General features: G+C 50.5%; 9 protein-coding genes across 9 annotated transcripts; 3 read left to right on the top strand and 6 right to left on the bottom strand.

Moving 5' to 3' along the window:
* Positions 1-13,539: 13,539 nt before the first annotated feature.
* Positions 13,540-15,386, top strand: RLN3 (relaxin 3). The gene is made up of 2 exons (XM_054562064.1): positions 13,540-13,807; positions 15,157-15,386. The coding sequence occupies exons 1-2, from the start codon at positions 13,618-13,620 to the stop codon at positions 15,384-15,386; spliced, it is 420 nt and encodes a 139-aa protein (XP_054418039.1). The 5' UTR covers positions 13,540-13,617.
* Positions 15,387-16,179: 793 nt separating this feature from the next.
* IL27RA (interleukin 27 receptor subunit alpha) lies at positions 16,180-30,894 on the top strand. The gene is made up of 14 exons (XM_054562228.1): positions 16,180-16,356; positions 16,791-16,908; positions 19,711-19,868; positions 19,957-20,114; positions 22,156-22,315; positions 22,415-22,488; positions 24,732-24,915; positions 25,013-25,201; positions 27,275-27,376; positions 27,453-27,611; positions 29,225-29,350; positions 29,739-29,832; positions 30,002-30,095; positions 30,219-30,894. Exons 1-14 carry the CDS (start codon positions 16,257-16,259, stop codon positions 30,468-30,470), a joined length of 1,968 nt encoding a protein of 655 aa, XP_054418203.1. The 5' UTR covers positions 16,180-16,256; the 3' UTR covers positions 30,471-30,894.
* A 411-nt stretch (positions 30,895-31,305) lies between these two features.
* On the bottom strand, positions 31,306-40,678 carry PALM3 (paralemmin 3). Its single transcript, XM_054562163.1, has 8 exons — positions 40,548-40,678; positions 38,045-38,093; positions 37,003-37,083; positions 36,303-36,442; positions 36,062-36,146; positions 33,971-34,007; positions 32,377-33,860; positions 31,306-31,867 (listed from the first exon to the last, which is right to left on the bottom strand). Exons 1-8 carry the CDS (start codon positions 40,586-40,588, stop codon positions 31,523-31,525), a joined length of 2,262 nt encoding a protein of 753 aa, XP_054418138.1. The 5' UTR covers positions 40,589-40,678; the 3' UTR covers positions 31,306-31,522.
* Positions 40,679-45,991: 5,313 nt separating this feature from the next.
* MISP3 (MISP family member 3) lies at positions 45,992-48,239 on the top strand. The gene is made up of 3 exons (XM_054562291.1): positions 45,992-47,074; positions 47,568-47,641; positions 47,890-48,239. Exons 1-3 carry the CDS (start codon positions 46,507-46,509, stop codon positions 47,905-47,907), a joined length of 660 nt encoding a protein of 219 aa, XP_054418266.1. The 5' UTR covers positions 45,992-46,506; the 3' UTR covers positions 47,908-48,239.
* A 3,635-nt stretch (positions 48,240-51,874) lies between these two features.
* On the bottom strand, positions 51,875-54,583 carry CUNH19orf67 (chromosome unknown C19orf67 homolog). The gene is made up of 6 exons (XM_054562069.1): positions 54,246-54,583; positions 53,460-53,604; positions 53,236-53,336; positions 52,966-53,151; positions 52,491-52,625; positions 51,875-52,049 (listed from the first exon to the last, which is right to left on the bottom strand). The coding sequence occupies exons 1-6, from the start codon at positions 54,581-54,583 to the stop codon at positions 51,875-51,877; spliced, it is 1,080 nt and encodes a 359-aa protein (XP_054418044.1).
* Positions 54,584-56,027: 1,444 nt separating this feature from the next.
* SAMD1 (sterile alpha motif domain containing 1) lies at positions 56,028-58,864 on the bottom strand. The gene is made up of 5 exons (XM_054562220.1): positions 57,888-58,864; positions 57,184-57,478; positions 56,999-57,095; positions 56,789-56,900; positions 56,028-56,705 (listed from the first exon to the last, which is right to left on the bottom strand). Exons 1-5 carry the CDS (start codon positions 58,836-58,838, stop codon positions 56,547-56,549), a joined length of 1,614 nt encoding a protein of 537 aa, XP_054418195.1. The 5' UTR covers positions 58,839-58,864; the 3' UTR covers positions 56,028-56,546.
* A 1,251-nt stretch (positions 58,865-60,115) lies between these two features.
* Positions 60,116-76,379, bottom strand: PRKACA (protein kinase cAMP-activated catalytic subunit alpha). Its single transcript, XM_054562238.1, has 10 exons — positions 76,119-76,379; positions 68,627-68,688; positions 68,066-68,194; positions 66,239-66,337; positions 65,179-65,261; positions 64,218-64,344; positions 64,028-64,123; positions 63,813-63,935; positions 61,906-62,070; positions 60,116-61,573 (listed from the first exon to the last, which is right to left on the bottom strand). The coding sequence occupies exons 1-10, from the start codon at positions 76,162-76,164 to the stop codon at positions 61,448-61,450; spliced, it is 1,056 nt and encodes a 351-aa protein (XP_054418213.1). The 5' UTR covers positions 76,165-76,379; the 3' UTR covers positions 60,116-61,447.
* Positions 70,888-71,124, bottom strand: SMIM46 (small integral membrane protein 46). Its single transcript, XM_054562240.1, has one exon. The coding sequence runs from the start codon at positions 71,122-71,124 to the stop codon at positions 70,972-70,974; it is 153 nt and encodes a 50-aa protein (XP_054418215.1). The 3' UTR covers positions 70,888-70,971.
* Positions 76,380-79,033: 2,654 nt separating the features above from the next.
* On the bottom strand, positions 79,034-85,441 carry ASF1B (anti-silencing function 1B histone chaperone). The gene is made up of 4 exons (XM_054562025.1): positions 85,333-85,441; positions 80,241-80,356; positions 79,656-79,832; positions 79,034-79,283 (listed from the first exon to the last, which is right to left on the bottom strand). The coding sequence occupies exons 1-4, from the start codon at positions 85,439-85,441 to the stop codon at positions 79,077-79,079; spliced, it is 609 nt and encodes a 202-aa protein (XP_054418000.1). The 3' UTR covers positions 79,034-79,076.
* Positions 85,442-101,973: the final 16,532 nt, after the last annotated feature.

Here is a 101,973-nt window from a genome sequence, read left to right as displayed (position 1 = left end):
TGGTGTCTGTGAGGTCGGGATTGGTTTGCGGCTGTACAACCTGCCTCATGGTTCGACTAAAGCGACGTCAATCTACCCCAATGTTTGCCGCGCTCTCTAACTGGAGGTTGGGCTCAGGAGCAGCACGCAAGGCTAGCTGGGAGCGGTAGTCCCTTCCTGTGTACTATAAACGCCTTACCAAATATTAGGGCGAGAAAGAAAAGGTCTCTTCCTTCAGACTTCTCCCTTCCCCGTGGGCTAGTTCCTGGCCTCCCGCACTAACGTCACGGGAGGAATGCGGTGACGCACCGCTGCTCGTCTGTGATGACTGCGGCGTAAGCTGGCTTGGGGGTTCGATGACGTTAGGGGCGCTCCTCCCCTTTCCCTATTGCCCTAAGAAGATGAGGAGGTAGATGTGGGGAACTGAGATGGGTTCGAGCCCAGGTCCCAACCCTGGCGCGACTCCATGCTCGGCATCTCCACCCAAAACGGGCCCAAGGAGTTGCCATCGCGTCCTCTCCCGCCTCCTATCCCCATCGGACCCGGAAAGGTCACCGCGGCTGGCGCGACTGCGGCTATCTCGGCCCCGCAGGCGGCACCCCTGCCCTGGGAAAGGTCTCTCGCGGGCGGGGGAATTAATTAGCTGCTTCAGTGCGGGCGATAAGCAAAGGTCAGCCCCAACCGGGGCGGGGGGGGGGGGACTCAAGCTGCTTAGCAAGGCTCTGTACCGCGCCCCCCCCCCTTTCTGGTTCTTCGTGCCTCAGTTTCCCCTGGAAACTGAGAAGGGAAGTGAGAAGAGAAGGAAAGAAGAGTGAGCCCATCTTGCGCAACAACTGAACCATCAAGATAAGTGATATTCTAATAAAATATTTTTAAATATCAAAATTAGTGGAAAAAATAAATCCACGAAGAACAAAATACCACAATTTTAAATAAAGACGGCACTAGGATTAGGGTGAGGTGAGTCATGCAAGTGCAGGATCAGTTATCTTTTACTTTTAAAAAATATACATATATTTTTGCTCTGGCTGGTGTGGCTCAGTGGGTTGAATGCTGGCCTGCAAACCGAGGGGTTGCCAGTTCAGTTCCGGTCAGGGCGCTTTCCTGCGTTGCGGGCCGGCTGTCCGGTTCGGGGCATGCTAGAGGCAAGAAATGGATGTCTCTCCCTCTCCCCTTTCCTCTCTCTGAAAATAAATAAAATATTTAAAAATATATTATTTTTGTGATATTATTTGCATTTTGTTTTTGAAACCAATAATTATTTTGATGGCTGAGTTGTTTGACACCCCATTATATTTTGTGCCTTATTCCCCACCAGATACAGGAGGGAGGAAAAAGAAAGTACAGGCTTAGAGCCCGAGTTTCTAATGCCCGTTCTGCTATGTGACAAAAAGTGGTTTCTGTTTCCTAGTTCAGCCAACACTTCCTCCATGCAAAGCATATGCTGTAAAAGTGATGAAAGAAGACAAGTTCTAAGAGTTTGCATTTTAGCGGGGGACACGATTATCAGTGAAATCAATACATAAAATAAGTTTTATAGGGGCTATAGGAGACATCAGAGGGGGTGCAGGAAGAGTAAGAGGATGCTGTAGACCATGTTTCCAGAGGAAGGATTGTGGTAGGCAGTTAGGCCTGAGCACAGCAAGGATGATGGGCCAGGTGCAGAAGGTCGCCAGGTGCCTAGCAAAACAGGTAAAACTGGGAAAACAAGGACCTCCTCTCAGGATAACGTTTCCTCTCTTAGCATATCACTGGTCATGCAGTTTAGACCCTATGACCTTTCATATTGCTGCTCATGCGATTCAGACCCTTCTCTGGCATGTTGCTAGTCATTCAGTTTAAACTCCTAAGAGGAGGAACAAACAAGGGGACCAGAGAATAGCTCTTACCCAGACAATGAAGCTCTGACCTGCATCGAATATATCTAGGCCTCAATTGTGTTTCAGCTCCAGGCCCAGAAAAGCAGCAAAACCAGTCAAGTAACACCATGGTTGACATCAGGACCAGCTGCATTGACTAATGACCCCCCTGCCTTGGTACCAACTAATCCCTAGAGACCACAACCCTGAAAGGACACACATGGAAAGCTAATGCATATTCTATTGTATTCACCTCTGAGACCTCCAGATAAATAAACCCAAGCTGGAGGACACAGTAGTCTCTCGAAGGAGCACCTCCAGCCCGCCTTTCCCTGCCCCCTTTTCCAACCCCCTTCCCCCAGATGTGTTTTCTCTCTCTTTCTCCTCAGTTCCATGGGCCCCCCTTTTGCCTCTCTAACTTGTTCGCTGAGCCCACGCAGTTCAGCTGGCTCACTTCTTCCATGGCTCACTTCTACCTCAGTGACTTTCTAAATAACCTTTTTATTGTATTTGAGTCTGGGCTCTGAATGCTTTTTTTAGCCAGAACTCAAGTACCGATTGCCAGCAACATTCTGGTGCCAGTTTGCCACCAACAGGGTTATGAGAACTGAGCATGAGTCGTGAGAAGCAAGCCACAAAAAACAGGTGGAGGGAACTGCAGAAGCAAAGCCCTGGGGGCAGGAACAAACATCAAACCGGGCAGAGACACAATGAGCAAAGAGGAAAGCAAAGAGGAAGGTGAGGTCAGAGAAGTAAAGTAGCTAGATGAAATCTTCCCAATAAGCCTAAATGGTAGGCTATGCCCCTGACTTGGTGGGTGAGCGGAGGCTCAAAGGGTGAAGTGTCTTCCCCCATAGTCACTCAACTGGAGGCATCAGAGCCCAGACAGCCTGTCTCCTTTTCTGAGACTTTCCAATGAGCTCTGCTGTCCCTCAGTGTGCCCCTCGTCAGGAGAGGAGAAGCAGCAGCAGCAGCCCCATCTGCCTGGAAATGCCAGCTGAGCCTGAGAACTGACAAGTCCCCCCAATAATTAGTGAGCCTTCCAGGCAGCAGGTGCCCGGGATCCATCCCAGTTGGTGAAGCAAGTTGCTCAGCCTCTGCAGCTGCTTTTGTGAGAGGAGTCGCCTCCTAGGGTAAGCCAGGCGAGAGGGGGAACCTAGAAGGGGGAACCTACTTCCACTTCTCACCAGTTTCCCCATCTTCCTGGAGTTTGTGAACCCCAAGAGGGGTACCCCTATGCCTGGAAATCATTGCTGCAGTTATAAATACTCATTATAAGTCTTCATGGCAAGAAAGGCAAAGTGGGGCTAAAAATGTTGTATATTATTTCTATTATTTTCATTTTTTATCCTCACCTGAGGATATGTTTATTGATTTTAGAGAAGGAGTGGGGGGGGGGGCGCGGAGAGAGAGAGAGAGAAACATCAATATGAGAGAAACATCCATCAGTTGCCTCCCACACGCGCCCCGACTGGCCACTGAACCTGCAACCCAGGTATGTGCCCTGACTGAGAATTGAACTCACAACCTTTAGGTGTATGGGATGATGTTCCAACCAACCTAGCCACCCAGCCAGGGCAAAATGTTCTATATTTTTATCTGACAATAGTGGCAGAGGTATACAGATCCGAAAATTTCCCAAGCTTTCCATCCAAGATCTGTGCACTTATGTATGTTAAGCCACAATTGGAAAATTAAAAACATACCTACATTTCTTATACCATTGGAAGCAGCTCTTGACTAACTCCTTCTTGAAAACGTTGGTTATTAAAAGTAAGAAATGAAGCATGGTCATGCCTTCCCAGGAGCAGCTGTGTTTCACAGTCACCAAAAAGCCCAGGAAGAATGCCAGCTAAAGGAAATGTAGACGGAATGCGAGAATTAGAAAAAAATTACCATTTTGCAAAAGTCCATGAAATCATTGACTGAGGCAGTGACCATGCGGGACATTACAAAGCATCAGGTGAGAGAATGATGGGAACGAGACATGCAGAGGGTGCGAGAGGGCTCGCTGGGTGTAGGGGAATGCACTTCGCCATGGAGGCCAGAATGTCACTTGGGCCAGCTTTGATGAAGCTCCGTATTACCGGAGGGCAGCAACTTTCCACCGGTGTGCCACAAGAATTTTTATAACATGCAATACCTGACTATTTAGCCAGGGGCACTGACCTCTTTTCCTTTAGGTTGTCAAATTGAAAAAATGACAATAGCCAACACTCCAGTAGCTGTCCGGTGTGAATGAATCAAAAATTATATCCTTTTTTTTTTTTTGTCAGATCAGCAAAAAATATTTTTTGGGGTGTGCTGCAGAATTTTAGTAATTAGTGTGTGCCATGAGATGACAAATGTTGAAAGTCATTGCAGTAGAGCGATCCAGGGCCTTGCGGGTCTCTTAATGTGATGCAAAAGGAGGTTCACAGCTTTCCCTAGGACACATCTTGCCAAAATGTTAAGCCTGGCCCTGATCAAGTCTCTCAGCATAACATCCAGTTGGTAGGAAATGGAAGGGGTCGAAAAACAAGTTCAGTGACAACATTAGGAAGACACAGACAAATCCAGAGGGTGTGCTCTTCAACAAGTCAGTAAAAAAAAAAAAAAAGAAAAAGAAAAAGGAGTGGGGACTATTTAGCACAGGTGGCTCTGCCGACATTTGGAGCCAAATTGTAGAGGAGGGGTGCCCTGTGCCTTTCACAGTATTGAGCAGCATCCCTAGCCACCATCCTCGAGGTGCCAGTGGCATAACCCCTTGACATGTGGGACAACCAGAGTCATCTCCAGACACAGCCAAATGCCCCTGGACGTATTGCCCTCCAAGAGGATGGTGGAGCAGAGGACAGAAGGGCCCGGGACCCCCCAGCTGCCCACCAGCAGAGACACGCCAACATTCTCTCTTGTTTAACCCCGTTATTGGCGTCCTGTTAAATTGGGAAAACTGTGACTTAGCAGTTCTGTCCCAAGTTTTTATATTCACTGAAAGTTTTACACCAGATAAGAATGTTCATTGAGGTAGGAAATTGGAAGCAATATGCGTCCATCTTTTAGGAGACAAGGAAAAATGAAGTAAGAAGGCTGCATGATACAGAATACCATGCCAACCAACAGTAAAAGCAACAAAGTAGATCTTTAAGAATATAGTGCTGCCCTGACCAGTGTGGCTCAGTTGGTTGGGTGTCGTCCTGCAAAGTGAAAGGTCACTGGTTCAGTTCCTGGTGGGGGCATGTGCCTGGATTGCGTGTTTGTCCCAGTTGGAGGCCTACGAGAGGAAGCCGATGTCTCTCTCACATCGATCTTTCTCTCCCTCTCTTTCTCCCTCCCCTCCCCTGTCTCTAAAAATAAATAAACTCTTTTTTTAATAAAAATTTACTGCTGATGGGGTGAAACCCAGACGCTATAGCATTGCTCCTGATCCAAGTGTCAAGAGCTAGCAGCCTCCACAGCATTTTGATAAAAGGGGGGAAAAAAGACAGAAAATAAAAACTATCGCCTAACGTGCTATTGAGTAAGGACATAAGAATCTGCCTTGGCTGGTGTGGCTCAGTGGATTGAGCGCCGGCCTGCAAAGCAAGGGGTCGCTAGTTCGATTCCCAGTCAAGGCACGTGCCTGGGATGCAGGCCAGGTCCCAGCAGGGGGTGTGCGAGAGGCAACCACACATTGATGCTTCTCTCCCTCTCTTTCTCCCTGCCTTCTCCTCTCTAAAAATAAATAAACAAAATCTTAAAAAAACAAAACAAAACAGACTCTGACAGTGCACTGAACTGTAAGCTGAGGCTGGCAATTCTGATGGCTGGCAATTTGTCATAAAGCCAAACCATTTCTGTTTATTGTACATGAGGTGTAGTGATGATGAGCAGGCTGATTCTTTAAACAAACTTTTCAAACTATATATACAATAAGGTAAAATGGGAAAAAATATATTTTTTATTAAATATTAATATAACTACATTGACACTACCCATGAGTAAAATGTAATGTCAGGTACAGCCGCTCAAACAAGTTTGGGGAAATATCTTGCAAGCAGAGGTCTGATAAGTCAATACAATCTTGGAAACCTATTCCTAAAAGTGCTACATCATGAGGAAAGGAAAGTTAGGAAAGAAGGAATGAACTGGTATTTACAAGTAAAAATGATAAAAAGAGGCAGTCCCCTAAATACTTGGGCTTTTAGAGAAAATGCATGGGACACGTGGACATGTGTCAGTCTAGCCTCCCCCACCTCCACTGTTAAAAGGGGCTGAAGAAAATAAGTTAGTAACTGCTTAGACTCTCAAAAAAAAATGTATCATTGAGCTAAAAGGATACAGATGTTGAGATCTAGTACACAATGCCATTGTGCCAATTGCGGCATACCCATACAAGCATACAAAGTACAGAATTATACATCCTGTTCTTCAAGAATATCTACCATCCTGATGGAGCAGCTCAGTCGGTTGGAGCATTGTCCTGATATACCAAAATTGTGGGTTTGATCCCTAGTCAGGGCATATACAACAATCAACCAGTGAGTCCATGGGTAGGTGGAACAACAGACCTCTCTCTCCCCCACTTCTCTCTCCCATCCTCCTTCCCTCTCTCCCTCCCTCCCTCTCATCAATAAATAAAAAGCATATCTACCTATGCAGAACCACACATCACATGCCTTAGAGATACTGGCAATGCTTCCGTAAGGGCAAGGAATTGGGGATCTGGGATGGAGGGAGTGGGAATGAAACCAGTGAGGGCTTTGCATGGACCAAGAAAGGTGCGATAGAGTATGGGGAGAGGAGAGGCTGAGTGAGACCTGGGTTCATGCCATTTGGGGGGTAGATATCACAGTGCAAAAGGCTGATAGGGTAGCCTCTAGTCCCAGGTGGCTATTTGGGGCGGGGAGAGGAGGGGGTAGGAGGCCTTTTATTTCTTGACTAATTGTTCTGGCTAGAACTGCCAATACTATAATGAATAAAAGTGGTGAGAATGAGCATCCAGGTCTTTTTCCTGATCTTAGGTGAAAAGCTCTAAGTGTTTCACTGTTGAATATGATATTAGCTGTATTTTATCATATATTGCCTTTGTTATGAGGAGGTATGTGCCCCCTCTACCCAGTTTGTTGAGTTTTTATCATGAAAGCATGTTGAAGTTTGTCAAATGCTTTTTTGCATCTATTGAGATGATCATATGATTTTTATCTTTCATTTTTGTTAATGTGATGTATCACATTGATTTGTGGATGTCAAACCACACTTGTATCCCTGGGATAAATCCCACTTGATTATGGTGTATGATCCTTTTAATGTGCTGTGCTGTTCAATTCAGTTTGCTAATATTTTGTTGTGAATTTTTGCATCCATGTTCATCAGGCATATTGTAATTTCTCATTTGGCTATAAAAATGAAAAGTAACTAAAATAACACACAATGAACAATTCAGTCCTTCATTTGCACTGCACACATTTCAAACATTCAACAGCTCCATGTCGTTAGTGGCTACCATATTAGAAGGCACAGAGAACATTCCTATCATCAAAGAGAGCCCTGTCGGCCACAGGCGCTCTAAACCAACACTAGAAAGACATTTCAGAGTGTCAGGGAAATTTGAATATGTGCTTGGTGTAAGATGAGACTAAAGAATGGTTGTATATTTTCTTAGATGTGAAAATAGTTGTATGATTATGTAGGAAAATGTCCTTATTTTCCAGAGATGCATGCTGTAGTCATTAGAGGTGAAACTATGTCAGTAAGATTGAAGTGTGTGATTAAATCCCCTAGCACAAAAGCAGGCATGTATCAAATCCTCACAAATGCTCATAGTCATTAATTGAAAAGTTTGGAGAAATGACAAACTGGGAAAAATATTTACAACTCATTTCATAAACAGATGGTAAAACTCCTTAATATATAAAGAACTCCTACAACTCAAAAAGAAAAAGATCAACAACCCAAAAACATAATGGGCAAGGAAAAACTATAAATAGCTCTTAAACATATGGAAATATACTCTGCCTTGCTTGTGGTGAGGGAAATGCAAATTTCCTCTACTCCGAAATACCTTTTTTCACCTTCATGTTGGCAAAAGTCCAAAGGTTGATATACAGTCTGTTGTTGAGGATGTAGAGAAACAGGACCTTTATCCATTGCTGGAGGGAGTGTGAATTAATCTAACCCCACGGGGAGAAATTTGGCAATATCTGTAAAAATTACAAATGCAAATTGTCTTTGAATCAGAAATCTCACTTTGGGGGATTTATCTACAGACACATTTGCATGTGTGTGAAATGACAATTGTACAAGGTTCTTCATTGCCATGTTAGCCTAAGAACAAATGGATGGAAATATTGGTCTCTGGGAGTGAAATTAACTCTGGGGCATCCGCATAGCAGAACATTATGTAGCTGTAGAAAAATAACAAGGGTGCATAAAGGGAGTTTGGTAAGAGGAGATCACTAGCATTTGTTAAGTAGGAAGAAAAAGACAAGGTACAGAAGAATGTGCAAAACATGCTATCTTGAGTTGAAATTCTGACACATACTAAAACATGGATGAACCATAAAACATCATGCTAAGTGCAAGAAGCTAGCCCTGGCTAGGTAACTCAGCTGGTTAGAGCGTTGTCCCCATACACCAAGGTTGTGGGTTCGATCCCCAGTCCAGGCACACACAAGAATCAACCAATGAATGCATAAATAAGTGGAAAAACAAATTGATGTTTCTCTCTCTTTCTCCCTTCCTCTCTCTCTCTAAAATCAATTTTTAAAAATAATACTTAAAAAAAAGGCTAAACACACAAAGACAAATACTTTTTGATTCTATTTATATGAAGTGCTATGGCAAATCCACAGAGACAAAAAGGAGAATGGTGGTTTCCAGAAGCTGGGAGGAGGGAGGAGTGGGGAGTCAGTGTTTGACGGAGACACGGTTTCGGTTTGCGGAGATGGTCAAGTTCTGGAAATGGACGGTGGGATGGTTGCACCACAGTGTGAATGTGCTACTGCCACTGAGGGGGGCACTTGAAATGGCTAAAAGGGTATATTTTATGTTATGTCTATTTTACCACAACAAAAAAGAATGTTTTAATGCTCCCATGAATGTGAAAGCAGGTGTGGGGGTGGAGGATGAGGACCTGTATTCATATTTGTTTGTAAATATGCACAGACATTCTGGAAAGATACTCAGGAAATCAAGAGCAGTGGGTTATCAGTGGGGGAAAGGAGGGGAACTGAGATGGGAAAGGGATTCGACAGCATAACCATTTTTACACTTTTTGTTTCTTGACACATCTGAGTGTATTAACTATTCAAAAACAAAATTAGTTAAAAAGTTTGGAGAGGGAGGCTTTATTCAAGATTGGTGAGGTTCGGGTGTATTTTTACATGGACCAAAATAACAACGATAATGAAATAATAATGATATGGGTAGCACACAGCATCTCTTAATTCTTTATGGATTAGCTTCCTATGGCTGCTGTAAGAGACTGCCACAAATTGGGTGGCTTGCAGAAGCCGGAATTTATTCTTTCGCTGTCCTGGAGACAAGGAGTCCAAAATCACGATGCCAGCTCCCTTCGAAGGCTCGAGTGGAGCATCCTGCTTTATCTCTTCTAGCTTTTGGCAGCTCCAGGAATGACTTGCCTTTTTGGCTACTTGACTCCAATCTCTGCCTCTGTCTTCGCATAGCCTTCTGTCTGCATCTTCAACACTTGTTACTAGGTTTAGGATCCACCCAGATAATCCAGGACGATCTCATCTCCAAGTCCTTAATTATATCTGCAAAGGCCCTTTGTCCAAATAAGACCATATTCAGAGGTCCTGGATGTTAGGACAGGGCCCTATCCTTCTGCAGGCCACTATTCAACCAGCTGCACTCCTGTGTGCTCTGCAGGGCGCTAAATCTCACCAAAGTCCTCAGCAAATCTCATCAAAGTCCTCAGCACAGCCGCGCAGAGTAGAAAGGCTTATTGTCTCCATCTAGCCCATGAACTCAGAGAAGTGCAGCATCTTGCTCAAGGTCATACAAGAATCAGGATTCAAACCCAGCTGTGTTGGGCTTGAAACTCTGATTCTGTGTGAGGCACAAAAGAGGTTTCTGGTTCTGAGTCAAAGTTGGACAATGAGGCAGCACAGATTCCTGTCACGTCTGCTCTTAGCCAGCCCCTGGGCCAGGCACTGGTGATAAGGGGAAAAGGAAAGAGGGTGTGACCCTGGAGAGTCACTGGGAGAAGAGACCAGGGGGAGAGGGATTACTCATCAGCCCTTTTGAAGCGGTAAAATCAACTATGACTCCTACCTCCGGCAGTGCTGCCCTTGGCCCAAAGCATCCACAGGGGGCAACCAAGGCCAGAAGTTTGTCATGAAGAAAAGGTCAAAGGAAGAAAGTTCAAATCCAGAAGGAACGTGTCAAGTACAAATAACATTTAAGCAGCACTACTGCATACCACAGGCTGTTTTATGAATTTGACATACTCATCGAATCCTCCCTGTTTTACAGTTGAGGAAATCAAGGCACCAAAAAGGTTATGTGAATTGCCCGAAGTCACACAGCAGGAAACAGAGACGGGATTGAAACCCAACTCTGCCCATTAGCAGAGGCCGTATTGTTTTTAAACATTGAAGTGAAATTGATATAACAAAATTAACCATGTTAAAATGAACGTTCAGTGGCAGTATTTCTCAGTGCTGTGCAACCATCACCTCTGTCTAATTCCAAAACATTTTCATGACTCCAAAGAAAAACCCAGTAGCAATTGCTCCCCATTCCTCCCTCCTCCCGAGCTTGTCAGGGTGGCCGAGTGGTCTAAGGCGCCAGACTCAAGCATCTGCTTCCCTCCCTCCTCCCAACCCTTGGCACCACTGGTCTAACTGTCTCTATGGATTTGCCTACCTGGACATTTCATATCCACAGAATCACACAGTATGTGACCTTTTGTGCCTGGCTTCTCTCAGTCAGTATCATGTTTTTGAGGTTCATCCACATTGCAGCATGTATCAGAACTTCGTTCCTTTTTAAGGCCGAGTAACGTCTTCTACTGTATGGATGGAGCACATTTTGTTTATCCATTCATCTGGTGATGGACATTTGGGTTTCTGTTTTTTGACTGTACTGAGTACTGCTGCTCTGAATGTGTGTGTGCAGTAATGCACGTGTAATGTTTACAATGGTTAATATTATTTTATATGAATTTTACCTAAATATTAAAAAAAGAAAGTAATGCCATCAGCTGAGAGGGCCTAGAAGCAATTGCATAACGCCCCACCCCTAGTGGTAATGAACACACCCAGCACTCAGACCTTGGTTTCTCAGTGCCGTTCTCCAGTAAACGGAATCCAGGCTCCTTGGGGAAATGGCCAATTCCAGGACTGGGGTATGGAAAACCCAAGATGAGCCTGGGACATCTTGTGGTGCTAAAAAGTAAGAAAGTGCTAAAAACAAACAAACAAACAAAAATGGAGTCATGTCGAAAGAACAGTGCCTTAAATAAAATGCTTACAGCAGTGGCCAACTGAAAGAGCTCCCAGTGGCCAAAGCTGGAACAATTTGGGCAACAAAATAAATGACAATAGGACTGGATTACAACCCACAAACTAAAACATCTCTGACCAGTGTGGCTCAGTGTGTTGGGCATCCTCCTGCAAACTGAAAGGTCGCTGGTTTGATTCCCAGTCAGGGCACGAGCCTGGGTTGTGGGCCAGGCCCCTGGTTGTTTCTCTCCCATGTGGATGTTTCTCTCCCTCTATCTCCCTCCCTTTCCTTCTCTCTAAAAAATAAATAATAAAATCTTAAAAGAGAAAAACAAAGACTAAAATAACTTCACGAATCCATATGGGTATGAAGAAACGATTGAATAAACAAATCAATGGAGACAGAACAACTCCTCCTTATGTAAGAATTCCAAATAATAAATAATTGTACGTGTAGAAGGAATGAGATAAATGGAAAACTACTAATGAACAAAAATAAACAAATCACAGGAATAATTTCCACACACATGATCCACCAATGAATGTAAAAGCAGTGGGGGAACTTTGATGGGAAATGGGATCTTTGCGGGGCCTCAAAGTACCTCAGCCAAAGTATTTATCCATTTTTTGCATTTTTTATCACAGTTTTAACGTAAGGCCACCAATTCTTCCATACTCCTCCTCCCCCCAGACAATGGAGCTTCATTGCCCTGCCCTGGGGGGAGGCCAAGAGCGTTCTGTTCTGGGACTTGAGCAGTGGTTACAGAAGTGTGTTCTGTTTGTGAAAATTCTTCCAGGTGTCCACTTGTGATCTGTGCAATTTTCTGTATGTGCAACAAAAAGTTCAATTTGTTCAGGTGCAACAAAGAAAAAACAGGAAAGGAAAAGAGACAGACTCAGCTATCTGTTTTAGAGAGGCATGTGTTGGTGTTAAAACTGTAATGAAAAACAAAGAAATGATGAGACCTAATCTGCTTGGCAGTTACCTCCGGGAAAAGCCAGGGATGGTGATCAGAGAGGATATGGGGGAGGGGACGGACATCTGTGTTGCTGGCACCGTCCCGTTTCCTGATCAGAGTGATGATGACACAGGTGTTCAGTTTTTAATGATTATTTAAATTGCACGTGTAAGGCGATTTCAGTGGTATCCTGGAGCCAGCTGCACTGACTTGTGAGGATGGATTTCAACTCTCCAGGAATTTGGGGACATCACAGTGACATCACATTGGTAGCTTGAAATTAGCTGGAAACGGACAACTGCTACAAATCAGTTGGGTTTGTTTGTTGTTGTTTTTTTTCTAGAGAGCCCATTTTTAAACATTTCCCAGGACATCACAGCTCCTCTAAGTATATGGTACTCATTAAGCATTTTTAATTGTGAAAAAAATACATGCAACATAAATTTCACCATCTTAACTACTTTCATGTGTTCGGTTTGGCGGCAGTAAGTCCGTTCACACTGTTGTGCGGCCACCCCCACCATCCATCTCCAGAACTCTTTTCATCTTGCAAAACTGAAACTCTGTATGTGTATGTGTGTGTATATATATTTTTTAATCCTTAAAGTTTGCCCTCGGAGAGCATGAATTCTAGAGTCAGATAGCTTTCCACCGCCCCCCCCCATATACCAGCTGACCTTGGGCACCTTCTGTCCCCACTCAGTTTCCTCATCCGCACTGTGGGTATCATCTGAGCCCTGATCTCATAGCCTAGTGGCTCTCTAAAGTGTTTCCTGGACCAGCAGCATTAGCGTGGCCTGGAAAGTTTTCTCAGATGCTCTGCAGGTGGACCTAGCCATTTGGGTTTTATCAAGCCCTCCAGAAGGTCCTGGGGCTTGCTCAGATTTGAGAACCGTTATCCTGATGGTCAGGAGAATTAAATAGATCACACAAATATAAAATGTTTAGAGCAGTGCTTGGTTCCAAGCCCACGCTGTGTAAGGGCTCGTTATTGTTGTTGTTGCTGTTGTAGAGGAGGCCCCGACCCCTGCGGTGGGGAGGGTCTGGCTGCTCCTTCTCTCTTGGCCTTGTGGGGGGTCTAGGTTCCTCGTCTCTGCTGAATCGAGGCCTTCTTGCATCTCTCTGTTGAAGATGACAGTGAGCCAAACCATGTCACCCCATCCCTGGTGAAAGGTTATCTCTTAGTCCAGGGAGACAGGAAAGGTCAGGGTTGTCCAGGGGCACGCGCGCCTCCCCTCTGCTGGAGGAGATAAAGGAGGTCACTTGGTTCCTACACAGCAGGCAGGGGGAGCCTGGGTGTATAAATGGGGGACCAGGAAGCAGCAGAGGCACTGACCGCTGGAAAACTTCCTCGCTGTGCCCACCCTCGCGTCCCAGGCGTCCCTGTCCAGCATGGCTAAGCACCCAGTGCTGCTGCTGCTGGCCGTGTGGGTGCTGGCCGGGCGGCTGTGGCTGGAAGCTGAGGCGCGGGGAGCACCCTATGGTGTGAAGCTTTGCGGCCGGGAATTCATCCGGGCAGTCATCTACACCTGCGGAAGCTCCCGGTGGAGGCGGTCGCTCATCCTGGCCCGTGAAGCAACGGGTGAGGCTGAGGGTCGTAGCGGAGGGGAGGAAGGGGGAACATGGGACATGGGATGGGCCCAAGTAGACAGAGACAAAGATGAGACCAGGGGCCGGGGAGGTAAGCCCCTGCCCACGACTTGAGGCTGAGGAGGCCTGCCCATTCCCGAAGCTGAGCCAGTTGGCTGGGCTGCAAAGCTGGGACGGGGGCTGCAAGCCACCTCCACTGGCTGAACGTCAAAGGACAGAGTGCTATTCCTGGGGCCCATCCTATGTGCCCAGCTCCACACTGAGCAAGGCTGCTGCTTGCGGGACTCCAGGAGGACACTGCTCAGAGGCTGACACTGAAGTGCTCCTCCCCACCCCTAGGCAAAGGTGGTGTAGGGGTAGGTTGTGTCCAAAGCCAGATGTTGCCACCTATTGGGTGACCCTCCCACCAAGTGCTTCTCCTCTCTGACCCTCTTTGTCTGCAAATGGAAAGCAGAGTCCTGGCATCTCACAAGTTTGTTCCATGGCAAAACTGAATCAGAAACAGATAAGAACACAGTCCAAGGAAGGCAGGAGGTTCAGTTTGGGCTCAAGAGCGGGGCATGGAGTCTAAATTCTGAAAGGGCAGGGGTCTGGCAGAAAAATAGATGTTGGTGATGATGATGATGATAATGGTATGAATGTGAACCTAGACAACATGCTGCCTGGATTCAAATAGCAGCTCTACAATTCAGTAGCTGTGTGTTTTCGGAGAGTTACTCTACCAAATTGGGCCTCAGTGTGAGTCTCTGGAAAATGAGGTCATAATAACAGCACCCACCTCATGGGTCTGTCATTAAGAGGAATAATGGCATTTACTCATGAAAACCCTTAAAACAGTGGCACACAGTTAGTGCTCGATAAATGCTCAATGCCATTTTGAGTATATATCATGTGCCAGACACAGTCCTAAGTTCTTGTTTTGTTTTTTTTTAAATGAGTATTAATTAACTTATCTACTCTCTATGAAACCCTAGAAGGTAGGAGCTATTATTTTCCTCATTTTGCAGACAAGGAAACTGAGACTCAGAGAAGTAAATTCACTTGCTCAGGATTATATTAGGCTGGATCGGTGCTTAATCAGTCTGGATCCCAGACGTATGGCCTTAACCATCAGGTCCTCAATAAATAAAGAGTAAGGGAAAAGAAATAACAGGGAAGTCAAGCTCAGTGAAGTTGAATGTTCTAGCCCTCGAAGCTGGAAGCTAGGCCTGAGTGGAATCAAAACCTTGAACCATACAACTGTGCCACAAGAACAGAAAAGTAGCTGGACCAACCAGGAGCCCTGACTTTGGGTGTGACATAAACTGAGCCCCAAGCATTAACCCCTTTCATCTTCTGCAGGCGATGCCTTCCCAGACGCAGAACCTGATGCAGACACCGGGCTGGATGAGGCAGTGGCCTCCCGCGAGTGGCTGGCCCTGGCCAAGGCCCCAGAGACCTTCTATGGGAGCCGACCCAGCTGGCAGGGGACCCCAGGGGCTCTGCGGCACAGCCGAGATGTCCTCGCTGGGCTCCCCAGCAACTGCTGCAAGTGGGGTTGCAGCAAGAGTGAAATCAGCAGGCTCTGCTAGACCTGCAGGCTGGGCAGCCTGGGTTACCAGGGGGCATGCTGAGTACCTGTCTCTGGCCCCTCACACATTCATTCATCAGCAAATCATCGAGGTCAGGCTCTATGGACTCCAACACAATCCCCCCAAATAACCCAGATCTTCGACCAGCCAATCCTGACCCTGAGAACGCTGTAGTCCTACTTGACCAAATGGTCGCTGCAGATCCTGACCCCTGACCTCTCCCCAGCTCACAGCATGCCTTTGTCAGAACTATATGGTCCAACGGTGCCCCTACTCTACCCAAACTGGCCACGCTGAAGAAGCCACTGCCGAAACTGTTCCTGCCCAAACTGTGGCCACTGTCCCCTGGCCATGCCAAGTGATGCCCTTGCCCCAGCCCAGCCTTTGTCCACTCCCTTCCCCCTGATTTCCAGCCCCTCTCCCTCCACCCCGACCTGCTGGCGGTCTAAGGCTGTGGACCCCAGGGTTGGTGTTGAGACCCCTGAGTCCCCTTCACATCCTGGGGTGAGAGGCTGGGTAGGGAGACCGGTCAGAAAGAAGCTTCTCCGACCTCAGTAATAAAAGTTCTGAAGGATTCCGCAGCGTGTGCGTGTGTTGTTAGGGGCGTTCCGTTTCAGGGGCGCTAGGCCGAGCCGTCCGCCGCCTCCCCCAGAAGCCCCAGGCCGGCCCCCTACTCCCCCTCCCCCGGGGACTTTCCGTCGCGAGGAAGGGGCGGACCCGAGCGCAAGGTGCGGAGGCGGCTGGGAGGGGTGGCTCGGCTTCCCGTTGCCGCTGGGTCGCTTGATCCGGAGAGCGCGACGCGCGGCGCGTCCGCCAGGGCCCAGCAGGGCCGGGCCGGACTCGGGGGGCCTGGGGGGCGCTGGGGAGGCCATGAGGGGGGCCCCGGCCGCCCCCTGCCGGCTGCTGCCAAGGCAGAAGCTGGCGCTGCTGCCTCTGCTGTTGCTGCTGTTCCACAGGACGAGTCCCCAGGGTGAGTTCTGGGGCGAGCTCGTGTCAGGCGCTCTGCCGCGCGCTCTCCCTTAAAGCGCAAATCCTCCAGGGCGAGCCCCAAGTTCGCGGAATGAATGACAGAGGTCCGGACGCCGCTCAGCTCCTCCTTGGGCAGGGACGGGGCGGAGAAAAAGAGTGGGAATGGGAGGCAGGGGATGGAAGCCAGAGCCCCGGGGTGGGGGTGGGGTGGGGGCGCTTGGGGTGTAACAGGATGTGGCTGGCTGAGGGAGGGGAGGAGTTATGCACCGGGCCTGGGTAGAGGTTCCCAGCGCCCCCTTCTTCCTGCTCATTTCTGTGAGGGACCCCCATCACTCCCCAACGATTTTCAGTAGCTGTGGGAATTCAGGTCCTAGGCTGTGCAGGCGGCTGGGGGAATTGATTCCCTTTCCTGGGACCCTCCCGCCTCCCTTCTAGGCAGCCCCAGGCCCCTGCGGTGCTATGGTGTCCGACCCTTGGGCGACCTGAACTGCTCGTGGGAGCCTCTTGGGGACCTCGGAGCTCCGTCCATGCTGCACCTCCAGAGTCAGAAGTAGTGAGTACAATGGGGCGGCCTGAGGAAACCGAGACTTTGGCAGGGCGACTGCTCGAGCCCCCAGCTTGTTAAGTTTTGAGGACCCAGGAGGCCCCCCCCAGCCCTCCCCAACTCTCAAGCCTGTCAGTAGTTCCAGGTTCCCTCATGTCCTTCCCGCACAACCCTGGACCAGTCATTTTCCCTCTCTGAGACCCCTTTACTCCTCTATCAAATGGCAGTAATAAACGAAACCTGCCTCCCGGGGTTGGTTCTGAGGATCCAACGAGTGTGGCACTTAGCAAAGAGAAAAATGTCTTTATTGCTGTGTGGCCTCAGGCAAGTAGCTTAACCTCTCTGGGGACGCAACAGCGAGAGAGACAAACGGGAGCCTGGTCCTCCTGGGGCCCACAGTCCCAGGGGCACCTGCCAGTCCTTCATGATGAATCACATCTGGAGACTCAAAATCATTTCAGATTTGGAAGGGTCCAAGGGGCACTGAAAGGTAGGAACCGAAGTTGGGGGCTGGCTTTTTTTTTTTAACAGTGTAAAATATACATATAAAATTTACCATTTTTTTCTCAATCACTTTTAAGTGTATACGTCAGTGGCATTAAGTGCATTCACATTGTAGTGCAGCCGTCACCATCATCCACCTCCGAAAGGGGGGCCTAGTTTTAGTTGGTAGAGGGTGGGGGAGTCAGAGAAGGATTTTTCCTTTCTTTCTTAATGAGGTGAAGTTCACATAACATAAAATTCACCATGTTAAAGTGAACCGTTCTGTGGCTTTAGTGCGTTCACCATGTGGTGCAACCACCATTTCTACCTAATGCCAAAACATGTCCATCACCTGAAAGAAGTCCCGTCCCCGTGAGCACTCACTCCCCACTCCCCCTCCTCCAGCCCCCAGCAGCCACCAGGGTGCTTTCTGTCTCTGTGGATTTACCTGCTCTAGACATTTCATCTCAGTGGGATCACACACAATGTGGTTTTTGTGTCTGGCTTCTTTCTCTGAGCATAATGTTTACAAGGTTCACCCACGCTGTAGCAACGTCAGAGCTCCCTTCCTCTTTATGGCTGAGTAATATTCCGTTGTATGGGTGGACCTCGTTTTGTTCATCCATCCCTCAGTTGATGGACATTTGGGTTGTGTCCACCTTTTTGGTGATTGTGATTTTAGTGCTACTATGAACATGCATATACAAGTTGTTGAGTCTCTGTTTTAAAATTCTCTTGGGTATGTGCCTAGGAGTGGAATTGCTAGGTCATGGGGCAAATCTGTGTTTAACTTTTTAAACAACTGCCAAACTTTTCCACAGCAGTTGCAACCTTTTACGTTCCCACCAGCAGTATAGGAGGGCTCCTCTTTCTCCCCATCTTCACCCGCACATGTTTCTGTTGTTGTTTTCATGAAGGACTTGTTTTGAGCCTTGGAAATTCAATCCTTGGGAACTTCTTCAGCTCCTCTCTCTCTCACCCACATCCAACCCATCAGCAAGCCTCGCCGGCCCCACCTCAAGTGTAATCCAGAATCTGGCATTTCCCGCTTCCTCAGCACCTACCCTGGTCCCTCTCCTTTCACTGCTGGCCTGGACGTTGCGGTCACCTCCTCCCTGGGCTCTGGCTTCTCCCTCAACCTCACAGGCGGCCGCAGCATCCGGAGGGCACCTGGGAACATCTGAGCCAGGGCATGTAGCTTCTCTGCTGCTCACAGCCTTTGGGGGCTCCTGTCTCACTCCGGGGAAAAGCCAGCCCTGCCTGTGGTCGCCCAGTAGCTGCACAATCTGCTTGTCACCTCCCTGCCCTCACTTCTTTCCACTTCTACTCACTCGCTCCACTCCACTCCAGCCACATGGGCTTCCTCCTTGCTCTTTAAAAAAAAAAAATGCTTTTATTATTATTTTTTTAAATCTTCACCCAAGGATATTTTTATTGATTTTTTTCAGAGAGAGAGAGAGAAACATCAATTGTTTGCCTCCCATATGCACCCCAACAGGGAATCAAACCCACTACCCAGGTACATGCCCTGCCCTGGAATCGAACCCTCAACCTTTTGGTGTATGGGATGATGCTCCAACTAACTGAGCCACCGGGCCAGGGCTCCTTCTTGCTCTTCCTCAAACACACCAGGCAGTTGACCCCAGGGTCTTCACACTGGCTGTACTCCCTTCCTAAAATGTTCTGCATGACCCTACCCTCACGTCCTTCAGGCCTTTATTCAGATGCCTTCTCATCTGAGAGATCTTTCCTGACTACCCCCCTAAAAGAGCTCTGTCACTCCTCGCCCCGTCATCACACGGCATCCTCTTCACCCTGCCTGATTGTTCTTTCTATCACCTACACCACCAGCAGTTACACACTGATGCCTCTCCCCTGCCTCCCCCACTGGACGAGCAGCTGCAGAGAGCGGGTCCTTGCCTCCTTTGGTTACAGTCCTGTTTCAGTTTCTACAACAGTGCCTGGCACAATATGTATTTGTTGACTGAATAGCTGCATAGACATAAATGTGCATATATATAGTAGGTACTCAATAAACACAATAACCAATGTTCACATAACATGTGTTGTGCACTCAATGGTGCTTTAAATGCATCCCCTTGATTATCATATTGGTTCCCCTCCTCTATGCAACCCTGTCAGCAGTACTTTTATTGCCCTCTTTGGAGATAAGGAAACTGAGGCACACAGAAGTTAAGTTGCTTGCTCGAGGTCACAAGCCTCTAAAACAGAAGAGCTGGGATTTGAACCCGGGCAGAGAGGTTGTTACTGTGGCTTGGGCCCAGCCCTGTGTACGCCTCCCCTCAATTCTCGCATCTCTCCTCACAGTCTTTCCAACAGAACCTGGACTGTGGCAGTGCCCGCTGGACAGAGCTGGGTGACCATCCCACGGGAACAGTTCACGACATCTGATGAACTCCTTGTCTGGGGGGCCAAGGCGGGCCGGCCTCTGTGGCCCCCAGTCTTCGTGAACCTGGAGACCCGAAGTAACAGGCAGAAGGGGGGGATGCTACCTGGGGGGCGTGGGTGGTGCTGGAGGCCCTGACTCAATGTACCCTGGCCTCCCCTCCTCAGTGAAGCCGGAAGTCCCCCAGCTGCACCCTGATGTGGACTTTTCAGAAGATAACCCCCTGGAGGCCACTGTCCAATGGTCCCCACCTGCGTGGCCAGCGCATAAGGTCCTGGTCTGCCAGTTTCACTACCGAAGATGCGAGCAGATGGCCTGGACTCTGGTGAGTATCCAGGGGGCTTCCCCCCACCCTGTTCAGGCATCATTCCCCAGGTAAGAGGGCAAGCCCAGAGTGGATTTCCTATCTGCCCTTGGAGTCTGTCTGCATGCACACAAAAGAACTGAACATGTATATTCTTCAACTGCAGAATTACCCCCTTGCCCTGGTTGGTGTGGCCCAGTTGGTAGGAGCATCATCCTCTAAATCGAAGGGTGGCGGGTTTGAGCCCCGGTCAGGGCACATGCCTAGGCTGCAGGTTTGGTCCCCAGTTGAGGCAACCAATTGATATTTCTTTTACATCGATATTTCTGTCTCTCCATCTGTCTCTCTCTCTGACATTAATACATATATATTAAAAAAATTTTTAAGTAAAAAATTACCCCCTCCACACACAAAATCTATAAATGTCACGCAGTCCCAATCCAAATTCCACTTGGATTATTATTATTATTTTTTTTTTTTAGAGAATAAAGTTTTTGTTCACTCTCCAAGAAAGGAGAAGGGCATGGTGTAGAGAGATGCACCAGCATTGAGGGTTGGGGGCTTTGAGCTCTTACTGGATTATAATTGGATTAAAAAAGGGGGTTGTTGCTGTTGTGTGGTCCCCGGGCGGCTGGGGCGTTGTAACACGAGGCTGGAGTTTGTTCTGGTGTTATCATCCGCCTGTGGCTGTAGGGAGTGGTTAGTTCTGTTATTGCTTCCAGTAATTTCCATTCCTTGGGACGAGCTCAGATGAGCAAAATGGCAGTCATGTTTTAACAAGGTCATAAGCCTGCTAGGCAAATGGTGCCACAGCAGCAAATGAAGCTAGCTTTGCCCTTTCATTCCCTCTTCTGGTTTTAAAATGGATTTATTCTTAATAAGCTGGCCTGGTTTTGGTCTTGCGCAGGAGGGGTGATGGTCTCTTCCGTAACAACCTCAGATGGGCCAGGGCCGGAGAGCTGCCCCAGCCTGTGGGTCCCGGTGCAGGGCACTAAGGGCAGGAGGGTGGGGCTGGACAGCCCGAAAGCCAGGAGCTGTGGCTGGAGGCCATTTTCCACTTGGAAGTTCTGAGAAACAGTAAACTTTTTGTAACAGTTTTGTGAACGAATAAAGGTACTCAAATAGCTTATGTTAACCTTAAAATAAGAATAACAGCACAGAGCATCATTTTACAGATGAGGGACCCTGCTGCTCCTCGTTCTCATTAAATGCTCAAAAAGAATAAAAGCAGCTGACATTTCTGAGACCTGCTGAGCATCAGGTCCCAGGCTAAGCAATCAGCGGGGGTTCTCTTGATAAATCCCCCAACCTCCCTGTATAACAGATGCTTTGAAGATCTCTATTTTATAGTTGGGGAAGCCGAACCTCAAAGAAGTTAAATAACTTTCCCAAGCTCACACGTAAGAAGGTGGAAGGCAACCCCAGGGCAGTGGAGCCCCAGAAGGAGATGCGGGGACCTGCCAGGCAATAAAAGAGGATACCCCAGAAGCTGCATATGTCATTCCAATTCATATGTCAGTGGTCAGAACTTAGTCACATGGTCTCACCTCCCTGTAAAGGAGGCTGGGACATGTAGTCTTTATTCTTCATAGCCACGCTCCCAACTGATACTCACAGGTCCTATTTCCAAAAGAAGAAGGGGAGAATGAATATTGCAAACAACCAACTATCTCAGCCACAGCTTCTGATGTGGAACACCATAACACTGAGCGGAGCTGTCATTGCAATTGTTCACACAATTCAGAGCAATGCTGAGGTGCAGGCTTTGGAATCTGACCGCCTTGGTATAAATTTCAGTTTCAGCACTCACCAGTTCTGTGACCTTGGACCAGTCACTTCCTCTCTCTGGACCTTAGTTTTCCTAACCTGTACAATGGTGATAATAATATAACTTACCGCCTACTGCCATACCTGGCACATGGGGCCTGATTTTTAAAACAGAAAGGCCAATGTTTTGGGAACCGTCTCAGTCCCAGGCAGAGCAGGACAGTGGGCTACCCTGATGACATACAGGACCGAACACTGTCAACTCGGCTCTCGGCTCTGTCCTGTCGCCCCCTAGCTGGAACCAGAACTGCAGTCCATACCCCTGAGCCCTGTTGAGATCCAGGACCTGGAGCTAGCCACCGGCTACGAGGTGTCTGGACGCTGCCGCATGGAGAAAGAGGAGGATCTATGGGGCGAGTGGAGCCCCCCGCTGCCCTTCCAGACGCTGCCCTCCGGTAAGGACCTCCTGGCTTACCCCTATCCCTTCGTCCCCTCCCCTGGAAGCCTGTCTAGTCATGCCCCTTTCATTTGTGCCCCTTCTGCATCTTTGTCAGCTCCAAAAGATATGTGGATATCGGGGAACCTCTGTGGGACACAAGGTGGACAGGAATCCCTGCTTCTGTGGAAGGTGAGCTGTGGGGATCAGTTATGTTTCTCTGCCGCCTGTCAGGAAACCCATAATACTGATGACGTCAAGAAGACAGAAGTTACTGTACTGCACTCTTGAGGTTGCTTCAGGGCCTAAAGGAGGGGAATGCTCAGTGCGGTCCCCGCCCAGGGCTGGGCCCAGATCCTGCCTCCACCGTCGGAGAGCTCTGACCTGAGACAGGAAGATGGGTGCATGTGCTCTAGACAGGGGGCAGCAAGTACAAAGGTCCGGAAGCAAGACTGGGCTTAGTTCCACGAAATGCAGCACAGTGTGCTAAGGGCTCAGGTGCTCATATCGAAAGGGCATTGTGAGATGACAGGCAAGGGTACCACAGTCCTTGCTGAGCCAAATCTGTTGAGTACCTACTATGTTCCAGGCATTGCTAGGCCCTGGCCCGCAATAAATATAGCAAAGAACAGAACAAAACGGCCCATATCTTCCTTTTTTTTTTCTTTTAAGATTTTTATTTATTTCTTTTTAGAGTGAGGGGAAGGGAAGGAGAAAGAGAGGGAGAGAAACATCAATTGGTTGCCTCTTGCACACACCCAACCGGGAACCTGGCCTGCCACCCAGGCCTGTGCCCTGACCAGGAACCCCACTGGTGACCGTTCAGTTCGCAGGCCGGCACTCAGCCCACTGAGCCACACCGGCCAGGGTGGGCCCGTATCTTCCTGAGCCGTGCAATTGAATATCATTAATTCTAAGCCTTACATACCACTTCCAGAGCTCTTACTATGTGCCAGGCTTTCACCTGCGCACTTACTTATATTAACTAACTTCATAGGCGAGAAAAATGAGATACAAGAGAGATCGCCCTAAACCACACAACTAGTGACAGAGCTGAGACCGCTGGCTTTCAAACAGAAGTTCACAGCCTCAGTGTCTCTGTTGCATAACATGTACTTCCTAATGCCCCTTTACTATGCTGAAATAAAATACCTAGATACTATAACCAGGTCTACATATATTTTTAAAATATATATGGTAGTACAGTGTTCTAAGTGTAACGGTCAGTAGAAGATAAGGTTCTGTTGTAATGGCAAAAAATTTAGCCCACCAGGAGGACATAAAGAGTACTGATAGTAAGAGTACTATTAAGTATAAACTTAATAACATGACTTTAAAATACATAAAGCAAAACTTAACTACCGGAGAAATGTATGAATTCACAGACTTTGTGGGAGATTTTAACACACATACCACTCTCAGTAATTTCATAATAGATGGAAAATAAGTGAAGAACTAGAGTATATGGACATGCGATTAACAACCTAATGGACTCATGTAAAAAATTCAGAATGTGTTCTTTCCAAATACAAACAGGACATTTCCCAAAATCAACCGCATGTCATGCCCTAAGCCAATTTCCAGGGAGGTGATACAAGGCACAGTTCAAAATCCTCTGATCAAAACACAGATTGTGCTGGGAGTAGATAATAAAAACTGCCTAGCAAATCCCCGTACGTTCTGAATATTTAAAAATTCAGTGACTGTTAAAACCAGACCCTCCCCAAAAAAGATTTGGTTTGGTTTTCGGAACAATTACTAGAAAGCTTTTTTTATCTACAAAAGCTTCCAGTGGGGATGACATTCAGCAGCCACAACGATCATGGACAGATTTCTGCCTCTAGGACAGTGACACACCTGACTCTTGCCCATCACATACCAGTCATGGAGGCAAACACAAATTCCCACAGGTTTCCCCAGACACCCCTGCAGGGCCCCATCCTCTTTACTATATAGACCCCTCCTCTGTGCAGCAGTGGGAATTCTGAAGTCCTTCAGAGCACACAGGACACAGACTAGGGTGAGGTTAGTGAGGCGGGGTCATGCGTGTGCAGGGTCAGATCCTGTCTTTACTTCAAATCTTGATATTTTGTTTGTTACAGGGTTTTGGTTTTTTTTTTTTTTTTTTTTTTTTTTTGCATCAACTTGGATTGATTAAAATATTATTTACCTTAATTACCACATTTTTGGTATCCTCCTCCTTAAATTTTGCACCCGAGGTGGGTGCCTCACTCACCTCACCCTAGGCCTGGCCCTGGAACTGTGTTCTAATCCCAGCTCTGCCACTGAGCTCCTCTGAGACCCTGTTTCCTCATCTGGGAAGTGGAGCCCACAAAAATATTTCACTGATTGGCTTGTCAGGCGACCTCACTGAGACACATAGTAGGTGTCTGATAAATGGGAGACATTAACCACTTCTTTCCTTTATCCCTCAGGCCCCAGGGCACTGTGTGCAGGCGAGCTATAGAGTCTGGTTCCAGGTTAAAGGTCAGGAACTGATCCCCCTGGAGACTCCCTGCTGTAGCTCCTCCATCCCAACCCAGGCGGAGTGGGTTGCGGTGTCTGCCGTCAATGCCACGGGCTGGGAGCCTTTCACCAACCTCTCTTTGGTCTGCTTGGGTAAGAGGCTGTGCACTTCCTCCACCCAGTGCCCTGGAAGTGCTCAGGAGCGGGCCTCCTGAATGCACAGCTGAGAATTCTCCTTCCTCCTCTCCAGATTCAGGCTCTGCCCCCCGTGACGTGGTAGTCAGTAGCATTGCTGGGAGCACAGAGCTGCTGGTGACTTGGCAACAGGGATCCAGGGAGCCGCAGGAACATGTGGTGGACTGGGCTCGAGACGGGGAGCCCTTGGAGAACCTCACCTGGGTCCGGCTTCCCCCTGGGAACCTCAGTGCTGTGTTGCCAGGTGAGGCCCTGGTGCACCTGGGCTCCCATACCAGCTGTTGGAGAGCAAGCTAATAGGTGCGGTATGCAGGAAAGAGTGTTATGCTTAAAAGTATCATTAATTCATTGACCACCCATTGTGTGCCAGGCTCTGTTCTAGACACTGGTACCCAGTGATGTGTCTTGGCACTTATGCAGCAAATCATTCGAACTTACTTATAAAGTAGGTTTCTGCTATTGTCATGTTTGATTTACAGATGATGAGAAAGGCCCAAGGAGGTTAAACAACTTGCCTGAGGGCTCACAGCAAGTAGGTGGTAGAACCAGAATTAATTAATTGATTGATTAATTAATTAAAAATGTTTATTTGTTGATTTGAGAGAGAGGAAAGGTGGGAAGAGAGAGAAACATCAATTTGTTGTTTCACTTATTTTACTATGAGCCCTGACCAGGAATTGAACCCGCAACCTTGGCCTATCAGGACGATGCTCTAACCAACCAAGCCCCCCAGCCAGGGCTGGAACTAGGATTTAGATGACAGAGTCTCCTAAACCAAACCCTGGTTCCTCTCTGACCCTTCAGAGAGGGCCAGGCTCCTAAAACCAAACCCTGGGCCATCATTCCACCCTCCCTCTCAGCAACCTCTCCACCCTCATGAGACAACATTCTTGTGGGGCAGGCAGCCAATGAAACAAAAACAAGTACCTATCGTGTAATTGGGGCAAAATAAGTCAGTGTAAGGGAAGGGAGGGATAGTCACTATTTTAGAAAGGAAAGTTAGGAAAGGCCTCTCTGGGAAAGTGGCATTTGAGGTAACGCCTAAGGGAGGTGAAAAGGGGAGCAGGAGGGAATAGACAGTGCAAAGGCCCTGAGGCAGGAATGTATCTGATGTGTTAGAGTCAGTAAGGAGACTAGTATGACAGGACTGGATGAGCTGGGGAGAGAAGGGGAGGAGGTGAGGGCAGGGAGGTAATGAGACAGAGTGTGCAGGGCCTCCTGGGCCACAGGGAGGACTTGGCCTTTTTTTGTCTGAGCAAGGTGGGAGCCGCAGGGGATTTTGAACAGAGGAGGGAGGTGGCCTGACTCGGGTGCTCACAGGCGCCGTCTGGCTGCTGTAATGGAAAGAACAGACTGTGTTGCGGGGAGGGGGTGGAAGCTGAGAGAAGGAACTGTACTTGTCCGGGAGGAGACAATGAGGGATGGACCAGGTGGGACTCTGGAGGGGAAAGAAGCAGGCAGGTTCTGGTTGGGGAGTCTTGGAACCCGTCTGATAAGTTTGCATCTGAGAGGCTTATCCAAGTAGAGTTGTCCCAGAGACTCAAATGTCTGGTCTTGGGCCCAACAATGAGTTCCAGGCTGGGGCTCGTTTGACACTGAGGAATCCTTCCTTGAGGCTGAGAACTTGGGAGAGCATGAGGAGCCGTTGAGTGAGACATATAGGAAGAAGTCCGGAGGCCCATAGTGTATATGGACAAAAAAAGAGGAGCCTCAAATCTGGAAAATTCCCAGTTGGGGAAGACCATGCAGCAGCAGTAGTTTTGAGGAGGGAGTTCAGGAACCTCACTTTACAGTGATGGGTGGTATCAAGGCCGGCACCCTAGCTTCGTCCTTGGCCATCTCCCAGCCTCCAGCATTTTCTGGCCCGAGGTCTGTTTCCGGTCTCTGAAGCATTTTGCCTGCCTGGGCAGAAGGCTGGAAGTGCAGGGAGTTAGGCCGCTTCAGGTGCAGCCCTGACCAATAACAAGTAAGAGTTGATGTATAGATATCCTCGCTCCCTCCTGGAACCCAATGGGTCTCAGGCGCGTGCTCTCTGCTGCCTCCCAGAGGTCAGCAGCGGAAGTGAACCTCTGTTGCCCACATTGGGAATTTCTCCAAAGCACCGTTTACTGGCCGCTTTTCTTTCCGGCTTTCGCTTCCTCGCTAGCCCTCGGGGTGTTTTCTGGGGTTACTTCCCGGATAAATGACTTATACCCAGATCTCGATCTCAGCATGTCCTTCCGGAAACCCAAATGAAGGCTCCTTTTACGTAGGAAATGAGTGGGGGAGGAGAAGCCACCTCGAGCTGGTCTTTCTTCCTACCCCCACCCCACCCCAGGGAATTTCGAAGGAGGGGTTCCCTACAGAATCACAGTGACAGCGGTCTCTCCTGAAGGCTTGTACCCTGCTCCCTCGGTCTGGAGTTTCAGAGAGGAACTAGGTAAGCTAGGGATGGGGCTGGAAGGTGGAGGGTCCTGGAACCCGGGCAGACCTTGACCCACTGGCTTTCTCTGCAGCACCTTTAGTGGGCCCAGTGCTTTGGCGACTCCAGGATGCGCCCCCAGGGACTCCCACCATAGCGTGGGGAGAGGTCCCAAGGCACCAACTTCGGGGGCATCTCACCCACTACACGTTGTGTGCACAGAGTGGGACCAGGCCTTCTGTCTGCATGAATGGTGAGCTTTTCTGCCTCCGTCCCCTGCTCCGAGCCCCCACAAGACCCACCTATCAGTCTTCCTCACCCCTTTTCCTCAGATGGGCCCATTTGGTTCCCTCTCAGCCCCTAGGAGAATGCATGATGTCATCGGTTCCCTAGTGGACAATAACCCTGGTGGCTGTCAATGTAATGGACTGTCATTTGCCCATTAAAAATGAAGACTCTAATCTATATTGATTGACATTGAAAGATGCCTGTCATATTTCATTAAGTGAAAAAGATAAAAGGATTCAAAACTATGTGGGATTGTTCCACTTTTTGTAGAGTAAACCCAGCATTGAGCAAAGCAGAGGCAGAAAGAAATTTCTGTCAATGCCAACAGGATTGTAGGATTACGTATTTTCTTTCTTTTTCATACCTTTGAGTATAGGCTAAACTTTTACTTTGGGCACAAATTCCTTTTTAAACAATATCTTATTACCCTTTTTTTTCTAATTACAAAAATTGTCTGTGCTTGTCACAAAAGCTGGCACACCTCATTGAGAGTATCAGCATTTTCACCATTTCACTGCTACAGACAACAGAGCTCCCAGGCTTTTCTATGTGTATATTGGTTTTTGAAGATTGCAAGCACATACAAAAGTTGGGAGAATATAACAAATCCTCCTGTGCCCACCATCCAGCTCTAGCAGTTACCTACATTTTGCCAATCTTGTTTCACTTTACCCCCCACCCCCACTTTTGTTCCTAGGGTCTTTGGTGTCATTTCATCCCTAAATATTTCGGTACTTCACATTTGTTTCTAATTGATAAAGCCTACTTTTTAATATAATTACTTTGCCATGTTGTATCTTGCAAATATAGGTAATAGATCATTAGGTTAAAAGTTATATCTATCATTATTATTATTATTATTATTATTATTATTATTATTATTAAAGAGGACCATGTTATAGGCTATAGTTTGGCCCATGAATCTATGACTGTGATGTTTTGCAACTTTCTTTTTTCACTTGATGACTCAGCTTGGACATCCTTCTTGGGCAATATTTCTTGATCCCTGTTCATGTCTCCTATAATCCTATAATAAAGGAAAAAGTCACTTCCTCTTGGCTTAAAAACAAAAAAGAGCAATTCATAAAAACGTAAGCAAAAATAGCTCGGGAACATCCAAATGTCTACCCAGGGTCCAAGGAGTCTCCCTCCACTGGGTTCTGTGCAGGTGAGGGATATGGTACTCATTTATTCTTACCTGTTAAATCTGTATCATTTTTTAGTGCTTTCTATGTGCCAGGCTGATCCAGGTCCTGGGAATATGGCCTCTTGGGGCTTACTTTCTCATGGGGGACATTCAGGCATTAACAAAGTAAATAGCACCTAAGCAATGTGTCAGATGGTGATCAGTGCTGGGTAGAGAATAAAGCAGGAAAGATGGGTTGTAAAGAAGGTGCAATTTTATATGTGATAGGGCAAGGGAAGGCCTCCCTAAGGAGGCAACATTTGTGCAAAGACTTGAAGGACAGAGCCATGTGGATATCTGGGGGAGAGTGTTGCAGACAGAGAGAAAGCATGTGCAAAGGCCCTGAGGTAGGGCTTGACCACCTGCCTAACCTTTCTGGGTTTGTCCTTCAGTGAGTGGCAGCACCCAGAAAATCACCCTTCCCAACCTTCCCTGGGGTCCCTGTGAGCTGTGGATGACGGCATCCACCATTGCAGGACAGGGCCCACCTGGTCCCAGCCTCCGGCTTCATCTACCAGGTAGGGACTGGGGTGGAACGGCCATGGTAGAGGGCCTGCTTTGTTTTTCAGAGGACATGGCATTATTCGCTGGGCTTCAGTGATTGAGCAACCTTTTGACTTAGGGGGTGGTTATTTATGATGCATTTGGATTCTGCTAAATACTGCTGTAGGTTATCAGGCAATGTGTATCTCTGACCACTTCACCCACCTCTGACCTTGACCTTTCACTGATTACTGCTGTTCACAAGCCCCACCCCCACTCCAAGATTTTGCCCACCTGTAGCCCCTACCTATTTTCATAAGCCCTGCCCATTTCTCCCTCACCCAAGCCCAGGATATCAATGAGCCTTACCTGACCCCTCCCCCACTCCAGGTATCTAACTGTTCTTTTGCTCCTCACCCCCAGATAACACCCTAAAGTTGAAAATTCTGCCCGTTGTCCTCCTCCTGTGGGGCTTGTTCCTGACATGCTGTGGCATAAGCCTGGCTACCTCTGGAAGGTGAGGCTGTCAGACAAATGGGCCTCTGCACAGTGGGAAAGGCAGCGGGGCGATAGAGCTTCTGGGGTGAGGGGACACCCAGGGCTTTGTGACACGCCTGGACCCTGCAATCTAGATGTGAGTATCTAGCCACTTGGATTCTCCTCCCTGACTCTTACCTGCCTTCCAGGTGCCTCCATCTGCAGCACAAGGTACTGCCCTCTTGGGTCTGGGAGAATGTCCCCGATCCTGCCAACAGCAATTCCAGCCAGCCCCATGTAGAGGTGAGCAAAAACACTGGCTTTTTGGGAACCCCAGGGAGGTTGGGGGATGCTGAGATGGGGGTGGGATGGGTAGGGGCATTGAGAGAGAATGGGGGCCATAATCTCAGCCATCTCTCTTCCCAGGAGGTACCCCAGGCCCAGCCCCCCATGGACTCGCCCATCTTGGAGGTGGAGGAGATGGAGCCACTGCCAGTTATAGAGTACCCCCAGGCCTCCGCCCGCCTTGATTCTGGATATGAGAAACACTTTCTACCTACGCCCGAGGAGCTGGGCCTTTTGCGCCCCCTGCCCCCAGGCCCCAGGTTGTTGCTTGAACCAGGCCAGGAGAGGGGTCCTCATTTGACAGCTGAAGACACTGAGGCTTCGAGAGACTGAGCCTCTTGCCTGAGGATACCCAAGCAGGAAGAGCAGAGATTGAAGGGCACCTACAGAAGTGGGCCTGGCCCTATAGGGAATGTCTGGATGGATGAAGGAACAAAGGAACATATATGAAATTGAGTGGCAGCCACTTCCCCAAACCTGTCCTGCTGCTGTAACAGAACTGTAGCTGGGTGCACTCCCAGCCTCCCTTGAAGCTAGGTGGGTCCATGCATGTAGTTCTCACCAATGGAATGTGAGCAGAAGTGACTTGTGCCGAAGGTGGGCCTGGCCGGGGCTCCTCCATATTCTCTTCCCTTTCCCATGAGCTGGAAGAACATCCACATGGCATGATTTAGCTTTAGCCAGACCCAGGGGGAGAGTGGGGGCAAGAAATGGAGAGGAATCTGAGTCCCTGAGTGACTGCATGGATCGGAACCACCCAGAGAAATAAATGTGTTTGTTTTTTTTTAAGATTGATTTATTATTTTTTGAGAGGGGAAGGGAAAGAGAGAGGGAGAGAAATAGCAATGTGTGGTTGCCTCTTGTGCACCCCCTACTGGGGACCTGGCCTGCAACCCAGGCATATGCCCTGACTGGAAATTGAACCAACGACCCTTTGGCTCACAGGCTGGCACTCCATCCACTGAGCCACACCAGCCAGGGCTAAATTTGTGTTTTTATAGTTACTGTAGCTTGAGATCTTTTGTTACAGCAGCTGCACTTACACATTCACTGACTCATAACCTTTTGAATCTAGCCAAGTAAAGCCCTCGATTTCCCACCGAGAGATGGTAATGTGGTTCCGTGCCAAAAATACACATTTAAGCTGTCTCAATGCTTTAACGTTTTATTTTCAAGTATAAAGGCTTAGTTGGAGAAGGGGGCCAGGGTCACAGGCAGTGGGCAGCAGGTCTGGAAGCCCAGGTGGAGGTGGATATGTGGGCCAGCCGGCTCCCAGATGCCACGGCCAGTCTCATTTGCCCTGTCTGAGTCTGGGACCCTCTGCTGGATGCCAAGAGGCCGAGGTAGCTGTGAGAGGAATGAGGCGTGGGGTGGAGGGCACAGGCTCACATCACCGCACAACACTGGCACGTCTTTTGCTTAGGGCCACTTGCCTCTTCACCCTCAGGAGGAGCAGATGGCTCAGGCTGCTGAGCAGGTGCATAGGTGGGCACGGGGCGGGCACTGGGGTTGGCCCTGGGCTCCTCCACTGGAAGCAGTGGCTGGCACTCGGTGGGCTGCTCAGGAGCGGGGGTCTCTGCTAAGAGGGGGGTGGCATCTCCCGAGGTGTCCCGGCCCTCAGCAGGAGTTTGGGGCTTCACTGCTTCCTTCTCCAGGGAGTCCTTCTGCTCCTGGGGCTGCCGTGGTCCGTCCTCCTCTGACCTTAGCTCTTCCTTGGCCCCCAGGGGCTGCTGTGGTCCTTCCTCCTCCGCCTTTTGCTCTTCCTTGGCCCCCGGGGGCTGCTGTGGTCCTTCCTCCTCCGCCTTTTGCTCTTCCTTGGCCCCCGGGGGCTGCTGTGGTCCTTCCTCCTCCGCCTTTTGCTCTTCCTTGGCCCCCGGGGGCTGCTGTGGTCCTTCCTCCTCCGCCTTTTGCTCTTCCTTGGCCCCCGGGGGCTGCTGTGGTCCTTCCTCCTCCGCCTTTTGCTCTTCCTTGGCCCCCGGGGGCTGCTGTGGTCCTTCCTCCTCCGCCTTTTGCTCTTCCTTGGCCCCGGGGGCTGCTGTGGTCCTTCCTCCTCCGCCTTTTGCTCTTCCTTGGCCCCCGGGGGCTGCTGTGGTCCTTCCTCCTCCGCCTTTTGCTCTTCCTTGGCCCCCGGGGGCTGCTGTGGTCCTTCCTCCTCCGCCTTTTGCTCTTCCTTGGCCCCCGGGGGCTGCTGTGGTCCTTCCTCCTCTGACCTTAGCTCTTCCTTGGGCCCTAGGGGAGCCCCTCCCTCACTCACCTCCTCTGCCTGACCTTCTTTTCCTCTTCCTGACTGTCTCTGCTCTTCTAGACTCACATCTTCCTTGACCTCTTGGGTCTTCTCTGCCTCCAATGGCGCCACACCTCCTGTTCTCTCTGCCTTCTGTGATTCCTCATCTTTTTTCTCCACAATCAATGGCTCCTTGTCTCCTGTTCTCTCTACTGTTAGTGATTCCTCACCCTGCTTTCTCTCTGTCGTCAGTGGTTCTTCAATCACCTCTGGCTTTTTTTCATCTCCTTTCTTCTCTACAACCAACGGTTCCTCAACTGTCTTCTCTGTGCCGAGCTCTTCCTCACCTCTTTCCTTCTCTGTGCTCAGGGGTCCTTCAACTGCCTTGCTTTCTCCTCCCACTGGTTCCTCAACCTCTTTCTCGGCCTCCAGCTTTTGCTCACCTCCCCTCTGCTCCACGCCCAATGGCTCCTCGCCTCTTTCCCTCTCTGCTCTGAAAGGTCCCTCAGTTTCCTTGCTTTCTGCTGACAGTGGTTCCTCTCTGCCTTCCTTCTCTGTCTCCCCCTTTCCCTCACCAGCTCTCCTCTCTGGTTTCAAGGGCTCCTCCATTCCTTTCCTCTCCACCACCAGTGACATCTCCGCTCCCCCCTGCTCTGCGCCTACCTTCTCCTCACTGCCTTCCTCCCCTACGCCCACAGGTTCCTCCGCCTGTCTCCTCTCCGCTTCCCAGGTTTCCTCCCCTCTCCCACTCTCCACCCCCAGAGGACTCTCGTCTCCTCCCTCCCTCCCCAGCGCCTTTGGCCCTTCCAACCCCTCCACCTGCAGTTCCTCCCATTCCTCGCTGAGGGTCACTCTCTCCACCCAAATGAAGGATCCCTCCTCTCCTCCCGAGCCCCCCTGCCTGAAGCCATCAGGGCTGCCCCTGGGTGCCTCTTCCCCTTCTCCAGAAGCTGTTCCCTCTAGTCTCTCCTGGAGCCTCAGTGAGCTGGTCTGCACAGTCTGTGGGCCCCTGCCTGTCTCCCCTGCAGCCTCTGAGTCACTGCCCTCTGTGCCTCCCACCCCTTCCCAGACCACCTCCACAACACCCCTGTCCTCCTTCACCCAGGACGGGAGCTCTGGGTGGTTGGCTTCCAGCCTGTCCCCAATGGCTTCCAGCACCATCTCCTCCACCTTAGCCTCCAGCTCTGGGCCCGTGGCTTCCCTGGCACAGTCCTCTGTGGCCCTCAGCCCCTCCCACACCACGTTTACCACGCCTCCTCCTTTGGCCTCACCCACCCCTCCTTCCAACGCTGTCACCCCCTCACTCTGCTCCTGCTCCGGAGTGGGGCTGGGGCTGGGGCACGGGCCATTGGCTTCTGAGGAGGCTCCTGCTGCCCCAGGGACCCGCCTCGAGGCTGGCAGAATCCCAACAACCTCATCTCTGGGCTCGGACAGGTACTCCAGGGACGTGCCCACTGGTCCGGGTGGCAGGGAGGCTCTCTTGTTCAGATCAGTCTGGCCTGGGGAAGTCAGGGGAGAATAGGGGGTGGGGCACGACAGGTGAGGTTGAGACCACCCAGATTCAGGCCCCTCCTCTTGGGACCCCTATACCTAGAGGCCCAACACTCACCTGCCTCCTCAGTGGGCTGGGAGAGTGGACGGTGACCCTGCAGGAATGGCAGAGACAAAGTCAGGCCAGCCCGTGTCTTTACTTCCAGTCCCTGCACGCCAGCACCCCTCCCCCTGCTCAAACACCCTCAATGGCTCCCGATTACCTTCAGGACCACACCCTCTACTGCACCTCAGCCTTCCTCACCCAACTCACTGCCTTCTGCTCCAGTGCCTCGCACACAGTTGCGTCGTGCAGCTAATATCCTGTACTGGAGACGCACTGTATCGCCAGCTACTGAGGTTGCCAAGGGACACTTAAGCCTTTTTGCTATTAGAACACACATTCCAAACAAACTTGGAGGGCAGAATACTGTACTGGGAGACGGGAGAGCTGGGTCCTTCCCCATTCTGCCCCGCACTTGCTGTGTAACTTTGGGAGAGGCACTGTCCTCTCTGGGCCCCTGTTTTCCTGCCTGTACAATGAGGCGCTTGAGCCAGAGGTGATGGCACGTTGATGACCTGTCCTCTGGCTTCCAAGGCACTTGAGGGGGGTGGGTCGTCATCTTCCAGGGGCTTTGGCTGCTGATGGGGTTTGACCCCAGGGCTGGTAATGTATCTCCAGCTGCCCACAGGGCCCCAGCCCAGCATGTCTGGCCCTTCAATGGTGCGGTCCAGAGCAGTCTGGCTTGCCAGTGATGTCACTGCTGGGAGGCGGTGACTTCAGGTTGGCGGGGGGACATAATTCCAATGGGGTCATAAATATAAACAAATAAGTAAAAAATTAAATAGATGTATGTCAGGAAGTGAGAAGGACTATGGCAGAAAAAAAAAGCAGGATGAGGGGTTGCAGGGCCCCTGAGAGGTGATGGGGTGCCTCCTTCAGATATATGATACAGGAGGGCCTCTGGGAGGAGGTGACATTGAACAGAGACCTAAAGAAGAAGAGGAGCCAGCCTTGAGTCAAGAAGTAGGGAAGGGTATTCCAGGCAGAGGGACAGCAAACACAAAGACCCTGAGGCTGCAATAAGCGAGACGAGTTCAAGGAACAGAAAGGGGGGTCAGTGCGGCTGGAGCGGAGTGAAGAAGGCAGCGAGAGGAAGATGGGCTCAGGGAGGGGAGCGGGGACAGCCCGGGCCGAGCTCCATGGATTTCCTCACAGTTCTCTCCTCCTAACCGCCCCTTCCTGGCGCCCATGCCCTTGCAGAGGCTGTCCTCTGCCTGAGGTTCCTCTTCCCCTTGTGCCTCGCTCGGACCCAGGTTCAGCAGGGATGTTGCTGCCTCCGGGGAGCCTTCCCTGAATCTTCAACCTCCCTAAGGTGCTTCCTCTGAGCTTCCCCATGCCCAGGGCTCCCCGCCTCACAGACGCTTTGCACCCCAGCTCATCTGGACTGTGAGCTACCTTGGGCCAAGAAGCACACCTTGTGCATTTCTGGAAAGGAGCTTCCGGCTTATAAAAAAAAACCCAACAAGTGCTTCCCATGCCAATGAACAGGTCTCTGCTCTGTCCTGTGACAGGTACCTGGGAGCTAAGAGAAGTATCAAGGAAAGGTGGGGACTGTGGAAAACCCACAGCTCACTGTCTAGGCACAAATGTGGCTGGATTTTTGGATGCCAGGGACAATCTGGACAGTCAGATTTTACTGTAAAGTATCCTACTTTTCAAAATCCTGTGTGCGGATTCTATCTTAATAAAGTCATTACCAAACTGAAAACAAAAATCCCCAAACCTGTATAGATGCTTCAGATCCCAAGGCCATCTAATGGTGATCTGTTTCTACATTTAAGGCCGAATTCCATCAGCACTGTCCCACATTTTCTGCCCTCCTTCCTCATTGGTACCACACTAGCAACTATGTATCAAAACATTCCATGATGCCAGTTCCTGCTGCTACGCTGTGCCTTGTGGGCCCTCCCTCACACCTCTTCCAGGTATGTGCTGGTATTTTCTTTTCAGAGACAGGGAAACTGACAGTTGGGTAAGAAAAGAGGCTTGCCCAAGACCACAGAGCAAAGAACTAGCAGAAGACGAAGCATCTAAACTGTGCTTGTAGAGAGGTTCTGCTTGGCGCCCTGTGGCTACACTGATCCCCAGCCCTTTGCTCCTCCTCACCTGTCTGCGCCAGGTGGGCCTGCCAGCGGGCTTGTGTTGGGCACCTGTGGACGCACTTTGCAACAGCTGCAGCTGAGATTGGAGTCTGGAAGAAACAAAGGCTGCTGGGAGCCAAGTCCCCAGGCTCAATGGATCCCCCACACCCCCTCTCTCCCGTCTCAATTTGCCACCTCCTTGGAGTGGGCCCAGGGTGCTGGCCTGGGCAGGCAGGGGCCAAGGCCGCGGCAGAGACCCCACTCACGTGAACAAGCTGTCTTCCAGGTTCCGGATGCGGGCCTGTGCCTGGCCCTCAGGGGACTGAGGGTCCTGCAGCATGGCGTCCTCTGGTCCCTCATGTCCCTCAGCTCCATCCATTAGCCACCGCTCCCGGAGAGACTTTCTCTGGGCACGGAAAGGGGATCCAGCTGCCCTATGCCGGTCCCCCCCCACCCTCACTCTCCCCTGTCTCCCGACAGGCTGGGCAGATTTCTTATAGCCCCACAGTCACCCAGGTGGGGCAGACAGTTCTCCCTCAGGCTGGGATACATGCCCTCATTGCCCCCCTCAACACTGCTAGGTGGGACAGACATCCCATTACCAGCGCACAGCTTCCCCAGGCTGGAAACAACATGCATCAACCTCCACCACCCTTCCAGGATGGGACATACATCCCCAAAGGTGAAATTAATGTCTCTCTTGGCTCCTCCCTACCCCAAAGTTGGACGGCACCTTCATTGTCCCCATACTGGTCCCAAAAGCGGATCGAATATCCCCAGCACCATCACCACCCACACTTGCAAACAGGGAAAGACGACCACCCCCAAAGCTGGGACCAGTGCTTCCAGCTGCTCCCCCATAATTAGACAGAGGCGCCTGTGGTCCTGCGAACAGACTCTCACAGGCACAACCCCCGCCCCCACTTCCTGGCCCAGGCTGGGCAGGCGCCCCCACTTGCCACCAACCTTGAGCCGCTCCACGCGGAGCTTCTCTTCCTCCAGCTCCCCGCGCGCTGCCCGGATCTCCTCCTGCAGCCGCCGCTTCTCCTGCGCACGGAGGACCGAGCTGCCGCCGGCCGGGCGGGGCTGCTGCCTCCCTCTCCGCCCTCCCGCCTCCGCGGGGTTCGCGGCGCAACTCCCGGGGGCTCCCGGGGCTGCAGGGCTGTGGGGCGCACGTCGGGGCCCGGGCGGGGAGGGGGCTGCGGAGGCGCTGACTCAGCAGCGGCGGGGGCGGGGCGGGCGGGGGCGGGGCCTGCCGCGCCCCGGATTCTGCGGAGGCCTGGCCCTCACCGAGTCGGGGGGGTCTGCCACTGGGTGGCAGGGCGAACCGTGGAATGGGCATCTAGCGGGGCGAAAGAGCTGTGGGGGCCTGAGATATGGGGTTAAGAGAGACGGGGTTCAGAGATGGCGGTCCGAAAAGGAGGATCAAAGGGAGGGGGTAATAAGGTGGGGGTCCGGAGTGGAGGTGCAGTCATGGGGGTTCGGCGAGACCGGGCTGTGGAGATAGAATCCAGAGAAATGGAGGTGCAGAAGTGGGGGACAGAGAGATGGGGTTAGTGAGATGGGGCTTTAGAAAGATGGGGTACACATATGGGGGTCAGACGGTTGGTGTCCAAAGAGATGAACATTTAGATATGGGGGGGTTCAGAGAGGTGAAGGTTAGTAAGATGGGGGCCTGAGAAATGGGGTTAACACATGGCATGTTTGGAAGAGGTCGGGATTCGGGAACGCAGCGCCGGATGATGCAGATTCTGGAAGCGAGGGGCGGGAGGGTTCTCAGTCTCACCATTTTGGGGGTGGCGGTGACCAGACAGAGGAACTGGGGAGTGGAGCGACCTGAGGATTTAGGCGGGGCGCCCCAGGAAGGGATGGAGCTGAGGGTGCTGCTCCCCCACTTAATAACGCCAGACCATCTCCCCGGGATTGGAGGGAGGCGAGAAAGAGGCCTGGGGCAAAGCTGGAGTTGCCTAGGGCGCTGGGCGGGGCGCGCGGGGAGGGCAACACTTACCGCGATGACCTCCAGTCGCTGCCGGTAGAGGGAGCTCTCGGCCATGGGCCTGTAGGGAGAGGGCATAGGCTTCGGAGGGGGGCTCTCACGGCCCCACCCTCAGCGGACCGACCTCTTAAATGCCCCTCTCTGAGCCAAGATCCCTGAGCTGCTTGGGAAGCAACTAGAGCTCAGAATTTCCTCTATTTTCCCTTCGCACCTGGGAGAGTTGGGGCAAAGGGTAGGGGTTCTGTGAGGAGACAGGAGCAGAGACCATGACAGGTGAGCTAAAGCCCTTCCTAGGTCTGACATCACCTTTCCGAGCCTCAGTTTCCTCATCTGTATAATGGGCCTGGATAGCTTGACCCTGACCTTGCAGAGAGATGCCCTAACAAGTATCCGTGCAGAAAAAAAACCTAGGACATAGTATTCCAAAAATGGTAGCACAGTTTATTACTCAAAATACCTTTAATAATTCCCATGGTTAATAGTACTTATGACTAGTTATAATCAACATTCGCAGTCCATCCTACAGAAACTCTCAAATCTTACCAGACCCCCAACAGGCTGTGTCTCTTTCCACTTCCAAACCCTCTCTGGAGTTTGGCTCCTACCCAGGATTCCTTAAGCTCTCGGGGTGAGGGAGCCTGGGGAGAAAAGTGTCCATCCCACCACTGTGGACACTCATCATTGCCACGGTAACTCCAGAGCTGCCTTCTCCACCTGCCACCCCCCCCCAGGGGGCAAGGGTCACCAAGTCATGCTGCCTAGCCTTGGACTCTGAGCTGAAAGGAGGAGAGGAGGATTTCCCATTTAAGGTTTAACCTGAGATACTCCCATGATCGTCCTCCTTGCAGCATCCCAGGACCCTGCTTCACAGCCTCCAGGGCCTCTCCTGGCCCATCTGGGCTCCCTCTGGAAACTGGAAGCTGAGTGTAGTACTGTAAGGTGCTTGGTAGACAGTCATCGCTCTATCAACCTATCATCGTGGACACATGTTGAGCACCAACTATATGCAGGTGCTTCACAGGCCACTATCTAGAAGGATATATCTCTCTGCCTGTGGCCCTGGACACTTAGCCCTGAGTGCGCACAGTGTAAGCTCTCAAACGTTTATTAATTTGAGCACTAACACTATTGGGTGAGTATTAGCTTTGTTGCCCAAACTCAAGCAGGGCCTCCCAGATCTTCTCTGGCCACACCATGCAGCTATAATATCAGTGCATATTTAGCACTTACTATATATAGTGCTCTAAGTGCTCTGTGGGGCTTCCAACAGGCTGCCACAGCGACCTCCACCTCCCCCTCCCTGCCCTGATCTTGAGACACTGTAGTTGACTCATTGCTGAGTTGACATTCCAACTGAGAATAAAATCAGCCAACCATTGGACAGTGCATACCATGTGCCAGGCACTGTGCAATGCTTTACCCAAAGATCCTAGGAGGTAAGTAGTATTTCTTGTCCCCATTTTATAGATAAGGAAACTGAGGCTCCAAGAAGTAGCAAAAAGACTTGTCCAAGGTCACTAAGTCAGGACTGGAATTGGAAGCTTTCAGGCCCCAAACACTACAAACTCAGGGCTGGGGTGGGGAGGGGGACAGGCATCCTGTCTTGGCAGCCAAGAGGCCAGAGATCACCTGGGGGGATCTGTGATTTTGGTTGGGGCAGGGGGCTGAAGTCATGCTTTACAGGAAGGCCAGACCCCCTGCTAAAGAGATTTGCCCCTGAGGGAGGGCTGAAGTGCCCCCTCTGCTGTCCCATCCCCAAGATGTAATCTCCTGGCCTCTTCCTTGCTGGGGGGGATCGGGTTCCCGTTGCTAGGCAACCCAGTTTGTAGTTGGTGAATAATGTAATGGGGGACCCAAAAGAGTGAGGAAACCAAATTGGGGTCCCTGTGGGTAGCCCATTTTCCAGAAGTTTTTACAAACCTCTGAAGCCTCATCCTCCTCCTTTAAAAGGCCCTCACACTTCAAATATTAAAACACTCTGTACATGCATTCCGTATTGTTTATCTCTAACTCTACGAGAACGGTGTTCATAGCCGTGGCCTTTTGCCACCAGGAACAGTTGGTGGCCTTTTCATTAAGCAAGTGATCACTTCAATTTTGCCATCATCTTTCCCAGTGTGGGAGCTATTAACTTTTTCTCCTGGATTTCAAGCATTTCCTCCCACCCTAGATGCTGAGGGGAGTTCCTAGAGGCAAAATGCGGAGTGCGGGGCCCTGTCATTCCCTGCCCCCCCACCCCTCCCTTTATAGCCCCACCCCCAGGCTGGACTTTGGGCTTGAAGCCTACCAGCGGAAAATTCCCAAAAAGAAGGGGGTTGGGGTTCATTTCTCTCATCTGACTCTCTGGGGAGGGGGGCATCAAAGAGCCTTCCAGTTTGGTTGCTGGTGTCCCTCCACTCCCCCTGGTCCTCTTAGGAGAGGCCACCCAGGGCTCTCACCCCAGTGGAAAGGCCTGTGTCCCCCATGAACCCCTCCCAGGCCCTGCCCACCTGCCCCCCTGACCCTGGACACTTACATGGGTGTGGCCGGAGACCACACCTGGCTCTGCAGGGCCATCTCTGCCCCGAATCCCACGTTCTGGTCTCCGAGAGATCAGGACCCACCACCCGCTTGCCCGCCCGAAGGTGCCCTGGAGGCTGTGACTTGGCTGGCAGGAGGGGGGGGCTGCGGTCAGGCACCGGGAGAGCTGGTCCAGCTGGTTTGGGCTGGGAGGCGGGAGGTGCATGGGGCGAGGGGGGCTGGGGGCTGGCGGGCAGTTCTGGGGAGGTACTATCAGCTGTCCTGATAAATTATTTACCAGTCACTGGCCTCCTTGCTGCACTCGGCTGCCTCCTGGTAAATACACTCTCACATGCGTGGTGGGGCATGTGGACCCGAGTGGGGAGTCAAGAACCGCCCCACCCCAGAGAACGGCAGTGCTACTTGGCACAACAGACACCTCATGTCCAGCATATCCACCAAGGGCCCCCCACATGCATGTGAGCATCGTTGTACACCATACATGCTGGCTACTCTTACAAACTATTTACTGCCCTCCCTTCTGGGACCCTGGCTCTGGGGTGGGGAGGGAGGGACTGATGCAGCCATAGGATTCTGAACACCACAGGAACCAGAAGACCTGGGCTCTGGGTAACTGTAGGCAACTCGCCCCAGGTTTCTAGGCCCCAGTTTCCCCTTTTGTGAAGTGGGCGAATTAGACCAAGTGGCCTTCAGGATCTTGAACCCTTAGATGCTGTAATGGGGTGAGGTCCTGATGAGGAAGATCCAGAGAACTTCCCACCCAGACCTTAAGGATCTCTTGTTTTGAGCCCCAACGCCATTCTTAAAGTGCCAGTAGCCCTTTTCTCAGCTGACTTCATGTTTCATTTAACTACTCCTTGGGGAAATCACCTACTTTCCAAGCTGGTGTCCCATAGTCTCCAGGGCTTCCCCCATCACAGCCTTGGTCACAACTGTGCAATTCCAAGACAGGAGCCTCAAGGAGAAAGGTCCTTGCCCTGCATTCCCTGCTTTAGAGACACACTCCAGCTGAGACATTCCCATGGGGCAAAGGGGAGGGGCCCACCTACGTCCTGCAGCTTCCTCTTTTAGATCCTACTCTGGGTACTTAGGACCCCAGAATTCCCTGCCCCAGTGGTCTTGAGCTCACTGAGAAGGCTTTCGGTTTCCTGAGGGCAGACCATGCAGCCAGGGTGTGCCTCACCCTGCCGCCTCCCCCGCCCCAGAAGGGGCCAAGGACAGCTGTTGGGAGAGGGGCGAGGAAAGAACTTGGACATATAGGACCGGGTCCCCAGGTGCATGAACAAAGCTCCTTGCTATGCAGGGCAGAATTGGAGGTGTGAGGCAAAGGGGGCCAGACTGAGGACTGCGCTTTCCCTGTACCCCACATTCTAGTACAAAACTCCTAGGGATTCAAAATGTTGTCAATTAAACTGGCCTTCTAGGTCATTCTGAAAATATGCTTGCTATGATAGGAAGAGAGAACATATTTTTTAAATTGTCTTTTAATTGTGGTAAAATACACATAAAATTTATCATTAGTAGCATTTCGTACATTCACAATGTTATACAACTTTTGCCACTACCTAGTTCTGGGACTTTTTATCACCCCAAAGGAAATCCTGTCCCCAGGAGTAGTCACTCCCCTCCCCCCGCCCCCAGCCCCTGGCAGCTACCAATCTGCTTTCTGTTTCTATGGATTTGCCTGTTCTGGAAACTTAATGTCAATGGAATCATATAACACATGGCCTTTCGTGTCTGGCTTCTTTCACTCAACACAATGTTTTAGTATGAATAAATGCTTTATTCCTTTTTATGGGTGAATAATATTCCACTGTGTGGATAGATCACATTTTATTTATCCATTCATCTGTTAATGAACATGCAGGTTGTTCCCACCTTTTGGAGGCAAGAATATATTTCATTTAATTGCTTGTAGTTTGATTTTGTAAATATAATAATAACAACAACAATATAAATGAAGCCACTTTTAAAATGGAGCCAGAGCTGCCATTCTGAAGGAACTGCCTTGCACATCTTTTTCCCTCACTCCTTTGGAATGTTAAAACAGGGCAAAATAACCTTTGGACTAGGCCTAAAGCAACACTGCGCCCTAAAGGAATGTTTGCATAGATAACAAGAAAGCAGAAATATGACTACAGGACCAATGACTACCAGGCTGAAATTTTAAAACATTGTTTAGAATTAGCATCACTGAGTTAAGCTCACCCACCAATAGAAATGCTTTTCTTCTATTGGTATAATTGTTCCCCTTCTCTTTCTCACAAATATCCTTTGACTTTGTCTCCTAATTGGAACACTGTTTGGATTTCTGCCTGAATCAGTGCTTCCCAAATAGCTATTCTTTTGGATCTCAAGTAAATGCTTGTTGTCTCTCACTTTGGTTGGCCTTTATTTTTAGGTCAGCAAGTTTATAACTGTTAATGATTGAAATGTATAGTATATAGGCTTCCCTTTGTACCATTGTCCTGGATTCCACACTGAGGCAAGACTGTTCTGTTTATAATTGTGTCTGTCTCTCAAACTTAACTGTAACTTTCAAGTCTGATTTATTTCTGTATTCCCAACATTGACGTAGGCCTAGTAAGTATCCTACAATAATAATTCTTAAGCAGCTGTTTTGCGTCAGGCACTGTTCTAGGCACGGGGGAGTTGGGGATAGAGGAGAGTAAGACAAACCAATGATGCTGTAATGCAACTCACTTTCTAGTGGGGTGAGATAGATAATATACAAATAAATGAATAAGGTGATTGGTGATAACTGCAGAATAGGGTGAGTTACAGAAAACAGCAGGGATAGAGTTATGGAGGAGGGCTGTGGGTGATGTAGGCTAGATGATCAGGGACTGCTTTTCTGAAGAAGTGACATTTGAGTCCAGACCTGAATAAGTAGAAGCCGGCCATATAATGTCATTCCAGGAAGAAGGAAAGAGAGGTGGAAAGGCCCTGAGGTGGGAATACAGTGGGTGGTTTGAGGGAAGCACGAAAGATGGAATGAAGGAGTGATCGAGGGAGGGATTGTTACAAGGTGAGGTCTGGGAAGTAGGCAGAGCCTTTGGGCAGCGGTAGGGAATTTGGATTTTTCTTCTAAGTTTGGTGGGGAGGCACTGGAGGAAGGTGAAGTGACTGGGATGAGGGTGGAGGGAAGGGACAAATTCAGAATGCTTTGGAGGCAGGACCAAAAGATCCAACAGCTATCCAATCCAGATGGATCGGAGGGTGCGGGGCTGAGGAAGACAGAAAATCAGGCTGACACCTAGGTTTTGGGCATGAAAACCTGATGGGTGAGTTGCCATACCTAGTGAGGAGGAGTAGAGTTGGAGGAAACCAAGAGTTCAGTTTTGCAACTGTTCAGTTTGACACATCTATTAGACATGAGACTATTTTTGGATATAAGTCCAAAACTCTGGAGAGAAGTCAGGGCTAGAGATGTAAATTTCAGAGACATCAGCATAGTGATGGTGTTTAAAGCATGAGATTGGGATCTGTCAGGGTCCCAGTGTTGGCAGGAAAGAGATTGTGTGCTCAAATTGAGCAATGGATGAGAACTTAATAGAGTCAGTTTACAAAGGTGAAGGGAAACAATCAAAGCATTGTGCACACCCTGGGTTAGTAACAGCTGGGAGCAGTTACCACCCCTTGGCACCCCTTGGCCTTGTGGGGGTGGGAGGGAGAGAGAGAGAGATTGCTATGCAGAGCTGCCACCTACGGTGGAGGGACACAGCCAACTGCATCCAACTGAGGGCACATGGGATAGAGATGCTGACCTCATTCTCCTCTCCCCCATCAGCCAACTCCAATGGAATCCAGAGGGGAAGAAAACCTGTTGATGCAGGTGAACAGAAGTCTGAAAAGGGGTGCTCTGGAGGCAGGAAGAAAACCAGGAGAGGGTTGTGTCCCTGGAGATGAAGGAGCTAATGGAGAGAAAGTCAGAGAGGAGCCAGTGGCTGGGTCTGACAAGTGGAGGTCATCAGCGTCCTTGGATGGAGGAGGCTCCGTGGGATGGTGGGACCCAGACCTGGGTTGGCATGACTGGAGGAGGGCCAGAGGTGACAAAATGGAAAGGCCACACTAGAGACAACTCTTCCCAGAAATACAGCTTCAGTCTTCACCAACTCCCAAGCGAGCAGGCACTACTATCCTTATGTTACAGACAAGAAAACTGAGCCTTAAAAAACAAAAACAAAAACAAACAAACAAACAAAAACCCTGAGCCTTGGAGAAGGCTGGTAACTTGCTCAGGTTATGAGCGGTATGAACCCAGGTGAGCCTGATTCCAATTAAGTCAATGGAATCAGAGGGAGGCAGGAGGTCAGATGGTCAGAGGGAAGAGCTCAGCAGTGTGAGATCAGGACCCAGGAGATTGATGGATGAGAGGATGGAAAGAGCGGGGAGTCACAAGGGTAGGCAGAGTTGGGGAAAGAAATGGTCAGTGTTGGATTAATGGGGGTTTCTGAGGCTGCATAGCCCCACCACTTTTTCTCGGTAATTCTAGCTTTCTTCCCAATCACCCTAGAATTGTCAGGGGCAGTAGGGAGATTTGGAGAAAGCCTTGAGGAAGACAGTGGACAATGTCCTCGGGTGGGTCTCTCATGGGGAGCGCCAGGGTCTGGCCCCAGCTGCAGAGAGCTACTATCTCCTGCAAGCCTGGATCCCACTCTGGGCCTTTCGACCTGCCTGAGCCCAAGGTGACCGCCTTTCTAAATAACGCAGTCACTCCGCTGAACTCTAAGCGCGCTGTACCTGTTCCTCCCTCTTCCCTCAATCTGGGCGTGCACTTGGCCGAGGACACCTCGCAGACTTTTCCGGGAGAGGGTCAAAGGAAGCGGCCTCTGGACTTGGCGCTAGCGGTGGCCACCGCTGGAATCCTCGCTGAGCCCAGGTACTTGGCGCCCATGCTCCAGGCGCCCCCTCCAGCCCGAGCTGTGCGCCGCAGGGGTGGAACGTGGATGGACAGCCTGGAGGCCGGGGCGTCGCTGCCTTCTGGCACCGGCGGCTGGGCGGGACTGGCAAGGCCCCAGAATGATGTCTTCCGGGGATACCCCTACCGGAGGACCTGTGGCTCAGAGGCCCAGCCCGGCTCGTGGCTGGGGCTACGCCTCCTGGCAATAACAGGCATATGGAGATGAAAAGGTGCCAGACTGGCGTTCAGGGTGTGAGACGGCCCCCAGACTGGCCCCACCAGGTAGTGGACCGAATCTAGGAAAGTCCGGTGCCCTGAACTGACCCGAAACACGCCAGTGGACAAAATCCGGTGCCCAGTCGAGGCGCGCCCGCCCCGAGGGCGTGGCCAGGGCGGGGACCGAGTCCTCCGGGCAGGTGCAGGGGGCGGTGCCCGGCCCTGCCCGCGGGGGCCGTTCTTGGAGGCCAGGGGTTGGGTCAGAGACACGGCCGGTGCGGGTGACGCCCTGGAACCCGCGGGCGGCGACCGAGGCCACAGGTGCCGCGCAGGGCACTGTGTCCAGCTGTGGGCATCACAACTCCGGCTCCAGAAACTCAGGTTTTCGAGCTGCTCTCAACCCCGGACACCGAGGCCCCCGGGCCGGAGAGTGGAGCCCTGGGGTCGCCCGAAGAGCGGGGCCCAGAGCCCCCGGGGTCAGACAGCGAAGTCCCTGGGCGTGTCGCAGGGCAGGTAACCTAGGGCTCCAGGACAGGGGGCGAGGTACCCGTGTCCTCTGCACGGACGCGGAGACCCCCAAGCAAGATAGCTAAGTGCTCGAGCCATTAGCCGGGCAGGACGCAGAGCTCACGCGGCCGTGCCCACCAGAGAGCTTTAAGACTCCTGGGTCAGGCAGAGGCGACTCCGAGCCATTCGGAGCGCGAAGCACCGGGGTCCCGGGAAGTGTCCCGCTCAGGATCCCTAGACTTCCTCCTCCGGATCAGACCTAGAAGCCCCTTAGCAGCGTTTTTCTCTGCTCCTTGAGACCCTCCCAACAGTCCCAGAATAGCCGCTCATGGAGACGCCCATCGAGCGCGAAATCCGCCGCAGCTGCGAACGCGAGGAGAGTCTGCGCCGGAGCCGGGGCCTGAGCCCAGGTCGCGCGGGCCGTGAACTCGTCGAGCTGCGTTTGAGGCCGGTGCTCAGCCTGCCAGGTCCGGGCCCCGCGCTCCCGCGTGCGTTGGAGCGCGCGCGGGCGGGCGCGCAGATGCAGCGAGACATCGAGCGGGAGGCCCACCGGCAGGCGGCGCTGGCGCGCCCCGCGACCCCGGAGCCGAGCGCCCGGCCGCCTCCGCAGCCGCTGGGCGAGCTCAAGCGCTTCTTCGAGGCAGCTGGTGGGTGCGGCTTCTCACCGGCGTCTGAGGGCGGCGCGGGGCCTCAGCGGCTACTGGAGCATGGAAGCCGGCCGCGTTCGGCCGTGCAGGGCCGATTTCCCGTGCTGGCCCGCGCCCCGCCTCCCATCGCGCCGTCGCTGCTGGAGCTGGAAGTGCGCGAGGCGCAGGAGCGCGAGCGGGAACTGCAGCGCCAGAGACTTAGTGTCTATGGCACCGCGGAAATCAAGGAGCCCGCGCCGAGCCTAATGGGTAAGCTACCCGGGCAGGGACGCCGGGGCCCCCCTTTCCAACTTCCCAACTCCAGTGGCCCCTCTTCTGGCCCTCCGGGGGTTCCCCTGGTTCCGATACCTGGTGCTCCGTCTCAACTTTCCGTTCCCTGTTCACCCCTTCTGGGCCGCCCACTCTCTGTTCTCCACTCCCCATTCGGAGTGGTCAGCTCCCAGATACACCTCACCTAGGCTCGTGATAGGGGAAGAGAGGATTCCAGGTGTCTTCCTTTTTGTTGGGTCCCAGGGAACTCTGCCTGGGTTCTGCGACTCCTGCATCGTCCTGAAATTTTCGGGTTCCTACCTCCCCACTCTGGGTTTACTTCCCTCTTCCCGCAGAATGGAGGCTTCCAGGGGGAGGTGGTGGGGGGTGAATGCCTGTGTGTGTTTAAGGGGTGGGGCTGGCCTCCTTTGCCCCGGCCACCTCCAGCTGGTGAGAGGAGGAAAGACCCCGGCTGAGTGTCTTTTCTCCGCAGCGATCAGGGGCGATGGAAAGCTGGCAGTGATCTGGCCTCCCCGCAGAAAGGCTTCGGAGAACGGCCTGGAGCAGGTGGGACCCCCTTTTCCCTCTCACCTCAGGCGCTTGTCGCTACCCCTCCCCCCGCCCCCTACAAACGCGCGGCCCCACGGCGCCAGGACGCTGGGCCAGGGAAAGTGCATCCCCGCGCTTCTGGGAAGTTACTCTGGGCTAGGACACAAAGTCCCAGGCGCGGCTCAGGGGTGATGAGGAGGCGGTGGTCTTGGGGCCTAACAGCCCCACGCTACGCCTGGGTGTCCCGACTGACCCCCTTTTCCCAGGAGGAACGGAAGCCTTGAGGTTAGAGCGGGCTGGGATCCCCGGCCGGAAGTAACATGGCCCGGCAGAGGACGGGGCGCCCAGCAGTGCCCTCCGGAAAAGCAGGAGTCCTGGAGAGGGGCCGGAGGTCTGCGCCGGGGAAGATGAACTCTACCAGCCCGTCCTTAACTTTGCTTTGTGAAATTGACCAGTTTCTCTATAAAACTGTTATTCCCCACCCAGCCAGTGAAACTGTCCAGCCCTTCTCCACCTAACTGCAAACCAAGCTAGCCTCTCCCTCCGGCATTGACTGTCAGAGGACCGGGGTCACCGCCTCAGCTGTCCCCACTCCCCAATAAAGTCTGTCTTCTTTCTGGGCAGTGTGGGCTGTTTTCTTTTGGGTCCTTTCGGTCTCGGGTGGGGCAAGAGCGCGGCGAGCGGAGGAGAAAGCCGCAGGAGGCGCCGACGGAATGCAAAAAGTGCCCTTAACGTCCTTTTCCGGGGCTGCCGGTCTCCCCCGGCCGTGTCCGGGTCCTAATGCCCCCTGGTGGCGCGGGTGCACACTGAGGCGTTTGATCAATGACCTCAGGCCCTCCTTTCCAGACTTGTCAACATTTATTGGTGCCAACGGTGTGCCCCGCGCTAGGCGCTGGCTAGACAGAGGTGATAAGGGGTTGTTTCTGCCCCTGGGTTGTAAACAATAGCTGGAAAAAAAAAATCCCCAAAACGACCAAACCTCCTTAGCCGGGCACACAAGGCCACTTATAATCTGCCCAGTGATTGCAAACCTTAGGTGCCTGGGGCCCCAAGCAAATACTGAGGAGAGAGGTGAGGTGTGCTTGAAAACATGCCTCCTTTTAACGGGCAAGTAAGTGTTCCTCCGTATCAGCAGTGCTACCAATGAGTGAGTTATGAGTTAAGTGGTGCTAGAGCTTCTGCTTTCCAAAAGAAATCTACTAAACTTAAGTGATTGTGACTATTTAGAAAACTTGAAATTGAAGTGGGGTGGGGGGTGCAAAAGGAGGCTGCAAGCAACACCTGTCTACAATAGGGCTTGTGGCTGTCAATTAGCAAACTCTCCTTAATTATCTGTCCCAAGGCAAGGGGTTCAAGACCTGTGAACACCCCACGTTGTAAAATTGTATGTCTGCAGTTATATTCTGTGGTTTTAGTGTACCAGCTTCTTAAAGGTGCAGTGAGACCCAGAAAACATTGAGACCCAGGAAACATTTTAGAATCATTGTTTAAAACTCCTGGATTTGTCCAACTCTATACCCTGGGTCCAGTAACAGGCTGGAACCTGCATAGGGACAAGAAATGGCTAATAAAGAAGAATGCTTGCTCACACAGCATTGCACCCCAACAGCAGCTGAGCCCGCTACCCAACCCCATCATCGGCACACGGACAACATACTTTGACCTTGACTCTGGGAGGCTGGAGAGAAAGGCAGAAAAGTCAGCACTGCCAAGGTGGAAATGGAAACACCCAGAGCCAGTTCTTAATTCCCAGCAGGGCCGCCAAGAACTAAGCATGAGAAGAGCTGACAGGGTGGCTTAAGTGCAGACCTGCTTTCTCGAACTTTCCTGCAAATTAAAATCACCTGGGGCACCCTTCCCAGTAAAGTTTCCCAGGTGCTTCTAACACGGAGCCAAGTTTGAGAGCCATGATGTGGATGTAGGCTGGTAGTTCTCAAAGTGTGTTGCTTGGACCAGCGGCACCAGCATTGCTTAGGAACTTGTTCAAAACACATTCTTGGGCCATGTCCCAGACTTAATGATCAAAACTTCCATGGGACTCTCAGGGACACTAAAGTTGGGGAATCATGGGTGTAGACAGGACCCAGGAAATCAAGACTGTTTCCTTCCTCTCCCAGCACTGCCATCACTTGAGTCTTAAGTGGCCCGTGGATGTCTTAAGGGAGACAGTTTAAAGTTACATGTGGCTAGTCTGAATTGAGATGTACTGTTTAAGTGTAAAATACCAGCTTTCATAGGCTTAGTACCAAAAAAAGGGAGGGGGGATAGCTCATTAATTTCTTACATTGATTATATATTGAAATAATATTTTGGAGATACTGTGTTAAATAAAAATCACTAAAATTAGTCTGATCTCCTTTTTCAACTTTTTCTCTCATTGCTTTTTCATCTTTTTATTTTGTAATTTTAAAAATTATTTCTTTTTAGAGAGAGGGGAAGGGAGGGAGAAAGAGAAGGAGAGAAACATTAATGTGTGGTTCCCTCTCACGTGCCCGCACTGGGGAGCTGGCCTGCAACCCAGGCATGTGCCCTAACTGGGAAATAAATAGAGGACCCTTTGCTTTGTATTCCGGCGCTCAGTCCGCTAAGCCACACCAGCCAGGGCTGACCTCCTTTTTTTTTTTTTTTTTTTTTTTTTAAAGTAGATTACAGGTTACCTGAGTGGGAATGGGGAGTTACTGTTTTGTTTTTGTTTTTTAAAGGTCTTATTTATTTTTAGACAGAGGGGAAGGGAGGGAGAAAGAGAGAGAGAAACATCAATGTGTGGTTGCTTCTTGCGAGCCCCCTGCTGGGGACCTGGCCTGCAACCCAGGCATGTGCCCTGATTGGGAATCAAACCAGCGACCCTTTGGTTTGCATGCCGGCACTCAATCTACTGCGCCACACCAGCCAGGGCTGACCTTTTTTTAATGTGACTACTAGAAAATTTGAAATTACAAGACTCGTATTTTATACTACTTCTATTTGAACCAGGCTAGTCTATAGACTTACAGCTGGAAAAAAATCTCACAGGGGCTACCTCAAATCGGTATTAGGGAGCTTCAGAATCCCCTTGAATTTATTCAGACCTGCGCTATGGACCAAAAAAATTATTGATGCAGTCGGAAATTGTCACCAGAAGTCCCCTCCCCGCAAGAACAACGGTTTTGGTGTCCAATCCCGCTTCACTCACCCCTCACGTCCGTTTGTGTGTTCTGTAAACCAGGGCTTACGAGAATACTATGTGCCAGGGACTATTAGGTAAGCGAGGGCTTTGCTCAAAGCATAAAAGCAGGGCTCTTTGTCTCTCCACTGACTCTGAAAATGCCGGGGTGCAGGGGACCAAAAGGCGTTCCTTAGTTTAAAGGGCGTAACTTGAAGCTGAGTGACAGAAGGCCAGGAAAGACACCCCTCACCTCGCAAGGGACCAGTTGTGATCAGGAGGACCCAGCTCAGGTCCAGGCTCCGCTACTTGCTCGCCGTAGCTCTGGACAGATGAGTTCAACGGTATCAACCCGGGTCTCCCCTCCAGTCCAAAGTTGGGTTGAGGCTTTGGAAATCCAAAGTTGTAGTTCTTTGCAGCTCCTCCATCCCACCTACGCCCCGGACACACTGTAGGGTACAGCGACCCACTTTGTCCGGGACCCCAGTCTAGAAGAGGAAAATCTGACCTTCGCTCTTAGGAAACTAAGGGACCTTATCCTGGGGCACGTCGGGAAATACGGTCTTTTATGGTACAAAGAAATCACTTCCGGGTTAAAATATGCGAGTGGGCGTGACTCCGGGGGGGTTCCTTCACTCCACCCCGCAACCCCAGCTCCCAACGCGCGTTGAATATTCCGGCTACCCGAAACTTGCGGTTTTCTGAGTTCCGGTTGTTGACAGGCACCAATGCTTCCCTTTTTGCTTCACGTACGTTTTGCGCATGCCCAGAGCTCTCGTCCGCGTGTCCACGGAACATTGTTTTATTACCAAAAACTACATTTCCCAGAAGATGACGCGATTGGGCGGGGCTTCATCTCCCTTAGAGGAGGGGCGCGACGCTCCGAGCGGACGCTGAGTCTGTGACCTCTTTTCTTTCTTTTATTTAATAAAAATCTGGTGTATCCGCACGCAGGGCCCCGCGGCCAGGCCAGACCCGGTGCGAACGGACCGGCTTGGCCTGACCCCTTAGAAGGTGAAGCCGAGCACTTGAAGAACGAGTGAGCCCCTCCCTGTCCCCTCTCCTGGAGTTTGGAACTGTCAAGCTCCAGCTCCCACCCTCTCTCAGGTTCAAGACCCCTGCGCTGCCCACGCCGTGGGGCCGGCCGCGCTCGGGGGCCTGGCCGGGCCTGCCTGGCCCGTGAGGATTTGCACCAGCAGGTCGGTGGCTAGCATGTGCGACGGCTCCTCGAAGCCGATGGTCAGCAGCTGCTGGTAGTCTCCAGGCGGCTGCGGACACACAATCCTGGGGGCCGGGGACAGACAAGCCTGGACGTGAGCGCCTCCTGCTTCTCGGGGGCCTCTCCCCTCGAGTGAGAGACTGTGGCTGAAAGATGCTTTGTTTCAGCTGGGGGTGGGAAAAATTCTGGGGGAAAGTGGTTTCCTTGTTGATGAGAAACCTAGAGGGTAATCGTTCTGGGAGGCTGAACTACTTATCCCTGACCTGGCCAATCACTCGGCTAGCTAGCTGTGTGTCCTTGGGCAGGTAACAACCTCCCTGAGCACCTGTTTCTTTCTTTGTAAAACAGGGCTAGTAAGTTTTGACCTCAGTGGGTTTTTCATGGCACAATAAAATTCTATCTTTATTACCAAGGAAAACAATGTTGGCAGAGGTAAATGGTCTTTGGTGGGGTTCTGCCCCACCCTCCAGAGCCCATGCCCACCTTGCCATCGCCCTAGCTCCTACCAAGAATAAAGGTCATCCTCAGCTGGTCCTAGGGGCACCCATCGACCGATAGACCACAGCTTCTGAATCTGGGGGCATGAATTGGCCGGAGTCTTGCCTGTGTCTTCCCATGTGTCTCGATAGCACAGGAAGTAGCTGGGAGGGGAAGAGACAGCGATTAAGAGTAAGCTGTTTCCTAGTTTCCTCTGTTTAGGGCTTTGATTTTGGAGGTAAGGTAGAAACTTGTCAGAAGTTGCTTCAAGTTCTCAGATAGGGATGTGACTCAATACTTAGGCCCTTTCTCCCTGCCAGACTATTTTTAAGATGAGGACTTTTATTTTTGATTGGAGGGTGAATTTTTTAAAAGGTTAGGATGGCCTTTCAAAGGTCCTTGATTTCCTGCTTGGCTTTCCACACCTTGGTGGTGGTTCAGAGGCCCATATTGGCACTCTCCACACCGGGGGTGGGGACTTTGATTCTGGTAAGTGGGACTCACTAATCCACATGGGAATCTTGCTCCTGGCTGCTGGGCTCCGGAGTAGTTTCCAGGTTCCAACGCATCTTCTTATAGAGGTACCGTGGGAAGCGGCTGGCGGTGTAGGCAGCAGGGGCACAGTATCTGAAGATGGACACCTCGTGGGAAGGACTGATGGAGAATCTCCCGCAGAAGAAACAGGAGATGCTGTCAGGAGATGGGAGAGTAGGGAAGGAGGTTGTGCCCTGGACTCCTCTACCCCCAACCAATCCCAGTCCCCCATCCTTTTACCTTAAGGGGTCTGTCTCCTCCAGGTCCACGAACCCAAAGGAGGCATACATGAGCACCAGCTGTTCCAGGCGCAGAGTCAGCTGTTGGGAGATCTCCAACAGCTGCATGGAAGAGGGAGCATCATAAGGTTAGCTGATCTGCCAGGAGCACCCCCCACCTTCCCGCACCCCCAGCCTGAGAGATGAAGAAAGGGGCATGGGGTCTAAGAAAATGGCCCCACACACCCCCTTTCGAACCAGCTCCTGCAAGGCTCCATAGATGGGGGGCACACTCCGTGCAGCTGCCTCCAGGTACAGAAAGTAGGGCTCACACATCTTTAAGAAGGTGGGCATGGCCTTTGCCAGCTGTTCCTTCTGAACTCGGTCCCTGCTGAAGGGAGAAGAGGACCTTCATCTGGGGTCCCTCATCTCCCCCCATTTATCCCATTCTATTCACTGATCTGGACCTGGTTACAATCCCCCACCCCCCAGTGCCAGGCCTTTGTCAGAGGATTTTCCAGGACAATTTGCATCACAACTATTTGGAACACTTGTTAACATGCTGACACCTGAATCCCATGAGTGATTTTTGACTCAAAATTCTCTGCAGAAACCTAGCATTTAAACAGCCTCCCAGAATGAGTCCCTTTTTCCATGGGCTGGGAATGACATTGTTCTTTGGGGTCTCAAACTGGTAGCCAGCAGGCCAAATCTGGCCTCAGATACGTTTCATTTAGCTTGTCTAGGGTCCAAAACCTAAGTCATCAGTTAAAAACTGGGGGTGGGGGGCCAGGGGAAGCCCTAGAGATTTGGCAACCTGGTCCCCTCATAATAACAGACACTTCCGAACCCTAAATGGTACACATCTCGCATCACTCTTCCTGATAGGACTTCGAATCAGCTAGCTTCATTTACTGTCTCTGGCTCCTAATGTTTTTAAGTTTGCGACTCTGATGTGTTCCACGTGCTTTTCCCATCACCCTCCCTCTGTCTCTCTATCCACGGGGATCCCAGGACCCTGTCCAGCTTCACCTGTAGAGCAAGTAGCTTTGGAAATCATCCGCCTTCTTGAGCAGGTAGCGGAGTTGTTCGGTGATGGGGCTGAACATGTTGTCCAAGGGTAAGCGAGAAGGTGTGGGCCCCGGATCCCGGGCCAGAGGCTCCGGCGAAGGCATAGAAGGGGAGGAGGCCTTGGGCAGCTGCCCCAGAACGTCCTCCGGTTCCTCCTGGGCTGCGTCCCCAGGTCGACCAGGGGGCGGCGACCACGAGAGGTCTTCGCAGGGCTGGGCCCCAGGTTCCAAGTCATCCGAGGGTGGCGTTTCCCCAGTGCCCCCGGGGAGCGGCCCCACGAACCACTCCTCGGTAGCCATCGTGGGGCTCGAGAAAGGGATCTGAGCTCCTTAAGTCTCCACTGCTCCGGTTGGTTGAGGGTTCGACCCCGCCCCGGGAACCTCTGACTCGCCTAGGCTGGGAGCACGGCCCAGTTCACCTCACCCTAGCCTCAACCTCTCTGCCAGTGCCGCACCGCGCGGAGGGAATTCGCTTCGTTTGAATTTCAACACGCAGGAGGGGCGCGCCGCTCGGGGTAGCTCGGGTGTGCTCGGGTCCGCTTGGGCGCGCGCTCCTGCAATCCAACGGAGGGTGGCGGCGGGGGCGGGGGCGGGGGCGACCTGGGCTGGCACTGGCGCGGCCATGTCCTGGGGGTGCGATCTGAGGGCCACCGCCTTTTTCTTCGAGGCGGTTTCCGCGCGGGGGGTGGGGGGGCGCGGTCTCTACAGCGTCCAAACCCCCGGGGCGCAGCAATATAAAGGTAGACATCCTCCCACCACCCTGCGGAGCCTCTGACTCCGGGTCCCAAAATCCGTATTTTAAAAATTAATGGAGTTGAGTAAAACTGCATTAGAACTTAAGTAGGGACTTACGATGTAGTAGCTGTTACTACTACTACTAATAAAATTCTTCACTTGGAAAAATTTTCCCATCCCATGATCTCATTTGATACCAATCTCTTCTTCCTTTTTTAATTCAATATTCTCATTTACTTTTAGAGAGAGAAAGGGAGAGCAACATAGATGCCAGAGAGAAACATCAATCTGTTGCCTCTCAATATGTGCCCCAATAGGGTACAGAACCTGCAACCCAGGCACGTGTCCTGACTAGGAATCAAACCCCGGACCTTTGGCTTCCTAGAGCAAAGCCGAACCAAGTCAGAGCGGCCTGGTTCCTTTTATGGAGGATCTTGTAGCTTGGGGGTTCGTCCCATGGATCCACAACTGACCCCTGCTCCCAGTTCTTTGTAGCATGCAAAGGCTGTCAGATGTGTACATATGAAGTCAAATACATTAGTTATATTTAAAGACTCTGGGTAAAGTGCTCACAGGTGTTGCATCCCACCCTGTGTGACCCTTAACAAGTGCTTTTGCTGTAGGGAGCCAGGTGCCTTGTCTGTAAACGGTTTTTTTTTACATGTTCTACCTCATGGGCTTGCGGAGACAAACAAGGATATGCAAAGCCAAGTTAACTGCTAGTCTCTCAAACATTTGATTACCTGCTGTGCCTGGACACTGTTCTGGGCTTGGGGAGATCACAGAACTACGCAAATATTCCTGTCCTCCTAGAGCAGTCACATTTATAGCTACCTGTGAGGCAGCCCCATTCACTACCCGTCACTCTCCAAGAACAATTCAGTCCTAATCCAACTCTCCCAGGAGGCTGGTGTGGCTCCTCAATGCCCCTCCCCCACTCCATTCATAAAAAGGGACGCCTAGTCTTTTTCTAGCTCTTTTTTTTTTTAAAACTTTATTTAAAAAACCTTCGGTGCAATATTAAAAAGCAATACAGCCAGCTGGAGCAACAACCAACAGAAAGGGGAGTAGGAAAGACCCACGGACCCCACCCCAGCTGTTCCCAGGGGATGGAGGCTGGTGGCAGACCAAGAAGGGGCCTGGTTGGTGGGGGAGGGAAGAAAGGCCACCCACCAAAATGAACAGGCAGAACAAATCATTTATATAGGAAACATCTGGCTGAACTGAAGATTTAGGCCCCCATTTCCCCCCCCAAAATGTCCTAGGCTTGGGGGCAGGGTTGGCCTCCTGGGGTGAAATGAGCAGGCCCTGTCCCACCCCACACTCCTCCATTACGGAGATCTGGGATGTGCTGGAGGCCAGATGTGTGTGTTGAGGACACCCCAGGGAAGAGATGAGTAGGGGAGAGTGCCCTCTCATTGGAATCTATTATGAGAGTTGAGAGTGACCCTGGTCCAACTCCTGGACTCTGGGGGTCTTGGGTGAGATGGGGCTGGAATGGGTCAGGGCAGGGGTGAGGACTGGGCGCTCAGCCTAGAAAGCCATCAGGGTCATCATCCTCAAAGTGGCCTTGCTGGAGCACCTTGATATGGTGCTCATAGATTTTCAGCGCTGGGCCAAGGCGGATGGACAGACCGGTTAGCACATCTGTCCGCTGCATGAGCAGGAGAGACTTGCCATCAATTTCCTGAGAGAGAGATAGCACAGGGTTAGAGCAGACCCCCATTAAGGCCCTGGGATGGAGGGGGAAGTCCAGGGTTGGCGACTCACCTGTTCTTGGAAAGCCGTTGCCTGCTCCGGGAAGCCGGCCTCTGTGAAATATTCTACCACATCCATCACTGTCCACTCTACAGGGTCAGCTGGCTTCTCTTTACGCCCAGTACTGTGTTGGATTAGAGGGAACCAGTGAGGAGTGATGCTTCTCTGGTTCTGTTACACACTCCTAGGCACCACCCTCATGCCTCAAACATCCCAACTTACGGACAGCCAAAGGGAGTCCCGTCAGCCCCAGGCAGGGCTGGTTTTCCTGGGGGCAAAGGCACGGGGGATGGGGAGTCTGGCCCAGCGGCAGCAGAGGCTAGGAAATAAAAAGCATGTGCCTGTGGTTGTCTTGAGGCTTGGTTTCTCCTCACCAGCCACCCTCCTCTACCCAGAGGGGTCCTTACCTGATCCCCCTTCCTTATTCATGGCTGCCATGGAGAAGACCTGCCGGGTGCCACTGCCTGGCGCCGGCCCCCGCCCTTCATCCTGGCCCTGGTGGGGTCCACAGGGTGTCCACTCCTTGACCCTCTCCTTGGCATTCTGAGGGCCACGTTCGCCATTAAGCTGGTGGTGCTGGGCACCTGCAGGGCGGTCGCCCTCAGGTACCTCGGAGCCTTCAGACACATTGTCTTCGTCATCTTCATCTTCTTCATCATCCTCTTCTTCTTCCTTCTCAAGCAGTCGCTCTTCTCCACCTCTCTGGTGCCAGGAAAAGAGGCACAAAAAATTAGCAGCTGTTCTGGCCCTGGACCCAGTCCCTGAGATTCTAGACAGAGCAGTGTACCTAACGGCCACCATTAGTATCAAGGCAGATTAACTTTTACGCATTCGCTCCGTGCCAATCTGTGTTAATAAAGCCCCCAGTAGCCAAATCTCACTAAACTCGATCTACAACCCCAAGAGATCGCTACTGTTAAGTCGCGTTTTACACAGGAGGAAACTGAGGCTGGGAAAGATTAAGTCAACTTACCAAGGTCACCACGCACCCAGCCCGCAAGGAAAAAGCGCAAAACCCAGCTGCCCGATTCCTCCTGGGACTCGCGCCCCCGCTACCAACTTCGCCCGCACCTGCCCACCGCGCGGCGCCCTCTCTACCCAGCGCGCTCACCTTGCTTCGAGACGCTCGGGCGCTGGCGGCCGGCGGCGCCCGTCCGGGCCTGTCCCCGCGGGACAGCGCGAGCGCTCCAAGGCGGGTGCGGTCCAGGCGGCCCCGCGCCGCCTCCTCCTCCAACAGCCCCTGCACACGGCCACGGGTCAAGCGGCCGCCGGCACCGCCGCTGCCCCCGAGGTAGCGCACGACTTCCCGCAGGCTCACGGGCCGCGCAGGGCCGCCAGCCCGCGCCGCGCCCCCCTCCGGCGGCTGCTGTGGCTGCGGCGGCGGCGGCTGCTGCTGCTGTGGCGGCGCCGGCGGCTGTGGCGGCGGCGGCAGCGGAGGCTCCCGGGCGGCGACGGCGGGCGGGGGAGCGCGACGCGGGCCGGTCGGAGGCGCCACTGCCAGAGGAGCGGCAGGCGCGGGCGGCGGCGCGGCCAGGGGCGCGGCCCGCTGCGCGCGGGGGCCCGGCTGCGCGGGGCCGGGCGAGGGGGGCGCTGTGGCGGCGGCGGCCGCGGCGGCCGCGCGGGGCGCCCGGGCCGGGGCGGCGGGGGCGGCGACGGGCGCGGGTGGTGGCGGCGGGGCGGGCGTGGGCGGCGGCGCGGCAGTGGCGGGGCCCCCGCGGGGGGCGCGCGGCGGAGCCGGCGGGGTGGCTCCGCGCCGGGGCGGCTGGACGCGCGCCGCGTTGCGGTACGAGATGCTCCCCTTGTAGCTGACCCGGAGCACGGCGCGCTGCTGGATCAGTTTCTCGAGCTCGGCGCGCGTGCGCTCCGGCTCCGGGCCGTGCCGCCGCCGCACCATCCGGCAGATGCGCTCCAGGTCCGGCCGCGCCTTGCGCGAGCGCAGCGAGTCGATGGTGTCCAGGATCCACTCTTGGTAGTGCGGGGAAGCAGCGGACGACGAGGCAGCGGCCGCCGTGGTGGCGGCCGCCGCCGTCTCCGGCGGGGGTAGGGCCGGGGGCCCCGCCATGCCTCCCGCCCGGCCCGGCTGCACCGTGCGCGCTGCCTCCCTCCCAGCGCGGCGCCCCCCTCCCCAGCTCCCCTCCCTCCGCCGCTGCCCGCCTCCTCCTCCTCCCCCCCCCCGGGGGGCGCAGCGCCTCGGTGGAGCGGCGGCGGCGCTGCTGTTTCTTTGCAAAAAAAAAAAAAAAAAAAGAGAGAGAGAGAGAGAGATAGAAAACAGTGAGAGAGAAAGAAAAGAGAGAAAAAAAATATGCACACACTCACTCACTCGCACGCACGCACACACAGACCCGCTTCTGCTGGGCGCGCGCGGGGCCGGGGATGCGAGGAGGGAGGAGGGGAGCGCGGCGCGGCCGGCCCCTCCCCGCCGCCGCCGCCGCCGCCGCACGCGCGCCCTGCGCCCGGGACACTCCGGCCCCCCTTCCTTCCCTCCCTCCCTCCGCCCCGCCGCCCGCCTTCCTCCCTCCCACCCCCACGCGCCCGCTTTTAAGGTGGAGCCCGGGCCCCCCGCCCGCCCCCTTTACCCTGCGCTCTGGCTCACTCCAGCTCGCTCCGACCCCCCCCTTACAACTCCCGCGCGCTTTTTAAGGAGGCGCCGCGGAGTTGGCGCCGGGGCGGGGGCGGGGGAAAGCGGCGGGCGGGGGAGGGGGAGGGGAGCGCCGGGGGGGAGGGGAGAGGGGGCGGGCTGGGCGGACGGGCGGCTCTCGGCCGCCCTCCAGCCATTGGGCGCGGGACCCAGACGTCCCCGGCGCCCAGCCCCCATCTCCACGCCTCCCAAGCGCGCTCCGCTCTCGGGACCGCACTTACCGGGAATTCGCCGCTCGCGGGCCGGGCTGCCGTGCTTGCCCGGCGTTGCGGGAACCCTCGGGCCGCCGCCACCCCAGTGGCCCTAGGGTTGAGAAGGCGGGGCGGGGGACGCGCACCGTCTTCTCCACCCTGACCGCTCTCGACCAGGGTCGCCCCCACCTCCCAGAGCTCGGCCTCTCGGTGCGCCTGTCCCAGAGTCGCCTTGGCGCTCCCTCTCGGCCCGGGGCTCTACGCCGAGGGGTCGCGACGCAGACACGGGGAACCCTGAATTCAGGGTTATAGGGCAGTTTGGCGCCCCCTTCTTCTGCGGGGCCTGGTGGGGAGTGGCGGAAGTCAGCTAAACCTGGTTTTACAAGGACTCCAGCCCAGGTCCCGATCAGCCTGGACGCTGGGGTGCGAAATTCCCTTTCCAACCCTCCAGGGGATGTGTGAGTGTGGGTGTGGGGGGTGTTTGACCGAAGTCGGGAACACCGGCGACACTTTTTTTTTTAAACAAAACTTTATTGGTAATAGTTTTCAAATATGTTTACAACAGCACACTGTTCAAGAGGAAGTCACGTCCTTCCCAGCACACCGGTTGAATCACCCTGCGCCCACCCGGGGCCCCACCCCAGGCCTGAGAGCTCCTCCTGGGATGGGGAGGTTATGAGAGGAACAGATTTGGGGTTGAAGAGGGCCTCCCCACTTTTCTATTAAAAGAGAAATGCACAAGTGGGGGAAGGGGTGACAGCTGACAGCTAAGCAGAGGAACGTCCAGGATGACGGGGCGGGGGCTGTTGGGTGGATAAAACAGCCCCTCCCTAGCAATCCTGGCCTTGAACTGGGGCCACAGAGGCAGAGTGGGGCTTTGCCTTCTTTTGTGGGGGGCGGAGGAAGGGTTGCCTTCCCAACTAAGCTGAGAGGAGGCTGGACATTAAAATCTAGCTGAGAATAAAATTAAGATGTTTGGGGAAGTGCTGCTGGGAGAAAGACCCTGGGCTTGGGGCTCCCCCTCTATTTTTTGGGGGACAACTCCTCTTTGGCAGGGAGAGGGGCAGCTGCTCTGTCTGGGTCCCAAAGCCCAAGGGTAAAGAAAGGTCTGTTGCAGCTGGAGTAGGTAGGGGATTTCTAAAGGGGCTGAGACCCTTACAGGCTTGTTGGGGGGGGGGGGGCGCAGATCAGCAGCTTGGGGGTGAGGTTGGAACCCCAGCTCTTTCCTTTACAAGTCAGTCTGCTTCCCAGCCTTGTTAAAATGGATCTGGGGGGTGGAGAGATGGGAGGGGAGCATAGGAAGGTGGGAGGGAGGCACTGGTGGAACTTAAATAAGTTTGTAAATTGTATTTTAAAAAAAATTCTAGCAAGTAGCCCATTGCACATGTTACTAAAATCTCTCCATCCCAGGCAAGATTCCTTTGAGGGGAAGGTTGGCCATTCTTTTCTCCCTTATCAAGTTTGCTGGTGGTTTGGTGAGGAAGGTAGGGAGGGAAAGGGGCTGGAGTTAAGTTTGGGCCCCCCTTTCCACACCCTGTCCCTGGATACACTAGCAAGACCTGGTCTGACTAGAACTGAGACACATTTAAAACAGGCAGAAGTGGGCTGGGGTGGAGGAAGGCAAAAGCATCAGGGAGGGCAGGAGGGCGAAGGGAGCGATGGGGAGCAGCTGGTGTTTCTGTCCCTCTGAATATCTGGGCTTCCTGCTCCCCTACCCAGGAGGTTGAGGTGGGGGTGAAATTAGATGCAAGGAACTCTGGGGCCCTCTGGCTGTTCGATCCAACCCTCCCACCCACCACCCACAAAAAAAGAAAGAAAACCCTTGGGGGTACAGGCACACCCCTAAAACTCAGAAAACTCCTTGCCACACTTCTCATTGATGGAGACTCGGATCTCTTCCTCTTCATAGTCGTCAAAGTTACTTGTGTCCCCAGGGCCTTTAAACTTTGGTATGAAGGGAGCTTCCACCTGGAGAGGGGTCAAGAACCACTCAGACCTCAGCAGTCAACATAATCCTCGTTAAAACGATAAATACAAATGGCCTAACATTCATGAGATAGTTTACTGGGATAGCCAACTCACCAATGGGGAAATGGCTTTCCAGAGAGGAGGGTCTTCTGCCCAGTGACCCCACAATCCCATTTCTAGACCTCCATTGCTCTAAGCTGTCCCAGCTAGAATGACCCAGAGCCCCTGGCCCATTTTCAAATTCTTCTCCCCTTTCCATCTCTCCACTGGCAGCCTTCCCTGGCTCTTGGCCTGCCCCCAACGCCCTCAGGATACCTGGAGAGGGGCCCCACCTTCCTCTGGTAGATGGCAATCCAGTCAGTCGTGGCAAACCATTTGTGGTTCTTGATGTCGTTGACCCCGTTCTTGAGGTTCCCGAAGCGCTTGGTAAGATCCACCTGGAGGAGGTTCCGCAGCAGATCCTTCAGGTCAGAGCTGAAGTGGGACGGGAACCGCACCTGAGGATGGGGGTGGGGGTGACACAGACAGGGTTGGAAACCGGCCTGGAGCTTGAGGACCCGTAGCACTGCCTTCGCTACCCAACAGTCCTATGGGGCAGAGGACCATCTTGAGTGTACACTGGAATCCTATCAAAACAGGTAATCAGGCCTATTGGAGTTTCTGATTCAAAAGGTCGGGGCTGGGGCCTGCCATCTCGAGCTGGTTCCCCGGCTGTGCAGTGGTGCTGGAGAGGCGGCCACCTTGAGACCGATGCTCCAAGTGAAGTGCTATGTTGGCTCCCATTTTAGAGTAGAAACTGAGGCTTGGAAGGGTAAAACAGCTTGCCCAAGGTCACACAGAGGAGCGGGACAGGGCAGCTCCATCTTGGGTCTGTCAGACTCTAGAACTTGCATTTTTAGCCACTGCTTCCTAAGGGGCTGGCATCTGGAGACATCTGGTCTCTGCTGGCATCTGGAGACTTCAGAACTACCCATGCTTATGAGAGAAATGATTTTTTTCTATTTTTCTCTCTGCATTGCTATCGCTCTTTCATTCTTTAAAGCTCAGTTCAATCTTCCAGAAACTCTCCCCAGACGCTCTGAACCCATGGCTTCATAGGCAACTGTTCATTGGATTCAAAGCTACAAGAACCGATTTCCAGCACTGCTCTGCCTCTTACAGGCTGTGACCTTGGCCATGGCCTTTAACCTCTCTGGGCCTGTTCCTGCCTTTCTGGCATGGGGCAGATATCCCAGGGTTGCATGAGCGAGATAATACTGCAGAGGGTGCGTGGGAACTATGAAATGCTACAAAGGAGTTATGCTCTTCTCTTCCCCGCTGGAATCTTCTATAGCTTTTTCTTTGTTTTCCACATTCCCACTTAGGGCCATTCTCTTGGCAATTTCTATTTTGACTGGTGGCAGACACCTCATCTTTCCCTTTTTCCTGACCCCATTAAGCAGCTGGTGATTTCTCTCAACCTCTCTGAGGGGAAGGTGGCTGGTTCCTCAGTTCTCTGGTGGGTAAGATGAGGCTCCGAGGGGGAAGGCACTTGGCTGAGGTTTCAAAGCCAAGGAGTGGCTGAGCTGGTGGGACCTGGAGTCGGGTCGACCTGCCCAGGCCGAACCAGGGGTTGCTTCCACCATTTCCTGGGCCAGGTAGAGGGACAGAAATGTCCTCCCAGCGAGATGTGAGAGCTGAAGACAAAAGTGGGGTTCCCAGCCTCTCTTGGGCCCTTGGATCTTGGACCAGACATATCTACTCTCCACACCTTAGCTTCCTCAGTCCCTCAGAATGCTGGGTAGGACGGAGGGGGTGCACTGGTGTAGTGGCCGCTCAGTGCACTCTGTGGACGCTAAATCTGATAGTTCCCTCACCTGCACCCCCCGAGTTATGAACTCTGCATCTGAGAAAGGGAATATGGGCCGCACACCTCCAGTGAGTGCCCAGTGGGTCTGGGAACCAAATTATAAGCGTTTCTGCTATGGAACTTGTGGAAACTCACACTAAGGAGTATGACTAGGGGCAAGTAGAGCCTCACATAGGGCAGGGCAAGAGTGAGGCTCGGGGTTTTGGAAGCTGTTGGGAGGTTGGCACTGTGGGTCCAGACAGCTGGTGAGGTTATGTGAGGTGTTCACCTCAGCATGGCCGATGCACCTGGCTTCACTGCCTGGTTTGACTTTATTAACTTCTAGATTGTTCTATTAATGGTGGGTAGGGAAGGTCTGTTCTGGATGGAACCCCTGCCTCCAGGCCTCACCTTCCCAGAAACAATCTTCTCGTAGATCTGAATGGGCTGGTCAGCGAAGAAGGGTGGGTAGCCAGCTGCCATCTCATAGATGAGAACCCCCAGGGCCCACCAGTCCACAGCCTTGTTGTAGCCCTGGAGTGAGAAGGGGGTGTGTGATGAAGGGAAAAGGGTGAGGAGGGGGCATGGGCAAAGTGGGACTCAGGGAGGGGTAGGGAGGAGCCTACTTTGCTCAGAATGATCTCAGGGGCCAGGTACTCGGGGGTCCCACACAAGGTCCAGGTGCGGCCCTTCACACGCTTGGCGAAACCAAAGTCTGTCACCTGTGGATACAAGCATGGGGTTGGGCGACAGAGAGTGAGAGAAAGTCTAGGCTACGGTCACCTGGGGATGTCCCTTGCCCGGCCCGGGAGTCACCTGAATATAGCCCTGCTGGTCTATGAGAAGGTTCTCGGGCTTGAGGTCCCGGTAAATGAGATCGAGTGAGTGCAGGTACTCGAAGGTCAGAACGATCTGGGCGGCGTAGAAGCGGGCATGGGGCTCACTGGCGGGGACAAGTGGAGAGGGGATGGGTGAGCATGGGGGGTGCACCCAGCAGGACCCACCGACACCCCAAATGGTCTAGCAGGTGGGCCTACAGAGTGGCCTCCAGCCCAGCTGTCCCAAGCAGGTAAGATGAGCAGCTTCACTCATACAGAGCTCCAGACTAGAAAGAGCCCAGGTGTCCGTCCACAGGAGAACGGCGCCACAGACCATGACAGGCTCCTCCAATGGAACACTACCCAACAACGCCCCAGGACAAATGATGAATACGCTTACAATGGTGGCTGCATCTCCAAACAATTATGGGAAGAGAAAGAAGGAAAAAAAAACAAACCTGTGTGATGCCATTTATATTAAGCCCAAACCTAGAACAAACCCATTCTATGGCGTTTAAAGCCAGAGGGACAATTGCCTTTGTTGGGGTGGTGATCCGCCAAGAGAGGCATTTGAGGGAATTTTCTGGGGTGATGAAATGCTCAGTATGGTGTTTTGGGTGGTAGTTACACAAATGTATGCAACTGTGAAAACTCACGGAAGAGACTATTGAAGACCCGTGCATTTTATTGTACGTAAAATGCATGGCTATGTGCATAAACAAAATAAAACAATAGCATAAATTCAAAAACTGCATAAAATCGCCAACTTAAATGGCGATACCTAAGTCACCATATTTGTTTTGTCTCATGGTGGTTGAGCCATTGCAGATTCCTCAGCTCAGGGAGTAAGAACTCACAGGGACCTGGAGAGGCCACCTTCATGTCCCCAGAGGGCTTTGTTGTGTGACGTCACCTGTGGACATCCCCAGGCCTGATGTGGCTGCAGGGGGTTCACTCACCTGAACCTTCCGATCCGCCGTAGGTGTGAGAACATTTCCCCACCGGGCACATACTCCATGACCATGTATAAATTTGAGTTGTCCTGTGGAGAGCAGCAGCTGATTAGGGCCCTGTTCCCCAAGCCCTGGGCCCCACCCAAACGCCCGGCGCCCTCCCTTGACCAGCAGGAGTTCAGAAATAAGGTGACAATACCAATCTAGGCTCCTATATGAAAGCACATGCCAAGCACCAGGCACTGTGCTCACTGAGCTACCTGTCTCATTTCCCTCTGTCCATGAGGAAAAAGGAACAGTCACTATCTTGCTTGCAGGGGTCGGGGGGGGGGTGGTAGGGGAGGTGAAAGGGAGGGCTGGCTACAGAAGCCTGGGCTGGAGAGGAGATTCCATGGCAGCTCATGTCTGTGATTGTCCTGAGCAAGGCTCTTGGGCCATAGTTTTGTCATCTGTAAAATGGAGCCAGGATAGGCTACAGAATTTGTGCCCCACCCCCAAATAAGAGTGTGAGTCTTCCTGCTAAAAAAACAATTATGAATTTCAAGACGGCAGCAGTAGAGCATGACACCAAGCATGGGTCCTTGAGACTGCCTGGGTGGCAGGTCCCAAGTGGACTTTCTCAACTCTTGAAGTCCGGCTTAGGCCAGCACCCAAAATAGCTCACACAGGGAGCTCATCGTGTGTTTAGAATTGTCACGGCAACCTTCTGATCCCCAGTTTACAGATGAGAAAACTGAGCCTTTGGGCAGAGAAGCCCCTCGCCAGGGTCAAATGGGCAAGGGGTGCTGAGCTGGGACTTGAACCCAAGCCATGTACCAGGTTTTTATAAACAGAACAGTGATTTTGAGGGATGTCATCCAGTTTGAGTGACACAAACACCCAAGTAGACAGACCTAGTAGTTGAACATGGATGTATCAGAACCTCAGGCTGCCCGCACCCCCCATCAGTGGGTGGGCCCACCTTCCAGGGCAGCCACTGGGTTGTCCTCAGCCCCCAGGCATGGTTTCCCTCTTTTCCCCTCTGTTCCCTGACAGCTGGGACCCAACACAGTGACCCCGGCCCTACCTTGAAGGAGAACTCAAGTCTGACAAGGAACGGAAAGTTGACAGCCTGTAGGATGCGCTTCTCATTCAGGGTGTGCTCGATCTGTTTCAGCTTCACCACCTGTGGGTGGGAGTGGGTGGAGAGGAGGAGGTATGAGCAGGCCCTCGTCCCCCTGGCTCCTGGAAGTCGGGGAGCCCAAGCTGGACTGGTTCCTACAAGCGTTTGTGGCCTGTGGAGCCCTGGGTGGGGTGCTGAGGATGCAATAAGAAGGCTGAGGCTGCCTGTCCCCATACGGCATGCAATTCAGCGCAAGAACACACGAGTCCCAGGGCCTCTCAGCCCAGAGCGATGAGAGCCATGACGGGGGAAGCTTGTGGCCTGAGGATGCCCAGATGAAGCACAGCGCCAAGTCTGGGACAGGGGTAGTCAGAGAAGGCTTCTTGGAGGAAGGGGCAGCAGAGCTGAACACAGAAAGACATGCAAGAACAGTGCCCAAAGAGTAGGGGGTTTATAAAACACTTCTCTGCATCTAGAGTACCCCTACACATCCAGCCAAGCCACAGGGTAACTCCTCCTCAGCCCTCAGCTATCCCCAGCCTGCGCCTCGTGCGTCATGATGGGAGCCATGAAGGCTATGTACTGTGAGCACGCCAGTTTTGAAGCCCAAGGAGGAGCAATGACTTGCTTAAGGTCACAGGCAGCTAGTCAGCAGTTGACTGGTATGTCACACACAGGCAGCCTGGCTGTTCAGTCAGCTCCGAACCCTTGTGCTGGGGCCTTTCCTGCTTTGCTCACAGCTGTATCCTTTGAGTCTAGGCCTGCACTGCCCAATGCCATTCATACTAGCTATGTGTAGCTGCTGAGTGCTTAAACATGGCTGGGAGCCTGGGGAAATGAGCTGAAAATTTTAAATATCATCCTGGCTTGTGTGGCTCAGTAGACTGAGCACTGGCCTGTGCGTCAAAACATCACAGGTTTGGTTCCCATTCAGGACACATGCCTGGGTTGTTGCCAGGTCCCCAGTTAGGGGCCGTGCAGAGGCAACCAATTGATGTGTCTCTCACACAGTGATGCTTTTCTCCCTTTCTCCTTCCCATCTCTCTAAAATAAGTAAGTAAAATCTAAAAAAATTTTTTAAAAAAATATCTAAAGTGAACATTTATAAACTAACACTTGATATAGTTACTGGACAACTTTTAAGTCTGTCTAGAACAACTGGGGCTATGCCAATCTGTTTTTTTAACTTCTCTACAACTACTTGTCTTTCCAATGAAAATTTAATATCAGAACACAGATACATTGTAAGTGTAAAATGCATACTAGATTTCAAAGGCTTGGTATGGAAAAAAAGAATGTAAAATGTCTCATTAATGATATTTTACATTGGTTACATACATTGAAATGATAATATTATAGATATACTGACTTAATTACAAAATATTGTTAAAACGCATTCCACCTATTTCTCTTGTTTAATGGGGCTTCTAGAAAATTTAAAATCATATGTAGCTTGTATGCCATTTCTACTGAACAGCATTGCTTTAGAGTAATGCCTAACATAAGTAGGGTGCCAAAAATATGTACAGAAAGCAGGTCTGTGTGAACGCCACCTCCCCCAGGAAGACCTCCAGCTTCCTGGAATACAGGTTACGTGTCTAACCCTGTGCCCAGTGCCTCATTTCCCTTGGTGGCTGGCCTGGAGGGGAACATCACGAAGGCAGCCTGGTGCCTTTCTGGTCCTCAGGCCTGCCACATGGTGGGGGCTCAAAAGTAGTCGGTGAGTGGATGGATAGGAAGGGTTTTCCAGGAAGCATGCGGGACTGGGCTGCAGGGCAGAGCTGAACTCACCTTTTGTTTGTCCAGGATCTTCATGGCGAAGTGGTTCCCAGTTTCCTTGTGTTTCACTAGCATCACCCGCCCAAAGGAGCCCGTGCCTAGGGTCTTGATTCGTTCAAACTGATCCAAATGGGCTGTATTCTGTGGGTGGAAGGGTTGGGTGAGTCAGAGACACTCCTCCCTGTGCCCTGCTGGGCCAACGTCTGGGGCATCCTCTCTGCCACCAGCAGAGGGGACCCTGGGGAGCTGGGGGAGTGATGGGGTGAGCACAGGGGGCGGAAAAACAAGATGGCGAAGGGCACATTCCTTGAGGCGAGTGGCAGGGGCCAGATATGGCCCTGGCCTGGGGCCCAGAAGCTGCCAGCAGCTGTGTGGGGGGCAGGGGCCACCGGTTGTAGGGGTAGCAGGGTGGGAAAGCCTGGCAGTGGGTGACCAGGCGCCTCTGCCCAGCAGCCCCCGTGTGGGTCTAGGCACCCCCCACAGGGCCCTAAGTCCCAGCCGTGTCACAGGGACAAAGCTGGGAGATGGGCCATCAGCTCACTCCTCCTAGGGCTCCGTACTTGGGGGGCTTACCTGAGCAGGATTTTCCCATTTTTTAAGAAAATCTTCTTTGGCTTTGGCTAAGAATTCTTTCACTGGAAGGAAGAGAGGGGAGAGTTAGATGGAGACCCCATCTCACTGGCGCAGGCCCAGGGTATTCCTGGGGAGATGCCCACTTGTAGAAAGTGGGGTGCAGCTATTTCAACCAGAATCTCATCTTTTTTCCCCACAGGGACTTTGGGTGCCCTGACTTAGTCTGAAGGCAGCCTGGCGGGGGTTGGGGGGGAGGACCCTGGTCTGGGCTGGGGCCTGGGCCCTTTACTACAGAGAGGTGGGACCCAGCTTCAGCTCTTCCGGAATGGGGTACAGGGCAACTTGGGGGTCACTCCCAGGGGTACAGAGGGTAGCACCCAGGCCAGCCCACCCCCACTTGCCCCAGTTCTGACCGACATTCCACGGCCAGGGACGACGCCAGCCGAGGTATTTATAGCCTCAGGATTTGGCTGTTCCTCAGGCCCCTTCTCTGGGGAGGCCGGTCCGGGGTGGAGGCCTCTGGGGCTCGGGTAGCAGGCGCCCTTGGGGGCTCAGCTGTCGCCTGGGTCCCAGCTGGGCCTGTTCCCACTTTTGCCAATTCAGGGGCCCTGGCTCCAGAGCTGGTTCTAGTGAGGCCTCGCCCAATGACCACTCCCCAGGAGCCCCTCAGTACCTCAAGAAGAATATCACCGTCTGGCTTCCTCTAAAGACTTCCCAGTGGACAGACCCCGAGCCTGCTGCTTTGTCTCCACTATCTCATTTGGTTAGCTCACCAACTTTCCTTTTATCCTTCTTCACATTTAACACTCTAGAAAACTGAGGCTTGAAGAGTCATTCTTGCCAGGGCTCTGAGGCGGCCCAGCAAATCAGTTAAGGGCCAGGACTCTGGGCCTGAGATCAAGCTCAGATCCCAACCTGGTCCCTGACAAACTATGTGACCTTGGGCAACTGAATTTACCTCTCTGGGCCTCAGTTTTCCTCATCTGTAAAACGGGGATAATAAATAGTAATGACCTGGCAGGGTAGTTGTGAAGACTGAATGAGTTAATTTTGGCAAAGGGTGCTGGACAGTGGCCTGTGTGAGCTTCATGCCATTTAACAGTCAACTGTTTTGCTTTCAAGTATTTAAAAAAAAAATTGAGATATAAAATACAGGAGATGCATTGAGTGCTCAAATCTTAAATGTGCAGCCTCATGGATTTGTACGTTATAGACTTGTCCTTGTAACCAGCCCCCAGGGCCAGGCATGCTGTTGTTCAGGGACCCTGCCTGTGTGTCTGCCCCATGCTGAATGCTTTCTATGCTTAAGTCCTACCCTGATAGCTGGGAGCCGCTATTACTCTCATTGTACAGAGAAGACTGACAAGGCCTGAGGTCTCCTGCCGGACCCCACTGCTCACAAAAGTAACTGGTTCACTCTGACAAGTCGTAGTGCACGAGGGTGGCCCACAGACAGACCTGTCCTTGACCCCTAATGTTCCTGGATGGTTGCTACCCTGAGGGGTCCTGTGCACTTGTACTTTGGTCTTGCCTGTCACCTGCATGTCCCATCCATATGTAGTACCAGGAGTCCCACACAGCCTTTGGGTTGCCACCACTCCTCCATTGTCCCCCAAGGCTCTCCCTTAGCGTTCAGACAGAAAAGGCTTCCATGGGGCTGCAAGAGGAGCACATGGGGGAGAGACTATTGATTGTGAAGGTTCTATAAAGAATGGCTGGGCAAAGAGAGGGCACTCAAGGAATGGTCAGGAGTCCTCAGCTGGTGCCTGGTTGGGCCACCAGCTATCTGAGAGATGTCTCTGTATCTGGGGACGGCACCACATCCCATACTTTCCCTAGCAGAATCTTTTCTGACATATACCACCTTCCCTGGGTACCTCTAAAGTACACTAAATTCTGAATGAAGATGGAGGAGATGGTTGGACCCTCTTGGAACTTTAAATTCGCCCATCCAGGAAGGTAGGGAGAAGCAGGCTTGTGAGGAGTCCAGAATGCCTGCTCCCACTTCCCCTCTCACTCTCAGCCATCCCAGAGAACTGCCATCTCCTGCTTCTCAGACTCGGGCACTCAACTAAGAGGCTCCACGGGGTGCCTTGGTCCTAGCACAGCCCTTCTCTGTCCCCTCTGGGGCTATCAGCTTGCCAGGTTTGGGGATGGGGCACAAGGGAGAGGCAGTGTAAGGAGGAACAGGCAGATAAAGAAGAAGAAGAATAGGGGGGGACCCCCAGCCAGGAGCCCCCATACTTACCTCTGCTTTCTGCCTCCTCCAGCAGAGGGTGCAATGGAGGCTGGGGGTGGAATGGGATGGGGTGATCTGGGGCTTGTCTGCCAATGCCCAGGGAGGCTCAGGGTGCTGGCTGCGGCTTAGGTGCCCAGAGGGTGCGGCGCAGGTAGCTCAAGAAACGAATAGTCAGGTGGACCCAGAGAAGTAGCTGCAGCCATAGCTGGAAGGTGGTCTCTGAGTCCACACCCTGGCCATTGCCTGACCCCAGAGCCATCCCAGGCTACACTGGGATCTTCCTGGAATCTTCTCTTTGCAGGGGAACCAGGTATATGCAGAGCTTCTGAGCTGGCTTCCTCGGGAGGGCCTCGGGGGACCCTGGAGGAGGAGCTGGTTGCCAGGGAAGCATTTAAAGGTACCTGCTCCTGGCTGGCCAAGGTTTGCAAAGGTCCTCCTTGGCAGGAGGCAGTGGCAAGATTCTCCCCAGGATATCCCTCCTGACTGGCCTGCCTGCCCCAGGAGTATGGTGCTAAAGCTAACTTCCCATTCCAGGCACTTCCCTGCTCCCAGGGTGACAGACCCTGCCCTCCCCAGTGGGTGCTGGACTACCCAGAGGATGGTACTCGATGTGCCCAGGGCAGTGCCCACTGGGCAGAGGAGAAGGAGTTAAGGTTTAAGTCCAGGCAGTAGCCAGGGGCTCCCTGGGGGCTAAAGAGGCCCCTGAGCTCTGTTAATCAGCAGAAATAGCAGCTGGAGAGACAGGCAGGGAAGGGGGCGGGGGGAAGGGTGGGGGGTTGCGGGGTGCAAGAGCCACCTTGTCTCCTCCCAAAATCCTGCTACCCTGAGAGAGAAATGGGTACATCTGGCTTTCTCTTGTTCCTACGCAGGAGCGAAGAGTGGAACGACATCCTGGGATGTCCTTGGCCTCTGTAAAACCTTGCCCTGTGCTTGGCTCTGCTCTAGGCCATGGAAGTCCAAACCGGAAACGAAAGGCTAAACCCAGGGGTGGGGGAGGGGGAGACTGCCTTTACCATCTTCTTCCTTCTTTCCAGATCCCAAAAGAAGTGGTAGGTCAGTGGCAGCTTCTCCCAGAGTGCCCAGCACCCGTGGCCCTTCTGACAACAGGAAGTGGCAGAGAAGGGAAACCCAGCCAGCTGCTGACTTGTGAAACCTGCTGCCCTGCCCATGTCTTCCACAGAGAAGATGCCAGCCTCCATCCTGATTTGGATTTGATTTGAGCTTATAAAGAGAACCCCTGACACCCTTCGAAAAGCCAGGACCACCGCACAAAGCAGGAGCCCAGCCTCAGACTCCTGACGCAAATCTCAGTACTCTCTGCCCATCGAAACCTGGTTTTCCAAGGAATTCTGGGGCAAGGGTGCCAAGCCTGGGCTGGGACCCCTACTCTGAGCTGGCTGATTCCCCCAGCCTAGCTTGGACCCCCTGCGCTGAGCTGGAATATCCTCAAGTCTGAGCTGGACCCTAATACTGGACAGGACCCCTCCACAGTCTGATGGGTCCCCATTCTCTACTGGACCATTTGACCTGGACTCCATCTGGACATCCTTGTTCTGACCTGAACTCCATCACTGAGCTGGATCCCAGCACTGGGCTGGACTATCCCACTGCCCTGCTCTGAGCTGGACCCCTGTTCTAGGTGGACTATACTCCCTTGTCTGAACTGGACCACCCATCCCCACTGCTATTTCCCAGGACCCCAGCCCAGAATTGTAAGGGAGGGGTTTCCAGAACCAACCAAAAGTCCACAGACTTTCCCTTTCCACCTGTTCCCCAAACCCTACTGCAGCCCCTCCTTGATTTCAGGGGCAGAGTGCCTGGAGAGTTGCTATAGCAACAGGGTTCAGCCTCACCATCGTTGGAGTTGGAAGCCATCACTCAATCTTCCTTTCAGGGCACCAGAACTATGGTGGCTGGGAAGGCTCAAGAGACCTGCTGCACCAACTTGGCTGCCCATTCCCAGAAACCTGCCTGTAGGGGGAGCCAAGGAGTTGTGGGGGTGGTAGCAGGAAAAGAAACCCAACCTGGGCCAATCGGTGCAGGGGAGGGGCAGGTAGGACCCTCAAGTTTCTGTAGGCCTGATTGGGCTGAAGGAAAAAGCTGCTTTAGCAAGACCCTCCTGGGCACCCATACAACTGCCAATGCACAGGTGTTTGACTCTCTTGTAATTCTGCAGAATGGGCAATTCTTCCCATCCAGGCACTTCTTGGGGGCACTTCTCACTCTTAGAACTTAGATCTGCTTGTTTCTAGGGCTTGGGGGTAGTATCTGGGGGTCCTCTTTCACCAGCCCTACCCCTTCCCCTGTGGGCCAGCTTCCAGGGGTGATTTTGGTCAGTGCCAGCCAAGGCCTGAGCCCCACTTGGCTGCCTATCCCAGGGGCCTCTTGGGGCCACTGCCCTCTCAATTTCTCCAAGCTGCTCAAAGCCGGGCGCTAGGTCTTTTTTTCTCTGCCGTCTTAGCACCTTGCCTGGGTCCCTGTCAATGGCTTTGGCATCTTTGGGTACTGATTTCCCCCACCCTACCCTAGTGCTTGCTCTACATCAATCCCTGCCCTCTTGGGTGGAGGCTGACACTGTCTTACCCCTGCACCAGACGGCAGCCCAGGAGGCTGCAAGATGCCTAACTAGTGCCTACTAAGGCTTGGGCATTCTCCTTACCCCAGTATGGCTGGCGTCTGGCAGATGAAATTCAGGTGCCCCCTGCAGGCTGGCATGGCTACTGCCCCTAACTCCCACCCCACCCCATCCTAGTAACAAGAGGGCAAATTTTGTATAACTCCATCCTTTCAGAATCAGAGTTCTAAGCAAAGAAGGGCTTCTTTCCTTATCCTATTCCTTCCCTGAGAGCCCCTGCAAGTTCCTGGAAGGAAGTGCAGCTTAGAGCACTTCCCAATATGTGACAGGGGTCCCATTGGCGGGGCAGGAAATTTCAGGGATGTTTCACTTTTCTAGTTACATTGTATTTCAATGTGTAGCAGAAAGAATATAACTGGTACTGGGCAATCCCACTATTTCATTTATATTACTGTTTAGGACGGATCAAAGTTTACATCTGAATGAAAGTCATTCAAAATCTTTATTACTGTAAATTAGGAAAATATAAGTGAATAAAGTAAAAATCAAGGAGGTAACTGAGAATGTGTGGGTTGGAAAATTCTGGGGTCCAGGAAGTTGGCTGGTAGGCAGATCTGGATGTGAATCCTGCCTCTGTGACATCATCTATGTCAATATCAGACAGTCGTTTAGAAAATTCGGAAAAAGGCCTGTTATGAAAATCACTCGAGCGGATAGATCTATGGAAATCATTTAGCCTGGCATATCCTAGATGCCCAATAAATAGTGGCCCTATTTCGCTGTGACGGTCCATTCCTGAGTGTCTGTCCTGTGTTCTGAGAGAATTAGTGGTTCCTTCTGGAGCCTCTGATCTTTTTCCCTGTGCAGTACCCTATCTCTCCACCCACTACATGTGTTTCATATGCCTTGAAAGTTTTCCAGGACTAGGTCATCTCCCCAACTTTCAACTGAGCCATTGCAATATATAGCTGCCTGCCTCCACCTTCTACCTCCTAGGCCTCACCTGCTGGGGGCCCAGCCCCTCCCTCTCTGCCTAGTCCCCTCCAAGCTCATGTCCAGGACTTTTTTTGGTCACTACCCACCTGCTCCTCTGTCATCAAGTATTCATCTACAGGCACTTGCCTCCATGTCCCCCCCCCCATCAGTGACATGTCAGCCCTCCTCATGGCTGCTCAGGGACTCTGAGTTCGGCCATTTGAATGCATGTGAGAATAAAGTCCCCTGGTTTTCATGTCCGGGTCTTTCTGGGACGGGGCATTCACAGGACTCAAGACACTGAGGTTTCAGACCAGTAACTGGGAAGGGCATATTTGGATGCGGCTTCCCTTTTCAGCTCTGACTGTTTCTGGGTAATGGGAAATGGATCCTGAGGTCCATCTTTAGGCCTGGAGTGGTAACAATTTTAAGAGCTGGAGTAATTGAGGAAGGGGAGCGAGGGCATTTCTGAAGGCATGTCCAGATACAGAATCTCTTTCTCTGATCAGCTTGAAGCAGCCAACATAATTTGGGGGCTGAAGGGGGAACAAGCCTCTTTCTGGCTGAGCCCTGGAAATGATCAGAATATGTCCCTTGGCAAAGTAAGTCATTAGATGTCATCTATTACTCTCCTCGACTTCCATCCCGAGCTCCCTTTCTCACCATTCCAGCTCAAGCTAAATGAGCTTTGTTAAACTCAGACACTCTTCATCCCCTACTTTCCATCCTCAGCCAGGAGCGGGTGAAGAAGCCCTGGGGACTGGGTGAATGACGGAGCCTCAGTTGTGAAATAACCATTTATTATAGAGGGGCCCTCCAAGGATCCTAGAGCTCACTGCACAGCAGGAGATGGAAAGGGGCTCTGAGGCCACCCCCAAACCCCAAGCTGGGAAGGAGGAAGAAATGAACCCAGCCAGACAAGCTCAAACTTGGCTTTGGACACCCTGAAGCAGTTCTCTAGGTTCATGAACAGTTTCCTACCCCAGCCAGGGACAGTTGCTTGCTGAGAGAAGAGAGCACAAGCAGAGAAGCAGAGAAGCAGAGTGACAGGATGACAGAGGGGCAGAGGGACCCAGAAAGAACCTGTCCCCCATGCCAAATGACACAGAAGGGAAAAACAACGCTGGAGGTGGCTCTGGGAAAAGCTCAAGGGGGCAGAGTGGGTTCGGAGGGGGGCTGTAGTGAGGTGAAGAGGAAAAGGGCAGGAGAAAGATGGCGGGGGTTGGAGGGGGGAGGGGTGTGGTCACCAAGTGGCCAAGGTCCCTATGGGGTGGAGACAGACCCCACAGCACTCCCAAGACTGGCAGAAAGCTGAGTCTGGGCCTGGTGGTGGGTCCCATCTATGGGAGAGGTGAGTGAGGAAGTGGGAGGACAAGAATCTGGGTAGAGGGTCCAGGAAAGTAGAGAGTGGGGTGGTGACAGGGCTCCATGTGGGGCCCCAGCGGTCATATGTGCCATGGTTGGCAGTGACAGCTGGGTGGGGGGGGCACAGTTTTTGCAGTGGGGGGCGGCCTTTGGCAGGGGGACTCCTACGGGGGGTCTTCTGCGGGCCCTTGGCCCTAACCTTGGACAGGCAGGGGGAGGGGCGCTGGGGGGTAAGCAGAGAGAAATGGGGGGCACATGGGGGAGGGGCCAGGCGATGATGGACAGGAAGGGGGCTGACAGCGCGGGTCCAGGATTGGGGTCACGGCCTGAGCACTCACCGCTCTCCTGCTCGCTGCCCTTCTTGGCGGCGGCGGCGTTGCCCATCGCGGCGGCGGCGGCGGCCGGGGCCGGTCCCGGAGCTGCGGTGCGGCGGGTGCTGGCGGCGGCCGGCGGCCCCGGAGCGCGCTGGGCGGCGGCGGCGGCAGCAGCCCCTCGGGTTGCTGCGCTGGCTGCGGCGCCGCGACCCCCGCCAAGCCCCTGCTTCCCGCGTCTCTCCGCGCCCGCCCGCCCGGGAACCTCAGCCCAAGTCCGCTGCTGCTGTCTGTCTGTGACGCTCCCGCAGCCAGCGCTCATTGGTCCAGACCTCTCTGACTGACGGCACCACGCTGCCGTCTATTGGCCCTCTGAGACCCTCCAGCGCCGGTATAGGTTGCGGCCCTGTGACGCGCGCCACGGATGCCCGGCCATTCGCGCGCCCGCGAGGCTCCTGATTGGTTGGGGTTCGCGACAGGGCCGCAGGCTCGCCCAGCGAAGCCTCCAATTGGCTGAGGTGCGCCGTCCGGCCAGTCCTCCTCCGAACGTCCAGTGTCAATCCCGGGGTGAGAGGGCGGGGCGGAGGCACAGCTTGCTGCCGGGCCGGCCGGGCGGGGCGGCTGAGGCTGGAGGGCGGCCGCGCCACGCTCGGAGGATCAGGAGGCGGTCCAGGCGGGCGCCCGTCCGGCCCCTTGCACGCCGCAGTACCCCGCCCCCGCTCAGTGCGGCAGCAGCCGCGGGCCAGCCAAGGTTGGCTCCGCGGTCCCCTCTCCCCCGGCGCAGCCGCTGTCCACCTGCCAGTGGGGGAGGGGCGCGGCGGCGCTTCGGGTCAGAGGTCATCGGGCTGCCAGCCGCCGTCATTCATAAGGCCTGGAGCACGGTAGCAGCGGCAGGCCCGGGGGCGGGGCTGGGGCTCCTGGAGGATGCGTGCTGTCTTTGGGAGCAAGGGGCATGTAGGAGGGGGCGCTTGGTGTCCATCCCGTTGCTGGGCGCCCACAGTGGGCTTGTGCCACCCGTTGAATATATTACTTCCCACCACAGCTGTCACGCAGGTACTATTATCACTCCCATTTTACAGATGAGGAATCTGGGGCATAGTCAGGCTGAGGATTCTGTCTGGGCAATGAAGAGGAAATCGGCTCTACAGGGGCAGAGACATAGCGAGATGCCCCTGCCTTCAGGGTGCCCTTTTTATACACACACAGCCTGAGGGCAGTCAGATTTTCTACTGCCACACTGGTGAGTTTGGGGCCTGATCGTTCTTTGCTAGGAGGATTGTCTTGTGCAGTATTGCACATCCCTAGTTGAGCAGCATTCCCAGTAATTTCCTCCTCCTCCAGCACGTGTGATAACCAAAACCACCTCGACATTGCTAAATGTGCCCTGGAGGGCAAAGTTGCCCCCAGTTAAGAGCCACTGGAACAAAGGCCAAACAGGAGGTAGTCAGAGGGGCAGGGGACTGACTGAGCCAGGTCTCCTTGATTTGGAGGAGTTAAGGGGTCTTAGGTCTACAAGCCAGCTGACTCACTGCTCTGCCTATAAATTTGTACAACCTGCACCCTACCCAGCTGCTCTCTGCACCCATGCTCCTAGGTTGACCATGGGGAGCGAAGAGTTGGGGCTCTTATATGAATTATGGGGAAACCATTCCAATTCTGGCTGTAGGGTTACAAAAAAAAGTTAAGTAAAATTTAATAAAAGTGTTGCTGTGTCCTTACAGTACAGTGTTAATTTTCCTGTGGGTCAAGGTTAATGTCTGAAGGAAAAAAAAAAAATCGCTGGTTATGCTCTACAACAGCTACTTTGCTTGCTTCAATAAATGAAAACTTCCTGAATCTGTCTGGATCACAACTATGCAATCAATTAAGACTAGGGCAAGAAGCTGAACAAGGAAACAAAAGGCAGTGAGTGAACTGACTGGCGAGGGTAAGAGGACCCCCACCCTATGTTCCAAGGAAAGATGGACAAAGCTGCCTCAGCCCACTCAAGATAAAAGCAGAAATAATCAGTCTAGATGAAATGCATTTTTAGACCAACCTTATTTAATATTAAAAAACCTTTAATATACAAGCTGTAATCACAACAGCATCCATGTGGCAGAGAGCATGGCAAGGGGAGGGAGATTTTCAGCGTCCCTACTGCTTCCTGTGGCTGCAATTGCTCTGTAGCCTCTGAGAGCATGAGGTCTTAGCAGAGGGCAGATCACGGCGGCCAGAGACAGGGGGGCCCTGTTGCCCTCACTGAGACAGAGCAGAGGTCGCTCCAACAGGCCATCTCCCCATAGTAGCAGCCTCCAGGGAAATCCAGATCCAGTCAGAGGTAACGAGAACGTGGTGGTTGTGACTGAGAGGAAGAGTCAACCATCATTCCTAAGTAAGCATCCTGCTGATCACACTTTTGGGAACGGTTTTCCGGGGGCTGATGGACTGAAAGACCTAAAAATCGTCCTGGGAAAAGGACAGAAATTGTGTCCGATTCCACCTTCTAAGCCAGGTTCCGAGTAACTCCAGAAAGCAGGGTGAACTACTCAGCTGTTTGGGAAAGGGAAGGACTGACAGAGCCTTTGGCCCAACAAGGCCGGAGCCTTGCCAACCACTGACCAAGAAAGCCCCAAGGCAGGCCAGGGAGGTCTATGGGAAAAGCTCTGGGTCAATGATATTTATATGGGAGCATGGTGACACAATGGCTTATGGGTGGAAGAGAGAAAGAACACAAGGAAGAGAGAATTGAGAACCGAAGCACCTGTCTTTTATAGGGTTGGAAACTAAAGGTGAGATAATCCTTCTGGGCTGAGGCTGGGAGAGACCTGAGGCCCATTCTTTCTTCAGGGACAAGTTTGAAAGGCCTGAATATAGTTGATGGCCCCAAAGTCTTCCAGATGGTCCACACAGGACTCTCAGGGAGGCCCAAACTGCCACCTCTAGATGTGCCAGGAGACGGAGTGTAGTACTGGCTGGGCCCAAGAAAGGCCTAGAGTCCCTCAGTTAGATGCAGTCCATGGAGTTCTCGGGGAGGAGGCCAGGGACACAGCCAGGGTGCCCCAAGCCCTTGACAGGGGTGCAGTTGATGGGGGGGCTGCAGCTTAGGGCAGGGTCCTGGTTCTCTATGGCCTCCAGCGTATCTGTGTTGTTGTCCCAGTTGATGTGGAAACGGGTCACCCGGGGATTCGAGGCCAAGATGTTCCGTTGGAGCTGGAGCAGGAAGAGAACATCAATTTGTCAGCATGCCCTCTCATTACTCTCACAAAGCTAGGGCACCCCTGGACCCTCACTCCAAGACCAAGAAGAACAGACCCTGCTTATTCTCTCATCAACAATATGTGGGACTCCACAGAATGCCTGTGCACCATGATTTAGGGCCAGGACCTATCTAATCTTAATTCTGCAAGGCGTGCTTCTGAGAAACAAAGACCTCTCTCTCTCTCCAGTTTTAGCCCAGCACTGCAAGATCTGAGCACTAATTGAAAACTTTAAGTGACCTTGGCTCCTGAACCCAATGACTTAACTCCCTTTATATGGAAAGGAGCCAACTGGTCTAGAGCAGAAAGTATAGAGAGACCCCACCTGAGAGAAGTCTGGCTTTGGGGGTGGGTTCTCCCGCAGCTCTGGGTCAGGGTACTCATTGTTGACGTAGTAGCCCACTCGGATGAACTCCTGTCCACGGTAGGTGCAGGTGATGAGGACCACTGTCACACCGATGGCATCGCTCTCAGGGATGAGGGATGGGTTGGGGGCATCGGCCTAGTGGAAACACATCCTAGGCCTTAGCACTGACTGCTCTGAGTTCAGTGTTAATGAATCAATAATACTAAATGAGGTATTTTAAACATACCTAAAACCAAGTTATGTATTGACTGGTTGACAAAAATGTGCCACGCAGAAACCTAACCCTGTATTTCCTGTGGGACCATGATTCAGTATTCACTAATTCACTGTTCACAACAACTTTACAGAACATAACTCCTGTGAATAATGAGGATCAACTGTGAATCAGTGGCTCATGGTAGCAGCCATGACAGAGGTGGAGGAAAGGGAAGCACTTTTGAGAGGTCAAATTTAAAAGCAAAGCAAGGATTTGAACCTGAACTTTTGACCACTAAACGGTGTGCAATTTCTAGGTGTCAAGGCCTATAAAGCCTCCTTTCTTACCTGAAATACGAACATGTGTCTCCCTGCTGGGACAGGGCCGACCAGCACCGAGTCTAGGATTTGATCAAACTCCTCACTCTCAGCTGAGCCAACATAAATGATCTTCCACTCTAGGTCTGCAAGAATGTAGGGTGTTAAGGAATTGAAATAACTTGATATAAAAAAGGCAAGGAAAGGGTCCTCTTGTCCTAGTTTTGGACAGATCCTTAATATAGTGAAGGATTCTTACTCTCAACGCCAGACATCTCCTGGACAAGAAGCTCTTACTTCCAGTGGAAGTGGGAAATTTCTCCAGTGGGCCCAGCTTTGCCAGGCGACCTTGACTCTGCATCTCCAGAGAAACTCGGGCCTCTCAGAGCCTGAGGGCAAACCTTATGGCAGAGGCTGAATTAAGACCCACGTGATGGAGCGCGCCGAGAAGGGAACAGCAGGGAGTTGGGCCATTTCAGGGCCCTGCCCACTGGGTGCTGGGACAGGAAGCAGCATCCTCTTTCACACACAGGGACCAGTGCCACCGAACTGAGTAGATCCCTCGACAACTGGGGCAGGGCAGCAGATTCCAATCCAGCAGGAGAGCCAGCCAGCAGGAAGGGGAAGATGAGGCTGCTGGGGGAGTCAGCCAGTCCCCAGGTCTTCCAGATCCAGCACCAAGTCATGACAGTTTATGGACACTGGGGCGACCGATGACTCAATCAACAAATGTGATCCTCTTAGCCCCAACTTTCTCGCAACCCATCTAGTAGGGGGTAACCCCATTCCTGAGTATGTTTGGGAGAGATGAAAGGCAAAGTGCTTAAGGAGACCCTGCCCATCAATTACAGGAAATTCCCAGTGACCACTGCCTCTTGCAAAAGGTCCAAGTGTATCAGGGGCAAGGTCACGTTAGTACAGGGAAGCTTGGCAGGAGACCTGAAAACTTATTTTAGGTTCTCTGAAATTACACAACCTACCACCCCGGCAACCGGGGGAAGTTTCACAAGCTGTGATTTTCACAGGAAGCAAACGCTCTTGGAAGCTGCCCTGTTGCTTGGTCCAGTGTCCCGCAAGTGCATCCAACTTTGGAAGCACATTGATGCAGGGCCCCAGCTAATGAAGATGGTCACCTGAGCCCTGAGTTCTTCCTAGATACACTGGCTTCCTGTCCCTTTGCAGTATCACCCAGGTCTACTCAGGGCTCCCGGGCTCACTGGGGTTCAAACTCTTAGTCTCTTGTTATTAGCAGGGAGGATTAAGTTTATTGATTTTTTTGTTGTTACAAGTAGTAACAGGACTAGTCATAACATGTTTGGAACAAAGAGAAAATTAGCTAGCTGTTCTCACCTTTTTCACACAGGTCTAGATTTTGGTTATCTTCCCTTCTGGCCTCTCCCCCATCATCAGTTGGAATCACATGTATGTGCATTCAACTGATGTGCTGGGGAGGGGGAGATATAAAGGAGACTGAAAGAGAGCAGGCTCGGAGCATTCCACAGGCACTCAATGTTCAATACTGTTAGCAAAACCTAGCCAAAGACTGTGTGGGTGCTGACAGGAAAACACACTGCATGGGTGACCAGGCAAGTGGGCCACAGTGGATCCCTCAATACTGGAGAAATTAACCAGAGAATTAACAGAGGATTAGAGAAACACTGACTCAAGAGTTGGAAGAAATAATAAAATCATCTACAGGAGACAAAAGATAAAGACCTAAAAATGGAATCATCTTAAAGTTGAAGTTTTAAGTGACTTCAATTTTAATGTAATTCCTCTTTAGAATTAGATATGGACTATCAGCAACCAATACAGCACAAACTCACTCCTATGGAACACAGGACACAATTATATACATGTAACATGGGTACCTAACCTTTGGGACAATTTCAAAGTAACTCAACCACCTTACATTTTGTCTTTATACCCTAATTTAATGATCTAACCACTGTACAGGATGTTCCTCTACCATGTATGAAAACGAAACCAAAACCAGAGGCATGATAAAAGACTTGTAAAATACCACTGTACTTGAACTAGCTGAGAAACCTGTTCTCTGCCTTAAAAAAAAACTTATCTAGTAGGTCTTTTTCTGTGTATCACTTTATCTTTGTTCATAATCACACAGATGAACCTTGGCCTGACCACAGCTGTGGTTCAGAACATTTGGCCCCATGACTTATTCAAGCAGTGCCCGTTGAATTTCTCAAATAAATGGGTGGTGGTGAGGGGGAAACAAATCTAATGTGTTAATTGTGGATTAATTTTAGAAGCATCTATTTCCAGATGCTGAGGAGAAAAGAGAGCAAAAGGGGCTTGGAGCCCTTTGGAAATGAAGTCAGTTGACTGACTAGGGTTTAGGGGTCTTGTCAGATCTGCAGTTGCTGGTATTGAGATAATAAGACCCTGGCTGGTGTGGCTCAGTGGATAGAAATAATAAGACTGAGGTCTCTCCAGGATCTGAGACTTCTAAATCCAGGCCCACTCCATCTTTTGAGAGGCAGGCAGGAATCAAATTCTCTCTGCTCTGTGGGAAGAGGCAGAAACCAGGTTGACTGATTAGAGTTGTAGAGAGCCCTAAAGAGAAAAACCAGAGTCTGGATTTCCAGGCCAGAGTTTGCTTTTCAACTTGAGTTTCTCTGAGCAAATGCTTTATTGTCCAGGTGTAATTAATAACAGCACTTCCTTTTGAAAGTCCTGATGTAGAAGGAAATTCTATGATCAGTTCTATTTATGTTCCACTTCTAAAACAAAGGATGCAGTCTTGGTTGGCTGACTCAGTTGGTTAGAGCACCATCCTGATACATCAAGGTTGCAGGTTCAAGTCCTGGTCAGGGCCCATACAAGAATCAACCAATGAATGCATAAATAAGTGGAACAATGAATTGATGTTTCTTTCTCTTGAATCAATAAATTAAAATAAAAAGAAGTTTAAAAGAAAGGATGCATTCTTCTTTCTCAAGGGTTTTGCAAAGATAAAGAACCCCGGACCTCAGAACTCAGAACAAGCCCTAGTGTCAATAATGCTACCAACCGGCTATGTGACCTTGGAGGAGTCATTCTGTTTCTCTCTAATAAAATGTGATGACCAGCAGGGTTGACTTTCGACTTCTACTCTGACCCTATAAACAGATTAGTAAGGTAACGGGGCAGGGGTATTTCTAGGAATAGAAGTAATAGATAATGACCACACAACCACTTTTAAATGGAATGAGCACAAACCCGCTGATTGAAACCTGATCCCCTGCCATCTGGGACTGTGAATCCCTTAACCTATTAGCTCCTTATATCAGCTCCCGGCTTTAAAATTAAATGTTATTCCATAGTGATATTCTACACTTAATTTATTTATACTCTGCATTGTTGCAGGAAGAGTTAGTCACAAGTAGACTTGTAATTTAAACAGAGAAACCAGGGAGAGACTGCTCAATAGGTCCAGCCTAAGCACACAAACATCTCCAATCATATCAAACCTAAAATAATCCAAGTGGCTGGATTTGCAAGCAAACTACCCAACTACCACCTAGAAGTGCTAGTTAGTACACCCTTGCTTTATAGACCTCACCTTCTCAGCTGCTGCCTCTTCTCTTTTTAACTGTCAAATGGAGAAATGGTCTGATGGAGTACAGGGATACCTCAGAGAGATTGTGGGTTCAGTCCCAGATCACCACAGTAAAGTGAGTAGTTATTTATTTATTTATTTTTTTGCTGGTGAGGGTCTTGCCTTCAATTTGTAAAAAATGCAACATCTGTGAAGTGCAATAAAACAGAAGTAAGCCTGTATTTCCTCCTGAATCCCTGGGCGACCTTAGGTTTTTGGATTTTTATAGACCTTTCCTTGAAAGGTCTTTCCCTCTTTGTGGTTCCCATCTTTTCATCTGTGAGATGAGAGCCATGTCTACCTTTATGAATAAGCACATCTGTGAAAGCACTGCGGAAAATATGCCCAAAAGGTTGTGACTCCAGCTGATTGTTTGAAGCTGGATACCAACGTAGCTCAGCCCAGCCCACCTACCCTCTAGAATAGGCCAGACCGTTAAAAGTGCTGGAGGAATCACTGCAGTAGGTCAGAGGGGACCTGGTGAGCAAACAGTGGGACCTGGCTAATGCTTGCTTGGCTAGACCACTCTTCATATTTGAGTGTGTGCATTGAAACCCACAGTAAGGGAAGAGGGAAGAACTGGAGCTGGGGAGAGCAAGTTATCCTCAAAGACTAGGAAAAGGAGGAGGGAAGCCAGGTTCTAGGGTGCTTTGGGGAAGAAAACAAAGTGGGTGGGGTTGTTTAAGTATCAGCAGGTTGGGGAGGGGATTATTGGGAGACAAATAGGGAGGTGGGGGTGAGTGAGGTATTGCCATGGGGAGAGTGAGGGTCTTTCTCCACAGGGAAAAAGGGTGATAGGAGGGCCTTGACTGGGAAAATTGGGAGGGAGCTTGGGACAGATGCCTCTACAGGGAAACTGGGGGAGGAGGCTAAGGTTTCCATAGGGGCAATGGGAGGGGGCTGGGGATTGGAGTCCCCTTAGGAAAAAAATTAAGTGGAAGTGTCTTGCCAAAGGAGAGGGGGCTGGTGGAGAAAACTGAGTAGCTGTAACGTTAATATAAAAAATCTATACCGAAATAGAAGATGGGGTGGCTGAGAGTATCCGCAGGTTAAAGAATGGCAGCTGAGCCCGGGCTTGTGTGGCTCAGTGGATTGACTGCCGGCCTGCGATTCCCAGACAGGACACACGCCTGGGTTGTGGGCCAGGTCCCCAGTTGGGGGCGTCTGAGAGGTAACCACACAATGTTTCTCTCCATTTCTTCCCCTCTCTCTAAAAACAAATAAAGTCTTAAAAAAAGTTTCCTCTCTTTATTTAAAGAATGGCAGCTGCAGCTGAGAAGGGAGGGGGGTGGGGATGATGAGGTCTCAGCTTTGGGAAACGAGAGTATCCGTGGGGAGGGGGTTGGGTTGGCCCCGGGGTGAGACTGGGGCTGGTGGGGAGGGAGAAGGGAGAGATCGCGATGTGGGAATTATTTCACGGAAGAGGAATGGCCGCCAAGGTCTCTATGGGAAAGTCTGGTTGGCCAGGGGTCCGGGGTGGGGGGTGGGGGTAGGGTAATGTCCACACAGGACCGGCCTCACCGTCCGCCAGAGCCTCATTGCACTCGAAGCTGATCTCGAACCGGAAGGGGCTGTGGAAAGGGCTCGGATTCTCCAGCACCGCTACGTTCAGCACCGACACTTTGGCCATCACCTCGCCGGGCCACGGCTGAAGCCGGAGCCGGGGCGAGCCCACGTCTGGGTCCTGTAGGGTGAGCGGGACAGCGTTACCGACACAACCTGCAGTCTCCTCAGTCCCGCGGACTGAAACGCGTATACAGTCCGCGCGCCTCCTTCAAATAGCCGGGCGCACTCTCTGCCCAATCATCGTAAATGCTCCTTGGCAGCGTGAGCACCCCCTTAGCCAATCCTGAAGCGCTGGGCCGTGAGCGCGGAGACTCCCCGGACCAATCCGCGGAGCTCCCTCTCCGGAATGTGCGAGAGAGGCGGGACCATCTCTTGGCTACTTTGGGTGTCCACAAGAAACCAATCCCCAGCGTCTCAGACTCGGTTATCAAAGGCGAGGGTAGGCGGAGTCAGAGCGCGGGCTTACTGTCGACCAATCCCGAGGGTTCCCGCACCGACTTGGCCCACCCCTCACCGAGCTTTTCTGGAAGACGCAACCGGCGGGGAGCAGCGCCGCCAACTGCCGAGCGGTGGCGCGCGGCGCTCGCTCAAGAGGGCGAGAAGGGCGGGGCTCGAGTCCGCGGTGATTGGCAGGTGGGAATGGGGCGGTGATAAAGCAGATTCTCTGAGAGGTTCATTGGCTGGATTAGCCTAGGGGCGGGAGGAGAGGACGACTCGGCTGGGGATTCGTGGGAAAGAAGTGAAAGTCGGCCGCCGGCGCGTTTGAACCGGGTGTGAAGAGAGAGAAGTGTTTGCAGCATCGGCGTCTGTCCGCAGGTGAGCGTTACCGGGAGCCTGTCTGCGGGGCTCCTGGCCCCTCAGGCCCAGAGGCCGCAGAATCCGTTGAGAACGTTGTGAACGTTATAAACGTTTGACTCACCCCTGAGGGGAGACGACTGGCGACAGTGGGGCCCAGGCCCTGGGAGTCTGTCCTGATTCGAAGCCCGCCGTCGCCCCTTCAAGGGCCAGCGGGAGGTGTCAGGTGGGCAACGCTGTAAATGGGAGTTCGAGCCCGGCCTCTACCACTCAGCTCGCGAGGCCACGTTTTCCCGCTGATTTAACAGGGCTGTGAAAATACACTGACCTGACTCGTGACTGCATAATACATCTAGAAACTTCTCTCCACCCACGCACCTAGCCCAGCCAGCGTTGCCCACTGGCAGGAAGACTCCAGGTGCCTCCGCATCCATTCTCTGCTTCCACCCACGACCAGTGGAAAAATAAGTTACATACTCAACTTTACATTTGTTTAGTAACCCCTTTTTAAAAATAAGTTTTAAAAAAGCAGATGAAGTTAGTCTTAATATGTTGTATTTAATCCAGTAGTACCAAAATATTTCCAAGAGGTGGTAGGTATAAAAAATACAAATGAGATAACTTATATTTGTTTACTCCATACTAAGTCTGCGAAATCCTGTCCTTTTTATACTTACAACGACGTTTTCATCAGAAAGAGTTGGTCTGACTTTAAGTTTCATAAAACATTAAAAGTTAAAAATGTAGATTTCCATGCCCAAGCCTTCCTGACATACTTAAGAGTTTCCCATGAGCTCAAATGCATTTTTTTGAAACAGATTTTACCTATTTACTTTTAGAGAGGGGGCAAGGGAGGGAGAAAGAGAGGAAGTTGCCTCTCACAGGCCCCCAACCCGGGACCTGGCCTGCAACCCAGAGGTGCCCTGATGGGGAATCGAAGTGGTGACCTTTCAGTTCACAGGCTCTCAATCCACTGAGCCACTGCCACATCAGCCAGGGCGCATTTTGGCTTTTTAAAAAAAATTTATTTAGAATATTTATTAGTTTTTAGAGAGGGGAAGGGAGGGAGAAAGAGAGGGAGAGAAACATCAATTTACACAATGGAATACTACGCAGCAGAAAGAAAAAAAAAACTGCTAAACTTTGTGACAGCATGGATGGAACTAGAGAGCATTACGCTAAGCGAGATAAGCCGGAGGGCGAAAAACAAATACCATATCTCACCTATAATTGGAACCTAACCAACAAATACAAAGATGCAAGGAAAATAAGACCAGCAACACTGAAAGGAAAAGAAACCAACGGAGACAAGAGAGAAGGAGGGATGGGTGGGCGGGCAGGGTGGTGGGGGAAGGAAGGGAAGGGGAAAGTCAAGGAACATGTAGCAAGGACTCATGGACAAAACCAAAGGGGAAGGATTGAGGGAGGGAGAGGGGGGAGGGGGCAAGAGAATGTGGTGGGGGGGGAAGGCAGAGACAAATGTATTTGGAAAAATAAATTAAAAAAAACCCAAAACATCAATGTGTGGTTGCATTTCGCACACCCCCTGCTGGGTACCTGGCCTGAAACCCAGGCATGTGCCCTACACTGGGAATGGAACCGGCAACCCTTTGGTTTGCAGGCTGGCACTCAATCCACTGAGCCACATCAGCTATGGTGCATTCTGGCTTTTAAATTGAAATGTTAATTGATGAAAATTAAGTGGCATGGAAAATTCTGTTTCACAATGGCAGTAGCTATATTCAGGTTCTCATGAGCCTCTGTGGCAAGTGGCTACTGTATTACTGGACAGGTCTCAAATTGGATCACTCTCCTACTTATAATGTGAGTGGTTTTTCTATTTGTCTCAGGAGGAGAACCCAGTAGCTTCTACCCCTACCCCATCCACAGCTTTTCTTTGTTTAAATTTTTATTTATTTATTTATTTTTAGAGAGAGGGAAAGAGAAGGAGAAAGAGAGGGAGAGAAACAGAGAAATACGTGGTTCTCTCTCACATGCCTCCAACCAGAGGCCTGACCATAACACAGTTGTGTACCCTGACTAGGAATCGAACTGGCGACCTTTTGGTTCTCAGGCCAGCACTTAATCTACTGAGCCACACCAGCCAGGGCCACATCTTTGCTTTTCAAGGTTTCAGGTTTCAGTTACCTGCAGTCAACCTTGGTTCGAAAATATTAAATGGAAAATTCCAGAAATAATTCATATGTTTTAAATTATGCATTCTTCTGGGTATCATGATGAAAAATGAAATCTTACACTAGCTAGTGTTCTCTGGGAGTTGAATCATCCCTTTGTCTAGCACAGCAGTTTTCAACCACGGTGCCACAAGAATTTTTAAACATGTAATACCTGACTATTTAGTCAGGGGCACTGACCTCTTTTCCCATATATTGTCAAATAAAAAAATGACAGCAGCCACCTCAACAATAGCTATCTGGTGTGAATGAATCAAAAATATACCTACTTTTTGTCAGATTGGCAAAAATTATAATATGTTCTTTGATGTGCTGCATAATTTTAGTAATTAATTTGTGTGCTATGAGATGAAAAAATTTGAAAATCACTGGTCTAGTCTATCAGAGACCTCCATATTCACATAACTTTTATTACAGTAATTGTTATAATCTGTTTTATTATTAGTTATTCTTGTTAATTTCTGACTATGCCTAACTTATACATTAAACTTTGCCATAGGCATGTATGAGGCCTGTCTGGAAAAAGTCCAGCCATTGTTAATGTAACAAGAATGGTTTGTGCAGCATCAGTGTGACTTGGCAGCCAAGGAGAGTGTATTGGAATGCGCATGTGTGAACAATGATGACTTCACTATATCAGTCAATGGGGGCTGTAGACACCATTGAGTGAGCATGTGTACTGCGTGGCCAGTGCATTCAAAATTATACAGCAAGTGGAGCAACAAATTTGCATCAAATTTTGTGTTAAGAGTGAACATTCCTTCATGGAAACTATTTGGATGATTCAGAAGGCTTTTGCGGATGATGCAATGAATACAGTGCAAATGAAAGTGTGGCACACTCAAAGATGGTCAAGAATCTGTTGAAAGTGATCCATGTCTCCGGAACTCATGCAACAAGCAGAACACCTGAGAATGTTGAACATGTCTGGGCTGCAATCAACAAAGATTGGTGATACAGGTGACTCAGCCCCCCTATGTCCCAGATTTGGTGCCCTGAAACTTCTGGCTTTTTCCAAAAATAAAATCACCTTTGAAAGGGAAGAGATTTCAGACTACAGATGAGATTCAGGAAAACACGATGGGGCAGCTGATGGTAATTCCAACAAAGGATTTCGCAGAGTATTTTGAACAGTGGAAGAGACTCTGGGAGAACTGCATGAGATCCCAGCGTGCCTACTTTGAAGGAGACTGAGGTGTCATTGTCCTGTGTTTCTTGTATCTTCTTCGATAAATGCCTGTATTTTTCATAGTATATGGATGGATACTTTCTGGACAGACCTTGTATGTATGGGAAAAACAGTGTATATAGGGTTTGGTACTGTTCACAGTTTTAGGCATCCACTGGGGGTCTTGGAACTATCCTCCTTTGTTAAGGGAGCACTATTGTATTGTCTTTAAGATTCGACATGACATGCTTGGTTTCCTACAGCCTACAAGCCCCAACTTCAGTCCAGCCAAATTGACCATCTCTTTGTTCCTCAAAAATATGACATGGCGCTCACAGTGCACATCCTCTACCTAGAATCTCTTCTCTCAGTTCTTGGGATGGCTGGTACCTTCTTGTTATCTATATCTCTCTGTTTAAATGTCCTCTCTGGACACTGTTCATACTCAGAGTGTAAGCCTGAATAGCATTGATCCAGGCCACTGGCATTTCTTATCTAGTCACCTCTGGCCTCCCGAGAGTCTTAAGGCCTCATAATGCTAAGTATATTTTTATATTTACATCTCACATTAAGTAAAAAAAAATTCTTGCATTGAAAAAAACTGAAAGTTTTTTTCCCCACCTGTGAAATTTGTGATGGCTGTGATTTCTTGGCAATCATTGGGACTATATGGAAATTTTTGTGGCTCAAGAGAATCTAATTTTCAAGGTATTTCCCAATATAATTTGATTGTTTATGAATACTAAATTTAATGGTGAATGAAGTTGCCATAATGTTATATTTTCTAGATGTTTAAACATCTATTCATTCTAACTTTGTAGTTTTCTTTTTACATTGTGGAACTTTTTTTTTCTTTATCCCCAGTCCCTGCCTTCTCATAGCCCCTGAAAAGCTCATCAGCCTGGTGGTGCTAATAAAGAAAATGGCTCTGGACAGCTGGCTGAATAATCCTCAATTGTAAACCAGATCATGTCATTACCCTGCTTAAAACCTTCAAAGGCTTATCATACTTGAAATGAAACCTAAGATCTTTACTGTGGCTTAGGAGGCCTCAGCTGACCTCTCAGGCCTCATCTACCAGTCTCCCTCTTGTCACCACTCTCAAGCCCTGCTGGCTTTATTTCCCATCTTTCAACATTCCAAGTTTATTCCTGGTGCAGGGCTTTGCACTTGCTGTTCCCTCTGTCTGGAATTTGCTTCCTTCAGATGATTGCATGGTTGTCTCATTCTCATCATTTATGGTTCAATTCAAATGTCTCTATCAACCCTTCCTGGACCACCCTAGTTAAAGTAGCCCTTCCTTAATCATATCAGCCTGCTTTATTATGTTAGTAGCACTCAGAATCTGTACTTCTGTTTTTAAGTTGTGCTTGTTATCGTTAATAATCCCTCAGTAGATTGAAAGTTGGTTGTGGGCAGAGATCTCACCTGCCTCACATTGACCTCTCAAAGTATTTTTGGAGATTAGCATAGGGCCTCACACAGTCTTTCAGTAGATTTTTGTTTTTAAAATTTTTTATTTACTTATTTTTAGAGAGAGGGGAAGGAAGGGAGAAAGAGGGAGAAAAACATTGATGTGTGAGAGAAACATCCATCAGTTGCCTCTCACACCTCCCCAATTGGGGACCTGGCCCGCAAGCCAGGCATGTGCCCTGACTGGCAATCAAACTGGTGACCTTTCAGTTCACCGGCTGTCACTCAGTCCACCGAGCCACACCAGCAGAGCATTCAGTAGATTTTTAAAAAAAGAATAAATACAAATAAAGGGCTCAGCATAATACCTGAAGTGTGAAAAACACTCAATAAACAAGAACTGTTAGTAGTATATAGCAATAAGCAGATAAGTCTTCATTCTTATGTAATATTTCAGGTGCACACACTTGAAAAACTAAAGAAATGCTAAAACAAAATATGCTTTTACCCATTACCCAGCTTAAGTAAAACTTCAGGGATGCACTTGAAAGGCCCCTGCCTCAAACCTGCTCCTCTCCCCTTTTCCTCCAGTGTAACTACAACCCTGGATTTGGTGTTTACTTTTCTGTGCATGTTGTATATCTTTATATGAATGTGTCTTGAAGTGATATATTTTATATGACATGTTCTACAATTTCATATAAATGATATCAATACAAAAAAAAGTTAACAGGCCAGAGACTGCTGTTCTTAGAAAGGTCTATTGGCAAGGTTGGCCCTTGGCTAGTGTCTAGGAATTTGGATTTTAGGACGGTTCCCTCCAGTCCCTGAATGAGTGGCTTGTGAACTATTTGTACGGTGTGGTTTATGTTAAACACCTACTTTCTTTCTAGAGTCTGGAATTTTGTACTTGATCAGCCCCCGATAAATACCTTAGCACTGAGTCTCTAATGAGCTTTCCTGGTAGAAAACATTTCACACAAGTTGTCACAGCTCTGCTGCAGGGACTAAGTGCTTCCCATATGACCCCACTAGGAGAGGACTCTTAGAAGCTTGTGCCTGGTTTCCTCCAGACTTCACCCCATGCCCCTTTTCCCTTGGCTAATTTGCTTTGTATTCTTTCATTGTAAGAAATCATAGCCATGCATACAACTATATACTACATCCTGTGAGTCTTCCTAAAGAATCATTGAACTGGAGGTGACCTTGGGGAACCCTGACACAGTATCACACTGGATATATCCTGACCAGGCTGGATCTAGGGTAAGGCAAAGCAAAGCACATAGGGCACAAAATTTGACATGCTCACTACAGAGGGTGCGTGCCTTGTAAAATTTTCACCCTAGACACCTCACTTGTTTCACTCTAGTCCCCTCTCTAGCTTAGGAAACTTTTAAAAAATTAATTTATTCTTAGATTTTTAAAATTTATTTATTTTTAGAGAGAGGGGAGGGGAAGGCAAAAGAGAGGGAGAGAAACATCAATGTGTGGTTGCCTCTTGCACACCCCCTACTGGGGACCTGGCCCACAACCCAGGGATGTACCCTGACTGGGAATCAAACCAACTACCCTTTGGTTCAGAGGCCAGCACTCAGTCCACTGAGCCACACCAGCCAGGGCTGAAAACTTGTTTTGTTTTCTCTGCAATATAATGCTTTTGAGATTTATGTTTTAAGTATATTTTATTGATTATATTGATTAGTTGTCCCATTTTTTCTTCACTTTATCCCCCTCCATGCTTCACGCCCCCCCCACCGCCCCCATCAGCATTCTCCACCCCTGAGTTCATGTCCATGGGTTGTACATATAACTTCTTTGGCTTCTCTATTTCCTGTACTATTCTTAACCTCCCCCTGTCTATTTTGTGTGTACCAATTATGCTTCTTATTCCCTGTACCTTTTCTCCCCTTCTCCCCCAAGCCCCTCTGTGCTGGTAACCCTCCATGTGATCTCCATTTCTGTGATTTTTGTTCCTGTTCTAATTTTTTTGTTTTGTTTTTGTTTTGTTTGTTGTTTTTGTTTGCTTAGATTATTTTTGTTTTGGGTTTTTTTTTTTTAGGTTCAGTTGTTGGTAGTTGTGAGTTTGTCGTCATTTTACTATTCATAGCTTTGATCTTCTTTTTCTTAGGTAAGTCCCTTTAACATTTCATATAATAAGGGCTTGGTGATGATGAACTCTTTAACTTGATCTTATTTGGGAAGCATTTTATCTGCCCTTCCATTCTAAAGGATAACTTTGTTGGATAGAGTCATCTTGGATATAGGTCCTTGACTTTCATGACTTTGGATACTTCTTGCCAGCCCCTTCTTGCCTGAAGGTTTCTGTTGAGAAATCAACTGGTAGTCTTATGGGAACTCTTTTGTAGGTAACTGTCTCCTTTTCTCTTGCTGCTTTTAAGATTCTCTCCTTAACTTTAATCTTGGGTAATATAATTATGATGTGCCTTGGTGTGTACTTCCTTGGGTCCAACTTCTTTGGGGACTTTCTGAGCTTCCTGGACTTCCTGAAAGTCTGTGTCCTTTCCCAGATTGGGGAAGTTCTCCTTCATTATTTTTTCAAATAAGTTTTCAGTTTCTTGCTCTTCCTCCTCCTCTTCTGGAACCCCTATGATTCGGATGTTGGAATGTTTAAAGTTATCCCAGAGGTTCCTAAGCTTCTCCTCATTTTTTTCAATTCTTGTCTCTTCATTCTGTTCTGGTTGAATGTTTATTTCTTCCTTCTGCTCCAGATTGTTGATTTCAGTCCCAATTTCCTTCCCTTCACTGTTGGTTCCCTGTGTATTTCTTTTTTTCCCCACTTTGCATAGCCTTCACTTTTTCCTCTATTTTGTGACCATACTCAGCTATTTCTGTGAGCATCCTGATTACCAGTGTTTTGAACTCTGCATCTGATAGGTTGGCTAGCTCCTTGTCACTTAGTTCTATTTTTGTAGTTTTGATCTGTCCTGTCATTTGGGCCATATTTTTTTGTCTCAGCACACCTGTAATGTTGTAAGGGGCAGAGCTTTAGGTATTTGCCAGGGAGGGGCAACTCACCTGTCTGCACTGTGGCGCTGTACGTCAAGGAGGGGCCAGAGAGGAAACAGTGCTGCTTGCTCAGCTCTCAGCTGGCTTTCAGTCACTTCCCTTCCTATCCATAAGCAAATCAGGCCCTTCTGGTGCTGATTTCCAGGTGGGTGAGTTTGTGTATGTTCTAGGACCCTGTGGGTCTCTCCAAAGAACACTCCTGTGAGGCTGGGAATTTCTCCCATTGCCACAACTCCCACGGGTTTTTACCTCAAGAGGTTTTGAGGCTTGCTTTTCCTGCACTGGAACCCTGGGTTGCATGGTCTGTCTTGCTCTCCAGTTGTTCCTCCTGGTTTATCTGCATGCAACTGTGGGACTGCCAGCCGCCTTCTCACCCACCAGATCCTCCAGCTGCAGCCTTGCTGCATGTCCTCTCTGCTTGGTTGTGCATCTCTGCCCCTCCTACCAGTCTGGATGAATGTTTTTTCTTTAGCTTCTTTGTTGTCAGACTTGCATACTGTTCGATTTTCTGACAGTTGTGATTGTTTTTGTTTTTAAATTTGTTGTTGTCATTTTTTGGTTGTGTGAGGAAGCAAAGCATGTCTACCTATGCCTCCATCTTGGCTGGAAGTCCCTGCTATCGAGGTTTATCTGTGTTGACACATATATCTATATAGCTCTGATTAATTTATTTTCACTGCTATAAAGCTCTGCTGTCTAATGTAGCCACGAGCAACATGAGGAAATTTATTTCTCCCGTCACACTAGCCACATTTCATGTTTAATAGACACCTGTGGCTAGTGGCTACTGCATTGGATAGCATGGATAGAGAACACCTCCATGATCATAGAAAGTTTTGTTGGACAGTGTTTATGTACCCATTCATCTCTTGGTTGATATTTAGACTATTTCCAGCTTCCTACTATTACAAACAGTACTATGGGGTACATCGTTGTGTATGTCTCCTTGTGTGTACATGCAGGAGTTTCTCTAGGATACATATACCTAGGAGTTGAATTGCTGGCTAATGGGTTATGGGAATATTAATCTTTACTCCGTATTGACAGTTTCCCCTTCAAAATGATCATCTTAGTTCTCCCTCCCACCAGCAGTGTTGCTGTTGTTCAGTGTCCTTATCAACACTTGGTATTATCACACTTTTACATTTTTGTCCTTTCGATAGGTGTGAATTAGTGGCTTCAGTTTGCATTGCCCTGATTATTACTGAGGTTGAGTTATTTTCATATGTTCATTGAGTCTTTGCTTTTTGTTAATTGCTTATTTGTATCTCTGCCCATTTTTCTGCTGGGTTGTCTTTATCTTACTGAGTTCAGGAGTTCTTCTCACATGTGAGGTTTGCCTTTTCATTTTTATAGTGACTTGCAGAATTTATTATTATTTTAGTGTCAGCAGAATGGTCAATCTATGTATATTTTGTGGGATTTTGTCCTTGCTTAAGAAATCTTACCCTGAGTTCAATAAGATATCCTACTGTGTTTTCTTCTGTAAGTTTTACTTTCATATTTAGCTTTTTTTTAAAAAAAAAATTCTGTCTGGACTTTATTTATTTTGTTTAAAGACTATTTATTTATTTTTAGAGAAAGAGGAAGGGAAGGAGAAAAAGAGGGAGAGAAACGTCGATTGGTTGCTTGCCTCTTGTACACTCCCAACTGGGGATCTGGCCTGCAATCCAGGCATGTATCCTGACCGGGAATTGAACCATCAACCTTTCAATTTGCAGGTCAGCACTCGATCTGCTGAGTCACACAAGCCAGGGCAAACACTTTATTTTGTTTATTTTTCCACATGGATAACCAGTTGTCCCAGTTCCATTTATTGAGTAGTCCAGTGGTTCTCAAAATGTGATCTTTTGGGGATTCTCAAGATCCTTTTAGGGGATCCAGGAGATAAACTATTTTTATTATAATTTTAAGGAGTTACTTGTTTTTCTCATTTGTGCTGTGTTGTCATGCGAATTATTGGTATACAAACAATGATGGGTAAAGCTGCTGGTACCTTAGCAGGAATCAATGCAGTATCATCAAACAGTGGCAGTAGTTATTGTATTCCTTACCACCACACACTCAATGTTAAACAAAATATTTAAGAATATCTTTGAAGAAGCAGTGAAAAGTAGTAGTTGTGTTAAAGCATAGCCTTGCTGCAGTTCTGTTTAATATTCTGTGTGGTGAAATGGGAAGTTTGCATAGAGCATTTCTATTGCATACCGAAGAATGATGGAAGTTTAGGTAGTATACGTGTACAGTTGTTTGAATTGAGGTAAAACTGGTGACTTTTTTCATGGGACACCATTTTTATCCAAAAGAATGACAGACTCTGGTTACTCAGATCCGGATATTTGCCAGATATTTTCTCAGAAATGAATGAAATAAGTTAGTCACTGCAATAACTGATGGTTGTTGCTAGTGATAAAATTCAAGCTTTCAAGCAAAACTTAGACATTTGGGAAACTATTCACCACCATGAATCTGGCAACTTTTCAATATATGAAAGCTTTTTGATGAGATCAGTGGTGATATTAACAAATACTTTAAAAATACCATATAATCAAATGTAATAACTCAGTAGATCAGTATTTTCCAAAAGACCAATGCCTGATGTTAAAGAAATCATGCATAAGGAAAAGATCAATTAAAACTGTAAGATAGACAGTGGGTTTCAATGTAACACCATGAAAAAGTTCATTGATACAGTTTCATATTCCACATTGTAACTAACTTTAATACACCATGACTTACTGAGTTTTGGGGTAATAACAGAGTAGAGTATCCCCAATTAGCTGAAAAGGCTGTAACACTCCTCGCTTTTATAACTATGTATCTGTGCGAGGGGTTTTCTTCACATACTTCAAAACAGCATATTGCAACAGATTGCAGAATCCTATGTAAGAATGCAGCTGTCTTCTTCCATTAAGCTAGTAGGAGCTTTACAAAAATGTAATACAATGCCAATCTTTTTACTGCTTTTTAAAAAAAACATTTTTCATAACATAGGTTATTTATGTTAACACCTAATGGATTTATTAACTAATTTGTTAGTTCAGTATTTAAAAATTTTTGTCAGTTTTAATTTCCAAATTAGTCAATATAAATAAATATAATCCCTATGCCTATAAATAACAGCTCTTTAGGTTCCTCAGTAATTTTTTTCAAAAGACATTATTCTTTTTTTTTTTTTTTTTTTTTTTTGAGCAGCTTTAGGAAATTGAGAGCAAGGTACAGAGATTTCCACCTGCTCCCACCATGTATAGCCTTTCCCACCATTTTTTAAAAAAAAGATTTTCTTTATTTATTTTTAGAGAGGGGAGGGGAGGGGGGAACAGAGGGGGAGAAACAGCCATGTGAAAGAGAAACATCAATCAGTTGCCTTGCGTATGTTCCCTGACTGGGGACCAAACCTGCAATGCAGGCATGTGCCCTGACCTTTCATTCTGTGGGACAACGCCCAACCAACTGAGCCACACCAGTCAGGGCTCCCTCACCATCAAATCCCCACCAGGGTGGTGCATTTGTTACAATTGATGAAACTATATGGACACATCATTATCAGAATATGAGGTGCATAGTTTACACTAGTACCTATTCTTGTGTTGAACATTCTGCGGGTTTGGACAAATGTATGACATGTATATAGTTTCATACAGAGGGTTTTTTTTTTGTTGTTGTTGTTTTTTTTTTTTACTATCCTGAAATTATCTGTGCTCCACCTAGTCATCCCCTCATCCTTGTTAATTTTTAAGAGGGTAAAGGGATACCAATACCACAAAATTTGAGATCCTCTGGACTAATCTGTTCTTTCCCTAGAAGCTTATAATCTGTGTCTAGAGCAAGTTTCCATCTAGTCAAGTCTCTCCATTAGCCTGTCTGTCTCTTCCTGTGCCAACACCACATCATCTTAAATATTATCACACTATAACCCATCTTGGCAGGGCTAAGATTCCCCACCATGTTTTTTTCTTCTTCCGGTTCTATTGGTTATTCTTGGTCTTTATTCTTCCACAGAAAGTAGGGCACACAAATACTTTTTCCTATTGCAAAGTAATACATGTTTAATGCAAAAATAAAAACAACAAAGTTGCAAAAAAAGTAAAAATTACCCACTACCAATAAATTGTTAATATTTTGGTGTATATACTATGTACACACACATACATACACATGCACACATACACAATTTTATATATATATACACACACATATATATATATATACACACACATATGCTTTTTTGCATATATATGTTATTTTAAAAACTAGGGCAGTCTTATGTCCAGCTTTTTATACTTAGTACTATTATTAATATATTTCCATGTCATTTAATGTTCTTTACATCATCATTTTTAATTGTTGCATGGTATTCTGTTTGTATTGATGTGCACAATTTATGTAACTGTTTTTTATGCTGAAATTTTAAATTATTCCTTGTGTTTCACTCGTAGAAGCCTGACTACAGCAAATCTTTCCACTGAATCTTTTTTTTTTTTTAAAGATTTTATTTATTTACTTTTTAGAGAGAGGGGAAGGGAGGAAGAAAGAAATCACCTGCTTCCCTCTCATACGTCCTCAACTGGAGACCTGGCCTGCAACCCAGGCATGTGCCCTGACTGGGAATTGAACTGGCAGACTTTAGGTTTGCAGGACGACGTCCAACCCACTGAGCCACACTAGTTAGGACCTGCCACTGAGTCTTTATGGCCATGTGCAATTCTTTAGGGTCAATTCCCAGGAGAGGACTGCTTGACTTAAAGTGAATATTTCAGTTGTGAGAAGCTGGGATTACTTGGGCAAGGCAGAGGGTGGTGGAAGACAGTGGGACAGGACAGATAGAAAAGAGTAGCAGTAGCAAGAGTTTTGGTCAAGGAGAGTCTGGGTCAAGTGAGAAGTGATTGATACAAATGGGAAGGAAGGGCAAAACCAGCAGGGGCCTGTCATCACTGCTGGTTTCCATGACAGCGATGTTTGAAAGGGTAAAAGAGGAGCAGACTAACCTTGAAATGTTGTGGGGATGGAGGACTAGCCTCAGCCCGGCTCCCCCAGTCCTTCCCAAGAGTTTCTGAGAGACACGATTTTCTCAAGGGCAGAGGTCCCCAGTGCTTTCAGTCCTTTGGGGATCTGAAGAGACTCTTCTGTTGATCTGGATTAAGGCCTTCCCTCTGGCTTGACTCCCATGGGTCCACTCGACACAGTCCTAATACTAGATACATAGAGGCCATTGGACGTGGTGCAGTCAGTGGGCATTTCCTCTGACTTGAGGTGCCAGATTTTCATTCCCCTTTATTGTGTGCCAAGTGGGACAGTGACAGAGAGTGGGCAACTGCAAGTGGGTGCAGACAGTCCTGGAAGCAGCCCTGGGATCAGAAGACCAAGATGGAGGCCTGATCCAGCTCTTTCATGTTAGCTGAGTGAATGTGCATACATTCTCTAACCATATGGGGCCGTTCGCTAACTTTTCTGGGCTTTAGTTTCTGCAGCTGTAAATGGGGCTAAGTAACACCTGCCTCACTGGGTCATTGAAAGGCTTAAATTGGATAGCATATGTAAAGCATCTACAGGGTGTAGGCACTGTGAATTTGCTTAGTAATCTTATTTGAGTAAGACATTTAATCACTCTAACCTCAGTTTTCTCATCTGATAAACAGGGACGATAATATATACCTTGTGATAATTAGATGTAGAAATGTAGAAATGTAGAAAGGGGTTCTGAAATGACAGATCTTAATATAAATGTTATTCTTGCATTTGTGCAAATTGGTGCCACTACTAGCTACCTGAGGGTCATTGGTCGTCTGGCCCAACAGATTTCTCCTGTGTGAGGAGTGGGGAAGGATGTGTGTAGGGCTGGGGAAAGTGAAGGACACAAAGGTAGGAGAACAGGCTGTGTCGTGGAATTTCATCCTAGGCCAGGATGATATTTCAAAACCAGACCATGAAGTCAAAATCATATATAATTAACTACTGAACCGGCTCACAGTTAAGTGAACTCATTTCTGTTAAGTCCAGTACAATCAGTTCATTTTCCAGAATAGGAACATATTTTGCCTTTTCTTGGGTTTGCACCAGCTAAAATACTGAAGTTAGGCTTCAGGGCCATGCTGAATTAAAAAGTTTGCATCACATAGTGAGAGGTGTGTGGGAATTGAGGCCTACTAAGGGAGTGGCAGAGTCACAACTGCCATCATTCTTAGCTTCAGGCTCACTCTGGGGAACAGAAGTGAAAAAACACCATTCTACATTACCTTCTAGCTGGGGAGGCAGACAATAAACAAGCAAAAAATACTTAGTTTATGAGATGGGAGCACTATGAGACACAAAGCAAGAGCAGGGTTAGAAAGTTCTGGAATGACCAGTAGCAGTTTAAATGGAGTAGCCTGCTGGGAAGCTCTGATTTGCATGAACCCTGCTGGAACAGCCAGTGCAAAGGCCCGGAGGCAGGTGGGAGTGCCTGCGTGTTTGCAGATGAGGATCCCAGTGTGGCCGGCATGGAAGGAAGGAGGGGAGTTGTGGGGATGAGATCTGATGCTGTAGGGCCTTGTCAGCTCTTGTGCTGACCTTGGCCTTTCGTCTGGGCAAGAGAGGCCATTGGGTAGTTTTGTGCAGAGGAAGGACAAAATATGATTACTGAGATCACTGGTTTCTATGTTAAGAAAAGCCTGAAGAGGAACAAAGGAGCTAGTAAGGGGACTGTTACAGTGGTCCTGGAGAGGCAGAGTTGGCTTGAACCAAAATAGTGGGAACTAGTCAATACTGGATATTTTAACACTAGAGCGACCATTGCATTTTACTGTCCGATGTGTAGTATGAGACAAGATGAGTCCAGGAGAAGCTCTGAGGATTTTAGCTTGAGTCTTCAGATGGACATGGCCATTACTTGAGGTGAGAAAGCATTTGGGAGGAGCTGGGGAGTGGAACTGGGTCAGGAACTGGGTTTAGGACAGATTAAGTTTGAGATCCTACCAGATACCCAGGGGTAGATGTGGAGTGGGGTGTTGGATGAATGTAAATCTGGAGCTCAAGGTAAAGTTTGGACTGGAACTCTTTATGTGGACTCATCAGTATATAGGTAGCACTTAAAACCATGAGATGGACCATGTTCTCCCAGGATAGGTAGGGAAAAGGTCCAAGGCTGAGCTCCTGGCCTTGTCAACATTATGAAGTCGAGATGAGAAGGAACCAGCCACCAGGACTGGGAAGGAGTGGCTGGGGAGGTGGGAGAAGAAACGGGAATGTGGTGTCCTGGATGCAGGTGTTGCGAGAATGGGGGCATGGAGAGACGCTTTCACTGTGTGGGTCACTTCCCTGAGCACTGGCTGTTCTATTTGAGAATGTGAAGCGCACATGATGAAATCCCACTGTATTGTCACTTTCCAAAAAGCACCATTCCAGTAGTGTATGGGAGGCTAGGAATCGGACAGGTAGTGTAAAATTCCTGTGCTTGCTCTAACACAGCCTGTGGACACACTGAGCCAGGAAAGGCTTCAAAAGACACGTGGCACAGTTACCTGGCCCAGAGAGCCTTGGGTGTGTGCATCTAGGCACTGCACACCTCAGTTTCCCTGTTTCTAAAGTGGAGTTCTAATAACCTTCACCTACCCTGGAGTGTTTATGAGGATTCAAAGAAAAACTACACCTCAATTGCTGCTCAGGCCTGGGAACCTACCATGTTTTGGGCAGGTTCTGTGACCCCAGGCCTCTGCTATGGGTTCTAAGTGATGCAATGCATGCTTCTCACGGTGTCAGAGCTTCAAGTTGATGCTCCGTGCAGATCCACTCACCTGTTTGTTGCCCCCAATGAGTCACACCACTCATCATTCCAAGAAATCTTAATTTCTTTATTGTTTTTTTGACTCAACAATTTTTTAAAACTTTTTTTCTGAAACGTTCTTGTTGTTATGAGCCTTTTGTTTTGTTCTCGTTAAATGCACTCGACCCAAAATTGGTTTGGCATATCGAAAAGGAGACCGAGGAGGGACTGGGGGCATGAAGGGTGGGAGGCCTGAA

Source organism: Pteronotus mesoamericanus, unplaced genomic scaffold (genome assembly GCF_021234165.1).
Source record: "Pteronotus mesoamericanus isolate MK-2021 breed Mesoamerican mustached bat unplaced genomic scaffold, CSHL_Meso_final scaffold_636, whole genome shotgun sequence".
Classification (NCBI taxonomy): Eukaryota; Metazoa; Chordata; class Mammalia; order Chiroptera; family Mormoopidae; genus Pteronotus; species Pteronotus mesoamericanus.
The sequence above is the reverse complement of the archived record's forward strand: the minus strand, read 5'-3'. Positions and strand labels throughout refer to the sequence as shown.

Excerpts from the sequence above, each read along its gene's own strand:
- IL27RA (XM_054562228.1), top strand. The coding sequence starts at position 16,257 with ATGAGGGGGGCCCCGGCCGCCCCCTGCCGGCTGCTGCCAAGGCAGAAG. Across the intron at positions 25,202-27,274 it reads CCTCAGTGCTGTGTTGCCAG|GGAATTTCGAAGGAGGGGTT; the intron begins GTGAGGCCCTGG and ends ACCCCACCCCAG. Across the intron at positions 29,833-30,001 it reads AGCCTGGCTACCTCTGGAAG|GTGCCTCCATCTGCAGCACA; the intron begins GTGAGGCTGTCA and ends CCTGCCTTCCAG.
- ASF1B (XM_054562025.1), bottom strand. The coding sequence starts at position 85,441 with ATGGCCAAAGTGTCGGTGCTGAACGTAGCGGTGCTGGAGAATCCGAGC. Across the intron at positions 80,357-85,332 it reads CAATGAGGCTCTGGCGGACG|ACCTAGAGTGGAAGATCATT; the intron begins GTGAGGCCGGTC and ends ACATTCTTGCAG. Across the intron at positions 79,284-79,655 it reads CAAAGCCAGACTTCTCTCAG|CTCCAACGGAACATCTTGGC; the intron begins GTGGGGTCTCTC and ends TTCCTGCTCCAG.
- MISP3 (XM_054562291.1), top strand. The coding sequence starts at position 46,507 with ATGGAGACGCCCATCGAGCGCGAAATCCGCCGCAGCTGCGAACGCGAG. Across the intron at positions 47,075-47,567 it reads GCCCGCGCCGAGCCTAATGG|CGATCAGGGGCGATGGAAAG; the intron begins GTAAGCTACCCG and ends TTTTCTCCGCAG.
- RLN3 (XM_054562064.1), top strand. The coding sequence starts at position 13,618 with ATGGCTAAGCACCCAGTGCTGCTGCTGCTGGCCGTGTGGGTGCTGGCC. Across the intron at positions 13,808-15,156 it reads CCTGGCCCGTGAAGCAACGG|GCGATGCCTTCCCAGACGCA; the intron begins GTGAGGCTGAGG and ends CATCTTCTGCAG.
- CUNH19orf67 (XM_054562069.1), bottom strand. The coding sequence starts at position 54,583 with ATGGCTACCGAGGAGTGGTTCGTGGGGCCGCTCCCCGGGGGCACTGGG. Across the intron at positions 53,337-53,459 it reads AGGAGCTGGTTCGAAAGGGG|CTGTTGGAGATCTCCCAACA; the intron begins GTGTGTGGGGCC and ends TCTTCCATGCAG. Across the intron at positions 52,626-52,965 it reads CAAGATTCCCATGTGGATTA|CTACTTCCTGTGCTATCGAG; the intron begins GTGAGTCCCACT and ends TTCCCCTCCCAG.
- PALM3 (XM_054562163.1), bottom strand. The coding sequence starts at position 40,588 with ATGGCCCTGCAGAGCCAGGTGTGGTCTCCGGCCACACCCAT. Across the intron at positions 34,008-36,061 it reads GGCCCACCTGGCGCAGACAG|GGTCACCGTCCACTCTCCCA; the intron begins GTGAGGAGGAGC and ends CCATTCCTGCAG. Across the intron at positions 31,868-32,376 it reads AGGAGGTGAGTGAGGGAGGG|CAGCCCCTGGGGGCCAAGGA; the intron begins GCTCCCCTAGGG and ends GAAGGACCACAG.
- PRKACA (XM_054562238.1), bottom strand. The coding sequence starts at position 76,164 with ATGGGCAACGCCGCCGCCGCCAAGAAGGGCAGCGAGCAGGAGAGCG. Across the intron at positions 64,345-65,178 it reads CGGCGGATCGGAAGGTTCAG|TGAGCCCCATGCCCGCTTCT; the intron begins GTGAGTGAACCC and ends TGTCCCCGCCAG. Across the intron at positions 64,124-64,217 it reads ACCAGCAGGGCTATATTCAG|GTGACAGACTTTGGTTTCGC; the intron begins GTGACTCCCGGG and ends TTGTATCCACAG.
- SMIM46 (XM_054562240.1), bottom strand. The coding sequence starts at position 71,124 with ATGGCTCTGGGGTCAGGCAATGGCCAGGGTGTGGACTCAGAGACCACC.
- SAMD1 (XM_054562220.1), bottom strand. The coding sequence starts at position 58,838 with ATGGCGGGGCCCCCGGCCCTACCCCCGCCGGAGACGGCGGCGGCCGCC. Across the intron at positions 57,096-57,183 it reads GAATAAGGAAGGGGGATCAG|CCTCTGCTGCCGCTGGGCCA; the intron begins GTAAGGACCCCT and ends TTTATTTCCTAG. Across the intron at positions 56,901-56,998 it reads GGGACTCCCTTTGGCTGTCC|TACTGGGCGTAAAGAGAAGC; the intron begins GTAAGTTGGGAT and ends AATCCAACACAG.